At 41.9% G+C, this 121,896-nt stretch overlaps 1 protein-coding gene and 1 long non-coding RNA gene across 2 annotated transcripts; both read left to right on the top strand.

Moving 5' to 3' along the window:
- The first annotated feature begins 37,631 nt into the window (after positions 1 to 37,631).
- On the top strand, positions 37,632 to 105,825 carry LOC140845272 (SPATS2-like protein). The gene is given in 9 exon segments (XM_073219266.1): positions 37,632 to 37,684; positions 37,777 to 37,979; positions 54,165 to 54,371; positions 55,712 to 55,847; positions 82,038 to 82,096; positions 88,006 to 88,094; positions 90,594 to 90,696; positions 101,917 to 102,137; positions 104,936 to 105,825. Coding segments are annotated over 9 exon segments (1,467 nt in total). The 3' UTR covers positions 105,332 to 105,825.
- A 3,325-nt stretch (positions 105,826 to 109,150) lies between these two features.
- On the top strand, positions 109,151 to 120,919 carry LOC140844758 (uncharacterized). The gene is made up of 3 exons (XR_012123248.1): positions 109,151 to 109,238; positions 119,053 to 119,087; positions 120,032 to 120,919. It is a non-coding gene; the product is annotated as an uncharacterized lncRNA (long non-coding RNA).
- The last annotated feature ends 977 nt before the right edge of the window (positions 120,920 to 121,896 follow it).

The raw sequence follows: 121,896 nt of genomic DNA on the forward strand, positions 1-121,896 counted from the left end.
CACTCGCAGCACATTCCAGTTCAGACTAGCCACATTCAAATCTGGCTTTACATGAAGATCACTCAGGGAATTTCTTTTTTCAGGCCTCAATCCCCCCCATACCAATTGGCATGGGGGCTCACACATCTCTCTTTCTAAAAGCTTCCCAATTGACTATGATGATTAGTCAGATAGTCAAGTTGGTCCCCAGCGTCTACCAACTTGCTCATTTTCCCTCTCTCTGCCTTACAGTCAGGATATTTGACACTTCTGTCTTCCCTTCAGCTATGTTATGATAATTTACAAAATATTCTATTAACAGCCCCAATTATGCAATATAATTTTTATGCTTTTTAAATCATGGAAGAATTTTACATAAATGACCTTGCAAGAAATTGTCAAAATCATCATTTTAAAATTGCTCTTACGTATTGCTCTGGTTCCTTAAACCCAATTTTTAAAATACGATGTAATAGCTGAGAATCAGAAAGTGAATCTAAGAGCAGTCAGATTTCAGAGAAACAAAAGTGAAACTTTAGCACTGCTTACACAATAACACACGAGGAACAGCTGAGATAGGGAAGTCAGAATGCATTTTGGCATTTCAGTACATTGTTTTAACTTTAATGTTTTATATGACTGCATGAGATTTATAAATGTATTTTTTTAAGCTCAGTTTGGTAGTTGATCAGACTGTCATGTATATATTAAATGTCACTGAGTTATGTTAATTAGAAATACTGAAACAAACTTCCTTGCCAGAATTTATACTCTTCAGATTTATTTTTCATAAAGAATACTTACTTTGCTGTAAAGTAATAAATTTTCTTACTGGCATTAATGCATATTAAGTAAGATCTTTGCATAACGAGTAGCTCAGATACATATGACCTTGTACAAGGAGTGACTGGTAGTAACCATATTTGTGTTTTGTTAATTTTACACTGTAGAAATATATAGATGGTATATGGGTGATAAATTCTTTTATTTGGGATTGTTATCTTTTCTTACAAGTTTTTGACTTATATATGGAGTGTATAATGAAGTAACATTAATCTGTTATTTCATAAATAAAATTTCAGCCAATTTTTTTCTCTGGGATGTATATAAACTTAGATCTTATCTTTGTAAGGTTATTATTGAAAACTAAACTACAATTTTAAGGAAGAATATTTCAAGTAATACTTAAGCTATTGCAATGTTGCATTAATTTCAGGACTTGTATTTCTGGCTATTTTAAATTTGTGCTGATTGATATGCATGGAAGGGAACATGCATCCATGGATTTGAATAGTTAGGTCTCAGTAACTGGTCCGTTCCAAGGACAGTCTTAAGAGATCAGAATTAGAAACTGGGTTATTTGCCAAGAAATCAGAGATCCCCATACCTTTCTTGTGGATTTAATGCTCTTTGGATCAAGGTTTGTCAGGAATGGACATCAGTCATGTCCAGTAGTAAGCACTACCAAGTGTAGTGACAATGTGTGATGGGAGGGAAATAAGGAGGTCTGTGGGCCCCAAGTACTGTCACTCAATGACAGCATCTGAGGCTTCTCAGATTAACCCAGGAGTCGGCATCTCTGAGGGCTGGCGTTTCAGGTTGCTGCACTCCAGGCCTGTCATTTTGGAGATGACAGTAAGTTTACTGAAGGAAAACTTCCTTAAGTATCTAAGCTAAACAATTAAGATTCACATCAAGTTGATGTGACAGTCCAGGTCAGAGCAGAAAACAGAATCCTAAAAGAATTGGGGCAGAGCACAGTTTCATTCTCACAGGGAGGAGGGACTCGGCTCAGGAAAGGTAGTGAGCATGAGACGCCATGCCACTTCTGAATGATCTGGAGGGGCTGGTGGCAGAGCGAGGGTGCAGACACTGCGAGGACGTTTGGCACGCTGAAAGCCAGCTTCGTCCTACTGTTTGTCCTGATCAATAGAGACTAACTTGCCTACCCACTTAAACTCTTAATTCTGTAAGGCAAGCCAAATTTATGTTCTGTTTAGATTAAAATCGCTCATCCAGTTTCCGTAACTGGAGCTGTAGCTGATCTCCCAATCTCTGTTATACACCAGCCAGCAAACCCTGATGTGGAGAGAGCATTGGAATCACCTGCAAGTTAGAGCCTGGAGAGGCAGGCTTCCACACAGGGGAAAGAAATTTAAGAGAGTAAAATGAGCAAAGAATAGCTCCCTATAATCTTTATCTTACCTTTTCATCTGAGAACACTATAGTAATACCTTTCTACCCTCATAGCCAGAATTTTCCTTTCACACATACACACAAATGTAACTAATCTTACTGGCATCACTACCAAGGAAGAGTCTTCCTTGACATAGACTTTGAGGTCAAAGCAAAAAGGAATGGCCCAGGAAATATGAATGTATTTCATCCTATGAATAGAGTTCACCAGTCAGGGCTGCCATCTACTCTTATCTCAGAAATTTAGGTCTTTAGAAATGCTTCACACCCCAATCCTAGACATCAAAGCAAAACAAAAACAAAAAACTTTTCCTGTCAGATTTCACACATCTCTGATGGCAATAGTAGATGTGTTCAGGAGATTTAGCCCATCTACTCTAATGGAAGGAATTGTGGCTCACAGAGCCATCCTAACAAATAGCACCAAATCCAGCTGTTACCTTCAGTCCTTTCTAGTTCCTGAGGTATGACCTGTATCTTCCTCCCTCCCTATCCTCATTCTCTCACACATGCATGCATACACTATCACTTACAGAAAACTCCATATATGCAGAGTATGTTTGCATGATGCCAGAACTTCCATTTGAATGAGAAAATCAGCCCTCAAACATGGCTGTAGACCATCCAGCAGGCATGGTGATGACTGATCAAAGGCTTCACTTTTTACCTATGGCTTGCCAACAAAGACTCCTAATCATTTGTCCTTGCACCTCACATACCATTTTTATCCACTCTTAATAGATAATCAGAAAATAATCCCCTTGTCTTTTACTAGTAACTCTCAGGAGCAGAAATAAACGAGAACTAAATTCACCTATTATGTGATGGCTCATATTATTTACATGCTCCATATGCCAAATCAGAGGGTATAGAATTTACCGTTTGGAAGTTATTGAAATGGGGACTGTATTCATTGGGATGGGCACTTCTTGCAGAGCATATGGTATCTATTACACAGGTCTCTCCTGCTAGCATGCCCGAATGTATGTGTCAGTGGCAATATTACTTGGAAACTTAGAAAAATAAAATCTTGCTGTTTCTAATATTTGATAACATACAATAATTTATCTATGTGGATTCCTATTTGAGTAGTAGTCGAGTTCCAATTACATATTGTCAAGCTTTCATTCTAAATCAACAAAAGGTAATGGATATGAAATTATGTTTTCTCTAAGAACTAGGTTTAAAAGAAAATAGTGGGGAGAAATCACAGAATTTTGGCAAGATTTGTAGCAAAAGTCAAAAAGAACTTAAGAGTTTTCATGGTTCTTGACTGACAAAAAACATTAAACATGCAAATGGGTAGTATATTCATATGTTGGACTGTCTTCTGACTTCTAATTTCTGAACCCATCTGTTAGCCTTATGCTCTATTTCAAAAAGAGATTGAGACTATTAAAGACTTGAGAGCTATCTTCCATAATAACAGTGAAAGATTTAGATCAGCTAAGAAGAAAGAGAATACCACAGCTTGTTAAGAATACAGATCTTCTCAGAATGGGCCACTGCACAAAGAAGATTGAACACTAAGGGCAGAAAACCTAAAGAATTTGGGGGAACAAAAGACTTTTGGGCAATATTAAGAGTTCATTTGAGACTAGAGGTCATGAATTCATGGTCATTAAAAATATGGTGAAGGTATGTATGTATGGATCCAGAAATGTGTTCATATGTTGACAAATGAAAAAGCAAGTCTAGAAACTGTTATGTACAGCATTTCTTATGTTTAAATCTGGAACTATTTCTCCTATTTCTTCCTGGAGTACTTCGGGGTAGTTACATACATGCAGGAAAGACTCAATAAATGTTTGTTATGTTATCTAGAGGCTAATAAAAGCTTTGGGACAGTAAGGAGTTTGATGACAGTGCTTATTAGTTAAGGGTACCCTTTTCCTCCTCTCACTATTTTGGACCACCTTTCTTGACCATAATAAGAAGCACAGTTTGGGAGCATACCCGTCTGTCTTTGTCATTTTTCATGTCAATACAGTATGAATAAAAGATTTTACATTGTCTTCTAGAGTTATTGTAACATGCTTTTAGAACATATCTAAAACATGCTTAGCTTGAAAGTATTTTCACATTCAAAATGGTATTTATGGTTATGGCCGAATGAAATTGTCTACTCTGTTGAAGAGAGCATAAAAATAACACATTGAGAAATCAATTTAAAAATTTTAAGTTTTATCTTTTTCTCCTCTACAGGGCTTATTCCACTAGAGGCAAAATGGCTGAACTCAATACTCATGTGAATGTCAAGGAGAAGGTAAGATACTTGGCTTGCAGAAACTTCAAACTGGATAATGGAGTCCCAAACCAGTAAAAACTCAATTACCATGGAAGAAGGTTTGGAGGTTTACATAGTAAACCATTACAAATGGTTTGGAGGCTACATAGTAAGTCTGACACACTAGAAAACCATTCAAGAGAAAGAATTATAAGTAGCAATTACTGAATGTGTGTTATGCATATTGCATTCATTTCCTCATTTAATTTTGACCATTACCCCATGAAGTTAGTACTGTTGTTATTCTCATTTTACAGAGGAGAGAACTAAGATGTAGAGAAGTTTGGTAATTTGCCGAAATTCACAAAGCTAGTAAGGGATGCATCCCCAATTTGAACCCAGACAGTCATTCTGCAGTTCATACCCTTAACCACCATGCTGGGTTCTGTCTGCGAGCGAGGGCATTTTGTTGGGTCTCCAGAAATGGACTCATATAGAGACGTCCCAAGCATTACCTAGTGGTCATGCTGGGTAGCCTTTAAGGCATCTTTCAACACTGACAGTTCATGACTGAAAATCCCTAGATGCTGAATACACTTCAAAGCCCTTCCAAGTCTGTTCTCTTGTGTGAAGTTTCCTCCACTTAGGGTCACAGCCACTCACTTGCCACATATGCTGCCTTGCACGGTGATCATAAACCATAGACCATATGAGACCCTGGAGATTAATTTGTCCAACCCCTTCATCTGGCACCATGGAGACTGATGCCCTAGAAGAGATTTGTCTGTGGTCATACAGCAGAGCAGGAGAGCCTAGACTGGAACTCTCTCCATCTTCCATAGAGCCAACTCCCACTGCTCTAGACTGAAAACTGCTGGAGGGCAAGAGTTTGTCTTTCATCTCTTTGTATCCCTGTAGTACCTAAAATATACAGAGTGAGGATAAGAGAAGTAACATTTGTGGGGTTCTATTTTTCCTCTCATTTGGTGAAGGTATATCAAACGCTGTGGAGATGGTCCTGAACATGTAAATGAGGTTTCTACCTCCCTGGATTTTTAGGGCAGGGAAACAGAGTAAACATGAGAAAATGTAAATGAACACAATCATTCCAGAGAGTGATAACCATCATGAGGGAAATGCAGCAGGGTGCTCTTGGGGAGCTACATTAGATGGGATTGGTCAGGACAGCCCTCCCAGAGGAGGCGATATTGGAGCTGAGCTAAAGGCAATGGGAAAGAAACACCATGCAAAGATCCAAGGCCAGAGCATTGCAGATAGAACGCAAAAGCAGATGCCTGGGGTGGGCTAAGTTGAATGTCTTTGAAGGGCAAGTGTCAGTGTGGCCAGAGTAGGCAGAGGTATGGTAATGGGAGACGAGACCAGAGAATACAGCAAGAGCCAGTGTTGGTAGAATGTTGGCTCTTATCTTTGTTCCTGGACCTCTTCAGAGTCCATGAATGGAACCCAGGATTCCACAAACTTGGGTGAGAAAAGATACATTTCATCTAACATCTACATATAACATCATTGATGCTAATGTCTAAATGAAATTTGGCATTTCCTTCAGTCATGAATGTAGGCAAAGGGAAAAAACAACCCGCAGTAGTAAAGTCCCTATGACTTGCCCAACTGAGAATCACAGATATCTTCATATCAAATTGCATTTGTTGCAGAAATCCCAAAATATTCTTTGTTCATCACACTTCAAAATTACTGTACTTATAGAAACTGCTGCTGTATTTTGTTACTTGATGTTGATAAACATGTATATTACTGTAGCATGAATTTTTCATTAATACTTTAACTTTATTTCAATGTGTTTGGTTTCCTTTATAATTAAATGTATTTCATTTAAAACATTTTTCTGAGAAGGACCCATGGGCTGCACCAGACCACCAAAGGGGTCTGTGGCCTGAAAGGTTTAGAGCCATTTAGGGCTTTCTTCATAGGGCAAAGATAGCTGTTGCAGGGTTTTAAGCAGGAGCATGACTTGGTGTAACTATCTTCTTAAAAGCTCACCCTGGCTCTGTCAACTACTGGTGCTATTTTATAGATCTTCATATCAAATAACATTCCTGTTTGAGAGGACATGGAGGCTTAAAGTAAAGTGACTTGGTCAAAGTCAGACTCTCTGGAGGAGCAGGGTTTCAGACTCAGCTGTGTGTGGTTCTAAAACCTGTGCTCTTTGCACTACATTACTGCTTTCTGGATTTTTCCACCCAAGTACCCTCCAGGGCACCAAAGAACAGACTTATTACCCCAGGTCCCTAGGGACGTGGTCAAAACAACTTCCACCAACATACACTTTCCTTGGAGTCTTAATGTGTTATCTTTAGAAATGATGCAAATTTTATACCCATTGTATTTCATAATATGTTCCACATGTTATTTTAATACAAAACTGTTTTCACTTGTTGAGCACTGAGCAAACAATTAGAGGAAGATGTGCCCTTTTATATTGTGGCTTCATATTCTCCTTGGCTCAAAGTCATACACTCAGATGAGCCCATGTGTCCCCCAGTTTGAGAAGCTGGATCGAGCAGGACACTGCTGACCGAAGACTGGCCTCTTCCCAAGCCTTTTGGTGGATGGATTGGGCAGCTCCTAGAGCTGGGTTACGGGGAGGAAAAGTACTTAAAAAAAACCATCATACAAATAGTGACTCTGTGACATCTTACTACATTGATGGACAGTGATTTCAATGGGGGATGAGGGGGAGTTGATAATATGGTGAATGTAGTAACCACAGTGTTTTTCATGTGAAACCTTCATAAGAATGTATCAATTTAATATTAATAATAATAGTAATAATAATTATTATTATTATAAACAGTCATAGCAATTGATTCCCTGCAAAAATAGCGAGCAGATAGACCAGTAGCTTAGGCTCAGCACGTAGAATGTCTTAGTCAAAACAGACATGGCTTTGAACCAATAAGGGAAAGCAGGCAGATCTGTCAGCACACAGGCCCCAGTGTTCACCATGAATGCTCCTCGCACTGGCTTCGGTACCGCATTCACCCCCTTGCCCTGATCAGTGTCACACATGCATGTGAAGATTACAGTACATGGTGTTTTTGTCATTGCACTTTAGGAACTTATCAAAATGTTGCCATTATTTTGAAAGAGGGTGATATTAAATTCTAAATATTATCAATCTGCATGACAATGAAAGTAGAGCTCCTCTAACTTAACTAGTAAATCTCATCTTCCTATATCAAAAGGTTAATAGATTTCTCAACTCAATAAAATAAATCATAATAAACTGAAAATTCCTATTATTTATAATTTTACACTGTTTTATTTTTGTACATTTATTTCCTTTAGTTATTAGCTTTTATGGCTGCTTTATGATTAATTTGTTTCTCAATCTGTCAGATAGCAATGACATTTTAGTTCTGAAAATTAAAAATAATAACAACCATTATACCTTATATTATAAATTATAAGCTTGTAGAAATCTGAGAATGAATCTATGCAGTGTTCTTATACAATATCTGGTCAAGCACTGCGGGAAATTAAATACTTAGAGAAACCTTGTGATGCAAAGACTGTCAGTTATCTCTAGTGTGTCCACGCGCCATCAGATGGATTAAAAAGGAGTGGAAGCTTTGGTGAGGAAATCATTTCTGTCTTCAGACAGCTTTTAGTCCAAAGGAGAAACCTAATAACTGAAGGTTTAATATCCAAGACAGCTGAAATTTACCATTGACACTCTGTGTGACACACATCTGTGTGATCTGACCCTGTCTTCTTTCACACCCTTACCTGTTGCCACTTCTCCACATGTCCCTTCAATGCAGCTGGGCTGACCTGGAATGTTTCTGCCTCCAGGCCTTTGTAAAGGCAGTTTCCTCCCTCTGGGATGTCCTCCTCAGGGACCTGATAGTCTCACTCACCTCCCCGTTTGGAACTCTTTCAGATACCGCCCTTCTCCCTCCCCCAGCTCCACCTGCATTATTTGCGTTCCTCTGTTCTTTCTTCCGCAGGGTTCTGTGTGTTTGGCACTAACCCTTCCTGGGACTGTGCTTGTTGGTTGTCTTCTCCCCGTGTGGGACTGTGTGCCCTCTGGGAGCCTTTCTCATCTTCATGTACTTGGGTGTGTGTGACACATGGTGACCCCCAGTTACAATTAGATAAATGAATGGCTAGTGAATGAGTGGACAGGGCTGCTTGAGTCATGAAGTTTTTAAGTGGATTACATTTTCCACACAATATTTTCAAAATCTCAAGCCTTCTTGAAAACTGAAATGTAGGTTAATGGAAATGTCATCCCATTTTAAGTGCTCCTTTTGCTATTAAATAAAACAAGTTTTAAATTGCTTCTAAATTCAGAAACTAAGGTGACTACCTGTACTTCTTAAGATAAGCAATATCTTTATGAGATAGTTACCAAATATAGGTTTTCTTAGGTAGGTTTCAGCATAACAAATGAGGTCTTTTAGTAAGTAACCAGTCATACCCCACTACATCAAACAACAGCAACAAGGATAGAGGAAGAAAAAACTCCCCATATCTCACTTTGTTAAGGAAAACAGATACCAGAACAAAACCTTTAGGCTAATTAAGGATCTTATATTTAGGGCATCCTCACTTTTTATAGCTCTTTTCTAAACGACATATTTTTAAATGAATTCAACAGTAGCAACTCATAAATGAATTAAGGCTAGGGCTCAGTAGTGAATATTATTTGTCACGTGAGACAGTAGGGTGCCAAGTTAAACTGATTCATAAAATTTAGGTACAATTCTCAACTCAGAAAGGATTATTAGAACTGGGCATAGACAAAATTAAATTCTTAGCCAGATATTTCCATGCATTACTATAAATCAATTTGAAAAGAATATTTCTCAGCAATACAATTTGATAATGAAATGCAAACAGTATCCATGTTTATAAAATGGGTTTACAAAATAATGTTTGTTGGTGGACAGATAACTAATTCCAACAGAGTGATCCCCTAAAAGTGATCCACCTTAGGGGCCTGAGGATACCTGGGAGGTGACCTCCAGTGAAGTCAGGTCATAGAAAGAGTATGGAGTTTAGAGACAGAGGCAGAGATCACTAGCCCCACTGTTACTAGTTGAATAGCCTGCAGCAAGTCACTTAACTTGTCTGGGCCTCCATTTCCTTACCTGTAGACTAGACATGGTAATAATACATACCCAACAAAGACATCAAATACAATTTAAAATGTAGAGCTTTATGAGTTCCTAATTGTGTATACTATAAAGAAACTGGGAGAGCTCATCTGTTCATTTTGCAATTTAAAAAATGGAAAAGGAAGGAGCTCTAGTTAACAATTTTGTTTGGAACTCAAAATAAAAATTTACATAGAACTGAAATAAAGAAAACAAAATAAAAAGCCCAAATGAGAAAAAGACATAAAACTGGACTTGACTTTTTCACATTTTTATAGCTATTGCTAGGCCTCACAAAAAATAAGACTAGAAAATATGATGAGATGGAAATGGAGAACAGCTTAGTCTGTAATATCCTTACTGAGCTATGCCACTTATTGTGAATAACTTTTAGAGCTGTTAAAATTATACAGGTAAATTGGATTGTAAACAGTAATCATACAGAGTGATTAAAATGAAGGAAGAGGGATATGAAAGGGGAGAAGAGCCTCTTGTTCACTGTGGGAAGAGAGACATTTCTGCAGATGACCAAAAGAGACTCTTTGTCCTAGAGTCTGTCTTCAACGAGTGGGCAGATGTTTTATTATTTTTTTTCCTGTAACTTTCTTGATCTATGTTTTACAAAGTACCAAAATATAGTTCAAGTCTGTTATGTGGAGTGGAGTATGGTCAAAAAAACCCAAGCATTTGATTAAAGAGATTTTTGCAGTATCAGTGAATCTTTAAAATGTTAACTCCAGTTAATAGAGAACCCATTGCATGAACTGTGGGACAAGTTTTAATGATATGCCATTGTTTTTAAAGACCAGGCCTTGCAAGCTTTGGGACACATCTTCATTTCATAATTTTGTAGGAGTGCTTAAGTCAATTTAGTCCAATCCTTGGATTCAAACAGCCAAAACAACACAAACTACACACACAGCTTTGAGGGTTCACCACAGACAGGTCTTGTCATCATTTTCTTATAGAAAAGGGTCAATAAATTTCCATTTCAAAGAAAGGAGAAACATTGACAATAGTTACTGCCTGATGCTTATGTACAGAACTGCTGTTATTGTTGCTTGGCAACTAGAAGAGGTTTGACAAGGAGTCTAAAGAAACTGAATGAATAAATGGAAATGTCAGCATTGGTTTCAGGGATAAGAAGAAATTTACTGTTGTAGGATTACATCACATTGCTTTTTCCAAACTACATGATTGGAATTCACAGTGTTTCTGTTCTGTTTCTCCTGCCCTCTTTCCTTTCAGCCTTTCATCAGAGCCCCTTCAGCACTGTGGTTGACAGGTATATATAACATAGGAGGCTGATGCTAGAGAACACAGAGCACGTCAAAAATTAAAATCTCTGACAGCAGAAAAACGTTGCCTCTGTTGACAATCCCTTGGTTATATGGGTACTTTACCAATATTCTAGTTCTTTCGCACAATGATCCTTCATATGAAATCATCCCATTTTTACATATTAAAAAAATAATAAGGCTGCTGTGTTTTCTTCTCTTCTGACCTTGAGCACTAAAAAGATCTGTCCAGGTAGACAAGATAGATAGATAGATTAGATAGATAGATGATAGATAGATAAATAGATAGATAGATAGATAGATAGACAGATTCAAGATTTAAAAGTATGCTGTTTATATTATTATTGTTAAAACCACTTTTTTCACTATAAGTCATTTTCCACAGCTTGATTGCAAGCTCCTTATAACACAAATGGAGTTTTAATATATTTGTGTATTCAATACCTCTATAATAGTAATATCATAAACTTTATGCCTCCAAAATATTGTTAATCAATATTTAGTTGAACAATTGAGCAAAGGTTCTTTAACAGTGGTTCTTAGCTATTGGGAAGAAGGGAGGAAGAAGTAGACCCTGTTTGGGGTGAGCATTAGCATGTCAGTGGGGAAAGACAAGAGTAATTAGAAAAAGCATATTTGTGTTCGTTTGAGTCCTCTGTGAAGCAGATGCCAAGATGGATTAGGTGAGCAAGAGATTTCTGGGGGCCTGTGAGGGAGAGCAGCAGGGGAGGGGGAGGGCTTGTACAAGAGAAAGGAGAGGGAACAGGAGCAGGCAGGGAGAGTCTATGACTTCCTTGCAGGCCTGGCTTCTTTGAAAAAAGAGGGGGAAGAAAGGAAAATTGGGTAGAAAGAGACTGAACTTGCAGGAAAATTCCAAGAAAGTTCTCACAAGCTGATGGGGAGTCCTTGAGCTAAAGCTGCCCACTGGATGACTCCCGCATCCCTCAGAAATGACCCTTCACCAGCACCCCGTACCTCAAGCACTGACTGGGAGCATCCTGAGGGGAGTGTGACTTGGGTGCCAATGCACTGATAGGCCCAACGGGATGGTAGCTGGGCTGTCAGTCAGCTCTGCTTCCTGCAGCAGGAGATTTCCACAGCCACCACAACATTTGAGAGTGGAATCATTTTTTAAATTTAAGAAGGGAATTAAAATACCTATTTTGGAATAGAATCATATAAAAGAAAGTGTGACATTTATATGTTTATTGAGAAGAATTAATGAGAAGTTTGAGAACCACTGTCAGTTAGTAATTCATATGCAAACCGTAGAATTTCCCTTTCCTTAGCAGGCTGAGCCTGACTGCTACTAGTATAGGGAGTCTCCTCAACTTCTAGGACAAATGATTTAAGAGTCTTATTTTCTATTAAAAGTATACTCTCTTTCTAATGACATTTAAGGAACTAAAGAGATGTGGTAGTTCTGCTGAAAAACTGTGTCTTTTGGTGCGTCGTGTAACCGCTGTGGACTTCAGTTTCCTTATCTGCCTGCTGAGGGAATTCATATGCAGGGTCTCTAAAACCCTTCCAGCTCTAACACCAGGTGAATCCATGGTCTTTCCCACCTTATAAGTGCCTTACAAAACCGAAATAAGGGACTCCACCAGAGACCAGAGAGCCAAGCGGCAGCCTTCATCCAGTTACAAATTTGCTCCTTCAGCTTGAACGTAGTACGGAACCTCTCTGTCCTCAGTTCCTTGTAGAACAAGGGAATGTGATTCAGCCAGCTCTGAGGTCCATTTGTGATTCTCTGGCACTGCATTTCTGAGGCCGCTCTGTCTATAGACCCTCAGAACTCTGCTGTCAATCCTTGAAGATGATTATCAATAAACATATATTGAAATGGTGATTGGGGATCAACTATATAACTTAAAGTTAATGGGTTTTTTCCTTTTATTGTGCTAAGAATATTTAACAGAGATCAACCTCTTTGACTGTACAGTACAGAATTGTTCACTATAGGTGCAATATTGTGCAGCCAATAGGAACAGTGGTTGCCAGGGCTGATGGAAAAGGAAATGGGGAGTTGCTGTTCAGTGGGTGTAAAGGGTCAGTTATGCAAAATGATTAGGTTCTAGAGACAAACTGCACAACATTGCGCCACCATTTCACGAGAAAACCCAGACTAGCCCATAAGGAGAGACACAAGAGGGCCCAAGAATACATGAAGAGGCAGAGATGCCTAGCTAGGCCTGCCCAGCCAGACCCCAGCCGCACCAGGATCCCTCTCCCCTACCCCACCAGCTGCTCCTGTCTGCCTGAGATGCCCCGGGGGAGACCCACTCAGATAAACTCCTGATCCACAGAAACACTGGAAAATGACAGAGTGATTGTCGTTTAAAGCCAAAAAGTTTTGGGTGACTTATTATGCAGCAGTAGATAACTGGAATGCCCTCTCAGAAAGTAAAACTGTTTTAAACCAGAATTCATATTTTTCCAATTACAATGTTGCTAGATAATGGAGAGGTCTGCATGAGTAGACAGTGCACTCAGGTAGATTACTTAGTAAGCAAGCAGTAATACCTAAAAAGAAGTCTGTTGTTTGCCACTCTATTTTAATTTCCTTTCACACTGTCCCTTACCTACCTTTGACTTCCCTTATATCTCTTATTCAGGGACCGCAATTCTAGATGGATGTTAGAATCTCTGGGAGGAAAAAGAATACAGTGGCCAGGGCCAGATATAATCGTTCAAAGTGAGACCTAGGTATAGATATGTTTTTAAAATTCACCAGGAGATTCCAGTTTCAGCCAAAGCTGAGAACCACAGCTTGTTGCTGACGATGCCCAAATCTGTTTCCGGCTCAGTTCTTCCTTTGAGCTGCAGATTCACAGATTCATCTGCTTTCTAGATATCAGAACAGGGGTACATACCTGACCTCTCAAGCATAGTGACCATCTCCACCACTCTTTTCTCAGGAAATGATACCTAAATCCACATAAACGCTAAAGCCAGAAACCTGCGTGTCATCCAGATTCCTTCAGCTTCTTCATGCCTTATATCTAGCTAAACAGAAATCAGTTGTTTCCAAGTAATTTGTGAGTCATTCTCTATACTGCTCTATCTTGGTCTCTTTCCTCTCCCCTGGATACTGCACTGAATCCTAACTAGCATCCATTGATCTCCTCCAGCTTATCCACATAGAAACAACATTGACCTTCTTATATACACAAATATCACCCTTCTCCTCTGGTAAAACCCATCAATGGCTTGCCCTTAGAATAAGGCTCAAAATTATACAATGGCTTGCAAGGCTCTGTGCTCTTTTGCCCCATGCCTTTCTGATCCAGCTTCATCTGAAATTCCCTTCCTTTTAACATTTAATGCTCCAACAATCCTGGAGCTTCATTTCTTTGAACATGCTTCTAGTCACTCTGTCCTGACGGTGAATAAATGTTGTATACCTTTCCTGGAATACTCCATCCCTTTTTCCCTTCCCCTCCCCTGTCTTGGTCCTAATGATCCTTCACCCTCAATTTAAATGAACTTCAGTTCTCAGAGGAGGCTTTCCTGACTCTAGATTAGGATGGCATTAGATAAAAGCATCTATACTTACCCTTCTGTAACATTCCTTAAATATCTGTGTTCCTAGACTATAAATTCCAAAGCTGGTCAGGGAACATACCTGTCACGACAGTGCAGCTGATAGCAGAGTGTCTACACTGTGAATGAAAGAATGAATGAATGAAAGAAAAAATGAACATAGATTAAGTGATAAGTACAAACTCTGAGGGAAGTTCTTCTGGTAATACTCTGGTCTCTGCACTTGGCTTTGGCCCATCCAAAACTCAATTTGGATAGTGTATAGAAGATGTCAACTATTTTCAAAATGATATAAAACTGGAAGGATGGTAATGCATTCCCTGTTCTGGGTGGCAAAATAGATAATAGCTAAAAATAGGTAAGAGCTAATAATAGATAACAGATGGTTGGAGCAATGGGTCAGAGTATCAGAATGAAATTTAACAAAGTTGAATGCAAAATGCTACCCTTGTACTTTAGTTGTTGCACAAGTACAGGACAGGAGACACTTGTCACAGCAACAATCCAGGGTGTGTTAGTAGCAAAGTAAGCTCTGTGTGAGCCAGTAATTGATGTGGCTCCTAAAAGAGCTAATGTGATATTAGAGTCCTTTAATGAATAAATGGGCCCAACCAAAACAGGTGCAGGCCCCACAGTCATCTGATCTGATCCAACCACTTCTGGAACAAAGTGCTTCATTTCAGTCAGGTGCACTGAGAGAAGACTGACCAGGGTGGTAAAAGCTTGGGAAACACGGCTTGCAGAAAGGTCCTGGAGAGCACAAATTTATAGCATAAAAGATGGAATTCTGGGAAACACTTCAGTTCCTTGAACAAAGTGAAGAGCTGGTCTTTGGGAAAAGGATTGTACTCACACCAGAAGGCAGAACTAGGACCAAGGACTGGCAGTATCAGCATCTCTCCGGCTCTCTGACAGATCACATCTTATCATCAGCTTTCTCATCCTCTTGCTCTCTGTAACCTCTGCTCTATTCTCAACTGCTTCTCTCATCCCTCGGCCTCTCCCTAGTCCTTCAATCTATCATCCTCCTCACAGGCCACAGATGCCTTAATCACCTACCTTAGTGATTCTCACCCCTGTACCCTGAGCCCTGGGGTCTAGCACTATGTTGCCTGTGGTTTGCAACCCTGGATCATTCCTTTTCTCTGCTCCTGCTAGCTCCCTGAGAATTGCTAGGGAAAGTCATGCCAGTTGGTTCTGTGACGAATCTGTGCTATCCAGCATTCATGGGCCTTCAGTCTTGCTCAGCGATCTTTCATTCATCTAGGCCATTTCTTACCATGTTCCTGCAAGGCAACTCTAAACTTTCCCCAGAGGAAAAAGATCCCTTACATTTTCCTCTTCACAATCTCAACTTTTTACTATATCTTCATTCTTCCTCTCCCTCCTTTCTGCTTTTCTCAGAATTCTGAGAATGGGAGAGAAGACTCTCCCCTCCTTTCCAAAGCTTGCTTTTCCACCATCCCCTGCTCTGATCCACCCACCTATGTAACCTGTGCTCTTCAGCAGTTTTCACAAGCTGTGCTTCCCAAGCTCTTAACCATTCTGGTCAGTCTCCTCCAAGCGTATCTGAATGACATGTGGTCCCCATAAGTGAAGCACATTGTTCCAGAGCTGGTTGGATCAGAGCAGGGGACTGTGGAAAAGCAAGCTTTGGAAAGGAGGAGAGATTCCATTGTGATGCCATTTTCTTTCATTTCCTTGGGGGCTTTGTGTCATGCTTTATCTCCTGTCTTTCCTCTCTCCAAATTCTTTCTCATTGTCAGCTCGTTCCCTCAGCCAGTGAACATGCTCATGCTCTTTGGGAAGATTAATCGTGCAGTGATTGCCCTAAAATGGATTGGAGACAGGAGAAACCAAGCCAGGGAATTCAATTAGAAGGTTCTATCCAGAGCCCAGGTGTGGGGCAAAGGGAACCCATCCTGGGTAGTGGAAGAAAGAATAAAGATGTGAGTCAGAATTTTGTTGTCAGAATGACTCTCGAGTTACTTGTTCCTTATGACTTTGCTTTCTTTTCTTGCTATTTTGTCAGCTTCTTGGGAGCAAAGATTGTGTCAGATTAATCTCAGTTTCCCTCACAATATTTGGCTTGAGTGTATAGTTAGAATTCCCTCAAAATGTATGTGTGGGTGGAGGGCAGAGCTTCAGAAGATACCATTTCAAAAGATAGTTGGTGAGAAAGGCAAAGACATCTCCATCTAAGGAGGAAAAAAGGAGTAGATCTGGCCCATTGTACTAGTTTCCCTTTGCTGTAATAAATCACCACAGACCTAGGGCTTCAAATAACACAAATTTAATAACTTCCACTTCTGGAGATCAGAAGTCCAAATGGTTCTCACTGGGCTAAAACAAGGTGCCAGCAGGGCTGCGCTCCTTTCTGGGGAGAATTGGTTTTTTTTCTTTTCCAGCTTCTAGAAGGTTTCTGCATTCCTTGACTCATGGCCCCCTTTCACCTTCAAACCCAGCCATGGCTGGTCAAGTCTTTCTCACATCACATCACTCTGACACTGACTCTCTTCTTCCTGCTTCCAAGTACAAGGACCCAGGATAATCTCCCCATCTCATGGTCATCTGATTAATGACCTTAATTCTACCTGCAACCTTAATTTACTAACCTAACCTGTTCTCAGGTTCTGGGGGATTAGGGCATATGTCTTTGGCGGCCATTATTCTGCCTACTACATCCTCGGACAAACAGCATGTGCATCATCAGGGAGCTTGTCAGAAGTGCAGGATGTCAGGCTCCGCCCTGGGCATCTAATTCAGAATCTGCCCCCTGATCAGATCCCTAGGGGACTTGAATGTGCTCTGTAAAGTTTGAGAAGCCATGACCAGACCATCACTAAGATCCTCTCTACTTTAAATTTCCCATGACTCTATGAAGACTACATTTTTTTTTCCACCTTCAGATCTTCACTATTCCTTCTAATCCTGGTTTCCTGCCCCCCAAAAAGTTGATTTTTATTTGTGCCCTTGGTGCTAATTCCCAAAAAGTCAGCCAAGAGGAACATGACAACACCTCATGCATATTTCTTTTGCTGGCAAAAAAAAAGTAGGTGTTACCATGTAAGAACTTGTTCGTTATGCTTCAGAAGATTGGAGACTGTTGAGAACTAGGATTGGGGTTGATTAATGATTGTGCATTGGGACCCCTATACAGAATTTTATTGTTGTTAACAACCATTTGATCAATAAATATGAGAGATGCCCTCTCAAAAGAAAAAAAAGTAGGTGTTAGAAAAGGCAATTAAATTACAGAATTATTCATGATGCACAAGTATTAGTCTGCAAAGTGTTTTCATCCCCACAAAGATTCATAGAACTGCCTTCATTAATGTGTAGATAATAATACTAGTAGTTCAGCAAATAAAGCAAAACATACAGAGATGAGCTGTTTTTAAGGCATCTCTGAAAGGCTCAGAATTTGAAAAATGTGACCAAAACTGATTATAAAATTATTTTCAAAGCTGCAGGAATGGCAAAACCATAAATAACTCTGGTTTCTCTCTGGTGTGAAAAGGAGCTTGCTGGCTGTTTGATTGCTGTCCTTACTGTAGCTCAGCAATACCCAAGCTCCTCAAAGTTAGGACCAGCCATATTCATTGTCTGAGACCTAGGAGGCACTCCATACACTTTGGGCTCAAATATTTTCTAATACCGTGATGCTTTGTGCTGAATTCCAGAGATGCACTCAAAAAAATTAATAAGTAAAACTGGAATATTGCAGTGCCCATCTCACCAGGCTCCCTACTTCCTTTTGTTCATTTAGTCTTTCATCTGTCAACAAACATTTGTGAATCATCTCCTGAATGCCACTCACTGTTCTAGAGTCTGTGGATAGAAAGATATGGTCCCAGTCCCTCAAGAGCTCACATACCAGTGGGGCAAGTAGTCACAGAAGTAAATAATTACAGCAACATGAATGCTAGAAGAGGTGCGTGAACAAGGCTCCTAGGTCTGTCCTCTCCGATCTGTCATTCACATTCTAACTGGATTTATCTTTAAAATCGTCCACTTCATCCCTTTGCCAGTTAGGTTAATCATTTAGCTTTATTGTTTTGATTTTCAGCCCTAACTACTAATGTTGCCTCTAAGCACTCACTACTTGCTCTAGAAAATGAAACTCAAATTAATGCAAGTAAAAAAGAGGTTATTAGAAGGGTCTGGTATAAAAGTCATGTAACTTCAGAAGACTTAAAGATGCTAGAAAGGCAGAAAGTGAGGGGTCCTAATCGACCCCTTTTCAGCTCCACTCTGTTCTCTCCCTTGGTGTTGAGTAGTCCCGACTCCCAAGACAGAGAATCTGAGTGGCCCTCTTTGTCTTTTCAGCCAAGCCACTTCCTGGCCACTGCAATCACTGTCGCTATATTCTGATTGCTTCCTTCATATCATTAATTTAGCATGAATGGCAATTACATATTTTTTTAATTTAGATATTTATATCTGCTTTCCTCTCTAGGTTTGGTAGTGACCATAAATGTTTTGTTACTGCCACATCCAGCCCCTAGTGCAGTGCCTCATCATAGAAGGCAGTCAGTAAGTAACTCAATGAAAGGATGAGGGGGGAAATGAGCACATGCTACTAGCCGCTCAGGAGATGGGCTTCCTTATGGCGCCCATTAGCGTGCAGGAGGGAGGGACTGAGAGAATCTTGGATCCACTGACCTGCAGAGAGGCTGTGGAAGAAGGTCCTTAAGGAGGGAGGCCTACAAGGCAATCTCCCCCAAGTACGTCCTGACCAACACTCTAGCCACATGTTCTTTCAATTTCAAAGACATGCCTTTACACCCAGAGACCCTTCTCCTTCGTGGCCGAGGATAAATGCCCCAACCTTATTGTCTTTAAAATTTATTGAGCAGCTGACTTATGCCAAATTCTTTATCAGACACTGTACATGCATCATCTTTTTCCATTTTTACTGAGACTCTGGCAGGTCAATTCTCATTTTGCAGCTACAGAACTAAGTCTCAACAATTTAAGCAGTTCATTCAAGGTCATAGAACTAGCATGTAGCAGAGCCAAGATTAGAGCATTGGTCTGTCTGTTTAATTCCAAAGCTCCTTCCGTGACATTTGGCTGTCTCCTCTATGGTAAGTATCCTCCCTCCTCAGACAAACCTAGTGCTCCTTTCTCAGAGTAGCATAGTCCCTCACTGGTGAAGACAGCATAGCACTCTTACTCACTCGCAGGCTCTGACACTTCCAGTTCCACTGCTACACTGCCCCTCTTAGGGTAGGAACTGTATCTGCTTCCCCTTCATGGCCCCAGGGCCTGTCACTTAGTAGGGGCTCAACCAGTATCTGTCTGCTGGACTGACCTTTGGAAGGACAGACACTTACTATACTAGATCATATTTTTAAAACTCCACAAAATGCTATACATACTTTATTATAAAGACAGTAAAATTATCATGTTTCATAAATATTCTCTCTGGATCTCTGTTCTTGAAATTGAAAGAACATACATATATTCTCCCTACCTGCATAATGTTTAGGGCACATCACAATCAACTGAGACTCAACCCCCTGTTACTGTGGATGGAATGGTGGGATGGCCCAAACGCACTGGCGGACTATTCCTTTGATTCCCAACAGCAACCTGTTACAGCTACAAACTGGCTTTCTCTCATTCAGTAGTTACTAAATACCTACTCTATGCATATTATTACTCACTTGGGCAAAATTAAGAGGAGGATTCTGTCCTCGTGTCGCTTACCATCGAGTAGACACAGCATGAACACAAGTACTCAGGATATAAAGTAGAAGGTGCTAAGGGTTAAAAGACACCTACTGATAAGGGCTGTGGGAATTGAAAGGAAGCAGGGATGGTTGAGAAGGACTCATGGAACATGTGGCATTTCAGCTGAAATATAGGATTTGGACAAGCAGACACATCTCGGGGCCAGGGCAAAACTCACACAGAAGTAGGAGTAGGGAGCCAACCTTTCTTGGCCATAAAGGGCAGAGCAAGAAGGGCACTTGGAAAAGCAGGTTGGAGCCCAGTTGCTGCTGGCCTTGAATACTAGCGTGTAGTGACTTAACTTTATTCTTAAGTAAGGGGTAAAATGGTCATGGTTATACTTTAGGAAAAGCAGTCTGGACAGCAGCCTCAGAATGAATTTGCAGGCGAGAGATCAGAAGCAGAGAGAGCAGTTATTTTATGTTTATTTGATAATACTGGGTCTTCAGGGATCACGCAGCTGTGTAGGTGGATTGAAAACTTTGATCAGAACCATTTTTGAAACCAAGGCAGGCTAAGTGACTCATCAGTAAGCCAAGAAGAATTTCTAAGGAGTCATCACAGACGGTCTCAAAAAATGTACAGTGTGAAGAGGAAATCTGCTAACAGCTCTTAAACAGACAGCTCAGGTCCGGGGAGGTAGGTTAATGTGGGAAACTGAAATCAAACAGCGTCTGTGAAAGCCACGCTGCCTCGCCGCGGAGTGGCGGGCGAACTGCCAGAGGGCGGGCCTGCGGCAGAATGGGGCAAAGTCTGCCCGCCAGACAGAAAGCCCCGAGAGAGGAGGGAAGGGGAGCTGACAACGCTGAAGGTGAAATCCAAATAACTTATGCAGCGCAAGAGGCAGATTTCTCAATAGTAAATTGCATTTGCCAAACCAGATTGAAATTAGTAGAAGCAAACAGGGGAATGTGATTTAGGAAAGGTAAAGCAGCTGCTAAATGAACCGCTAACTAGCAGTTCCGATGGTCACCCAACAGCCTGCGCTGCCGCCTGGTCCACCCCTCCTGTGCCACTCTGTTTCTGGCAGGAGAGCCCCTGAGGGATGCAGTTCAAGTGCCGCTTCCAGCAGGGGCTTCGGTGTGACGCTGCGGCAGCAGGCTCAGCCAAGTACGGGCTGTGCGCTGAAGCAGTGCCATACCAGCCTCTGCAGACCAGCTCCGCAGGCGCGAATTTTATGAGTGCACCGTATGCAAACCATCATTAGTCACGCATTGATTGATCCATTCCTACAAGAGATTCATTTCCAAATGCAAAGGCAGCCTTTCAACACAGCCTCAGTAGAACACCATCTTTGTCATCCGCTCATATATTTAAGGCTACTTCAGAAAGAGGTCTTTTTTAGATTTAAATGCTTAGACCCCCTTATGTCTCTGCTACATCATGCATAGAGACTCTGTGAGGTACCTGTATTTTTTTTATTATAAAATATTAATTTTATTATTTTTGTTAGTACAGAAGTAATATGTATTTTATAATAAAAAAAAGAAAACAAAATGCATACAAAATTCTACCGTTCAGAGATAACCACCATTAATATTTTTTCTAGTTTTTTAATACACGCATGCAAGTTTATTAAAAATGAAGATCAGACTATATGACTATGTATGGTTTTGTAACTTGGTTCTTTTTCTTAATATTTCATGAACATAAAACATCTTTCTCTATAATTTTAAAAGTCTATAGAATAGTGCAAAATGCTTCTCTAATAGTACATTCTTTATATGTAATCTTCATGTAAGAGTTAATTTTTTTTTTACATTTGTTATTTTTTAATGAACAGTTATTGAATACATATATACAGTCACTATTCTAGGTGGTAGTCTGTATCTAGGTCTAGAAACTTCAGTTAAACTTTGAGGTTTTTTTCTGTTGTTGTGGCAGGAAAACCCAGATTCTGGAGCAGAGCATAAGCATAAGGCAGGCTGGAGGAGAAAGTGGGGGGGCGGGGGGGCTTACTCTCAGCCGGTACTTTTGGGTTGGATGCTATAGACTCATGAGGCGCTTCAGAGATCTCTTGTGAAGCCCAAGTGATAAATGGAAGAAGGATTTTGTTTTCTAACCCATCCCTCTGCCTGTTGTTTTTTGTTGTTGTTTTTGTTGTTTTTTTTTTTTGAGAGGGCACCTCTCCTATTTATTGATCAAATGGTTGTTTACAACAATAAAGTTCAGTATAGGGGACTCAATGTAAAATCATTAATCCACCCCAAGCGTAACTCTCAACAGTCTCCAATCTTCTGAAGCATAACAAAAAAGTTCTTACATAGTGAATAAGTTCTTACATGGTGAACAGTGCAAGGGCAGTCATATCACAGAAACTTTCGGTTTTGATCACACATCATGAACTACAAACAATCAAGTCAGATACGATTATTCATATGATTTTTATACTTGATTTATAAGTGAATCCCACATTTCCCCTTATTTCTTTTTTTTTTTTTTTACATAAAATGCTGAAGTGGTAGGTAGATGCAAGATAAAGATAGAAAGCGTAAGTTAGTGCTGTAAGAGGGCAAATGTAGATGATCAGGTCTGTGCCTATAGACTAAGTATTAATCCAAGCTAGACAAGGGCAACAAAACATCCACGGATGCAGAAGATTTCTCTCAAAACCGGGGGGGGAGGTGAGGTTCTAAGCCTCACCTCTGTTGACCCCCAATTTCTCACCTGATGGCCCCCCTGAGACTGTGCCTGTCTTAGGTTGTTCCTCCCTTGAGGAATCTTACCTGTCTCCAGCTAACCAGCCATCTTCTGGGGCCATACAGGGAATGTAAATTTGGTAAGTGAGAGAGAAGCAATATTCTTTGAAAAGGTTAGCTTTTTACTTCTTTGCAGATGTATGCCCTGTGGCTTCTACGCCCAGCACTTATCTTGAGGTATCTTTACCACTTGGAAGAATTATGATACTCGGTAATGTTAAATATGAGGCACAAATTCTACTAAAGGACTGTAATTAGAAAGGAAGAAGAAAAGCTATAGAAGTAGCAGACAGAAGAAAACATGAGAAGATTGATTATTTCTTTGACATAACTTCTTGTAGAGTAACATAAGCATGTATAGGTTTTAACAAACTACTAATTAGATTGCTTACACACATTAACAGAATAGGAATACAAATACATAACAAAAGCAGACCTACAATTACTGGCCATATCCAGTGAAATCAAGAAAACCAGTTAGGTAACCCAGGCATTTGTGAAAACTTATCAATAATATGATGGATATTGTCTAACTGATTTTGAATAGTTTGAGAAAAATCAGACAAATTAAAACAACACATTCCTGGAAACTGTTCACATCCCATATGTTCTTTTGACAATAGATAGTCTATAGTAGCACGATTTTGAAGCACTGCAACTCACACTTCTCCTAATTCTTGGTTGAGTTCCAACAATATAGAACCAGTCAAATTTGTTGTTTTACTGTATGCACAGACCAGCTTACATATCTCCTTCTGCATTCCAGTGGCAAGTCCAGGAACTGGCGGGATGAATGCAGCTACAACTGCAACAGCGCCAGGATCTTTGTTGAAGTTTTTTGATGATCATCTTCTGGAATGACTCTTCCAGAGGATGTTGATGTTGGAAGTTCTTCTTCATATCGTATCTCAATTCACTTTCTCGGTAGCCAAATTAGGCTTTGATCCTCTATGAAAACACAAACAAACCCTTTGCCCACACTTTGATATGACCTTTATATCATTGTGAAGAACCTATTGGAGATCACCACACAAGAACTGCTTTATTTTTACAGAAAGAAATATTATCAGAAAAATGCGCTTCCACAGCTGATCATCTGACACCCTTTAAAAGATCAAAATTAAGGATATGTAAAGCATGCATTAATCATTGATTTGCAGTTAATTTTATCCTATCAGGGAGTAATCCCCCCCTTTTTTGTTATCATTAATCTACAATTACATGAAGAACATTATTTTTACTAGGCTCTCCCCTACACCAAGTCCCCCACACAAACAAAATTACAGTCACTGTCCATCAGCATAGTAAGATGTTGTAGATCCCTGCTTGTCTTCTCTGTATTGCACAGCCCTCCCCTTTCTCCCACCACCCACATTGTACATGCTAATCATAATACCCCCTTTCTTCTTCCTGGTCCTTATCCCTCCATACCCTCCCATTCTCCTCAGCCTCTTTCCCTTTGGTAACTGTTAGTCCATTCTTGGGTTCTGTGATTCTGCTGCTCTTTTGTTCCTTCAGTTTTTCCTTTGTTCTTATACTCCACAGATGAGTGAAATCATTTGGTATTTGTCTTTCTCTGCTTGGCTTATTTCACTGAGCATAATGGCCTCTAGCTCCATCCATGTTGTTGAAAATAGTAGGATTTGTTTTCTTCTTATGGCTGAATAATATTCCATTGTGTATATGTACCACTTCTTCCTTATCCATTCATCTACTGATGGACACTTAGCTTGCTTCCATTTCTTGGCTATTGTAAATAGTGCTGCAATAAACAGAGAGGTGCATCTGCTTTTTCAAACAGGAGTGCTGCATTCTTAGGGTAAATTCCTAGAAGTGGAATTCCTTGGTCAAATGGTAAGTCTATTTGAGCATTCTGAGGAACCTCCATACTGCTTTCCACAATGGATGAACTAATTTACATTCCCACCAGCAGTGGAGGAGGGTTCCCCTTTCTTCACAACCTCGCCAACATTTGTTGTTGTTTGTCTTTTGGATGGTAGCCATCCTTACTGGTGTGAGGTGATATCTCATTATGGTTTTAATTTGCATTTCTCTGATAACTAGCAATGTGGAGCATCTTTTCATGTGTCTGTTGGCCATCTGAATTTCTTCTTTGGAGAACTGTCTGCTCAGATCCTCTGCCCATTTTTAAATTGGATTATTTGCTTTTTGTTTGTTGAGGTGTGTGAGCTCTTTATATATTTTAGATGTCAAGCCTTTATCAGATCTGTCATTTATGAATATATTCTCCCATACTGTAAGGTACGTTTTTGTTCTATTGATGGTGTCCTTTGCTGTACAGAACCTTTTCAGCTTGATGTAGTCCCACTTGTTCATTTTTTATTTTGTTTTCCTTGCCCAGGGGGATATGTTCATGAAAAAGTCGGTCATGTTTATGTCCAAGAGATTTTTGCCTATTTTTTTTTCTAAGAGTTTTGTGCTTTCATGACTTATGTTCAAGTCTTTAATCCATTTTGAAATTACTCTTGTGTATGGGGTTAGACAGTGATCCACTTTCATTTTATTACATGTAGTTGTCCATTTTGCCAGCACCATCTGTTGAAGAGACTGTCATTACCCCATTGTATGTCCATGGTTCCTTTATCGAGTATTAATTGACCATATATGTTTGGATTAATGTCCGGAGTCTCTAATCTGTTCTGCTTGTCTGTGGCTCTGTTCTTATGCCAGTACCAAATTGTCTTGATTACTATGGCTTTGTAGAAGAGCTTGAAGTTGGGGAGTGAGATCCCCCCCCCCCGCTTTATTCTTCTTTCTCAGGATTGCTTTGGCTATTCAGAGTCTTTGGTGTTTCCATATGAATTTTTGAACTATTTGTTCCAGTTCATTGAAGAATGCTGTTGGTAATTTGATAGGGATTGCATCAAATCTGTATATTGTTTTGGGCAGGATGGCCATTTTGATGATATTAATTCTTCCTAGCCAAGAGCATCAGATGAGTTTCCATTTGTTAGTATCCTCTTTAGTTTCTCTTAAGTATGTCTTACAGTTTTCAGGGTATAGGTCTTTCACTTCTTTGGTTAGGTTTATTCCTAGGTATTTTATTCTTTTTGATGCAATTGTGAATGGAATTGTTTTCCTGATTTTTCTTTCTATTGGTTCATTTTTAGTGTATAGGAAAGCCACATATTTCTGTGTGTTAATTTTGGACCCTGCAACTTTGCTGAATTCTGATATCAGTTCTAGTAGTTTTGGAGTGGAGTCTTAAGAGTTTTTTGTGTACAATATCATGTCATCTGCAAATAGTGACAGTTTAACTTCTTCTTTACCAATCTGGATTCCTTGTATTTCTTTGTTTTGTCTAGTTGATGTGGCTAGGAACTCCAGTACTATGTTAAATAACAGTGGGTGTAGTGGGCACCCCTGTCTAGTTCCCAATCTCAGAGGAAAAGCTTTCAGCTTCTTGCTGTTCAATATAATGTTGGCTGTGGGTTTATCATAGATGGCGTTTATTATGTTGAGGTACTTGCCCTCTATTCCCATTTTGCTGAGAGTTTTTATCATGAATGGATGTTGAACTTTGTCAAATGCTTTTTCAGCATCTATGGAGATGATCATGTGGTTTTTGTTTTTCTTTTTGTTGATGTGGTGGTTGATGTTGATGGATTTTCAAATGTTGTACCATCCTTGCATCCCTGGGATGAATCCCACTTACTTGGTCATGGTGTATGATCCTTTTGATATATTCTTGAATTTGGTTTGCTATTATTTTGTTGAGTATTTTTGCATCTACGTTCATCAGGGATATTGGTCTGTAATTTTCTTTTTTGGTGGGGTCTTTGCCTGGTTTTGGTATTAAGGTGATGTTGGCTTCATAGAATGAGTTTGGGAGTATTCCTTCCTCTTCTACTTTTTGGAAAACTTTAAGGAGAATGGGTATTATGTCTTCTCTGTATGTCTGATAAAATTCCAAGGTAAATCCATCTGGCCCAGGGGTTTTGTTTGTGGGTAGTTTTTTGATTACTGCTTCAATTTCTTTGCTGGTAAAATGTTTGTTTAGATTTTGTGTTTCTTCCTTGGTCGGTCTTGGAAGGTTGTATTTTTCTAGGAAGTTGTCCATTTCTTCTAAATTTTCCAGCTTGTTGGCATATAGATTTTCATAGTAGTCTTTAATAATTCTTTGTATTTCTGTGGAGTCTGTTGTGATTTTTCCATTCTCATTTCTGATTCTGTTGATGTGTGTTGATTCCCTTTTTCTCTTAATAAGTTTGGCTAGAGGCTTATTTATTTTGTTCATTTTCTCAAAGAACCAGCTCTTGGTTTCATTGATTTTTTTCTATTGTTTTATTCTTCTCAATTTTGTTTATTTCTTCTCTGATCTTTATTATGTCCCTCCTTCTGCTCACTTTAGGCCTCATTTGTTCTTCTTTTTCCAGTTTCGATAATTGTGATGTTAGACTATTCATTTGGGATTGTTCTTCCTTCTTTAAATATGCCTAGATTGCTATATACTTTCCTCTTAAGACCGCTTTCGCTGCATCCCACAGAAGTTGGGGCTTTGTGTTGTTGTTGTCATTTGTTTCCATATATTGCTGGATCTCTATTTTAATTTGTTCATTGATTCATTGATTATTTAGGAGCATGTTGTTAAGCCTCCATGTGTTTGTGAGCCTTTTTGCTTTCTTTGTACAATTTATTTCTAGTTTTATACCTTTGTGGTCTGAAAAGTTGGTTGGTAGGATTTCAATCTTTTGGAATATACTGAGGCTCTTTTTGTGGCCTAGTTTGTGGTCTATTCTGGAGAATGTTTCATGTGCACTTGAGAAGAATGTATATCCTGTTGCTTTTGGATGTAGAGTTCTATAGATGTCTATTAGGTCCATCTGTTCTAGTGTGTTGTTCAGTGGCTCCATGTCCTTACTTATTTTCTGTCTGGTGGATCTATCCTTTGGGGTGAGTAGCATGTTGAAGTCTCCTAAAATGAATGCATTGCATTCTATTTCCTCCTTTATTTCTGTTAGTATTTGTTTCACATATGCTGGTGCTCCTGTATTGGGTGCATATATATTTATAATGGTTTTATCCTCTTGTTGGAGTCCTTTATCATTATGTAATGTCCTTCTTTATCTCTTGTTACTTTCTTTGTTTTGAAGTCTATTTTGTCTCATGCTAGTACTGCAACACCTGCTTTCTTCTCTCTGTTGTTTGCATGAAATGTCTTTTTCCATGCCTTGACTTTTACTCTGTGCATGTCCTTGGGTTTGAGGTGAGTTTTCTGTAAGCAGCATATAGATGGTTCTTGCTTTTTTATCCATTCTATTACTCTGTGTCTTTTGATTGGTGCATTCAGTCCATTTACATTTAGGGTGACTATTGAAAGATATGTACTTATTGCCATTGTAGGCTTTAGATTCATAGTTACCAAAGGTTCAAGGTTAGCTTCTTTAGTATCTTACTGTCTAACTTAGCTCGCTTATTGAGCTGTTATAAGCACTGTCTGGTGATTCTTTACTTCTCTCACTTCTTATTCCTCCTCCTCCATTCTTTATATGTTGGTTGTTTTATTCTGTGCTATTTTGTGTTTCCTTTAACTGCTTTTGTGGGTAGTTGATTTTATTTTTTGCCTTTAGTTAATATTTGGTTGGTCTGCTTTCTTTGCTGTGATTTTATTTTCTCTGGTGACATCTATTTAGTCTTAGGAGTGCTCCCATCTAGAACAGTCCCTCTAAAATATCTTGTAGAGGTGATTTGTGGGAGGCAAATTCCCTCAGCTTTTGCTTGTCTGGAAATTGTTTAATCCCTCCTTCATATTTAAATGATAATCATGCTGGATATAGTATCCTTGGTTCAAGGCCCTTCTGTTTCATTGCATTAAATATATCATGCCATTCTCTTCTGGCCTGTAAGGTTTCTGTTGAAAAGTCTGATGATAGCCTGATGGGTTTTCCTTTGTAAGTGACCTTTTTTCCTCTCTCTGGCTGCCTTTAAAACTCTGTCCTTGTCCTTGATCTATGCCATTTTAATTATTATGCCTCTTGGTGTTGTCCTCCTTGTGTCCCTTCTGTTGGGAGTTCTGTGTACTTCCATGGTCTGATCGATTATTTCCTCCCCCAGTTTGGGGAAGTTTTCAGCAATTATTTCTCCAAAGACACTTTCTATCCCTTTCTCTCTCTTCTTCTTCTTCTGGTACCCCTATAGTGCAGATATTGTTCCTTTTGGATTGGTCACACAGTTCTCTTAATATTGTTTCATTCCTGGAGATCTTTCTATCTCTCTCTGTGTCAGCTTCTATGCCTTCCTTTTCTCTGGTTTCTATTCCATCAATGGCCTCTTGCGTCTTATCCATTCCATTCTGCTTATAAATCCTTCCAGAGATTGTTTCATTTCTGTAATCTCCCTCCGGACGTCATCCCTTAGCTCTTGTATATTTCTCTGCAGCTCCATCAGCATGGTTATGACCTTTATTTTGAATTCTTTTTCAGGAAGACTGGTTAGGTCTATCTCCTTCTCAGGGGTTGCCTCTGTGATTTTGGTCTGCCTCAAATTCTGCCTTTTCATGGCGATAGAGATAGTTTGCAGAGCTAACGTGAGTGACAGCTGGGAAAACATCCCTTCTTGTTGGTTTGTGGCCTTCCTCTCCTGGGAGAACAGCGACCTCTAGTGGCTTGTGCTGGGCAGCTGCATGCAGACGGGGCTTCTGATTCTTGCCCGGCTGCTGTGGAGTTTAGCTCTGTGGTTGCTGTGGGAATGGCCTGCCTCAGGCTGCTGCTCCAATATGGCGGAGCAGCATCAGAGGGGAAACGGCCCTGAGGCTGTTTATCTCCATGAGGGGCCTCCAAGGTGCGCTGCTGCACAGGGGTTAGGGTGCCCAGAGTTCCCCGGGATTCCCAGCCGTTGAGCTACGTGTCCCAGGATGCTTCTGTCCAGCTGTGTGGTCCCTCTGCCTTTAAGACTTTCAAAAAGCACTCTCTTTTCTTTGTCTCCAGGATGCCAGCTGTGGGGATCTCACAGGTCTTACTGTCCTGTTTCCCTAGTGTCCAGCACCCCACACACGTACTGTGTCTGCGCTCTGGTGCGAATGGCTAGGACAGGCTATTTAGCAGTCCTGGGTTCCCTCTCCCTCCCTGCTCCGACTTCTCTCTTCCCACTGGGAGCTGGGGTGAGGGGCGCTTGGGTCCCGCCAGGCTGCGGCTTGTATCTTACTCTCTTCCCAAGGCACTGTGTTCTCGCAGGTGTGGATGTGGTCTGGCTGAAGTCCTGTGCCTTCTCCTCTCTCTTTTAGGAAGAGTTGTATTTGTTGTATTTTCAAAAATATATGTGGTTTTGGGAGGAGATTTCTGCTGCTCTACTCATGCCACCATCTTGGCTCCACCCCCAGTACCTGTAATTTTTATACATACACCTGAGTGCGCAGGATTTCTCCATCTTTCTCAAAGCCATTTTCATTAGAAAATAAATGTAGTGAATTTATAAATAAGGAGGTGGAGAAACAATATTCTCTCTTCACATTTGCCAAGCTCTGTGATTAAAACAGACACAGAGCTTGGCCCAGAAATTCGCTAGAATTCAACATTGCTATGGAGTATCTAAGAATAGACAGAATTTTTTTTCCCTTTTTTTCTCATTTTTTGAAACTTGATATTCCTGTCTTAATTATCCTCCTTTGGGAATTGTATGCAATATTCATAGTTAGATTTTGGATTAGAGCTGTTACTGACAATTTTCTAAGGACATCTTCAGAGCAAAGATATGTAAAATGACAAGGATAAATGTTTTCTTTATCTGACCATGTGTAATGGAAATTCCAGGGCAAAATACCTCTAAAAACCGAAATCAGTCAAAAGGGAGAAATAAAGTCCAAAATCCATTTATTGCTCCGGAACTGCAGTCTCAGGCGGTCTTCTCTGCTCAAGCAGCAACCACACCAGCCTTCCCCCTCACCTCGCAGGTACAGATAAGCCCTCTGTTGCCCAGGTAATTACCCATTGATATGGAGATGAACTTCTCCACCCCTGAGGAAAGATGCAAATGCAATAAAGCCATACTTCTTTCCACCACTGAACACCTATTGATACACAGATGTACTAAAGCCAAGCGAGATATTCTGGAAATATTAAAATTTTACCCACACCATGGTTGTATATTTTTTCTTTTAAAGAGCAATAGGCAAAAGTAGTATAAACATCTAAAGAGAAAGTACTCTGTAAGTCGTGGTTTATATTATGTTTTGAAGAGGAGAGATTGGAAGCAAGGAGAATAGTTATTCTATGTTTATTCCATAACTGGGTTTTTACTGATCACACAACTGTGTAGGTGGATTAAAAACTGTGGTCTAATGTAACTATAATGTGATTAGTATAATTAATAAGTAAGCATTGTATTATTTAGAAGGGCATGGTTGATGTGGTAATAATGATGGTAATTTTTAAGAAATTTTGTATTATACTAACCAACTACAGTAGCTTGAAATGCTAGAGTTTTATTCAAAAGAACTGCATTATAAGGGTAACGTGCAATGTGTACACATAACTCCAGTGCACTAGCAACTACTAGGCCAGTTGTATTTATTGTTGGACACACACTGTTACTGACTTTCCTGGGATGGATGCAGGTGTTTTTGATCCTGTTTTCTCCCCATCTTGACTACTTTTAAGAGAGGAGAGAAATGGGAAGATATTGGTCAAAGAGCACAAATATCCAGTTGTAAGATTAACCAGTTCTGAAGATCTAAGGTTCAGCATGGTGATTGTAACTAATAATACTGTATTATATACTTGAACGTTGTTGAGAGTAGATCTTAAAAGTTCTCTCTCCAAAAAAAATGGTAATTAAATTATGAGATAGAGGTACTAGCAATAGGCATTGAAGAAATATTCACTGAATGGATTTTTAAAGAGGGAAGAGAGGAAAACTGAGAAAGAACTTAGATTTGAAGAAGTTAAAATTTTTTAAAATGGAGACTAGAAAACCTAAGAACCATCAAATGTGAGAATAAAAAAAAATCTAAGGAATCTTGAGTCACGTGTATGTAAACATATATGAGAGCCCTTGGTAAAACCCACATATTTAGCATTTATATATGTTAAGATTCAAAACCAGCTTTCTGATCTACAGTGTCAGAACCTCTATATACCCACAGCTTGTGCTGCTCTTATGTACAGATCTATGTGGAGGAGGCTGCCTGTTTTCTAACATCATTAGAAAATAGGCTGTACTGTTCAATAAAATGTTCTGGTCAGTAGAGTCACATTACACATATCATACCCATATCATCCATAGCCCATGAATCTGATTACAGTAAACCACACATAACTCTAAAACTCAAAAAAGAAATGGTAAAAAGAAACTGGTCATAATTTAACCATTGATGAAAACGTATAAAGATTGTGTAGCACTTTCATGATCCTCATATGGATGCCACTTAACTTTGCACCCTGCAGACTCTAGTATTTGTCAGTAGCAGCTACACTAATCAGCTTGATAGAAAGCTGGGTGAGCTAGGTTTTACTGAAGTAGATAGAGCACCCTGTGGTTATTGCAAGTTCTGTGAGAGAAAGGTCAATTAATTCTGCTAGGCCAAAAGAAAGAGTGTGGCCTAAATTTGATCAAGAAATATGTATAGGTCATTAAAAATTGAATATCAGCCTAACCTACTGAAATCCTTAGCTCTTACATATATATATTTATTTTTACTTTTTTATGTGTTTGATTTTCAGAAGTGTATTTAGGAATATTCTCTTTTATGGCTAAGATCACCATTTCAAAAATACAGTACCTCACATTTTTATATCTCTACAAACATTACTGGAGTTTCAGAACACATTTGTGCCCACATCAAGATGATTATTTGCACTGTGCAGATAGGAGAAGCAGGGGCATGAGGCAATTTCTCTAAGCTTTCTAGAAATATCCCCTGAGCCAGTGGAAAGGAGAGCCTGAGACACAAAATTACATGTGTACTCCCTAAAAGCACATCTTGAATGCATCTGCAGTCTTAGAGGTGGGGTGGGGCATAGATAGCCAAACCAGAGTTGGCTTTCAACACTTGCTACTACAGTCCTAACAAGGAGATCTTTATACCCACATGCACATAAAGAAAGAGGGCATCAAGGTGATTACCGGGATGAATTTTCACTGGTCTAAAATGCCTTTAGGGTGTTTAATGGCAAGAAGATAGATTAGTTGGCTTTTCCAAGGCCTTCCTAATAGTTATAATTCTATTCAGTGAAAGATACAAGGATGAAAATTTAAAGTGTTTACCTTTCTTTTTCTTTTATTTTCCTTTACAGATCTATGCAGTTCGGTCAGTTGTTCCCAATAAAAGCAATAATGAAATAGTCCTGATGCTACAACAGTTTGATTTTAATGTAGATAAAGCAGTGCAAGTCTTCGTGGATGGTGAGTATACATGACCCTTGCACCTGAAGATGTTAGAATATTCTGTATTTTTTGTATATCTTTCCTTGAGTGCACTGAATACCAAATAGTTACTAATCCTTTAGTTCTCATAAAAATATGCTAGACTTTAAAAACATATCTACATAATAAGAGCAGAATTTGGAGGTTCTTTTTCTCTCATTAAAGAAACATAAAACAGACTGTAGATAGTTTTTCCAAAGGATCTCTATTAAAATGCTGCCAATTCCGCTGTCTACCAGTCATTCCTTTTTGGTATTAAACATGTTCTTTATTTGTTGCTGTTCTTGTCAACGAAGGATAATGTGCCTCATTCCCGACGTGGAAAGCCATCTTCACTCTCACCCAGCAGAGTTCTCCTTGGCCTAATGACTGGAATCTTTGAACCCGATGGTCTGAGAGGACTGGTTAATTCATTAATATCCTTAGATTAATATCCTATGATTCTGAGATTGTTTAATTAACCAGAATATCAGTTCATCTTATCTACCACTAGAATCTTTCTGCTGTTTAAAAAAAAGATGTGTTTTTTAGATAGCCCATTGCCAGTGATGTTCTGGAATCTAAAGTTTCAGGAATGTGTTTATCCTAAAAGTTTATAACCTTAGGCTTTAGATTTCCTATAAATTCTGGGGAAACTCTCCTTTCCTAATCAAATTAAACAAGTTCCGTTTATGAACAAAGTTCTCATACCTGTCTTTAGTTACCATATGCCTTCTGTCCTAGTATTTGTTTCTATTTTGTATGTATGGACCCGCTATTACCTGACAGATAAGATGAGGGAAAGCCTATTGGCACATTTCTCAGTTATATCCTATTTACACTTACTTGTTAAGGACAGTTTGATTTAACTGTTTTCCTAGGAGTAGAATAACCTTTCTAAGTCTCTACAAGTATAATTAAATTTCAGGCAAATTCTTAGAACCAGGCAGCACACTCACATTCTGATATCTGCAGTCAAGGGTTAGGGTCCTAAATGAAGTAGAAATGATTATCATGCAAAATAGACTTGAAAGCAGACCACCATGCATAACTTTACTGTTCCCCCCACCCCCTGCTTCCTATACTAGCAGATAGAGAATCTTCTGTCATAAAGAAACCAATAGTAGAGAATGCAATATGAAGCTGACTTTGCACCATTTGGTGCAATTGGTGTTAAGAAAAATCTGGGGGGATATATGCACATTCTGGCTCAGATGAACTCCCTTTTCAGGTTTCACTGCCAACATCATCAAAATTTTTTTAAAAAATCCTGTAGAAAAGGGAAAAAGGTTCTTAGCCCCATTCCTCCCCACCCTCCTTTGGATTGAGGCCTTCACATTCCCCGTTATGAAAGTTTTTCTTACAGAGTGACCCTGATGAGATGCACAGATGTTCAGTAACTGATACAATGCCATCAAAAGCCTTTTGTATTTAAATGGAGCACGTTGTTTTGTCCTTCTTGAAATTCCCACCTTGTCAGTGTTGAGATCTCATTTAAAAAAAAAGCTTATTGATTGCCCAGAAACCTCATTTTGGTTAGGCATCAATCAGAAAACATGTTTAAGAACCACTGAGAACCAAAAATATTTCTTAGAAATCACTTACAAGGCCTATTACAAGCACCATTCCCAAGTGGCTTAAAAATCTACCAGCAGTTTCAGTATAACTATGTAACGGAGTGCAGAGAGCATCAAGTCAGGAAAAAGAACTAATGACACTTAACCTGACTGCCTAGAGCAAGAGCCACCCAGTCTTTTCTTGTGTAAATTACCCGAGGCTTCTGAGAAATGCGCCTACCCTAAGTTAGATAACTAGAAGTGGGCAACAGCCTGGGAACGCCTGGGGATGTAACCTGTGATAAATCACATAGACAGGCTTGGGTAAGCAAGAGATAACAATTGAAGTGGGCAGGCAACTGGCGCGTTCCCTAAAAAGGTTACAATGTTTCCCATTGGTTACAATATAGAGTGTGTTTTAAACCTATTAGTTGTAGAACTGCGTGGGCTTTGGTGTAACTGCTGTGAAGATCCTACGTAATCAGTACCCAAAGTTGCTTCGGGGTCGGCAGTTCGTACTCGGCCTTACTCGGCCTGCTTGTCAGGGGAGGTGCTGTCGACCCCAGCTTGCTGGCTGAATAAAGACTTTGCTTGGATTTTCATCTCCATGTCCGTGTGTCTTGTTCTCTGGGAAACCCCGGAGTCCTAGACCCTAACAACTATAATTTAATAACAACAGTCTCAAAATCCTTTGTAAATAAGGTATTTCTTCCTCAGAATTAATCTCTAAAAGCTCATTGTCCAAATTGCAAATAGAATTTATGCCAAAATATGAAAATTTAAGAAGTAATTGAGTACTATAATGGAAAGCAGTAAGCAACTCACCTTCTTCCTCTGATTAAAAAGAGCAGCATTTAACATTTTTTAGATTTAATTTTATTTAAAAAGGTGAAGTATAGCTTTAAGTAAGAACTACCGTAATGACTATTAGCCACTGGAGTGACTTAAAAAGAAACCTAGTGAATGTGACTTCCTAAAGTTCTTCCAAAGGAAAATACTGGGAAACATTCATTCTCTGGGCAAATGAGAGAAAGACCAGCTTTCTGGTTAATAAAAGTCTTAATTACAGCTACTTCTAAGTGCAGTCTTATTATTTCTAGTACATGTAACTCAAAAAGCCATAACAGAGGCACTGAATTGGAAACTTTGAATAGATAGGAATAATTAGCCTGTCTAAACGTTAGTCAAAGCAATATGGCCTTCTGCTTATCTAACAGTGACAGTAGACTGAATAATTGGTACCTTACTAATTTGAAATTCGTTATAAAGACCAGCCTGAAGTTTACCTTGAGTAGCCAACACACTCAATGTAGAGAACTATTAGTATAATGAGATTGTATGAGAATGCTTAAAACTGTTAAAAGAATACATTTAAGAGCTACTCTTTTAGAAGTACCTATTTATATGAAAACAGCTGATGTCCTCAGGACCAGTAACTTATTCTTGAAATTACCTCCAGGACAGTTGGCATGAGTGAAAGAACTTGGTTAGAGGACATGGAAACAGTTGTTACAACTGACCAATAGTAAAACATTTTCTTGTAAAGTATTTCATAACTTAATCGGGTTAGGCTTTCCCTCTGAGTCCATACAGTTCGTTCTGCAGATGTTTGTAGATAGCATTGAGAAAACCTGGACCTCAGCTTGTCATTTGACAAACTTATTTTGTTTCAAAGTGGAAGCCTTGCAAAGACCCAGCCAAGGTGAGAAGAGCAAAGTTGACATCAGGTAATCTGTCCTCTTTCTCACCTTTCAAGGTGTGAACATGAAGAGTAAAGGCAGAAAAGGAGCAGGAGAAGCCGAACAGAAAGCTGTCATTCACTTGACTAGTAATATTCAAAATCCCATGTTTGATCCAGAAGATTATAGGCATTTTGATTCATATATCAAAAAGAACAAATCTAATTCTACCTATGGCAATGAAGCTATCAGAAAATTCTCAAGATATATTTCATCTTCTCTAAGACAACATGATAAAAAAAAAGTAAGCTTCATGTAGTGGGGCTTAATATTTTGATAAAACCAAGATCATGAATTAAATGAAAATCTGGAAAGAAAAATGGTGCTGGCATTTTTATTAAGGTAGGATTTATCAAAACAAATGAAAAGCCAGAAGAAAAGCATTTGCTACCAAGATGGAAAGACAGAGATTAATTTTGTGTGGTGTTTATTATGTGAATACATGTTGAAGATTCCAATTTCATGCTTCTTTCAAATATGTTAATATTGTATACCCAGAAAGCTTCCAGGTTCATGACTATCTCCAATTACCAGCCATCCTCACTACTAATGCCCTTGTTTTCTGTTCAAGTGTTTTTAACCACCAGGTGTGCTCTAGAAGTCCCAGAGTTTGTCTTTTTAAGTATTAAGGGGAGCCCAGTCACAGAATTCAAAGGATTCAAGACATTAACTTGCCTGAACATATCCTGTAGCACAAAAGAAGAAATTAGGAAGTGGACTGGCGTATGAAAATCTCCCAGCAGTTTCAGTATAACTATAATTTAATAATAACAGTTTCAAAATCCTTTTTCAAGTAGCTTTAAAGCTCCTTCCCCCAAACTCCGTTTTCCCCAGAGGATCAGAACCTTAGTGTCCTCCTTGCCTCCCTCACCCCCATCACCTCTTTAAGCAGCAGCAGCTAGTCTCCCATGACTTGATAACTGATGACTGAATTCCAGTCCTTTCAGGACAGCCATCCCAAAATCTCATCATATTGCCATTCGTATACAAAGCACTTTAATTTGCTCAAATGCTATCTTAGCCAGTTAAGGCATACCGTGTTATTTTTTTTTACTTGTAAAGGAACTTTTTTTTGTTTACTATTTTACGGGGTAAAAGTTACACAACTTACTGTAAGAAAGAAGATACTTATGTTAATTTGGTTGGCTAATAAAGATGTGGGCGTCACCCGTTCTATTAGAAGAACTGGAAAACAAACCAAAAAAAAGGTAACAAAACTCATTTTAATCTCCCTGATTCACCTTCTATGTCAAGGGTCTGAGCTGAATAATAGTATCTCCTCGTTTGCTTCTCATTCTAGAACAATAACTAAAGACAAGGCAGAGAGGCCCGAGGCTGGGCCCCTGCCGCCCTCGCTACCGCAGATACAAAACGGCCACGCAAAGGGCTGTGAGAAGGACAGCTCGTCCGCCGATTCTGCCAGCGAAAAACCAGTGCTTATCCCTCATGAGAAAAAGATCTCAATACCTGAGGAACCTTCAAAGGCACTCCGTGGGGTCACAGGTCAGTAATCCTCAAGTAAAGTTACTTAGGAAGACATAAAGGAAAAGCATGCAGGCAGAAGCCATTGGGACGGTCATTGCTACTGTCGGTATTTCTGGAAGTGCAAGGTTGTTCTTCACAGTGTAGTCGGATCCAAACAACTTCCTGCAGGAGAGGCCAGGGTCAGGGGGAATGTAACAGGGATGAAGAATAAATGCTCAAATCTAGCCCTGTACTAAGAGGATTACTTTCTTCTAAAAAAACTTAGTTCTGGTCTGTACTAGGAATATAAGGAAAATAGAAATTCCAGTTTAAAGAAATCTTTTTATAGACAACTCTGCTGGAGTAAGGGAGGTAGAATTGGTGACAAGTGGAAATGTTATTAAAAGGTAGACCAAATTATTTTATATTATCTGACAGGACATAATCTCCCAGGGTGGTAGAATCTGGAATGTTAATTATTTGGCTTTATCCATATATTAGTTGATCTATAAATAGGCACTGCTTCACCACTATAGGGCCTTTCATCATTTCTTCTCTAGTGACCCATTTCCATTCTGAAAAATAAGGAAACTGATTTGGAATGTACTAGATCATTAGTCCTCAATACTATCTGACCCAATGCTCCACTTTTATAACAAATCCTAAAATAAAACCCACAGATAGTATAATCTACCTGTAAACAGAATTTCAATAAAGTAAAAAATATAAGAAACCAAGAACAACTAAAATAGACGACCTAGTAAAATGGTCAAATATTCACACCCATTTTGTACATAAAAAGTAAGACAGTAGTCAACTGGATATTGTGGACACTGTTTCTTTATATTTCCCATGTGAAGTAAGAGCTAAATAAGTATTTTTGTATATAAACATGAAGTCACTGTGAATGCAACAGGCACAAATACAGACTGACCCAGGGGTGCTGGTTTTCAGCTCAAATACCATGACTGCTGGTGTGGTCAGCCATGTCATTTTCCATATGGTGAAAAACTTGGTAAAGTTCTGAACATCATAAAATACATTCTTTTCTTAATTTACACAGTAGTTGAATCCTGGAAATCCAAGTAAATCCTGGAAATCCATAGGAAAACTACCAAAAATACTTTGTGTATATAAAGTCATGAGAAAAAGTTTGGGGTCATTCTTTATTATATGGGATTCCTGTGATTGTAAGTCATCTAGCATCCTGCCCTCCCCTCCCACACACACTATATCATTTTTTAATAAATTTAAAAATGCCCTCAGTTTTTTAAAAATGGCTCCTAGAAAGTGGTAGACCCTTTAGTGAGAGCCAGTACACTAGGTGATTCCCATAGTCAGTCTTGTAGTTATAAAATCCTGAGTTTACTGAATCGGTGGCTTTTTAAATCCTTACACGCAAAGCACTGTGCTCTTATGACTTGGTAGATTCAGAGTTGCATATGGTATGCTCAGGGTTCTGCGGGAATCACATATGGATATCCTTGGATATCCATAAATCACATTGGTGAATTATGGTTTGGAGAAGAGTGCCACCTCCACCTGAGTGGCCTAGGAAGAAATCATGGGGGCTGTGGGCATGGGAGGGCCAGTAGACTTGAGGTGGTAGAGGACTTGGAGGGTTAGAAAGAAGTAGGGGGAACTTTACTCAACGCCCTCGAATATTGCCTGCCTGCCAACTGTGAGGCAGTGCTAGCCTCTGATAAGCCAAAGGTGAATAAGCTGGGGCCCACCCTAGGGAAGAGTTCAGTTTCACAGGAGACAGATGCAAACAGAAAAGCCTATGGTGACACGTACCTAATCAGAGATAACAGTGAGGGAGTTTTAAATAGCTGATACACTCTACAACACATTATTAAGTGTTTAGATTGCTCTCACAAAGCACCACTTTCCTTCCATAAACATATTACCTAACAATTCTATTAATAGCCAGTGCTGTATTTAGGATTATCCTTAATACACAATTATTCCTTAAAACAAACAACAATAAAAAGAACTATTTTCATTTAGAATCGAAATTTCCAGGAATTTTTTAATTCAATTTTAACTCTGCATACAGTTCTGGGAATGTTTTGATTTGTAGTCAGGGCAAGAGAAAGAAATTAAATAATTGAGTGGCAGATTCCCAGCTTTGCTTGTAATTGCTTTCACATGAATTACTTTCAAAATCTAATTACTCAAGTTGCTGTTTTGATATCAATCATAGACTAAAAGCATCACACATATATTTGTTCATCTACTTACATATACCTTCTTCCTATAACAATTTGGTAACTCTGTCGAGTATATGACATGAGAGCAAATTCAGTATTGAAGCACTTCACTTCACAGTGGCTAGCTGCCTTGAGAGTTGAGCACCCACTAGAGGAGTTCTCTGCACAAGGGGGCTTTATAAATCCTAACGTGAAACTCTCTGTGAAGGTCCTTTATTGCACAAAGAGCCACCCCAACATCTGTTCAGTTTCATAAGTTTGGTATGAAGGCATTGAGTTGTGTCAGAATTATTTGGTAGTGTTTCTGGTTCAGTACAAATCTATGCTTCATGTAAATTCTTCTGATAAAGAATAAATGATGGTGCTGGAAGCTTATTAGATGCTTTTGCAAAAGGAAGGGAATCCTCCTAGTTGACCATCAACTTCATTAGCAGCTCCTCTATTATGAGGGCAAACTTAAAATAAGTTTGTAACTAGTTAGGCTTCCTTTCCCCAAGATAATGAAGGTTCATCAGCTAGTTGATGTCAAATGATTTTGAAATGCTTGCTCAATCTATCAGAAGTCCTGAGACCTCTAAGAGCTCTTTCACAGGTGAGTGCTAGGACTTGAACATTCTGCACCCCATTTGGGGTAGACCTGTGGAACTGGAAAGGATAGGAGTGAGCCTTTGATCCTGGCCGCTCGCTTTATAGCTGAAGAAACCAAGGCTTCCTGGGTTGAGAAGCTGGTAAACCCACAAGTCTGTGGTAACTTTCTTTAGTTTGGGAAAACCTGACTCAAGTCCATGTTGTTTTATGCATGCTTTGAGCATTACTGCTAAAACAAAGGGCTCCCTAACTCCTAAAAATGAATAATTGAAAAATTAGGAAAAACTAATCATAACAAAGCCATATAATGATATTCTGTACTTGAGTGGGTTTGAAGTTTGAGCCTGAAAGAAATCTCCAGTCTGCTTGCAGTGGAGCGTTTATCAAGCTTTCCAATAAGAAGAAGAAGAAGAAATGGCTCAAGAAAGCCTGCCCTGCATGCCCAGCTGGGTCAGGCTATGAACATGTGGAACATGTGTTTTATCTTTTTATAACACCTTGACATTCAAGATGTCTCTTTTTAAAAGTTTTAAACAGAATCATTTTCTGGTAGGGGAAAAGTTATCATTAAGATGTGTGCAGGTGGTTCAGGGGTGTTAGTGTGACTTCCTACATGAAAAATAACCACCAAAGCATCATGATTTCAGGCTGTAAATAGAGCCCTGCCGAGTGGGACAATGCTGCATGTCAGCACATAGCACAGGAGTTTGGGAGTAGGATTTAAACTTAGTACAAAATTACTTCTTTCAGGCTTGGAGTAGCTTTTTCTGTACTTCAGAATTTTTAATAACAGCTCAAATTAGATCTTTTACATAATCCAGTCATGATCATCCTGTGTCCAAGTACCAAATCAGACACGTCGTAGATTAAGGTTTATTTTTACCAAAAGTAATGATAAAGATCGTTTTTATTTCTAAGGCTCCATCTAAATGTCTAAAGCACATTGTGACTTAGGGTCCAATTTTTCCCAACGTCTCTCCTGATCTACGTTTCTTAGGGCTCAGATTGCTGAAATGTACAGGTGCTTCTCACCGTATAGATCAGAAAGGGACTTCAGATCCCTGTGTTGTCTTTCTCCCACTGGACATGGCTCCCACTGAATACGAAAGGAGCAGGATTGTAGGCCACCTAAACGAAAAGATGAATCAAAGTTTCTCTCAACAGGCTCCACTGCCATAAACTTGGGGTGGGGCTTTCCTTGGCTTCAGCATCTTGTGTGGGCCCCCAGCAAACTTCCTTTGTATCCCTTCATCTGGTAGGCATCCTGGGAAGCCAGATCTTCTGCTTACCAGCTTCCCTGTCACCTGTCTCAGACAGAAGGCTCCATGCTGAGTTCACTGACCTCCATGAAGTGGACCTCACAGCCTGCCCTGTATCATAGGAGCAGCCTAGTCATCTTACCTTTACAATATGGGTTCTGCTTTGGCATAGAACTGCTTTCTCAATCTCAAGGTGAACTGAACCAAATGTGAGAGAAAGGGTCCTGTTATTTTAGAATGTTGGCTGCTTGTCAGTCATTTGTGCTTTTCATAAAAAAGAAGAAAAAATCACCAGACTGTTGATGATGTGAGGTTCCCCATAAGATTTCCAAGCAGATTTTTTATGCTGCTGTTGGCCCTAGTCTCAAGTTGATCTCCCCTGTTTCTCTAAGCTCTACATTGGACCAGAGGATTAGAAAAGATCAACAAGAAGGAAGCAGCTCACCTAGAACTTTAATAGTAAAACTTAATGTATATATTTCAGGCTTTCAGCAGTGCCAGCTCTCACATGGAAGCAATATAATATTGTAGCTAAGAAACAGGGCTTTAGCATGAGGGATGTTTGGATCAAATCTTGACCTCGTCACTTACTAGGTGTGTGACCCTAGACAAGTTGACCATTCTGTGTCTCATTATTCTCACCTGCAAAATAGAAAATATAACTCCATTTTACAAGGTGGTTGTGAGCAGTAAGTGAGATACATAAAGTGATTAGCCCTGCATCTGGCACAAAGTAAACCTGCAAATCATTTATTTATCCACCTTATAAATATTTTTAAGCATCTTGACATGTGCCAGGAATTCTTCTAGAAGAAGTGAACAGGACAACAAAGTTTTGCCCTTATGGAGTTGACATATATTTTTGAGGATGGGGAGAAGAGGTGCATAATATACCAGAATACAACTAAGTTACCAAGATGATTATAGGTTTCAGTAAATGTTGTGAAGGCAGGGAGGAGTTGAGAGACCAGGGCAGGGGTCAGGGCAGAGGGGGTGTGCAGCAACTTCAGATAAGGCCATAATGTGACATGAGTGAATGAAGAGGGGACATTTAAACTGAGATCCAGATGCCTCAACTCACGTTCTTTCACACCAGATTGTGATGGTCTGAACAACTCATGTTTTATTTAAACCTTAATTAGGGACTTTAGCTGAAACTCTTATAGAGTTGTAACCATATGTTTTTACAGTTTTTTAAAGATCTAATACTTTATTAATATTTACAGCTGATATTAAGTAATGTTACATGAACATGCATTTTTGAAAATTTGCATTTTAAAGCACATAAGCATATCTATTGTTAGTCTTACTCCTCCTTAATAATTGTTTTAGCATCTAAATGCTTAGGCTTCACTCCCATTTATAGTTGTGTGTTGTTCAGTGGCAACCTCACCTTCCAGCAGCAGCAGTGTGTCTGAACTGTTGAGGTAAAATTCAGGGAAGCCTTAGAATGCATTTCACTGACTTAGACCCCTGCTTCCTTTCTCTGTGGATGGTAAAGCAGAGACAGATACAGGATGTAGCAATGTGAAGGTACAGGAAATAGTAAAACCCCTCAGGTCTTTTTCTGCTCTGGGTAGAGTCCAATCCAGAGCCCTCTCCTTTCTCTTTCTCATTTGAAAACTACTTTTGCTGCACCTCTACAGCAAAAATACAAAAACTACTCATCTCTGAGTAGTTAATACCTTCATAATTTCCCACCCATAGCTTATTATGATGATTTGTTACAAATTAAATGTAATACACTCCTTGCAAAGAACAAAGGCCTTCCAAAAATTTTTTTGAACTAAGATTTAAATGGCTCTATCAAATGCATTAAGAATTAAATGTTTTGCAGGGAAATAAGTCAGTGAAACAAATCATGCCTACCTTGTGTCATTGACAGCTTAATCATTGACTTTATTACCTATTATCTTTTAGTATAAAAACTATAAATGTATTAATGATATATTAAGCCTTGCAAAGACAATGTAAATAAAACTAAAAGATTTGTTTACAGTCAGAAAGTTACCAGCTGTATGACCTCTGAACTGATCAAGTTCATAGGGCTTGAATGAAACAATAAAGTCTATCTGTATTTGATAAAGACATTATGAAAAGGCATAACTGACTGCCTTTTCCAAGACATATGTCTTCAAAATAAACCTGTTTTGGTCTCTATTCCAAAGTTATTGGTTCCTCTGTTCATTACCCTGTCTTGTGGCAAAATAAGAATGGTGAAACATGCAAATCAAAGCACACACTGCAATGTGAAGAGTTTTCTTGGGGCTTCATCACTAGGACCATTATTCTGTTACATCTTAAAAGAGTTCTCTTTACTCAGTGTTCCATTTCTTCACTCTCTCTCTCACTCATCAACCTATTCATTATTATATCATTACAGACCCATCACTGGAAAGAAATTGCTCCCTCCGGGGCCTTCATGTATTGAATCTAACAGATGTGTTTCAATCCTTACGTAGCTCCAGGGGGAAAACATGTTCACATCATGGGGCAAATAAACCAGTGAAACCGGTGAAGCTGAAATCAGTCAAGGGAAAAGTTAGATGGGAGAAGCTCTTTATTGCTTACAAGAGGCCTGGCTCTGTGGTCTCTCTCCTGCAGCTGCTCTCGCTTTGCCCTTCCTCACCTGTCCTGGAGTGCCCTCACCTCTCCCCCGCCCCTTCTGGGAGAAACTCCATAGGTGGAACTCCAGCGACTGACAGGTGCCAGACCAAGTGCACAGCAGAGGGGAGGAGAGGACAGCTTCTCTCCACCCCTTGTTCCTGGAGGCTGCCAGAGGCTGCAGCAGTAAACACCTATTGTTGTGTAAAATGACTAGAGCCAGGGGAGAGGTTCTGGAAATGTTGCACTTTTTACACACACCTTACATTACCTTTTCCATTCTGCAACATTCAACACTGTTTAGAAACCACACTATCCTTACTTAACACTCTCTTTTTCCTTTGGTTTCTGTGACATGACACTCCCCTGATTTTACCCTGCATCTTCCTTGCTTTCCTGTTTCCTTTGAGGGTCGTTCTTCTACACCTAACTGTTAATTGGTGAAGCTCATCAAGGCTTGGTTGGTTCCAAGTCCTTTCCTCATGTAAAGTTAGTCTTTTCTTACTACCATAGCCAAGTTTTAATTATGTAAGTCGGCTCACAAACTCATCTTTCCAGTCCAGGCTACTCTTTGAATTCCAGGCTCTTGACATTTGCACTTTGACATTTCAAAGCACTTCAACAACATGCTTAAAACAAACTCAATGATCTCCCTTCCCAGTCTTGGCTTTCTTTTAACGTTCCTGATCTTAGTGTACCATCCATCCAATTGTGCAAGCCAGAAATCTAGGCATCAGTCATGACATTTTCCCCTCTCTCATCCCATATCCAGTCCATCACCAAGTCCTGTTATGTCATTTCCAAATATTCCTAGAATCCTTCTGTTTCTCCCCATCTCTACCTTTGCCTTTGCACCAAACCCACCATCCTCTCTTTCCTGTATTGCTGCAATAGTCCACTGATTAATCTCCTGGCATTTTCTCTTGGTTCCCCTCTGAATCATTCTCTGTACTGTAGTCTTTTCAAAGCACAAATCTGAACTTTTAAGACCAAGAATCTTACCCTGGCCTCCAGGCCCAGTGTAGTCTGTCCCTGGTGTCCTGCTCCAGCTCTCTCTGCTCCAGCAGTACTGGTCTCCTTTCAGCCCCTCTTACTGATCATGTGTATCAGTCAGGTTCAAGTCAAAAGAGAAAAGCCACACTGCTTATTTGACTAGGAAGAATGAAATACAAATACAAACATTTACTAACTACAGTAGGAGGTGGTTAACCACTAAAGGGGTGAAATGAGCACTCTGAACGGTCTAGACATGTCAAGAAAACAGTTACTACCTCTAGGAAGATTGGACAATAAAGAAAATAGTACTGGGAGAGCTGCCCGACCCAAGACTGATTGAGGAAGGTGTGTGGCTACCAGAGGAACATGCAGCCTTGTGGTAACAAACAAAATGTGTCACAGGGCATGGACTAAACTGTTCTATAGAAGAGACCTATCATTGCCAGAGGATGTAGGTAGACTGGAACGGCTCAAAGCCATTGCCTGTCACAGGGGAAGCAGGACAAACAGCATGAGATGGCTGCAGCCCCTCTGCATGGCTTCTGACCCCTGTGATGAATAATAATATTGAAGGACCAGCACCTAGATGAGAAGTGTATTCCTCCTGTCCTGATTGCTCTGCAAGGTCACTTTATTGCCCTCTACTGACAAAGCTAACATTTTGCTAGCTGGCAAAAGAGTTGTTTACAGAGTCCAGACCCAGTATCACAAAGTAGGGCAAAAAAATGTGGATTTGAGCCGAAAGACAATAGCTTGAAACCTGGAACACAGTATTTCCTCCTGCCTCATGTGCTGATTATGCCTGGATGCACTGTCCTGCTCTCTTTACCTGATTAGTTCATGTGATTTCAGATGAGTTTAGGAGTTATTTCCTTGGGAAATTCTTTCTCACAACCTTAGGTAAAATATGCCAATTATAGATTTCAGAATACTATGTACTTGTCTTTCATAACACTTATCACAGTTGTAAGTCAACATTTATTTGCATGGTGATTTGATTAATCTGTCTTCTTAGACTGCAAGTTCTAGAAGGATAGGGCTCATATCTATCTATGATTACCATTAAATTTCTGGTGCCTAGAACAATAACTAGATATAATATGAACTCAAACAAGCCTTTCTCATGATCTTTACTGAATTATTAGTGAAAAGATATGTGGAGAAGTGTCGGTTAAATTTTTTAAGTCATGCTGCTTTTTAAAGAAAATTACGGATTTTGTATTTCTGATTTTAAAAGGTTTTAAGAAGAAATTATACTAATTGAAAAAAATTTGAAAAAGGCAGTAAGCTTTAAGGAAGGAGAAAAAACACTATCTTCCAGAAACAACCACTATTAAACTTCACTTCAGAATTTTTTAAATGCACAGATATATATGGAATTTTTAACAAATACCATAATATATAGTATGTATACTTTTGTTTTCTTTTTACTTACATGATTTGGTAAACACTACCTCATATCATTACATGTTCTTTAAAAACATGATTTTAGTAGCTACACTGGATTTTTATGAATTTGAAATACTTCTTTTAACTACTCCAAAACTATTATCCATGTAGATTATTTCCATTGGTTTGGTATTATTAAAAATGCCTTAATGGCCATTTCTTACATATAAACCTGTATAAACTATGATTATTTCCTTGGCATATTTTCTTAGAAGTGAAATTTCAGTTTCTAAGAATATGAGTATTTTTGAAGTTCTTAACATCTTGCTGTCCAAAAAGATTGTACTAATCTCATTGTTTTTATTTGTAAAACCTATTAGTAGGGAAATAGAATGTTTTTCAGATATTTAATTTCTATTTGCATTTCCTCTTTTGTGATCTTTAAGAACACTAAAATCAATGATCAAAGAACCACCAATTATATTCTCATCAGTTGTCATAAAACACTATCATATTCATTTAAGTGCTTTTAAGGTAATGGTAGCAGCTTTAAATAACACACACATTAGGAATTTTAGACATAATTTTATAACAACACAATTATACTTGTTTTTTTCCAAATAAAACTACTTTACAATACTGGGTTAATTGTCATCAAATGATGTGCTTTACTTAAATGACGTGTGTATGGGAGACTGCAAAACCATCTTAACTGAATGGGTTTAAATAATTATTTTAGAACAATTCTATATGTAATACATTTCTTAAAGTTAAATTTGAACTTTTTGTGTACTTCCTTCAGTCTGCTTACAAGTACAGTCAAGTTTCACTAAAAAGTAAAAAAATAATGAGAAAAAAGAGTTCCCAGAAACTTTCAAATCTGAACACATACATAACTGTACATATATTATGAAAATCTTTGAATCCAAGTCCACATATTTCTCCCAAGAGGAAGATTTCTTTTCTTTGATGTTGTTAACAAAGAACAACTACCACAGTTCATGTTTTGCTGTGTAAAATAAATCAAGTCAAGGAGAAATCAAATATGTAAGTTGATACCACGATCCAGTAACTGGAAAACTGATAGTTCTCAGTATTCGCAAGAGTTAATTGTGAGAACAACTGCACACATTACAGCTGAATGTAAGTGGGGGCCAACTGACTAGAAAATCATTTGGCAATGCATATCATAATTTTTTCACAAAAAAGCCATAAATTTATACTTCTTCATCACAAACCCCATTCAGTGATAGTAAAGGAATTTTAAAATGTAGAAGTCCACAATAATGAAGAAAAAGGAAAAGAGGGCCTCCGTTTTTAGAAGAAGGAAAGTGGAAGAGGATTTACCGATGAAGCAGAGGATGGGAAGCTACAGCTTAAAATTCAAAGGGAGAAAGCTTTGGCAGGGTTAAAGATGACTGCCTAGAAGAATATGGGGAAGTTCTGGATTTAGAGTCAGCATATAGTATGGAGGGCAAGCTTAAGGACAGAGGTATTAAACAGAGGAATCAAGTGTTATTTTGGAGGACGAATCCAGTGTTTCTTAATGCGTCATCCACAGTGTTCAGTACCCAATTTTTAAAATTACAACACATGGGAAGAAACAAGAAAATGTGACCTATAATGAAGAGAAAGATTAGACATTGGAAGCAGACCTGTAGACATCCCTGACATTGGAAACAGTAGACAGGAATTTAAAATATGTGAACATTTTTTTACAGAAAAAAGATGGACATATAGGTGAAGAGAAGGAGAATATCAGGAAAGATAAAAGGAATGAAATGAAAACCTTAGAACTAAAAGGTATAATATCTGAATCTTTTTTAAGTCATCAGATGTACCTGACAGCATTTTGGACAATTAAGAAGAAAGAATCAGTGAACTTGAGGACAGGTCGAAAGAAGTTATCCAAACTGAAGAACAGAGAGAAAAAGATTAAAAGAAAAAAACAAACAAAAAAATGATCCTCAAGGACTTAAGTGGCAGTATCAAGCAGTCTCATATGTATGTAATTGGGATCTCAGAAGGGAAAAAAGAAAAGAAAGAATGGGGAAGAGGCTCTAAGAAGAAATAATAGTCACACTTTTTCCAAATTTAATGTAAAACAATGATCCACATACCCAAAAAGCTCAGCAAAATCCAAGCAGGATAAATCACAGACAATCACACCAAAACACATCATAGTCAAACTACTGAAAGTTAAAAATGAAGAAAAATGTCTTCAAAGCAACCAGAGGGGGGGAAGAAACCATTACATACAAGAGAACAACAAGAACAAAGGTTAACCTATCCAAAACAATACCTACCAGAAAACAATAGAATGAAATCCATAGTGTAATAGGGGGAACTACCAACTCGGAATTGTATATCTAAAGAAAGCATCCTTCAAAAACGAAAGGAAAACAAAGATAATTTCAGATAAACAAAAGCTTAACAGTAATTAACAGTCACCAGCAGACTTGAACTACAAAACAAGCTAAAAGATATTCTTCAGGCTGAAAATAAATGATATCAGATTGGAATTTGGACTGCAGGAAGAAATTAAAAACACTGAAAATAGTAGCTATATAGATTAAAATAAAAGGTTTTACTTTCCTTAGTTTTTTAAAAAGACAATTGACTAAGCAATAATAGTAATGTGTTGTGAGGTTTACAACAAATGTAGAATTAGAATATTTAACTAAGTGTACAGTTGACAGGAGTGGGTAAATGGAATTATACTATTATACAGTTTTTACATTACACATGAGACAGTACAATATTGATTCAAATGACACTGTGATAATTTAATGATACATACTGTAATCCTTAGAAGCATGGAATAAAGAGTTACCACAAAAAAAATAATGCTGACAATTACTAGAAAAGCAATTCTCCTAAAAGAAGTTAGGAAAAGAAAACAAAAGAAGCAAAGAATAAACACAACTCAAAATGGTAAACATGACCCAGTAATATCAATAATCACATTAAGTGTAGATAGACTAATCACAGCAGTATTTACAATAGTCAAGATATGGAAGCAACCTAAGTGTCCATCAGTAGATGAAGGGATAAAGAAGAGGTGGTACATATCCACAATGGAATATTACTCAGCCATAAGAAGAAAACAGACCCTACCATTTGCAACAACATGGATGGAGCTAGAGGGTATTATGCTAGAGGGTATAATGTGAAATAAGCCAGGCAGAGAAAGACAAGTTCCAAATGATTTCCCTCATTTGTGGAGTATAACAGCAACAGCAAAGCAAAACTGAAGGAACAAAACAGCAGCAGACCTACAGACTCCAAGAAGGGACTTACCAAAGGAGGGGGGGTTAGGGAGAGTGGGTGGAGAAGGAGAAGGGGATTAAGGGGCACTATAATTAGCAATCACAATATAGATAGGTCATGGAGAAGGCAGTACAGCATGGAGAAGACAAGTAATAATTCCATAGCATCTTACTACACTGATAGTGACTGCAATGGGGGGTGGGGGCAGTGAGGACTTCTTAATATGGGTGAATGTTAAAACCACAATGTTTTATGTGAAACCTTCATAAGATTGCATATGAATGATACCTTAATTTTGACAAGTGTAGATGGACTAAAAGCTAATTATAAGGCAGAGGTTGACAGACTGGATAAAAGAGCAAGACCCAACTATGCTTATTACAAGAGATAGACTTTACATATAAAGACAGAGTCTTCCATTGCTTATTCATATTTTACATACCAGTTAAGGGGGGAGAGACATTATCCCATTTATCTCCTATGACTAAGAGAGGCCTTGCACATAGTAGGGACTTCATCCATATCTATTGAGTTAAATTGAATCAGAAACCAGAACAATACTTAAGAAGTTATATACCATCTATGTTAGGATTTGATAAGTATTTTTAAAACAAGGAAGGTCAGGTAATAGTTAAATTCAAAAGTATATAAGCTTCTGGGAGCCATTATTAGATATATGAATAAGGATTAAATTAAAATGTATATAATTTTTATTTAAATCTGAGCCAATTGGATATTTCCAAAGATAACTTTTCTTTCTGAGATACAGCTACTTTGGTTCAAATATTTGATGAATGTTGGATAAAGACACAGCCAGAGACTCATATCAAGCTAAGCTCCCTGTAATGGAATGGACGTAGGAATGCCTAGTACCAAAGTAATGCTGATTCATTCATCCACTCGCTCCTCCATTCAGTGCTCATCACATACCTACTAGGCACCGGCTATAAAGTGATGAACAAGATGTACATTGTACTCTGTTGCCACTTTTCTCGTGTAGAAATCTCAGAGGATATTTTAAGGTTTCACAAAAATCAATACACTCTCAGTCCAGAATGTAGATTAGTAGTGGTTATAGACTGTAGACCAACAATCTCATGCTCCTTCTGGTTTATATTAGTGCTATCCAATAGAAATGTAATGTGAGCTATGCATGTGATTTTAAAATTTCTAGTAGCCCCACTAAAAATCTGAAAAGAAACAGGTGAATTAGATTGGGTAATATGTTTTATCTAAATATATCCAAGATACTATTTTAACATGTGATCAGTATTTTTTAAATTATCAGAGAAATATTTTTAATTCTTTTTTTGGTACTAATTCTTCAAATTTCAGGGGGGTATTTTACACTTACAACATGTCTCAATTCAGACAAGTCACATTTCAAGTGTGCAATAGGCACATGTGGCTAGTGGCTACCTTAATTGGGCAATGAAAGGAATCATCTCCAAGTCAGCTATCATATATTGAAGTTTACTAGTGGATTCTAGAAAGATAATGAACTGATGGTACTTCTGGCCTGTAATGTTAGAGGAACAGAGCTTTATTCAGGAAAGAATTCCTATTATTGCTAGAAATACAGGATTTGTGGTCAAGATGAACCTAATTTTGTTATAGCTGAATAAGCCTCCACCAATTTTCATCTGAAAGAGCCTCAGAGTCTCACTGTATTTGGAGACAGATCTGTGCAACCAATGTGCGAATATATCCTAGTAGTCTTTGAGAATTTCAACTCTTACCAGTGTTAAAGCATTACACCAATAATGAGACAGTTTTTCAGGACCCTAAAAAATACTGCTAAACTTCTCAATAAATATTTGGTGGACTGAATGAGGAAATGAACCAATAGCCCACATGTAAGTTCTCTGATACACAAGCAGAGTATTTTCAGCTCTAGCTCAATTGTATTCTCGTCTTCCATTTAAAATCCTTTTGCATTTGAAATAATTTTTTCTTCTATTCTAAGGTCATTTTGTCCATTAGGCTATAGTATAATTTCCCTAAGGCTATAGTGTAATTCCCCTATTTTCAAGAATAAGACTAATTTACCACAACATATACAGTGCCATGTATTTTAGATTTTTAATTTACAATGTTTAATCAAAGTTGAATCTTAACTATGATTTAGAGAAGAAATAAGTTGGAACCAGCCTATACGTAATCACTGTTTTAACAGAACATTTACAGAGTCATCAAAAAATGAGTTGTTTGTCTTTCTCAAAAGTTTCTCCAGGTGGGCAGTGCCACCCATCTTTACCCCAGCAGAACCACCCTGCAAGTAGAATCCTGGGCCCAGTGCTGAGTGAGAATCTCTGAAAGGGGTGTCTGGGAGTTTGTATTTGTAGTGAGTACTAAGGGAGAACTCATGCGCACTGAAGTTTGACAACTACTGCCCTACCGTGAATTCCATTTAAATCAGTCTCATTACTGGAGGGAATGCTCTTTTCATCACTTAATTACTTTGTTCACACCTTTGCTGAACATTTCACTGTGTACTATAAATTTCTCTCCAAGTAAATTTTAGAGAGGAATCATCATTCAGCCCATGAAAGTATGTTGTGCTGTCTTGATACATAAGTTATAAATGATGTATTCAACTAAAGTCAATTTACACTTATCATTTACACTGACTAGGACCCAGATTATATTCTTTTGCACTTTCTGAGTGTAGTCTCTGTAATATTTGTGATATGTTGGGAAAGATGTTCTTTGTTTCTTATTTTTTCTATGAAATCATTTTAAGTGTATTTTTGTTCAGTCACAGTTCTACAGATAGAGACAAGCACTAGGGCTTCAAAAATGAATCCAATTTTAGTATTTGCCGTTGAGGGAATCATAGGCTCTTCAAGGCAGGGGCAAGGAATAGACATTTAAGCCTGTGTTCAAATACAGTACACCTAGTTTTTAAGGGGTACCATGGGAGTAGAGAGAAGTGAGGAAGGCTGAAAAGAGTCTGGGCTTTATATAGATGACGTGCTCTGGGTGGGAGCCAGTCAGCCAAAAAAGCGAAGTCATTCCCACAGGGTCAGTCAGGACAGAGGGAAGATCAGAACATGGTTCTCCCAGACCCGAGCCTGCACTCTTCTACCACACCCAGCCTTCTATAAGAATCTGGCCTTCAGAAGCACAGTGGCTTCCCTTTTTTCACACCAAAGCTCCCCTGGTTGTCAGAAAGATGTTAAGGGTGATTCATTTCCTTTTCAGGCTGCTAAGGTGTCATTTAATTCACTCCAGCAATAACTAAATAGAAACCTACCTTTAAAAGGATGTCAAAAGCAACATGCTGCTAATTTATTGCCACATCTATTAAAACTCCAGAGAGAATCTGACTCCCTAGATTTTAAATATAGTTGAGATATGATGATGATGTTTCCTGATTTAATCCCTCCACAAATTAGATGAAATTATTACAATACCTCTTGTCACTTCATTCTTGCTCTATCTCCAATCATTCTTCTGCCTTCATTAATTCAGAGTAAAATATCACAAGACATTAATGGAACACTTGGAGGCAGGAAGGCTACTTTTTTATAGCCTCAATATTAAATTGTACTGCAAGACGCCTAAGATAAAATAAAACCCTGTTCATCTCACATAAGCCTTGTAATAAACCTTCCTGGATAGTTACAGGCGAGGAAACCAAGGCTCAGAGACGTAAAGTGACTTGCCTAGGGTCACCCTGAAAGTGATTACCAGAGCCAAAGCACTCACCCAGGTCTTCTGACTCCAAGTCCAAGGCTCTTCATATTTCTTCTGGGGATAGTTAAAACAGTTTCTCTACTGTTTGCAATGAAAGGCATTATTGCCAACATGTAAACCCAAACAAAAATCTTGGCATCCCCCCATTACTTCATCAGTGTTTTTAGTGTATCACTTCACAGTCATTATTTGGTGTTTTCTTACAGAAGGCAACAGACCACTGCAACAGAAACTATCCTTAGATGGGATCCCCAAAGCTATACATGGAACACCAGAGAGGTCAGATGGCCTACAGTGGTCAGCTGAGCAGCCTTGTAACCCAAGCAAGCCTAAGCCAAAAACATCTCCTGTTAAGTTCAATGCCCCTGCAGCTCATCTTGAAATAAAGCCAGATGAGTTGGCAAAGAAAAGAGGTAAAGTGATTTCTTTTGCACAAATGATTCACCATATTTTGCACACACAGAGAAGTGCCAGAATGACAGACCTTTCCAAATGATGCTGCTTGGTGAAGAGAGATACACGTGAAAGTACCTTTCTTTTTGTGACCCACATGGATTAAAGGGCAGATGTGATTCCTCCCATGTTAATCCAAAGTCTTGAGTGTTTAAGAGAAAACACATCCCCTTTCTCTGTCCCACTGTGGCCACTTTTCTCTTTGTAGGCATGGGTGAATTTGCACCACAGATACTTTCTGCCATGATACCTTATAAAGCATATGTTAATGCAAGAGCTCTTTTAGAAATGCAAATGCTGAGTGTTTTCCTGATACACAGGTACTTACCTTGCATTAAATGAAGATGAGTCTGGAGGCTAATATGTCTTCTTCAGGTATGATGGACACATAAGTTCAGTTCTGTGTTAGAACTTCAGGCAACATAACACTGCAAGAGGGTTTCATATTTGACACACTGTTTTTATTATTTTTTTCACTTTGATATACTTTATATGTAACTGCTGTTAAAAATGAAAGGGGCTAAATCACTTCCTTTCTGATTCCCAGATTAGCATTCTTTTCATGCAGCCTCTGCTGTATCTGATTTGCTTGGTTTCAGTTTGATATACTCTCCCATTTTTCTGGAAGGAGAGTTCTTTCTTCTCAGAAACATGGCCTTGTTGGGATAAGAACAGTTTGCCTATTTGCCCTGCACTATCTGTAACTATGGTGACAGTTTCAGGAAATCAGGCGAGCTTGGTGCCCCGAGAGCTTCTTTAAGTGCTGCGGCTACAATTACAGGCCTGGCTCAGGACTGATGGGGCCAAAGCCGAAGTACCTGGCACCAGTGCTCCATCCTCCCAAGCTCATCTGCACGTCTCCCAGTCTCTGTGTCACCTTCCTCTCCAGAAGGCCTGCTGGCTTTTAACCACGTGGAAGTGGTGTTGACACAGAGAGCCAGCAACACAAATGGCCTTTAGACATATTAGATTCTAAGAAACTGCAGTTTGTAATAGAACATAATGATCAGAGCCTCCCACCCAAGAGCAAAGGAGACACGTGTGCTCCTACTGCCCCCCCCACGCCCTGCCAAGAGACCCCCCCACCCGGTGAAACCCCAGCCACCTCAGGGGCCATACAAACCACCCACACTGGCTTTTAAATACAGGGTTATAAACAACCTCTTGAAAAACAAAAAATAAATCTCTTTCTTTTTATTGGCCAGGAGTGAGTTAGTTGCTTTCTGGTTAATGTTTAGCTCACAAATAAAAAGATAAAATATTCAAGTTAACAGTTCTTTTTCCTTGATATTAATTTTAGGCCCAAATACTGAGAAATCAGTGAAGGATTTGCAGCGCTGCACTGTGTCTCTCACTAGATACCGTGTCATGATCAAGGAAGAAGTGGATAGTTCAGTGAAGAAAATCAAAGCTGCCTTCGCTGAATTACACAACTGGTAAGTAATTTGACTTAGAAACCATAAATGTGTGGCACTTGAGCTGTTCCTACAGGTAAAAGCATCAGATGGAAATCGTTGTTTATTTAATACATAAACATCACAGAACCACCCTTCAGCAGATTTTTTAAAGCCCTGCAAGCAGAGGCATATATATCTTGGAAATAAAAAAGAAGAGAAAGTGTTTGAATAAAAAGAAACCTGATACACATAATTCATTAGAGTTTGAAGTTGGCTCAAAAGTATGTGAATGATGTAGAACACAATCTCAACAAAGAACAAAATAGATAATACTTTTGACAAATCTCTGGAAGGTTTATATCATGAGTGCTACTAAGAAAATATATTTTCCAGCCTTATCATTATAATAGAAGAAAAAATCCCTTAGCAAAACTCAGTGATATCTTACGTGAGTCCAGTGATAGAATCCCATTCTTGAGTAACTTTAAAACTGAAATTAAGAAATAGTACCCTGATGTGGTTTGGGTCCTGCCTGCCCAGCTCTGTCCCACTCTGCAATTATTTTGATGGAAGACATTTCTTTGAGCTCTGTGTATTTGCTCATGTCCACAAATGGAATGAAGTATCTGTTAGCAAAGATTAAGTTATTATCAGTAGAAAAATGTTCTCACTATCAATCAAAACTCAGTTTCAAATGACAGAAACTCAAGTCCACTTGAGTTAATGACAAAGGGGATTTATTGGCTGATGTACGGGAAAATTCCAGAAGATCCCTGTAGGCCCTCTGGTTCTAAGCCCAAAGTGTTACTAGGATTCAGTTTCTCTCTCTCTCCCCTCCCCTCCCTTTCTTCCTTCCTGCTCCTCTCCCTCCTTTCCTCTCTCAGGGTCTCCCACAATCTCCTGGTTTTGCTTATTTTTGGCTTCATTTTTAGGCATGATCTCTCCATGTGGCAGTGAAGATGACCCTGGCAGCTCCAGGCTTTTATAATCCCCAGTGCCTGTGATCTGAGAGGGAACTTTATCCCCAGCAGTCCAACAAAAGCCCAAGAGCCAGCTCCAATTGGCTGGGTGGCTCATGTATCTGTCTCTAGGCCAGTCTCTGTGGCTAGTCTCTTCCCACTAACCAGTCAGAGTCCTGTGCCTGTCACAGAGTTACTGGTGGTGTGAACCCCACCTTAAGCCCCTGAACTGAGAGTTGAAGAGCTAGGGTTACCCAGAGGGAAATCAAGACTCTAAAGAGACAAAATCTAAGACAAAACACACATCCGTAATGCTCAGACTCAGATAACTTGTACTTGTTCCCTGTTCTATCATTGGCCTCCCAGTGATTCCAGAATTTGGTCACATCTTCTGCATATTTTTCCTCTCCAAGTCCTTCTTTTGACACTGATGTGCTTTGTAGCTGATTATAGAGTCATGTAACAGTAAGGATCACGCTTAACACTAACAATTTAAAATTCTTGCATTTTAAACCATCTACTGCATATAAGATCCCAAGGGTGCATAAGACATCAGGGACTCGAAAGAAAACCAAATCCTTTCATTCAATTCAGTGAAGAATCATTTACCACCACCCTGTCACAGCACCGTGACTCTAATGGGATTCTTCTCTGTCTTATGAGATTGTAACCTTACTGTTTGTTCAACACAAACTCCACGAATATGTTTAGAAGTACTTAGAGAAGGTAAAGATGCTGTACAAATGAAAGGTGTTATCATTATTGGTGGTGGTGGTGGTTTTCAAATGTTAACAGTTCTGTGACCTTTCCAATCTATCCTTCAGTTACTCTAATACATATATATACAGACACTCAACTTCCCAGCCTGTCCTCTAGAGCCAGAGTCAGCAAACTGTGTCTGTAAAGCGCCAGCTAGTAAATACCTTAAACTTTACAGGCTCTAATGTCTCCATGCAGCTGCTCAGCTCCAGTGTTACAGCCTGAAAGCAGCCGGAGGTAATGCAGAAAGGCAGGGGGCCAGATTTGGCTCATGGGGGTCATTGTTTGCCAGCCTCTGTCTGGAGGCATTAGTTATGTTAGGGTCTAGGACTCTGGGGTTTCCCAGAGAACAAGACACATGGACACGGAGATGAAAATCCAAGCGAAGTCTTTATTCAACCAGCAAGCTGGGGTCGACAGCACCTCCCCTGACCGCAGGCCGAGTCCAAGTTGCTGACCCCGAAGCAACTTTGGGTACTGATTATATAGGATCTTCTCAGCCGTTACACCAAAGCCCGCACAGTTCTACAACTAATAGGTTTAAAACACACTCTATATTGTAACCAATGGGAAACATTGTAACCTTTTTAGGGAACGAGCCAGTTGCCTGCCCGCTTCAATTGTTATCTCTTGCTTACCCAAGCATGTCTATGTGACTTATCACAGGTTACATCCCCAGGCGTTCCCAGGCTGTTGCCCACTTCTAGTTATCTAACTTAGGGTAGGCGCATTTCTCAGAAGCCTTGGGTAATTTACACAAGAAAAGACTGGGTGGCTCTCGCTCTAGGTAGTCAGGTTAAGTGTCATTAGTTCTTTTTCCTGACTCTTGATGCTCTCTGCACTCCATTACATTTCCCCCCTTTTCTTGATCAGACTAAGGAATCTTCCACAGCGGTGTCTAGGGCCTGATATTTTTAGCGAAGGACCAGGAGTTGGATGGTGTCAAACCTCTCCTGCACAAATTTAAGCAGCCTGTTTATTATACACGGGCCGATGGTAAGCAAAAACAGCAGGATGACCAGTGGCCCTGCAACGGCCGAGAGGAGGGTAGCAAACCATGGCTTGTGCTTGAACCAAGACTCAAACCAGCCTTCACTGCTGCTGCTTTCATATTCTTTACGCCACCTGTCAAGATCTTTTTTTTAGTTTGGCTAAGGAATCTCTGACTGCACCTGTCTTATCTACATAGAAACAGCATTCTTCTTTTAGGGCTGCGCATAACCCACCTTCTTTTAAGAACCAGAGGTCCAGGCCTCTTCGGTTCTGTAGGACTACCTCTGACAAGGAGGTGAGGGATTGCTCCAGGTCTGATATTGACTGTCGGAGTTGTTCTAGGTCCCTGTTGACTGCCAGCCTCAGGTCTGTGAGCCCTTTTTCCCGAGTTACAAGGGCTGCGACCCCAGTGCCTGCCCCTGCTATCCCTAGGGAGAAGAGGGTCCCAATGGTCAGGGCGGTAACAACCTCCCTCTTGCTCCGGTGGGGGCTCGGCCTTTTTTCCCAATAAGAAAGGAGAGATTCATGAGAATGATACGTTAGGCGAGGTAGAATGGCCACCAGCACACAAAACTCACTGTTAGCATTGAACACAGAGGTGGATAAGGCCGGAGTGAGGCCTGTCTTTGAGCAGAGCCACCAGCCTGAGGAGGGTATAATTCACTTGTCCTGCTCCCATGTGGTGTTATTATAGGAGGAGCATAACTGGCTCTGGGCCGCCGGGACTGTGCCTACACACGTACCAACGACTGAGACTTGAGCGATTTTAAGTCCCCACGGTCTCCCGTCCCAGTAAGTGGGATGGGAGTTGTTGATAGTGTAGGAGCCATTTATCCCGATTGCCTCATAGAAAGGGGGGTGAACCTGGGTAGCATAGCCAACAGGGATCGGTGAGGGAGGAAGTGGTGTGGTTAAGAGTCTCTACTACTGCCTGCACCATTTCCCACATGGGATTATCTAACCCGGAGGGAGTGTGCTGGGCCCATAACCCAGAGGTCGATGGACCCGGTCCTCTCGTGGGCTCTGGAGCAAGCGTTCTGGTCGGCATTTTCTCATCCTTTTTGCTCAGGCCCTTGTCCTGGATTGAAGGTTTCTGGGGATTTATAACCGGGTTGGGACCTACGGCGGCGGTGGGAATTGACATGGTTAATTTAATGATGAGGGTCGAGCCGGCATGCCCCCCATATTTATAATACACCATTCCCCACGTTAGTCCATTTATCCAGTGCGATACCTCAGTGTTTTTGCCCGTCTCGGTGAATTGAACTCTTACTCAATCCTGGTCCATTTTGTCACAAGCCTTGGTTTTGTAAAAGGTCACAGGCTGGTGACAAGGGATGCCCTTGTTGACATAAGTAAATTTGACAGAATCAATTTTTGTAACTGTCCATCTCCAATCCCCATCGTTTGAGGTTACACAGTCCCAGCTGGCACACAAGAAGTCATGCCCCCCCCCACAGTGCCTTCCTTTACCTGTTCCTGGGCAAGCATAAAACCCATGGGAGCGAGCCAAATTTGGAGGGACAGATCGGTAAACGGGGTTGATCTGCCGAAAGCAGAAATACAGGTCAGGCCACCAGGTTCCGAATGGCGCACTGTGTTATGTGGAGTTGATGACTTCCCCATTGTCGCTATCAATCAGCATCCAGGTCAGGTTCCTTGGTTGATGGGGGTTGGTGCCTCTGATCCCCACAGATGTGGCTCCCGTGAAGATCCATACTAAGGAGCTTATTAGCAGGATCTCTTTCATCTTCGGCTTAAGTGTAGTTTTAGGGGATTGGCAGGATGCTGCTGCACCTTCCACTCTTCGGTTTCTTGGATCGTGACGAGGTAGGACCCGAACGTGGGTGTGGTGCACCCATGGAGCGATACCATCAACCTTGAGAGCAGTGGGGGTGGTAAACAATACAACGTAAGGTCCTTTCCACCTGGGCTCGAGAGTCCTCACTTGGTGTCTTTTGACCCATACGATATCCCCTGGGACTATGCCATGTTTCGGGCTCAGAATTTTCCCGCCCTCGTAATATGCTCTGATCGGGGGCCAGATTTCCTGCTGTACTTTAGCAAGAGCTTGCAACACATTCAGATAGTCAGGGGACGGGTCCTCTGCACTGGGAAACTGCACTCACCGGGTTATGGGTGGAGGGGCCCCGTACATTATCTCAAATGGAGTTAAACTATGTACATAGGGGGAGTTCCAAGTGCGGAAGATGGCTAAGGGAAGGAGGGTCACCCAGTCCCCGCCAGTCTCCAATACCAATTTAGAAAGGGTCTCCTTCAGGGTGCGATTCATTCTTTCTACCTGCCCAGAGCTTTGTGGGTTATAAGCACAATGTAACTTCCAATCTACTCCCAAAGCTAGGGCTAGTCCTTGCAGGATTTTGCTAACAAAAGCCGGGCTGTTATCGGAACCTATTGCTTCAGGGACCCCATATCTGGGGATGATTTCCTCAATTAATCTTTTTGCTACTACCTGGCTAGTCTCATGCTTGGTTGGAAAGGCTTCCACCCACCCAGAGAAAGTATCTACCATAACCAGCAAATACTTGTATCCATACTTCCCTGGTTTTATTTCGGTGAAGTCTATTTCCTAATTCCTCCCTGGAGCCCTCCCCCTTTCCTGGTACCTGCCGGGTGCAGCCCTCTTGGGGCTGGTCTTAGCATCGCACAGCTACTGCATTCTTTCGTGATTTGATGAGCTGCCTCATTCAGGTGGGGAAACACCAACTGCGCGGACTGGAAAAGGCTGAGCAGCTTTTTCCAGCCTAGATGGGTGGACTTATGCAGATTAGCAAGCATGTACTGCCCCAATGCCTCTGGCAGGATCAACCTACCTTCTTGGTCCCTACTCCAATTTCCCTCCCCAAACACTTTCCCCGAGACTTGTTTCTTAATCCACTCAAGATCCTGGGGGGAATGCTCAGGTTTGGGTGGCAAGGCGGGCAGTTCAGGTATGGGTATTTCGAGGGCTGCAAGTACAAGAGAGTCCGAGAGGGCTGCCCTCTTAGCTTCCACATCAGCATGGCTGTTGCCAATGGCCTCAGGTGTCTTCTTTGATTGGTGGCCCGGTACATGTATAACTGCTACAGCTTTGGGTTTTTCAACAGCAGCTAGTAGTCTTTGGACTTCTTGCAGATTCCTCAGTCCCTTCCCTTCCACGGAACGGAATCCTCTTTCTCGGTAGATGGCACCGTGAACATGGACAGTGCCAAAGACATATCTGCTATCTGTGTAAATGTTGGCCCGCTTGCCTTCTGCTCTTTCCAGGGCCTCAGCGAGAGCAATAAGTTCCGCCTTCTGTGCTGAGGTGCCAGGGGGCAGAGCTGTGCTCCAGACAACTTCCCCTTCATGGGTTACCACTGCTGCCCCTGCTCTCCTGACCCCCTCCTGCACAAAGCTGCTCCCATCCGTATACCAATTTAGCTCACAGTTTGGTAACGGTGTGTCTTTCAGGTCTGCTCACACCTGGATAATTTCCGAAAGGATGTCTCTACAGTCATGGATGGGGGTCGTCAGATCTGGGTCTGGCAGAAGGGTGGCAGGATTTAAGGTTACCAGGTCAGAGAAGGCGATTCGTGGAGAATCTAGTAGGAGCCCTTGGTAGTGGGTGAGTCTTGCATTCATCATCCATTTTCCTGGAGGATGCTTGAGGATCCCCTCTATGGTATGTGGGGCTGTTACTCTCAGGTTCTGGCCAAAAGTCAGCTTGTCTGCCTCCTTTACCAGTAGAGCGATAGCTGCTAGGATACGCAGACAAGGTGGCCACCTGGAGGCCACTGGGTCTAGCCGCTTGGACAAATAGGCCACAGGTCTTTTCCACAGGCCCAGCTGCTGAGCCAGGACTCCTTTAGCCACTCCCTTCTTTTCATCTATAAACAGGATAAAGGGTTTTTCTGGGTCTGGCAGAGATAGAGCGGGGGCCCGGAGGAGTGTTTCTTTTAGTCTGTCAAAAGCCTCTTGTTGTTCCTGAGTCCATTGCCAGCCCGGCCCTTCTTTGGTCACTTCATATAGCGGTCGGGCTATTTCTGCGTACCTGGAATCCAGAGCCTGCAAAACCCGGCTGAGCCAAGAAATTCTCTCACTCCCCGGGGTGAGGAAGGGACGGGGATAGTCAGGACAGTTTGTTCCATGGCGTGCGTTAGCCACCTGGCCCCATTAGATATTTTGTACCCCAAGTAGACTACTGACCTCTGACAGATGTGGGCTTTCTTGTCGCTGGCTCTATATCCCAGTTCCCCCAGTTCAGCCAGCAAGTTCCCCGTGGCTTCTTCGCACTCTTCATGGGTTTCTGTGGCCAGCAACAGGTCATCCACATACTGCAGCAGTGTCACACGGGGGTGGCTCCTGCGAAAGGGCTCCAGGTCCTGGCTTAGGGCTTCATTGAATAAGGTGGGAGAGTTCTTGAAGCCCTGTGGTAGTCTAGTCCAGGTAAGCTGCCCTTTTCTCCCCCCCACCTCCCCCCCCGGCTCTTGCCACTCAAAGGCAAACAAAGGCTGACTAACTTCAGAGAGTGGGATACTAAAGAAGGCGTCTTTCAGGTCCAGAGTAGTATACCACACATGCGTGGGTAGCAGGTGGCTGAGTAGGGTGTAAGGGTTGGGCACTGTAGGATGGATGTCTTCTACCCTCTCATTGACTTTCCGCAAGTCCTGCACTGGTCTGTAATCTCTACTGCCAGGCTTCCTCACTGGAAGCAGGGGTGTATTCCATGCAGATTGACAGGTTTTAAGGATTCCTGTCTCCAACAGTCTATGGATATGGGGTGCTATCCCTTTCCTAGCCTCTTCCAGCATTGGATATTGCCGGACCCGGATGGGTAGAGCCACAGCTTTGAGTTGAACAACGACTGGGGATAGGTGTTTAGCGAGACCAATTCCTCCGGTCTCAGTCCATGCGGAAGGGAACCTCTGCAACCAAGAGTCCATTTCTCCCCGGCCCCCCTTTTCTTGATCTGCCTGAAACAGACAATGTTCGTTGGCCAGGGACAGAGTTAACACATGCACCGGTTGTATGGGCTGCCCTTCTTTGTCCATGATTTTTATCCCTTTGGGTTCAAAATGAATGTGCGCCCCAACCTTGGTTAGTAAGTCTCTACCTAACAATGGTGCGGGGCTCTCAGGTATGACCAGAAATGAGTGAGAGACCTGATGCCTTCCTAGGTCCACTTTTCTGCTAGTGGTCCAGGCACATTTCTTGGACCCTGTTGCTCCCTGGACTACACTTGTGCGTCCTGGGTTCAGGGGACCGTGGGCCTGGTTAAGAACTGAATATTGTGCCCCAGTATCTACCATGAACCCAATGGGAGTCCCCTCCACGCACAGGGTTACCCAGGACTCAGGGAGAGGTGCCGAGCCCCGTCCCCATCAATCCTCCTCTCCTAGGTGCAGGGTCTTAACAGGGTTCCCTCTTCCTTGTTCCCTCCTTTGGGGGCACTCCCTCTTCCAATGTCCATATCTCTTACACAGGGCGCATTGATCTCATCCTAGTCGGGATTGGCGGGGTCCTGTTCCTCGAGGTGGCCTAGGGCCCTCCTTCACCCCGGCCAGGAATATCCTGGCCATCTCCTCCCTCTGCCTCTTGTTCTCCCTCTTCTGAAATTCTCTGTCTTTCTTCCTATTTTTCTCCTGCATTACCCATTTCTCTTTCCTCAGCCTTTCCTCTCTATCCTCCAGAGTTTCCCTAGCATTGAAGAACTTCTTCGCCTGCTGCAGCAGTTCCCTAATAGAGATCTCTCCCAGGTCCTCCCGCTTGTGGAGTTTTCTCTGGATATCGGGGGCTGCCTGGTTGATGAATGAGAGGACTACAGCTGATCTGTGTTCCTCTGCTTCCGGGTTTATGGGGGGATACTGCCTGTAAGCGTCAAACAGCCTATCCAGATACGCGGCTGGGCTTTCCATTTCCCCTGAACAATAGTTTTTACCTTAGCCAGGTTAGTGGGCCGTCTGGCGGCCACCTGGAGACCGGTCATCAGAGTCTGGCGGTAGACCCAGAGACGCTCCCTACCTTCTGCAGTCCCGAAGTCCCAATCCGGGCGCATAAGTGGGAATGCCTCGTCGATGATGGGCTGGAGGGTAGTGGGTCTTCTATTCTCTCCGAGGACATTTCTCCTGGCTTCATTGAGGATACGCTCTCGCTCTTCCGTCATGAAGAGAGTACAGAGCAATTGCTGGCAGTCGTCCCATGTGGGACCATGGGTAAACATAATGGACTCCACCAGACCTATAAGACACTTGGGGTCCTCTGAGAAGGGAGGGTTCTGAGTCCTCCAATTATAGAGGTCACTAGATGAAAAGGGCCAGTACTGATATTGTTGAGCGATGCCTGTACCGATGGCACGCACAGGCAGAACCGGCACTGCTCCTTCTGAGGTGGAGGAGGGAACCTCCCCTCCTTGTTCCCTGGCCCCCCGAGGCCTTAAGTGCATTCCTCCTGTTCTACCTGGTGCCCAGTGTGGGGCCAGGGCAGGGGAGTGTGGGGAAGCTCTTTCCGGCCTCCTGCCTTCCTCTGCTGAAGAGTCTGGGGAAGCTGCGGCCACCTGGTTCCCGCTGGGTTCCCCAGCCTCGTTTTCTATCCTCCCGGCAGCTTCACCCCTCTCCTCTGCATACGGGGGTGGCTGCTCAATCGGCAGAAGGGGGTAGAGAGAACTGTCGGGGAGGACAGGCGGCGCACTCAGGCGCACAGGATTTCTGGCCCTGCGATCAGAGGGCTTTAATTTTTCCTGAGCAACTAGGACGGAGGTCTTTCGTGGGTTGGTATGAGGTTTCCCCACCAAAAAGGGCCTCAGCCAGGATGGAGGATTCTCGGCTAGATTTTCTCAGACCAAGATATAGGGGAGTTGGTCAGGGTGGCCCTCAGGGTCTGGTCGGGAGATAATGGTTTTGACTTTGCCGATAAGGTCGAGGGAAAGAGATCCCTGGGTCGGCCAGCCTACTCCAAAGGAAGGCCACTCGACCGAGCAAAAGGTGTCGAGCTTACCCTTCTTGATGCCAAGGCTCATATTTAAGGCCTGTTCCTTGACCTTCAGGAAATGGGAAAGGATCAGACTCTTAGGAGTAGCCTGAGTCTGACCCATAGTGAGAAAGAAGAAGAAAAAGAATATGAGGGAGACAAAGGCGAAGGATGAAGATGCCACTTCAAACAAGATGACTGTTGTATGTGCTTGTGAACAGGTGCCTGTCATTGCACAGTTTTTCTTCTGCGGGGGACACAAATTTATCTGGGATTCGCGGCTGTGACCCCCTTATCCTGTCACGGGAGTCTTCTAGCGGCGGGTGCCCTAATGGCTCTTAATTGCCCGACCCGTGCCCGCGGGAAATGATGCAGTGGCAGAAAGGAGGAACAGAGAGAGCAGGAGAACCTTAGAACAAGGAAACTTAAAATGAGAAGCGCAAAAAAAAAATATAAACCCAAACCAAAACACAATAAAACAATCAATGATAACACCAAGCACACACACCACATCTGATCGCTCTCGTTCGGACCGGTCCTTCTTTCACTCCGGTGCGCACCACCCTCACCACTTTCAGGATCCTTAAAAACTCTCGTGATTCTCCCGAAAGGCGTCCACTCGGACTGCCGCAGGGTGACGAGCTCGATCCTTTCCTTCTCGGGCACCAGGTTTCTGCTGATTGGACTTGCTTTCCTAAGGCCGAGTCACTCAGACCCTAGGGCCAGGATTAGTCACCTGGACTTCACCTAGGGTCACTAACCCAGGGGCCGGGACTACCAACCCGGACTTTCTCACTCGGGGTCACTAACCCGAGACCATACACAGGATGGCAACTCCCGCTTTATAATGGATTTATGCAGACACCAGGGGGTGACCCTCGAATTACACTGCCCTGTCCGGACAATTAGACCTTGCCTCCAGCCGTCCTTTGTTCTCAGGGAAGCTGCACGAATCCCGGACGAGCCCCCAAATGTTACGGTCTAGGACTCCGCGGTTTCCCAGAGAACAAGACACACGGACATGGAGATGAAAATCCAAGCAAAGTCTTTATTCAACCAGCAAGCTGGAGTCGACAGCACCTCCCCTGACACGCAGGCCGAGTACGAGCTGCTGACCCCGAAGCAACTTTGGGTACTGATTATATAGGATCTTCACAGCCGTTACACCAAAGCCCGTGCAGTTCTACAACTAATAGGTTTAAAACACACTCTATATTGTAACCAATGGGAAACATTGTAACCTTTTTAGGGAATGCGCTAGTTGCCTGCCCGCTTCAATTGTTATCTCTTGCTTACCCAAGCATGTCTACGTGACTTATCACGGGTTACATCCCCAGGTGTTCCCAGGCTGTTGCCCACTTCTAGTTATCTAACTTAGGGCAGGCGCATTTCTCAGAAGCCTCGGGTAATTGACACAAGAAAAGACTGGGTGGCTCTCGCTCTAGGCAGTCAGGTTAAGTGTCATTAGTTCTTTTTCCTGACTCTTGATGCTCTCTGCACCCCGTTACAGTTAGCTGCTCAGAGAAGACCACTCTGTCTGACCCTGTTGTGTGGCATTTTAGAACAAACTCTTCCTCTGAGGCCTCTGTGCGATACCTTCCATCTGAGTGACTCACATCCAATTGACAAAGTGTAGCGGTGACCTCAGATTACTTCTTCCCTCCAGCTGCAATGTGTTCTTTTATTTTTTTTTACTTTATTTCCTTAGTAAATGAACATCACATGGGTCACAAGACAGCTTGAGATTTATAACAGATATTTTGAGTGTTTTACTCCTCAAAACTGAGAGTGTGGGGCTAGGGAAGTCAGCACCCAGGGAACTTGTATATCTTTCCTCTGCATGTAATTCACAGTTTATTTTAAACTGATGGGAAGGATCACTTCTGAATGAGCTCTGCCAAGCACTACTACTGTGTAAAAGTCACCTACTTGAGAAAATGGCACTTTCCTCCAAACTAAAGAAGAAAACATTGAGATCAACCATTTTCTGTATGATATTGCTACAAAATGAATAAATCCCAGCACATTTGCTGATCCAGTCCTTAATAAAAATGATCCCAAATCATTACATAAATGTTAACTTTTAAAAAAGCATTTTTTTAATCAACCATTAACATGCATTTCTGCCAAATGGAAAAACTTTGCCTCTGTTCCAAATAAGCCTGCAGCCCAGCCAACATGAGGATGTACTTGAATAAAGCCTCCCTCTTGCCTCTGAGGAGGAGGGAAGGAGGAATTTCAGGGATGTGGTGCTCTTAAAAAACAGCAGGTCACAGAATTGAAGAAGGCAGCTTAAATGTTTAAAAAAATGAAGCTTTCCTATTGGTGGTAAAATCACCACCTCTGGGCATTAGAGAATTTAAATGCAGCGCCATTCATTTAATACAATGGAAAACTTCAGGATTACCTTGGAACGCATATCCAGCTTTGGAGGGTGTGGGCCATCATCTGGAGATTTCCAGAAAGAGTGCTGGTTCTGAGACAGATGCCCAGTCTTTGGGTGCACAGGCCACCATGCCCTCCTAGCTCTGCTCCTCTCCTTCCTTCAGGCTGCTCGGCTCTGCCGCAGTCGTTCAGCCGGCATTGCGTGTAGTTCAGAAGCAAATAGAAACACTCAGGTAAGATATTCTAAACACTCACTTTGCTACCCAAGGGCCAGCCTCAGGAGATGATCCAGGCTGAATTCCCCCCAAACGCTGCTGGAATTCATGGGAGCGATGATTTTGTGAGGCTGGAAGAACGCTCTTGTTTGCACATGCTTGGAACCAAGTGAGTAAAGTCAACTAAACACTCTCCTTTCCAGTCTGGCTGTGAAGAATAGTTTATTCAGTACAATTATTGGAGAAAACCATTAACTAGCTAAATTATAATGTCAAAGTTGGCATTTAACATAGGACACAGTTACACAGGGGCTGAACGACCATTACATGGATCATTCCCATTTTTCCAGAAAGAATTGGGTATTTGAGAGGGGAGCAAAGATGACACAATGTTCTCACAATATGTCTTAACAGAAAATAAATTTTGTAGCACAAGCGGCTGTGTGAAAAGTCACATCAGAGAGTAACATGAAACAGCTGCTTTCTGCACGCTTGGCCCCCTACCACAACTGGAGAACACTCATCCTTTGGTGTCATAGCTGCCAGATTTAATGGCTTTGTGTGCAAACTAGTCCAGCTTCTCATCACAAATCGGTGTGTGTGTGTGTGTGTGTGTGCGTGTCCAAGTTGACGGTAAAGGCTTAAAATGAACCATGAAACATCAAATTAAAAAACAATTGAGGGAAGAGAGTAATATTGGATAGTTCTGCGATATGCTGGGAGAGAAAGGATTCTGAAACAGCGCTGTAAAAATTGTTAGGTGCTATTGTCCATTTGACATCTAATTAGACATAAACCTAGCTACACATTTGAAAGGTCAAAATTATGTTTTGGTCTCCTTAAGACCAGAAAAAAAATTATATTGAAGTGTAGAAAAAACAAGGGCTTTACTATTTTTGTCTATTTTTCATTAAGGATTTCAACTCAGTTCTCAAGAGAAAATGGAAAAATTAAGAACCAGAGGTTGTATTTAACAATAGGCAGTCACTTTCATTAGCCATTCTGTCTCTACCTGCGTCTTGTTCTCGTTTTACAATAAAACCAAATATTGCAGTGTGGACTAGGTTTAGGATGAAGATCTGAGGCGTGTAATGATAAATAACAGTAGGGAATTGTTCCATTAAGTATCTGTTTAGGGGATTAATATTTTTCTTTGTCTTCAGCCAGGCAGCAAAATTACTTAGTGTTCCTGGATGTACATGGCATATGTCCAGCTATTCTAATGCCAGTGACATCCTCAGGTGTGCCAGCCCTTGTGCTATTTAAATTGAATGAAAACAGAAAGTCTTCTTGCGTTTCTTACTGAGCAGTAGTGGATGAACAAATGCATGTTGACCATTTAATTACCCTCTCCTAATTAAGAGAATCATTAGAATTGTGGCACTGTGTATAGTCGGGTTAGATAAGCATAGGAAAAATATGTATTAGGTGAAACAGGACTTAGAATCAGAACTGTGTCGCACTTCTGTGACACAAGTAAACCTGGGTTTTGAGTTCAGTCACATGGAGGATTTGAGGTAAGCATGGGTAAAGCATAGAGACCCCATTTTAAAGCCACGTCTAAAATAGCATGCATTCTTAGTGCACCACCAGTCTGAAAAGTATGTGGGTAGCGTGCGGTCCATAAAAAAAAAAGTGATGCTTTTCTCTGCACCATGCAGCAAGGAATGTTTGTAATGGGATTACCAGTAGGCAGCTGATGTTAGGAATCTTTTCAGCCATTTAGTATTGTTATGTAATAATTTTTACAGATGTCAATTCCCTATTAAAATATTGGCAGTGTCTTAAATGACTGCTAGATTTTGCCAGCTCCTTGGACTATATGTGTAATGAAGACCAAAATCAAGAGTTTGCATAGTAAATTTTTATGGTTTTTAAAGGAAATTTAATAAAAGGTCTCTATGTCATTGTGCTCTGGAAATGAATATAATCCACCCATTGATCAAAGCCTGTACAAACAAGGCTTTAAGACTAATCCCTTTCCTTCACATCAAATGGTTTTTCTAAGGGCCCACCTGCTTGTGACTTGTACAAAGCACCGTATGACAGAAATTAAACAAAACTTGTCCCTTCTCTCCACACCCAATATTCAAGATTATGCCAGCATATTAAAAGAATGCACAGCATGAAAATGAATGTACACCTGGCAAAGGATATCAAGAGACAGTAACCGAAGAGGCTAAGAAATACATGTGTGCCTCAAGAGAGCTGTATATATGGTTTCTGTTGCTGTCCTAGCTGACAAATTGCCCAAAATGACTCCTTTTCCTTACTTTGCACCAGTTCAATAAACAGAAATAAGCTCCAGGATCCATTCTGAAATTGTGTAAAGGGTAAATACTATATACGTGGAGAACTCACGGTTCCTATGACTTGGTAACTAAGGAAGGTCCCCATGGTACAGTGTACTGCAAATCTTGCCTTGTTTGTGAATATATGTCACTCTAAAGAGTTGCAGCTTGCTCTTTAGAGGTGAAAGCTTCAGTTCCTGCTTTCTTTACTTGCCGAGGTTTTTCTCCGCGTTCGATGTTTCCCTGGGGTCATTGCAAGGACTGAGTGAATCAATTGACATGAAGGAAGAGTTAGTTGATAAATAAAAAAAGTACAGAACTGGCCTTTTTGGTTTTGGTGTAGTCCCCAGGAAACCAGCATAAATAGCACCTTGTATTAATAGCCTTTCTGAGCTACACGTGTGATTACCTCCATACATTATGTCAGCTGCACACTTAGCATTGGAGGCCAGCCTTCCTTTCACTGCTGCCTTCTTTGGGGAATAATACACCCACAGTAAGAGCTGGAGGACAACAATTTGATACTGATTTCAGCTTGAAATCTGAAAAGATTTCTGAATCTTTTCAGTCAATGAAAGCTACCAATCAAACCAGCTCAGTGACATGGTCTTGAATAGGAATTGTTAGTTGTCACCATAGAAGAGAAATATAAAAAGGAATTAAGCCATTTGTCCCATCTATACAATTCCAGAGGGAGAGTATGTATCTTTTGTGTGTGTGTGTGTGTGTGTGTGTGTGTGTGCGTATGTATGTTTAAAATTTACAACATAATCCATTTTCACTGGGAAAGTAAACAAATGTGTTCTTGTATGTTACTTTATAAATATAAAGTAAGTTACAGTTTAAAAAGTGGGATGTCTTTAATCACAGTTTCAGAATGGATCTTGGAGCTTATTTCTGTTTATTGGGCTGGTACAGAGCAAGACTCTAGTCTCTTAGAGCGAGACCAAGGAGTTATTGGGGGCAATTTGTCAGCTAGAACAGCAACAAATCGTATAAAAGCAACTCAAAAGAATTCTATGTGTATATGCTACATTGTTCCTCCAATGACTGTAAATCTCTGGTTGTTAGCAGGCCATATTGTAACAGAAGTCACATTTTCCGAGGCTTATTATTCACTTAATTAGGAGGCATGAGGTGTAGCGTTAGTTAGAATAGGGTTTAAATCTCATCTTCATATATTCTAGCTCTGAAGATGGTTGAGTTTCTAAACTGCTCAGCTACAAAATAGGGACGCTGTCAGTTTCTAGGGGTTTTATGAAGATTCGTGTACAAGATATGCATTTCTCAGATTATACTAGAAAATCTCTAGCCTGGCCCATGACAGAAGTTCAATCTAGGTTGGTTCTCTTCCCTTTCAGATAAGCATTTAGTAGACCTCTTTCCCTCTATACCAAGACACTTTCCCTTTCTATTTATTTAATGTGCAGCAGATCCCAGCTATGAGTCTTGGATATTTCATCATAGCTTTTCACCTTTCACTGCATGATGAAGAGAGAAGGACCCCTGATTCTGAAGGGCTACAGGTGACACCAGATCAGATCAGCCCCCTTCCCCTTTCACAACTTGCCAGGCCTTCTCTCCACCTTCTCTTTGCCTTTCTTCATTCACCCACCCCACAGGTAGATGCATGTGTGACAAGCTGGTGCTTCTCAAACTTTGGAATGCACAGGTAGCATGTGGGCTCTGTTTCCAGAGACTCTGATTCTGTAGGTGTCAGGCGGGGCCCAGGAATCTGCCTTTAATGTGTACAGTGGGTACCAGTGTAAGTGGTCTAAGGACCACACTTGAGGAAGCACTGCTAAACGAGGGTTAAAAGACAATCTCTTTCCTAAAAAAAAAAAAATCCAAGTTCTAAAGAGAGTAGACAGAAGCAAGCTGTGTAATGCTGTATGGCAAAAACGGTAATGGAGCTGTGTACAGAGGAGCAGAAAGTCTACACTGGCTGGTTAGTTAGGGGAGGGCCCGTGGCAGATGTGACATTTGAGCTGGCTTCTGAAAGAAGACTAGAAATTTGCTCGACTGCAAAGGGAGAGAGAGGATTCCAGCCAGAGGAAACAACACTTGGAACCAGAAGCAAGAGAGGCCACAGTGTGCTTGGGGAGCAGTACATTCCCTGTCTCACTCCATCAGTGAATGAATGAATCTTGAGCACATCCCTCTCACACCAAGAAATATATGTTTGGATCATATATGTGTACTACTGTTAATCTGTATACTAAAGATTAGGAAAGTCTACCTCTTAAAATAAAAAGTTAGCACAGGGGGTTTAATATTTTATTATTTTAAATTTTTAAAAAATATTTTTAAATATTTTATACTCTTATTATGTAACATTTATTATTGGGAAGGCAGTGGGCTAGGGCAGTTCCTGAATAGGAGCGGCAGCGTGCGAGACTAGAGATGCTGGTGGGGGGAGAGCCGTCCCGCCCCTCCCCTTTCCGTGAGAGCCGAGGATCCTGGGAGCCCACCCAGAGGCCAGGCACACTCTCAGCTCGGCCGGCAGCCTTGGCTGGATGTGGGCCAGCGTTTCTATAGCTTCTTGCGCCACATCGGTGTCTTCTAGTTTCTGTTCTTAAGCTACTTGTGTTCAACAACCCCCAGCTCACACCTCCAAAAGAAAAAAAATTGAAAAGAAATGCAGCAGTGTTGAGAGTGATTGGCTCTCTTTAGGATATGAGGCAAAGACATATTTTGCCTTATTTTGTTTCATTTTGAAATTTGTTTTATTATATCCTGCTTTCTATATTTTCCATTTTTTTTAAATGAGCGTGTAAACCGAAGTAAAAATGTGAGGTGTGTTACCTCAGTTCCGTAAATGGTGCCCTTGTGTTGTAAGACATGAACATCCACAGTTGAAACTTTGCTTTCTTTTCCCAGAGGTGTAGTTTTACTTTTGCTTTTTTTGTTCAAGGGGGTGGTGGTAAATCATGTAATTTTTATAGCTATGGAAACTGAAATACAGCTACTTTCACTGAAGAGTGATCTCTGTGGAAAACAAAGAGATAATTAGCAAAGATAAGAAATTACATTACTAAGCAAAATCATATTAAAAGTCTGAATAGAGGTATATGAAGAATATAGATTTTTTAGCTGAATATGTGGTTTTGTGGGGTTTATAGACTTTACAATATTTTGCAATCTGATATCATTTAAAAAATATCAAGAAGAAAAAGGAATCCCTGCAGTTGGTTTGTTCAGTTAACTCTGTCCTTTTTGAGGAATGCCAGGATTTTACAAGTGTTGGGAATTAGTCCTTATGCTAAATCTGCACGTGCCTCATTCCAGCAATGCACCTCAGACAGCATGATGAAATACTCATTGTGATTTAAATCACTTCAGGATTCCAGCCCTCAGAATAAAGAACCCCAATTCTGAAAAGAATGCAGGTTGTTGTAAGCCCTAAATGCAAAGATCTGTTCAGAGAAGATGACAGACCCAAGAATCCCAACAAAGAACTTAACAGAGCCAGCTACTCGATAACCAGCCTGGAGTTGTATTGGCAATGGCAGAAGTGGAGTGGGCTAGGCGAGGGGGTCCTGGGGTGGACTTCTGAGGACACGATCACACGGCAAGTGGAGGAAAAGGAATCATGGGGTGAGTGGTAGGACAGTGACCAGCATACAGAGTACAAGGGAGGGGACAGGCTGGGGGATGTGGGGAGGAAAAATAATGTTCCCTTTACCCTTCTGAGTTCTTAGTTGGGACTCCTAAGAAAAGAGGGATTAACAAGAGAAAAACAAACAAGTTTATTAACAGTTTATTAATAATTAGATGTATACCTCTACATTGGGAGACATCCAGGGAAAAATGAAGAACTCAAAGAGGTGGCTTAGAATTCAGGGGTAAACACCATCTTACCAGGGAAAGGGCTGGGGAGTTGGGGAGGAGATGTAAGCCCCTTAAGGGAGAGTAAGTGGCTTTTAGGAAGGATGAAGGGGCCCTTAGAATAGACAGAAGGTGGGACTAATTTGTGGCAACATGCATCTGGGTATGGTGTTGACTTCTAGTCTCCTCTCCTGTGACAAGAGTAAGCAAACCGCCTGGTTGGTGAAACTCCTGGGAAGGTGGAGGATTTATGACGATTGAGTTCTGTCTTCAGGCAGGTAAGGGGAGTTCAGAGAAAGCCTCTCCCTGCATTTGCTATTGTTAGGGTGCCTCACCTCACATTAATCAACATACCAAAGTGCCCATTAGGGAGTGGCATATACTGGTACCCTTCAGGAAGCAGAAGAGAAAGGAGGTGTTGGAAGTGGCAGCACGCCAGAGCATGGGCGCCATGTGCAGGCACCAGCCGTAAGTGTTAGAGCTGCCGGGCCTCCTGCCTAGGAAGAGAAGGGCACATGGTCTTGCTGCATTTGTGCCTGTCAAGCCCGAGACACAAGCTTTGTTGACAGCAGTGACAGCTGAGAAAGGAGTAAGCTGAAACTCCTAAGTGGTCTTGCCCTGGGTCAGAGAAGTCCTGGTAATGCTGGGGAAGTTGGGCTGGAAAAGGCATCTGTGGTAGCAGTACCTTCAGTGTCAAAAGGAGTTTCTCCACCTGGTGGGCAAACCCTCTCATGCATAGATGCCAAAACTCCTGGGTGGTACAGGCAGCCTATTCCATCAGCTCTAGCATCCCAGCTCAAAGCCCACAGAGTGTCCACTGATCCTGCCAGGAGCTCATCTGGCCTCCTCTGGGCAGTCCCAGTTCCTACTCCCAAGGCAGCGGTAAGGAGCAGAGCCCACAGTGGAGGATTAGGGGCAATGTTTTTACAAGGGTTAGAGTAAAATGTTTTACTCTTTAGTGAAAGAAACAGAAATTCTTTATATGAGAAGTCTGGCTTGATGGCTTGTTAACGTGTTTGCATGCTTTATGCTTTTTGGTACAGGCCAGAAAGCAGACACATCACCTTAGCATTCATTAGAATCCCTTCTCCCAGCAATTCCCACCTTCTTTCTCTCTGAAGGACTGGGGAACAGGCAGCTCTATCTCAGTGGGACGCCCTGCCTACACCTGCTGGGGCCTGTCTCCTGCCTGAGGCCCAACGCTGCTGGCTTTGTGCAGCCGAGGAGTTAAGGTAGCTCCAGCTGGAGCTCTCCATCCACAAGGAGGTCCTGAAGCAAAATTGTCTGGGATGAGAGGGTCCCTGCCAACTTCTCTCACTATAGCCTCCCTGAGGCAAACTCTGGGAGATGAAATGTGGCCTAGTTTTGACTCTTTAACATCTAACTCTGGCTGCCATTGCGGATTGATTTCTGTAGATTTCCTCTGAAATTCTGCTTTCATTCCTCCATATCCACCAGCCGGCTCTGCTCCCCAGCTTATCACCCACTGGCAGTCCTGCGGCTGCTCCCTCTCGTGGCATCTTTATTAATGAAGCACCCCAGATGTGAGTGGCTGGTGCCGGCTTCCAGATGAAGCGGTCTTGTCATTCAGTGTCTTAGTTTTTGAATTTAAAGAGCAGAAGATGATAAATCTATCCCTGCTGAAGTGCCTTTCTGATTCTTTTTATTACTGTTATTATTACTCCTCTATAGAAGGGAATGGAGACAGTGGAAACATTTTTATAAAATAACACTTTATCTCTGTGATTAACTATATAATAAACCATAAAGCCTTTGCCATGGTAATCTTCTCCTTACACCTTATTGCTTTAATAATAAAAGGTTCCTTATGGCAACAGAATAAAATTTTACTCTCCAGGCAATTTAGGTTAAATGAGATGTGTTTTGGGGAAGGATAAAGGGCGTATCCAAAGCATGTGAGGTCAGCATGGGTTTTGTGTGAGCTCAGTTTATGTAGAACATGTTCGATGTACCCTAAGTGTGGTGCCCTCTGGAGGACTCTGTCCCACGGCTCAGAGAACTTGTAGTGGTCAGTGAAAAGCCAGTGAGAGTTCTGTGTATTCTTCCAGGTACAGAGGATCACTACTGAAAAGCACAAATATTCAAAACCTCGAATTGCAAATGATTAGTGGGGAGAAAGCACAAATCTCAATAATTTATTACCATCACCACTTGCAAGCAGAATCATCAACACCCTGTTGTGATTCTGAGCCAAAAGCCTCTGTGGTTTGGTGGATATTGTTTTACTTTATTTATACGTTTATTATGTCTCAAATGATTAGATTCCATCAGTGACAAGAATTATACAAATTTTTGCATAAACATGATTTATATACAAGCATTGCAGTACACCAATTAAGAAAGTTTCATTATTATCCCATAGGAGAATGAATATATTGTCTTCCTTTACATTCATCACTCTCAAGCAGTTTTTGTTGAGCAAACCACAATCTAGTATCATAAAGTTGAGCAGAAGTTTTTTTTAAATGTAGTTTAAATTCTTCAGAGTTTCTCTGAAGAATTGATGATTAAGGAGGACTCAAAGGTAATGAGATGAGGAAAGCCAAAGTTGGGAAGACAAGTAGTCTTCCAGCAGAGGGAAGGGCATGTGCCAAGGCCCTGTGGTGAGGAGAGCTTGTACCCCCTGGGGTGCCGTGAAGCTTAAACAAGATCATCACAGTGAGGCACTGGTGCTCCACCTAATGTGCCTCACACACAGGAAGCACTCAGAAAGTATTAGTTATCATTAGTTCTAATGTTGAAGCAGTTCAGGGCTGACATTTGTCTACACAGGCATACCTCGAAAGTGAGTGTGTGACTTGTCTGCTTCCCCAGCAAGAAGGTAGTCCACAACACTGTGATTTTTTTCTGTGACTGGACAGCTCTCTGAGGTCATTCATCTCAAAGACCCTCCCTTCTGCCTTTATGTCTGGCAACTCCATACCAGGGTTTAACCCAGCACCCTCTGTCCTTACCCAGCACCCACTATCCTCCCCCATCACCCTCCATTCTCACCCAGCGCCCTCTGTCTGTGCCCAGCACCCTACATCCTTACCCAGTCTGCAGAGTTGTTTTTTGTAAGGCAGGACTTCAGTGTGTATCTCAGTCTTAGTACCTTTACAAAGCTGCAAATGGCACTGATGAAATTCCTCGTGCAGCAGGATGTGACACCAGGCCTTGTGCACCTTTGGGAGGTTTTAGATGCAGTCTTCCCTCTCTGACCCTTCCTTTGGTGTCTGGGTCACAGCTTGGTGTGATGCTGGCTCCACACTGTCTGACGGCCTGCCAGACCTTTGCAACTTCGTCCCTTCATTCCCACTTCCCACAGCATTCTTCCCTTTGGCAGGCCTGCTGCCTTACAAACAAAACCCAAGGGAAACCTTAGGTGCTCCTTTATTGCGGTGCATGAGGAAGGTGCAAGGGAGCTGCCTTGGTCGGGCACTGGAGCCAGGTTTGCATTTGTGGCTCAGTTCTGAGCAGGACACTGACTCGGCACAGATTCCTTGGCTTGCCCTCAGGCTCACGAGTTTTGAAATCAGGCATACATAGCAGTGCTTCAATTACTAAGGTGCTTGAGGACAGTCTTTGTTGAAATATCCAGAGGAATGGAAGCATGGTTTGATGCTATTCACAGGCTTTTTTACATGCTCAAGTGGGCATTAGGCAGACGAGTAATTTATTGTGGAAACTTTCATCCCTCCTGTCGCTAGCCCAGGAGGCCTGAACTAACCATTGTATGAACATCCAGCTTGATTTCATTTGTGTTAGACTGGAGATAAGGATTACACCCCAAAGGTCCATCTCGCAGACATTCTAGGCACATAATTATGTTAACAAATTTAAAAAACAGAAAGCTACCATGATCTTGAAGCTGGTAAAGAAATTAGCAAAGGTCTCCTCCTATGCCTTTCTCCCAACCCAACATACCCACAGGCTGCAGGGTTCCCAGCCTCCGGGGTCTGTGGCCTTGTTTGGGGGACTGCGAGAGGCCGTCCTGGCCTTCTCACTACTTTCTGCTCTTCCCCACCCAGGGAAAGTGTAAAGACATCCAGTCGTCCATCAGTGAACGCATCTCCTTTAGTTGTGAGCTTCACATGCTCTCAAAACCTAGACATTCTAATTGTAAGGCTTCTGGTTGACTCAGGGTAGGGGAGGCCTCATTTCCTCTCACCATCATCATTTTCTTCCCTCACCATCTGTTTTTCATTCTTCCCCAGTAAGTTTGGCAGGTCCTCTCGCCTTCCTCTCGGCTCTCCTCAGAAGAGTGTGGGCTCCACAGGGATGGCAGGAATCATTTTTTAATCCCTAGCTGTGTCCCAGCCCCAGCACCCTTGCCTGGCGTATCGCAGGCACTCAGCATCCAGTGGGCGAATGTTCCATTAGCCCGCCCCTTCCTCACACTCTTTGTGACATATCCCTGCACAGCCCTCCTTCACTCCCCAGGGGAGACAGTGGAGCACAGGGTTCCGGCAAGTCTCACATGACCTGTAGACCTTAAGTCAGCTGGGGGACTACAGCTAACTTATGTTTCAAAAACATTGTCCTGTGCTTCTGTTCCCGGTCCTGTAGCTGTTAGAAGCCCTCCCTAAGACTTGTGCCACTTCTGGGGGCAGGGGTGGCACTGAACATGCTCGTGCTCACTCGGCCTTCAAGCTGTTGCCTCTTCCCCTCTGTTCAGCCTTGCATTGACCCAAATATGAAACCCAGCCACTTCCTCAGTGTCCGTGTGTGTGTGTGTGTGTGTGTGTGTGTGCACACTTGCACACATTGACCGCTCCCACCAGGCAGACTGTGAAGATCTAGACGTCCCCAGCAGGACTCTCATCATGCTCCGCACAGGGTGTGCTCCTCATGCCTTCTGGGCTCCTGGAAGTTCTCTGTCCCTCCCCCATTGCTGTGATTTCTCCCACTCTTCACCCTACAGAGCTCTCGGGCTTCTTCCTCTCCTGATTCCTTTTCTAGAGGGGATAAAAATTCAAAATATTTTTTCAGGCCGAGTAGCTTAATCAGATTGTAGAATGTGGGCTCCTGACTCCAGATCCTTAAGTCCTCACCGTATTGCCCTGACAGCTTATTACCCCTTAGCCTTGTTTGCCTAAACTAGCATAGAACTGCCCTAAGAGGGTTGTAGAATGAAAACAAACAAACAAATGAAAACACTCCAACTCTATTGTGGCTATATTGGTGAGCTTGGCAGAGATCTAAATATATCTCATAATCACAGGAGCAGGAGCCTATTGACCTAACCCAGAATTTCATACAACTAGCAAAAACATGCTGGTTTATAAATAGTTGGTCTCTGGAAAGAAGTGTTAAGAAGCTGGTAACAATGGAGTCCTTCAGGGAGGGGAACTAAGTTGGGAGAGAGATGGAATAAAGACTTCCTTGTCACCAGACACCTTTCTGTATCATGTATTCCCTGCATCATAACTATATAATATCATAAGTAAGACTCAGGCGTCCTGATGTGCTGGTCACACCAAAGTGATCATATCGAGTAACCTTAAGTCAGATGCGTCATGGGGAATAGCTGATACCTATTCTTGATGGCTTAGGCTTAGAGCCCAGTTCTGGAGAATTTCGTATTCTCAGTACACATCAGTTCTTTCTTTTAGGATTTCCTGGTCGGAAAGAGCTGAGTTCCTCAGTACATAGTCCTCACTCTCCAAGTGTTTAGGTCACATCATCCAGGTGAAAAGCGCCAAAACTATCAATGTGTCCCATAAAGTGCTTCCTACCTTGACAATTATTACAAAATATTTCCTTATAAGAGGAAATTAATTTTCAACACACTTTACATTTTAAAAGTACATCTGACGGTAGGGGAAAAACATCTGATTGGGGAAGGAAAAGTACATTTGATGGAACAATTGAGTGGTAACACAGATAATAACTACAGTGTAATGAAACACACTGAGATGAGTTCCTAACTAAACTATCCAAACAAGCAAAAACATCTCATGGGTTACTTTTGGTGGATGCTAAGGAATCAACTATCACTTTGAAAACTAAGAGGTAAAAAAGAGAACTGAGCATTTATCCTGCCTTCCCTATGCAAACTGCATTTCATGATAACCCAAATAGTTGACATGGAAAATGTCTCTTTATGGAAGAAAGATAATCAATGACTACTACTATTATTTAAAAAAAATAGAGGTGTGCTTTTATTTCTTATACATTGGTGATGAGATGTGGAAATTTGAATATATTCAGGTTTGATTTTTTTTTCAGGAGGAATATGTCCCAGTGTGTTGTGTCATTATGTAACTGCTGATAGAAGTATACAACATAAAGTATTCCTCCTGAAATAAGAAGCCAATCAGAATCTCATCAAATTTCTTTACCTCATAACAAATTTATATAAATAAAAATATAAAAGAATGAATTAAATAATACCATGCAGATGTAGTCGGCAAAACTCAGACCTGGACAAGCCTACAGAACAAACAAACTGGATTCTTCAGTAAATGAATTGCAAAGGAGAAGAAAAGAGATGAGGGAATTTATAGATTTAAACAGATTTAAGAGACAATCGACCAGTTGCAGTGAATGGGCCTTATTTAGGTCATAGTTCAAACTGTTAAAAAATGTATGTGACAACTAGAGAAATCTGAATACTGAGTGGATAGATATAAAATCATTAAGTTAAAATTGATTACTGTTAATGTTTATAGGCATTATAGTAATTCTGTGGTTATATTACCCAAAAGTACTTATCTTTTTGAGATGCATACTGAAATATTTATGGTTGAAATGAAAATTTTTTAAATCTGGAATCTACACTTACATATACATAAAAACCTGTGAAAGGATATGCAGTTGGCCCTTAAACAGCACAGGGGTTAGGGACACCAAACCCACACATAGTCAAAAACCTATTTGTAACTTTTGACTCCCTGAAAACTTAACTACTAATAGCCTGCTGTTTAATGGAAGCTCCACTGATAATATGAACAGTTTATTAATATGTATTTTATATGTTACATGCATTATATACTATATTCTTACAATAAAAAGTAAGCTAGAGAAAAGAAAGTGTTTTTCAAATTGTCACAAATCTCAAAAAAGTTTTCAAATACACTTACTGAAAAAATTGCATATAATTGGACTTGTGCAGTTCAAACGTATTATCACTCATGTAGAGGGTTTCTGAAGATGTGTTGCTTCTGGGTGGAGAACTAGAGTCAAAATGGGAGAAAAATGAACTTTCAGATATTTATTTACTTTGTGCAGGTAATATCTTTCCAAAGGACCGACCAGAAAACAAATTAACTGTAATGAAAAAAAGATAATAAGCCTTGAAATGCTGATTTGGGGGAATGAGAAGGCATAGATTCATATTGTAGAGAATGTGGGTAGATTGACTCCGACCGTATTTCTCAAGGACCTTCTGCACCAGAATTGGGCCCAACCTCCCCACCCCCCACCACCTTCAGCCAGAATCTGAAGAGTGAAGCACAGAGACATTTGAGAACTACACACCTTGGTAACCTGAGTGCCAGCTTTTCAAACACTTATCATACTGTTTTGGAATTTTGGAATTCAGAGGGCAAAAATACTCCCAAATTTAAATTCAAAGCAGTGCAATTCTGAAAGTCTGAAAAGGTTTTTTTTTTTAGATTTGCTGACAATGATTTAATCAGCATAGTGACAGTGTCACTACGGGAGCATCCATTCCATGTTGCCTCATTTTGGGGAAGGCAGTGTGCTGCTGGCGCCAAAGCATAGAAATATTTATGGCCATTGTGTGTTTTGTTTAATCGAAATAATTTTTCTTTTATCTTCAGTGTTCACTAAATACTTCACTTTGATTAAGAGTTCTTTGCCTTTGTTTTTGTTTCTTGCCCCCAGCATCATTGACAAAGAAGTTTCATTAATGGCAGAAATGGATAAAGTTAAAGAAGAAGCCAGTAAGTAGACACATGGCTGCTTGATTAGGAGCCTCCCAGTTAGAAGCAATCCCTGGGTCAGACCACCAGGGGTATGGATTCTGAGTGGGGTCCTAAAATACACACTGAAATCCCGGCTCATGAGTCCTGCAACCTTAGGCAAGTCACTTACCCCTGGAAGCCTCAGTGATCTCGGTGGCAAAGGATAGAGAGTAGCGTCCTCTGACTAGAGTGTGCGGCAGAATAGGCTTCCACAAACACTAGGTGCCTGCTGAGTTTTTGAGTCCGAGGGACATTTTACACAATCCTTTTCACTTCTTCTCCCTTAGGTTCCACTAGCTCACATTTAACAAACTGAATTCCCCTAAAATATTAGCCCTGTTTGAAATTTACTGATATTTGCCTTAACACACTTAATTACATTTATATATTTAATATATACATTAAATATATATATGTAAATTAATTACATTAATATATTTCTGGTTTCTTTCAAGCACTTCAGATGCCTGACGAGGCAAACTTGCAAAACTAACAGGCAAAGGATTCCAAGCTTTTAAGCAACTCTTCAAAGATGAATAATTCAAACCTGGAGATGTACTAAATGAAGTTTTCTTAAAACACTCCAATTCTGTTTACATAGTCAAATTGGCGGACACCTAAGACCTTAACACCTTAACACCTCAAAAAACAATCGATAACATGTTTTAAGTTGAAATCACGAGTGAGACTGTTTCAAACAGACCAAACACTCTGCTTAAATAATACATTCAGGCAATCTTAATCATTGCAAGACTTTTCCTAAGTTTAACACACAGTATTGGCACTCTGGGCTTAATTTGTTATCTTTATACTTATTTCTAAACATTTCCACTGTTGTAAAGTTACTCAGCAACTAGTAGGGTAGATTTACCATCTCTAATAGGCTGAGGTTCACGGGTTGGAAATTTCATCTGAGACAAGATTGCTCAGTCAGATCCAACACCACGCCACACGTGAACATGCTGAGCCCTTATCTTATCATTGAATTCAGTCTGCCATGTTAATGGGAGCCCTAAGACATGTTTTTTAGCTGGGATTTAGTTTTACAATGCTTATCTCTTGTGCAATTTAATTCTTCATCCTCACCCAAATTTTCTCCAGTGAATTGGATAAATGGCAGCCTGCACCCCCAGACTGGTTTCAGCTAACTTCTTTACCTTTGACTGCAATGCCTTTCTTTTTACCAGAATGAAACCGTATTCCCTTGACCATAATCCAGGTGTCACTTTTTGGAAAATAGCTATCATTATTTTTGTTACTCAGTTTTCCTAAATAATTTTAAGCAATATGTGAGTATCTAAAATACAGCAAGTTTTCATTAAGTAAAACCAAATGTAATCCAGGGTTCAAGCTTTGGAATATTTAGGTAGTTGCACAATCCCTTTAGTTGTGAAATCACTTTATTCTTATGAAGTTTGTTTATTGCTTCAGCAAAATCAGATTACCACATGACTTGGGATTTTCCCTGTTTCTCAGGCTATAGCTTATTTTCTTCTTTCCAGTTTCATGTCCTATTAATAAAAATACTAACAGCCAACACAGACACAAAATGTTTCTCCAGCACCAAAACAGAAAATTCGTAGCACATCACTTTCTAAGAGGTTAACAAAATACTTCGGATTTCACATACTCAATCTCCCTTCTTGGGACAGTGATGTTAGGTACCAAGATCTGTGGAATTTGGAGCATCTCTGGAGAGCACCCCCATTTTTTAAATTAATGCATCAATGAACATCTTCTGCATGCTTCTTTATGTGCAGTGTACTATTACAGACTCAGGCAAATAACGAACAGCAGACCAGAGGCCCTGCACTCCTGGAGCTGGCAGGCGAGCTGAAGTGGCCAGCTTGGGTCACAGGGTTCACCTCACTTCTGTACGTGGTGCTGCAGCCCCTGGATTCAGAACTGTCCAGAGCCCTGTGGAAGCCAATTCACATGCACAGGAGGCAAGCAGAGCTGAGTTCAAATCCAAGTTCCATCCATTTATTGGATGTATGTCCTTGAACCATTTCATTGACTTCTCAAAGTCTCAGGTCACATGTCAGTAAAGGAACAATAAGAATAGTATCTATCTCAAAAGATTATGTAAAGATAAAATGAGAAAATACATGCCCAGCACTTAGCACAGTGTCTGACACGGTATGTGTACAGAGGGAAAAGCATTTATTCTGAAGAGGTTGCTCTGGCCTCCTCGTGGTGAGAGTCCGAGGAGCTGTGCAGTGTCCTCTCGGGTGACACGCCTGTGTCCCCAGACAGAAAGGACCCTTGCACGCTGCCCACTCAGAAGTGAACTGCCTTTACAGCCACCGTGTCACGCTGGCCCCTTTGTGGTCTCAAGAGTGATTTCCACATTTTCTATTTCCTGCACATGTTATAAACCATATTTCCTCATTTATAACATAAGCTCCTCTATCCCTCAAGGCACCTAATGCGATGTATTATGTACATATTTCATAATATTTGTTAAATGAACTATTGTAATTAAGTCAGTGACTACAGGCTGTGGAATCCAATTTTAGTAAAAAAAGGAGTAAAAAAAAAAAGGGAGTAGAGTCTAGATGAATATATCTGACTTTATTAATAATATTTATAGCTAGCCTTTTTGAGTGTACTAAACACTTCACGTGTGTTATTTCATTTAGTTCCCCAATAACCCTACAAGGTGGGCATGATTATTTTACAGATGAAGAAACTAAGCATGTTATAGCACTGTGTTCTCAGACTTCGTCTGTATACACAGGGAATTAAAGACCTAGATAGGCATATTTTTGCAGAGTCAAATCTACCAGGGATATTGAAGAGAACATTACTTTCTATTAATAGGAACACAGATATATTGTGAAGTAAAATGCACAATTCACAAGAATATTTAAGGAATAAAAAGTATTCAAAAGAATCTTTGTGCTCAAAGAGCTCCTTCTGCTCCAGTTCTTGGCCCCCGGGATTTCAAGTATACCCTGTGCCAAGGAGTATTATTTGAGAAGCCCTGAAATTTTCATGGTTCAAGCAATAAGAGCAAGCTCCCAATGTCTTCCAAAAACTGGAAGGAATGTATAAATCTTACTGAGAAAATGGATTTCAGCATACCAGATACTGTTTATAAAAGTAACTAAATAACATTAATCAAGGCCTGAAAGCAGTGAAAATCTAGCTGTGTGGAACTATCTCCCTCTAAAAATTTCTGAAAGGATATTGCTTTCAAAACATACTTATTATTCTGTTTTACAGTCAAGGATCAATGTGTCTCAGGATCTGATCTGTTCTTTGTTTTTATTTTCTGTGATTGATGTTTTTGATGTGAAAATGTTGGGATCCCCAAAGAATACTGACTTTAGATCTCTTGTATTTTTAAGCCTTTTTCATAATGAGAAAGTTTTTGAAGTGTTAATGAGGCTATATGTAAAACTCATCCCAACACTCGCTGATGCAAAGTATTCATTTCCATGCACATTTGCATGAGGGTAAACTCAGAATTTATTGGTGGTCCTGCACCTGCATTCCTATTTTAGGGGCCGTTTATATCTATTTCTGCAAAATATTTTGTTTAGTGTGAACCAAGCTCTACTTAATCAAAAAGAACAGTTCTTTCCAAATGATCCATTTCGGATCCCACAAATGATCCATTAAGAAAAGTCAGATCTGTTTAACTGTATAGACAGACACTCAGTGTGGACTGACCCCTCTACTATCTGTTCATTAAGTCTGAGCCTTCAGAATTTATTTTTTTATCTGCAAGAGAAAAGTACCTCGTTTCATCTTCCTACTCGAGAATCGCTTTCTCATGCTCCCTACTTCAGTTCCATACATATGTGGAATTATAATGGCAAACAAATAAATAATCAAGGTATGAATCTGGACATTTTTCTGTGGCCTCTGTAGAAAAGGAACTTCTGGCTTTCTTTGCACATTCCTTTTAAGTAATGTATTGATTCACTCAATCCTTCATTCAGCAAACATACTGGGCACCCACTGTGACCAGGCCCTAGATGGCATGGACACAGAGAAGTACATGTGCAGTCTCTGCTGTGATTGGAGATGCCTAGAGAGGCCAGGTGGAAATGTGAATGCGCTCAGCAGGGAGGGCGTGACGTGACCATGGCCCACTGGGCACGGTGCTCCATCTACAAAGGGCAACAGCTCCTCACTCAGCCTCAGCCAGTTGTTGCCACGTGGGAATGCTGGCCAGCTATATCCAGGAATTCCAGTATTTTAAGAGAAGCAGAAATCCAGCTTTCAAATGGAATCTAATTTTCAAATGTGGGCAATTAGTTTGTGAATGTAATGTGTGAACCAAACAAAGCATGTGTACTCTGTGGCCAAAAGTGATAATGGGCCAGCTTTTTGTGACTTCTGGTCTGACTAGGTAACCAGGACACCATTCAGCAATACAATGTCTACACTCAGGTGGAAAATCCTTTCACTCCCCTCATGGTAGCAAGTTTTTCGCCAGCTCCTCTGTATCTTGAAAGACTGCCAGGCACAGATTAGCCTCCGCCCAGCTCCATGGCATTGTAAACGGGAGGCACGGGGAGTCCTGGTAAATAATTGAAGCCTGGTTAGAGTAGTTTGGCAAATGATTAGGCTTTATGAGTTATAGATTAGTTACTTTATAGACATCTCAACATTGGTATCAGCATTAACAAGGCAATGTTTCTCCATCTATATGAAGAATGGTTATGGTCTACAGGAAATCTTAACTCTTGATTGCTTCTGAACTTTTGTTTTTTTGAGGTGACTGTTTTTGATATTTATAAATTAGGAACCCTTACCATCAGAAATCATATTGTTTGGTTTTGCATGTATGCTGGGAATCTAGTCTAATAAAGCGGTTGACCCTTGTTCAGTCAAGAATGAAATATGAATTTGACATGCATATCATCTTAGTTGGATGGAATTCTCTTTTTGTGTAACTCAGAATGCTTGTCCAAAAGACATGAAGGCAGTTCGTATGTGACTTGAATTACAGAACTGACAACTCTGTCTATTGGAAGGTCAAGTCTCATATTTAAATCTTGCCCTATGAGTTTGTATGCATTGCTTTTGTGATCTTTTGGGAAACACACACATACCCACAAATTAACCTGTGAGCTACAACATTTATTTGAACCTTTGGTTCATTTGGCAGATGTGTGAGTGTGGCACCAGAAAACCCCCTGGAGTCCTCTCTGGATGTGCAGATGCTACAGAGTGAACACGAATCCAGTTCAAGCAGGCTTTGACTCATCCTTGAAATTTTTCCATTGGGAACACTTACCACAAAGACAAGACGTTTTGGTCTGGAACTCCTCTCTGGTTGCAAAATGGACACAAATCTGTAGAATATTTTTTTTAAAAGCAAGGCACATTTAAGTTCACAAAAAGCTAACAAAATAAAACTTTTATGTAATATTCAAGCCACACAACTAGTTGCCCTAAATGAGTGTGTGTTAAAATTCATAAGGTCAGAGGCTGTTAAAATTTAATAATACAGCACATAGAGAAGAATGGTTTTTGCTTAGTGGGTTCCCTATCCTTGCACTATTTATTCAGATAGGATTTTAGTTAAGTGCCTTTTTTTTAGAGGTAGTTGTTCAGAGTAATGCACAGATTTAAAAGTCCAAATTAAGTAAGTGAGACCACATGCCAGTGAGGAAAAAGAGAAAGATTGTGGGTGTACAGTGAATCAGAAGGGACCGCATGTGCCATGGGGATCGCTGGATAAGGACATCCAGAGATGGGTGGTTAGTAACAAACACCAACGGGAGAGCCACCTCCGTAACCAACTCAGAAAACATAGTCATGGCCCAACAATGCGCTTAGTGTGTGCAGGGAGAACTGGATTCAAGAAATTAGGTCATTTACTGTGTTTGAATCTCTGGCCCTAATTGTTACTCCTCCTTCTTTGGCAGTGGAGATCCTGACTGCTCGTCAGAAGAAAGCAGAAGAACTAAAGAGACTTACCGATCTAGCCAGTCAGATGGCAGAGATGCAAATCAAGGTCAGTTCTCCAGGATCCCAGCCTGGACCCTCAGCCAGAGATCTGGTCCCCACTAGGTTTGTTTTGCATCCATGCGGTGCTACTCTCTGAAGAGCACCCAGCTCTCTTCCATAAGGTTGAAATAGAGAATTCAGAAGCATGAAGAACCAACTAATCACTGTATTTAAGTATACTATGGTTTGAAGGGATATATAATTACAGAGTAGAGGTACGAGCAATTTTCCTAGTCAGTGGAGACCAACCCAAATAAAATGTACTCAACCGTGAATTAGAGCTGGGACAGGGATAGTATTTTCAGTGTATGTAATTTATGTGTACAAACAGAAGCACACACATAAGTAAGCACACACTAAGTATGACCTTGGTGTAACAGTAAGGATTGTAAAGAATATGCAATATGTAAAGATTTCTTCCCTATATCCTTTTCTAGCTTACTTGCCCTTTCATTAAGAATTTCACCCACAAATATATATTTATTGGATTTCTTCCATTGCAAACAATAGAACATGACCCTGGCTAACCCCATGAACAACTGGAATGCAAAAGGTATCAGTGCAGCTCACCAAAGCAGAGTGTGATATGAAGACTACAGGCTACAATTAGGCAGAAGCCCAGGTGGCCACTCAGGGGCCATAGGCAGTAGTAACTACAAACTCTCTTGAGGGCACCAGCAGGGAGTGACTCCAGATGTCATCACCCTTTGTGTCACTGCCATTGGTTCAAATGCCAAAGAAAGAGATTCTTATCAGCCTCCACTTGGGTCAGTCCACTATTTGGCCAAAAGCATCTTGATTGACAGACCCACCCACACAGTGGATCTTTGAAACTGTGTTGGAGTGCAGTTACCAGAAGGACAAATGGTTCCCAGAAAGGCAAAGACAAGCATCTACAACAAAATAGGAAGTTGCAGTTTATAAATTTTCCCTTATCCTCCTCTTTTTACCCCAGTACACTGTCATACACACATATGCACATGCACCCCAGCTCCAACCAACTTCTAGGGCACTTAAGTACTTTGAAGACAGTTTCCGATAGCTTTATAGTGGGATTGCCTGCTCATCCAGGCATAAAACTGGTTGGGCATGGTAGAATCTGGCAAGGGTCCCCTTCTTCCCCACTGTCCCAGTTAGGATGAAAGGGATCCCCTTGGGGACAAGGACCACCCCTGAGGGTCCAGAGACACTGTAGAGGTCTTTCCCTTCTCATTTGCTCTTCTGGTTTTTGTTGCCTCGCAATGGCCTCCTAACTAGTCTGTCTGCCTCCACTGTCTCCTCCAGCTTGGTTGTCCACCCTGAAACTGTAGTGACACCCCCCAGAGCCAATCTGGTCTTTCCCAGTATGGTCTTCCCTTCCCCTCAGAATAAAACCCACAACTGGACTCTGGCACATATAGTCCAGCCTCTGTCTCCCGTCGGTGGGACACCAGGTGAGGAACATGAAGTCGTCAGTGTCCTGGCCCACTAAACACGACTCATCTTTCTTTTCTGCTTATCGAGGTCCCACTCACCATAAAATGATTCATAGCACAGGCTTTGCAGGGAAACCGTTCAGCTCTGCAACTTTGGATAAATTACTTTTCTCTTAGTTCTTAGAACCTAGATTCCACCTCTGTAACAGAGAGAGATAATAATAGTACTGACTTCTTAATAATGTGAACAGATGAAAGTGAGATTATCTGTTAAGAATTTGGCTCATGTCCAATAAGTCCTCAAAAGTTTTTTTGATAATGTTCCAGTTCAAATACTTCCTCTTACATGGCTCTTTAGCCTTGCCCTCAGCAGGAAGTAATTTCTTCCTCTGTCATATTCCTAAAGCACCTACCACAGTCCACCTTATATTGTATTTAGTGTTATCTGTTTCCCTTGCCATGTTGAAAAGTCCCAGTAAATTCAAGGAGGGCCTGAGTCATACTTATTTCTGTATTTCTCACTCCACCCTCCAGACATAGATCTTAATTTTAAATGAACTGAAAAATAATCTCTTTCCCACTTCCTTTAACAACACTTGAAATTCTACCATTCAAGATAATATTTTCCAGTTTCTAAAGGCTTTTTGGATTTCCTGGTTGCCTATTAAAATAGAGAAGGATATCTAGGAAGGATGACATGTTTTCTCTTGAGAGAAAATACCCTAGCAAGCCATCGCCAAATTAGGAAGATTGCCGGAAGGCAACCCAAAAATGTGCAACAAGGACATGAGGTGCTCAAGGAAGGACAAGGGGAGCTGAAAGGTTAACTAGAAGAGTCCAGTCACACGTTTTGCCAGTATCACAGTTTTGTCTAAGGGAAAGGCAGGACCATATTCCGAGAACAAAAGGGGTCATGCTCCAGGCAGGTCAAAACCAAGCTGATTTAATGCAGCCTCATAGTGACAGAGCCGGCTTGATTCCTCACTGGCTCACACCGTCAGTGGTAGCAGAAGAGCAAAGTGGATAATCTGCCATGTGCCTTGGGCATTTCTGTAATTGTGGGACTCCTGTTCTACTTCTCTTTCCTCCAGCACTTTGTCAGCGAGCGTAAATATGATGAAGAGCTTGGGAAAGCTGCCTGATTCTCCTGTGACATTGAACAGCGAAAGGCCCAAATCATGCTCTGCAGAGAAAGTGAGTTTTGCATCCTTGCTAAATAATTCTGTGTGAGTAGGTTCGGTGCTATTTGGAACTGATGTTGGAAATGTCAGGTGTGTAGTCCCCCAGGGGGTTAAAGGGAGATAGAAAGAGAGTTAATGATCTAAGTTCATGACACAAGTCACTAGAAATGTCAAGATTTGAACTTCGAGTCTTCAAATGCCACTGCCCATCAGTAATCCCCAGGATTTATTAAACAGAACAGAACAGACCAACTAGTTTATATCTTTTGCAAACTTCTATTAAGTGCTGCCAAATAAACTGCCTCTCTGATTTCTACAGCCTGGTTCTGCAGAGCCCTGTTACTGAGAGTGAGCCTTCCTCCCCAGTCTGGGAACAGTCAGCTATTGTGAAGGGCCCTGTTCCTGCGTGTGCTGCTCCGCAGTGCCTGAGCTGAGCTGGCTCCTCGGTTCCTGTGCTGAGTGAAGTCTGCAGATAATGAAAGACTTCGCTTCAGCCATAAACCATAGTCTTGTTTGTTATTATGCCCTAATTTAGAGCAGCTAATGTGCAGCAAAATTGGCTGATAATTGTTTCCCCTACTCCAGCCCATCCTCCAGGGGAGGTGAGAATGAGCCCTACAGTGGCTTCATGGGTGGCCATAAGGAGGAAAGGAGGACTAGTGAGGGACATGGAATATCCCCAGCCTCCTAGTCAGCTAAAAAATTGCAACTTGGCTGCACTTTTTTTCCTCAAAATGGAAATTGCCTTTTTTCCCTGAGTGTAAAAAATAAGCTTGAGCTAAAAATTACAGAAGTACATTAAATAGAACATGACATTACTTTTGTGTATCATTCACACTTTTTATGCACATATAATCTACTCTGTAAATTATATATGTAAAATTATACTAAATATTATAATTTACTGTCTTATGTAATATATAGTAGTTTGCTTTTATCATTCCACAATATATGGTTGAGATTTTTCTCTGTCAGTATATTTAATCCATAATTTATTTAAATATAATCAACATAGCCAGTCCCCTGATTGTGGACATTTAGGTTGCATCACATTTTTCACCATTAAAATAACACTGCTGTGAGCACCCTCATTCACATATCTTTGGCAATTACCTGATTTTCTGACTACATTTATTTTGAATTACTTTCTTCTTTTCCATATGCTCCCTCCTCTATGAAAGAATCTATCCATTTCCCATTCTCTACCCCCAGCTCTTGCCCCACCCCTAAAAAAGCAAACCACCTGGCTCCCAGTTGGAGATCTATCTGCCCATCCTAGTGTCCTCTTCAGCCTGATGATGAGTGGGACCCTCACCAAGTGCCTGTCCCCGGTCTACAGTGGGATGGGGGGCACAGCTACCCCCACTTCCTCCAGGGCACCCCCAGGGCCATCTAGGGGGAGGAGCCATCCCATACCGGATCCCAAGTGTCCACACGGAAGCCAGCCTCCCATGTTGGAGACAGCAGTCCTCAAAAGGCCCTTTCCTTTAAAGCTTTGTCGAGGGCACTTTGAAAACCCACAGCTACAGAGCCAGAAAGAGTGGCCTCTGAGCTGCAGCAAGTGAGGACCCCCATGAAACTGAATCTCATGAGCACAAGGGCCACCAAAATCCCCTGGTTGTGCTTGTACAGCCCCAACATGCCAGCACATGTTACCTATAAAATAAAGGGACTAGAAATATATCCCTGTCCTTTCCATTTCTAATGTTCTATGATCCCTATTAGTCACTCCTCATCCTGTAGAAGAACCCTAGGATTAAGTCCGATCCAACACAGATAGCGGAAAAAATTGCTTCTAAAAATTGGTGATATTTTTAAGATTCAAAGGTTTTGCTGTCCAGCCTGACAGTCAACTTCTAGTGAACTGGAGGCGGAGCCAGGATAGCGGTGTGAGTAGAGCAGTGGAAATCTCGTCCCAAAAACACATAGAGCTATGAAAATATAACAAAGAAAAATCTTCCTAAAATAGAGACCACAGGACACAGGACAACATCCAGACCACATCCACACCTGCAAGAACCCAGCGCCTTGCGAAGGGGGTAAGATACAAGCCCCGGCCGGGGGGGATACGAGCGCCCCTCCCACTGGCTCCCAGCGGGTGGAAAGAAACCGGAGCGGGTTTTTTTTGGCGAGTGCTTTTTGGAAGCCTTAAAGGGACGGGCACCCGTTGCTAGGGAGGCAGGGTGGCGGGACCGGTGAGCAGGTGCCTGGGACTGGCGCCTGAGGACAAAGAATATCCCGCGTTTCTCCCTGCAGGACCAGCGGGTGGGTACCTGAGACCAGTGCCTGAGGACGGAGGAAATCGCGCATTTTTCCCTTTTTTTTTTTTTTTTCTCTTTTTAGCGAGCACTTTTTGGAAGCTTTAAAGGGACAGGGACCCCGGTGCTAGGGAAGCAGGGTGGCGGGACTGGTGAGCGGATGCCTGGGACCGGCGCCTGAGGACAAAGAATATCCCACGTTTTTCCCTGCGGGACCAGTGGGCAGGTGCCAGAGACCGGCACTTGAGGACAGAGGAAATCGCGCGTTTTTCCCCTTTTTTTTCTCTCTTTTTTGCGAGTGCTTTTTGGAAGCCTAAAAGGGACAGGGACCCCGATGCTAGGGAGGCAGGGCGGCAGGACTGGTGAGTGGGTGCCTGGGACCAGCGCCTGAGGACAAAAAATATCGAGCGTTCTTTCCCTGTGGGGACCGGTGGGTGGGTGCTTTTTGGAAGCCTTGAAAGGACAGGGACCCTGGTGATAGGGAGACAGGGCAGCAGGACCAGTAAGCGGGTGCCTGGGACCGGCACCTGAGGACAAAAAAAAAAAAAAATTGCGTGTTTTTTCCTTTTTTTGTCTTTCTGTTCCCTCTCTCATTGTTGCTGTTGTTGTTTTGGTTTGGAGAGTGCTTTTTGGAAGTCTTAAAGGGGCAGGACAGGTCACTTAGACCAGAGGCAGGGAATCTGGGGATCTCTGGGCACTCTAACCCCCTGGGCAGCAGGGAGCACGGAGGTCCCTTACAGAGATAAATAGCCTCCCGGCCGCTCCCCCTCCAACGGGGCTCCACCATTTTGGAGGAACAGCCCCAGCCAGGCCAAGCCCACAGCAACAGCGGAGATAAACCCCAAAGCAACTGGGCAGGAAGCAGAAACCCTGTCTGCGCACAGCTGCCAAGCACAAGCCACTAGAGGTCGCTATTCTCCCAGGAGAAGGCCACAAACCAACAAGAAGGGAAGCTCTTCCAGCAGTCACCTGTACCAGCTCTGCAAACTATCTCTATCACCATGAAAAGGCAAAACTACAGGCAGACAAAGATTACAGAGACAACACCTGAGAGGGAGACAGACCTAACTAGTCCTCCTGAAAAAGAATTCAAAATAAAAATCATGAACATGCTGACAGAGATGCAGAGAAAAATGCAAGAGCAATGGGATGAGATGCAGAGAAAAATGCAAAGGCAGTGGGATGAGATGCAGAGAAAAATGCAAGAGCAGTGGGATGAAGTCCGGAAGGAGATCACAGAGGTCAGGAAGGAGATCACAGAAGTGAAACAATCCCTGGAAGGATTTATAAGCAGAATGGATAAGATGCAAGAGGCCATTGAAGGAATAGAAACCAGAGAACAGGAACGTATAGAAGCTGACATGGAAAGAGATAAAAGGATCTCCAGGAATGAAACAACACTAAGAGAAATATGTGACCAAGCCAAAAGGAATAACATTCGTATTATAGGGATACCAGAAGAAGAAGAAAGAGGAAAAGGGATAGAAAGTCTCTTTGAAGAAATAATTGCTGAAAACTTCCCCAAACTGGGGGAGGAAATAATCGAACAGACCATGGAATTACACAGAACTCCCAACAGAAAGGATCCAAGGAGGACAACACCAAGACACATAGTAATTAAAATGGCAAGGATCAAGGACAAGGAAAGAGTTTTAAAGGCAGCTAGAGAGAAAAAGGTCACCTATAAAGGAAAACCCATCAGGCTATCGTAAGACTTCTCGACAGAAACCCCACAGGCAAGAAAAGAATGGCATGATATACTTAATGGAATGAAACAGAAGGGCCTTGAACCAAGGATACTGTATCCAGCACGACTATCATTTAAATATGATGGCGGGATTAAACAATTCCCAGACAAGCAAAAGCTGAGGGAATTTGCTTCCCACAAACCACCTCTACAGGGCATCCTACAGGGACTGCTCTAGATGGGAGCACCCCTAAAAAGAGCACAGAACAAAACACACAACATATGAAGAAGGGAGGAGGAGGAATAAGAAGGGAGAGAAGAAAAGAATCTCCAGACAGTGTATATAACAGCTCAGTAAGCAAGCTAAGTTACGCAGTAAGATACTAAAGAAGCTAACCTTCAACCTTTGGTAACCACGAATCTAAAGCCGGCAATGGCAATAAGTACATATCTCTCAATAGTCACCCTAAATGTAAATGGACTTAATGCACCAATCAAAAGACATAGAGTAATAGAATGGATAAAAAAGCAAGACCCATCTATATGCTGCTTACAAGAAACTCACCTTAAACCCAAAGATAAGCATAGACTAAAAGTCAAGGGATGGAAAAACATATTTCAGGCAAACAACAGTGAGAAGAAAGCAGGGGTTGCAGTACTAATATCAGACAAAATAGACTTCAAAACAAAGAAAGTAACAGGAGATAAAGAAGAATACTACATAATGATAAAGGGCTCAGTCCAACAAGAGGATATAACCATTCTAAATATATATGCACCCAATACAGGAGCACCAGCATATGTGAAGCAAATACTAACAGAACTAAAGACGGAAATAGACTGCAATGCATTCATTGTAGGAGACTTCAACACACCACTCACCCCAAAGGATAGATCCACCGGGCAGAAAATACGTAAAGACACACAGGCACTGAACAACACACTAGAACAGATGGACCTAATAGACATCTATAGAACTCTACATCCAAAAGCAACAGGATATACATTCTTCTCAAGTGCACATGGAACATTCTCCAGAATAGACCACATACTAGCTCACAAAAAGAGCCTCAGTAAATTCCAAAATATTGAAATTCTACCAACCAATTTTTCAGACCACAAAGGTATGAAAGTAGAAATAAATTCTACAAAGAAAACAAAAAGGCTCACAAACACATGGAGACTTAACAACATGCTACTAAATAATCAATGGATCATGAAAACAAATCAAAATAGAGATCAAGGAATATATAGAAACAAATGACAACAACAACACTAAGCCCCAACTTCTGTGGGATGCAGCGAAAGCAGTCTTAAGAGGAAAGTATATAGCAATCCAGGCACACTTGAAAAAGGAAGAACAATCCCAAATGAATAGTCTAACATCACAATTATTAAAACTGGAAAAATAAGAACAAATGAGGCCTAAAGTCAGCAGAAGGAGGGACATAATAAAGATCAGAGAAGAAATAAACAAAATTGAGAAGAATAAACCAATAGCAAAAATCAACGAAACCAAGAGCTGGTTCTTCGAGAAAATAAACAAAATAGATAAGCCTCTAGCCAAACTTATTAAGAGAAAAAGAGAGTCAACACAAATCAACATAATCAGAAATGAGAATGGAAAAATCACGACAGACTCCACAGAAATACAAAGAATTATTAAAGACTACTATGAAAACCTATATGCCAATAAGCTGGAAAACCTAGAAGAAATGGACAACTTCCTAGAAAAATACAACCTCCCAAGACTGACCAAGGAAGAAACACAAAAGTTAGACAATCCAATTATGAGCAAATAAATTGAAACAGTAATCAAAAAACTACCCAAGAACAAAACCCCGGGGCCGGATGGATTTACCTCGGAATTTTATCAGACACACAGAGAAGACATAATACCCATTCTCCTTAAAGTGTTCCACAAAATAGAAGAAGAGGGAATACTCCCAAACTCATTCTATGAGGCCAACATCACCCTAATACCAAAACCAGGAAAAGACCCCACCAAAAAAGAAAATTACAGACCAATATCCCTGGTGAATGTAGATGCAAAAATACTCAATAAAATATTAGCAAACAGAATTCAACAGTATATCAAAAGGATCATACACCATGACCAAGAGGGGTTCATCCCAGGGATGCAAGGATGGTACAACATTCGAAAATCCATCAACATCATCCACCACATCAACAAAAAGAAAGACAAAAACCACATGATCATCTCCATAGATGCTGAAAAAGCATTTGACAAAATTCAACATCCATTCATGATAAAAACTCTCAGCAAAATGGGAATAGAGGGCAAGTACCTCAACATAATAAAGGCCATATATGATAAACCCACAGCCAGCATTATACTGAACAGCGAGAAGCTGAAAGCATTTTCTCTGAGATCGGGAACCAGACAGGGATGCCCACTCTCCCCACTGTTATTTAACATAGTACTGGAGGTCCTAGCCACGGCAATCAGACAAAACAAAGAAATACAAGGAATCCAGATTGGTAAAGAAGAAGTTAAACTGCCACTATTTGCAGATGATATGATACTGTACATAAAAAACCCTAAAGACTCCACTCCAAAACTACTAGAACTGATATCGGAATACAGCAAAGTTGCAGGATACAAAATCAACACACAGAAATCTGTAGCTTTCCTATACACTAACAAGGAATCAATAGAAAAAGAAATCAGGAAAACAATTCCATTCACCATTGCATCAAAAAGAATAAAATACCTAGGAATAAACCTAACCAAAGAAGTGAAAGACTTATACTCTGAAAACTACAAGTCACTCTTAAGAGAAATTAAAGGAGACACTAATAAATGGAAACTCATCCCATGCTCATGGCTAGGTAGAATTAATATCGTCAAAATGGCCATCCTGCCCAAAGCAATATACAGATTTGATGCAATCCCTCTCAAATTACCAGCAACATTCTTCAATGAATTGGAACAAATAATTCAAAAATTCATATGGAAACACCAAAGACCCCGAATAGCCAAAGCAATCCTGAAAAAGAAGAATAAAGTAGGGGGGATCTCACTCCCCAACTTCAAGCTCTACTACAAAGCCATAGTAATCAAGACAATTTGGTACTGGCACAAGAACAGAGCCACAGACCAGTGGAACAGATTAGAGATCCCAGAAATTAACCCAAACATATATGGTCAATTAATATTTGATAAAGGAGCCATGGACATACAATGGCAAAATGACAGTCTCTTCAACAGATGGTGCTGGCAAAACTGGACAGCTACATGTAGGAGAATGAAACTGGACCATTGTCTAACCCCATATACAAAGGTAAACTCAAAATGGATCAAAGACCTGAATGTAAGTCATGAAACCATTAAACTCTTGGAAAAAAACATAGGCAAAAACCTCTTAGACATAAACATGAGTGACCTCTTCTTGAACATATCTCCCCGGGCAAGGAAAACAACAGCAAAAATGAGCAAGTGGGACTACATTAAGCTGAAAAGCTTCTGTACAGCGAAAGACACCATCAATAGAACAAAAAGGAACCCTACAGTATGGGAGAATATATTTGAAAATGACAGATCCGATAAAGGCTTGACGTCCAGAATATATAAAGAGCTCACATGCCTCAACAAACAAAAAACAAATAACCCAATTAAAAAATGGGCAGAGGAACTGAACAGACAGTTCTCCAAAAAAGAAATACAGATGGCCAAGAGACACATGAAAAGATGCTCCACATCGCTAATTATCAGAGAAATGCAAATTAAAACTACAATGAGGTATCACCTCACACCAGTAAGGATAGCTGCCATCCAAAAGACAAACAACAACAAATGTTGGCGAGGCTGTGGAGAAAGGGGAACCCTCCTACACTGCTGGTGGGAATGTAAATTAGTTCAACCATTGTGGAAAGCAGTATGGAGATGCATCAAAATGCTCAAAACAGACCTACCATTTGACCCAGGAATTCCACTCCTAGGAATTTACCCTAAGAATGCAGCCATCAAGTTTGAGAAAGTCAGATGCACCCCTATGTTTATCGTAGCACTATTTACAATAGCCAAGAATTGGAAGCAACCTAAATGTCCATCGGTAGATGAATGGATAAAGAAGATGTGGTACATATACACAATGGAATACTACTCAGCCATAAGAAGTGGAAAAATCCAACCATTTGCAGCAACATGGATGGAGCTGGAGAGTATTATGCTCAGTGAAATAAGCCAAGCGGAGAAAGAGAAATACCAAATGATATCACTCATCTGAGGAGTATACGAACAAAGGAAAAACTGAAGGAACAAAACAGCAGCGGAATTACAGAACCCAAAAATGGACTAACAGGTACCAAAGGGAAAGGAACTGGGGAGGATGGGTGGGCAGGGAGGGATGGGGGGGAAGAAGAAGAGGTGTATTAAGATTAGCATGCATGAGGGGAGGGAGAAAGGGGAGGGTGGGCTGCACAACACAGAGAGGACAAGTAGTGACTCTACAACATTTTGCTAAGCTGATGGACAGTAACCGTAATGTGGTTGTTAGGGGGGACCTGATATAGGGGAGAGCATAGGAAACATAGTATTCTTCATGTAAGTGTAGATTAAAAATTAAAAAAAAAAAAAGAAAGAAAGAAAAGGGGGATTACTCCTTGACAGGATAAAACTATTGGTAAATCAAAGATCAACGCATGCTTTAAATATCCTTAATGTTGATCACTTAAAGGGTGTCAGATGATCAGCTATGGAGGTACTCTTTTCTGATAATATTCCTTTCTCTTAATTAAAAAAAAAAAAAAAAAGCAGTTACTGTGTGCTGACCTCCAATGAGTTCTGCACAGTGGTATAGAGGGCATGTCAAAGTGTGGGCAAAGGGTCTGTTTGTTTCTATGCAGAAGATCAAGGCCTAGCTTGGATACCCAGAAAATGAACTAAGATACGATATGAGGAGGAGCTTCCGGCATCAGCACTCTCTGGAGGACTCGTGCCGGGGGATGATCATCAAAAAGCCTCCACAGGTATCCGGACGATGCTGTGGTTGTGGCTGCATTCAGCCTACCGTCTCCTGGACTTGCCATAGGAATGAGGAGGGAGATGTCTAGGCTGGCATGTGCATACAGTGAGACAACGAATTTGACCGGATCTGTACTGTTGGAACTCAACCAGGAGTTGGGAGGGGTGCAAGTTGTAGCACTCCAAAATCTCATGACTATAGACTATCTACAGTTAAAAGAACATATGGGATGTGAACAGATCCCAGAAATGGGCTGTTTTAATTTGTCTGATGGTTCAAGTACAGTTGGACAATATCCATCATATCATAGATAAATTTTCACAAATGCCTGGGGTGCCTAAATGGTTTTCTTGGCTTCACTGGAGATGGATGGTAATTATAGACTTGCTTTGTTTATGTCACCGTATTCCTATTATGTTAATATGTGTGTGCAAGTTAGTTAGTAGTTTAAAACCTATACATACTTAAGGTACTATACAAGAAGATATGTCAAAGAAATAATCAATCCTCCCATGTTTCCTTCATATGCTACATCTATAGCTTTTCTTCTTCCTTCCTAATTACAACCCTTAAATAGAATTCGTGCCTCATATCGAATTTACCGAGTATCATAATTCCTCCAGGTGGTAAAGATACCTCGAGACAAGTGCTGGGCATAGAAGCCACAGGGCATAAATCTGCAAAGAAGTAAAAAGCTAACCTTTGCAAACAATATGGCTTCTCTCTCACTTACCAACTTTACATTTCCCTGTATGGCCCCGGAAGATGACTGGTTAGCCAGAGACGGATAAGATTCCTCAAGGGAGGAACAACCTAAGACAGGCACAGTCGCAGGGGGGCCATCAGGTGAGAATTTGGGGATCAACAGAGGTGAGGCTCAGAACCTCACTCCCCCTGCTTTGAGAGAAATCTTCTGCATCCGTGGATGTCTTGCTGCCCTTGTCTAGCCTGGATTAATACTTAGTCCATAGGCACACACCTGATCATCTGATCATCTACATTTGCCCTCTTACAGCACTAAACTATGTTTTCTACCTTTATCTTGCATCTACCTACCACTTCAGCATTTTATTAAAAATAAAAATAATAATAATAATAATAGGAGAAATGTGGGATCAACATATAAATCAAGTACAAAAATCAAACGAATATTCATATTTGACCTGATTGTTTATAGGTCATAATGCATGATCAAAACCGAAAGTTTCTGTGATGAATGCCCTTGTACTGTTCACCATGTAAGAATTTATTCACTATGTAAGAATTCGTTCACCATGTAAGAACTTGTTCGTTATGCTTCAGAAGATTGGAGACTGACAAGAATTAGGCTTGAGATGGATTAAGGATTGTACATTGAGCGTTGACCCCCCTATACTGAATTTTATTGTTGTTAACAACCATTTGATCAATAAATATGAGAGATGCCCTCTCAAAGAAAAAAAAAAAATTCTAGTGAACTGTGAGAGGGAAGTCATGACTTTATCCTTGAAATTGATTCCCTCCAGCTGCCCTTCAGCATAATCACATAGAAATCATCCCATCTAAAACCACCCCTTTCAAAACCAGCAGGAATGGTGATCATGCATATTGAACAGACCTGCCTGAGCCTGTGCCTGATTAGCCTGCATTGACTTTAGTGTTGGAATTGGTGTAAATTTGCAGCAGGGCTGTAGAAAATGGGGTTGATAAAAGGCCAGATAATGTAGCTCTAATGGAATATAAAAGGCACTTTTGGGTATCTTTTGGGTTGGCAGGCCTCCCGATAGCCTATATGCATGACCGAGGGTGACAAACTTCCTGACCCCCTACCTCACCCCATTCCCATGCCCTCAGAACACTGAGGCTGTGACTGGCTAAGTGTCCACACACCTCCTGGTCTTTCCACATCCCTGCAATACCGACCGGCCGAGGATCTGACAAGCACAGCAAGAACAGGTTTAGTGATGGGGAACCCAAGAGGCAGAGTACATTGTGGATGGGGCCCAGAGGGCAGTCAGGATTTCTTTATCCCTCTTCCCTTTGTGATATTTGACCTTAGGAATAATATTAAAATTGCTCAGACCTGTCTTAACTTCCTACAAATAACTCCCAACTTGGATGATGCTGTGATTCAGTTCAGTGATTCTCAGAGAAGAAACTTGGTGGTCTCCAATCACCAAGGTGTCCTTTCAAATAATATCCTTAAAAAAAAAGTTTAATGCTTTTTTGAAGCTCTTTCCAATTTCCCCATCTCCTCATGGGTGATGGGGGCAGCAGTGTGCACAGCACAGCCCGTAACACCATGTGCCTTCTCGTTGCAGTTACCCATCCAAAGAACAGCTATTCCCCGAGAACTCCCTGCAGCTCCCTGCTGCCGCTGCTGAACGCTCACACAGCAGCCTCTGGGAAACAGAGGAACTTCACCCGAAAACCAGCCAGTCACAACAAGTCCTCCGAGGGGAAAGCAGCCAGCCCCAAAGTGGCTAGCAATCTTCCCAGCACCACTGATGGCTCTCACCAGGCCATGCCAGCCAGCAAGCAGGTAAGCGGCTCCAGGCCGGTGGCCGTGCGCTGCCCCCAGGCATCCTGCAGACCCTGGTGCTTGGTGCCAGGGAAGAAACCACCTGCGTACAGAGGAAGAAAACAGCAACTGCTGCTGCAAAGCTCCCCAGGTCATACACAGGCCCCTCCTGCGGCCAGCAGCACTGCCTGGCCTGAGATGATCTGCCTGGCTGGCCTCAGGGAACTGCCCAGGGCTGGGTATCCACACTTCACAGGTGCCTTCCTGTGTGCAGGCTGGGGCCTTCCTAGGCTCTTGACAGCACTAGCAAAGTCCACCCAAGTGAGCTCTTCTCATGCCCCGAGTGCCGCCATTCCCAGATCCTCATCACCAGCCCACGTGTGGAAGGAACTCGCAGAGATGTGGGAGCATGATTCCGTACCTGGCCACTGACACTGTTAGTGAGAAGAAATCTGGCATTTCTTTTTTAAGACCCTTTAATTCCCATTTTTGTTTAGATTAGTAATAAGAGGCTAAAGTTAATTCAGACATGTCTTGGGCTTTCAGGGAAGAGAATACATTTCAAAATGATATTATTAATCTTTAATATGACTCCTAAGAATGCAGGTGTCCTATGGACAGTCTTCCTTCTGTCCTGCTGCTCCACTCCATCCTTGAGAGCTGATATCTCTCTTATCATTAGAGAATGAGCAAGCAATGGGATTTGATGATGCAGACATTGGACGTGCTGTAAAGACACCTTTCATCATCTCTAAGAAAGAGAGCCCCAATAAAGACACTGTTTTTGCTAAGCATTACAAAATGCAGTTTTCTAACAAGCGCTTCTTGGATTTTGTTGTCTTGGTCTTTTAGAATTATCATTAATGACACCTACAGGCATTTCTCTGACCTCAGAGGTCTTTGTGAACTTTAAAATTGCACTTTGACAAGGAGCACTTCATATATTCTCAGGTTAAAGATCATAATCAAATCTGTTTTATTTGTCATCTAAAGACATCTTCACAGCTTTTGTTCTTTACTCATTATTAAACCGCATATTAAAATTAAGCCTAAAATTTAGTCTGTTTCCCTTTCACAATTTCTTTAAAAACAGAGGAGGCCAGATTAAATGCTGTCCACACAGATACTTCTTCAGCTCACTGTTTTATCATTTTCAGCAAAGAATTCCAGGCAATGGCTCAATTAAGTTGATATATGCCTGTGGATCTAAGCTATAACACTTAGACCTGGATGAGAAGGGCCCTTGCGCTGGGCCCTGTGCTTTGGAGTCAGCCCTCCCAACCCCTGCCCAGCCATGGCCTCCCTGCCGAGTGAGACTGAGAACTGACTCTCCAGAAACTTCATCCTTCCTCCTGGGAAATGCTGTGAGGCACCTGAGGTCCTGGAAGTCTGTGCGCAAAGGGCCCCATGTCTGCTCTCATGGTCTGTTTGGACCATTCCCCTGGATATGTCACCTTGAGGACAGACCACACTACCAGTTTGCACACTTCTAGATCCAAAGGGTGATCATCTGTGGGGGTAGAGATACAGAGGCTGGAGTGTCGTGTGCAAAGCCGCCTCCTACTGGGGTACGGAGCCAAAGGCAGGAAGAGACAATATGCGGACATACTCTGTGTGGGTCTGATACTGCATTCTTGCCCTAGGCCTGAATTATTAGGGGTGAGTCTGCCCTAAACCCATATATAATCCAGTCACAGTGCACACATATTAAGAACTTAATATATTTGTAACTCATAAAATTATACATTTTAATAATAGAGGTTTGATATTCCGTGAAGGTCAGAGTTCACATACAACCTATTTATGAATCTTGAAAAGAGGCAGTGTGTGAAGTTGGAACACCTCTACCATTTTCTAACCATAGACCTTAAAATTCACTATCCCTAAGTTCCCTCAAGTTCCTTAAATTCATTATCCTCATCTATAAAGTGAAGCAAATAATAGCAACTGTCTTAAAGGATGCTTGTGATGATACATGAGATGGCTCCCTCCTCAGTGTCTGGCACACTGTAAGTGCTCAATAAATGTTGACTATTGTTGACCTCAAGGAGTTCAGAAACCTTTCCCTTATACAGGGACAGGCAGGCTAACCCACTGCTTCCTTTCTCCTCATCCAGTTATGTTTTCGGCTGCTGATGTGTTGAAGGCTGCCAGTTCTTTTTTCAGTATGATGCTTCAAAACTCATTGGCTGAGAACTGCAAGAAGTTTAGGAAAAGAACTAAGTACCTCTGTAAAGGTACATGCTACCTCCACATCCCACCAAGTTCTACTACATGTATCTCAGCCCTGTATTTATTTCTGAAAAAATAAGATAATAATATAAATAAGATAATATTTCTGAAGTATGTGTGTTTTGAGATAAAATAGACTGCCTTAGAGAAGAAAAATTGCAGAGTCTTACATTTTTCTTCATATATATGAAAACTCTAATACAGAGTCTACATAGGATATTCCAGAAATGTTCATAGTAGAGAATCATTATTGCCCTGCCTCTCTGTTACATTTATTCTGTTTTACTTTAAGGGTACATTATGGGTTGTATTTGGCCTGGTTCTTGAATTGTCCATCTTATACATCTGTCACCTGTCTTTCAACATCATTAATTTCCTTGGAGTTCCACTTACAAGATAGTCCACTATCCATTTAACTTGAGGATTTTATCACCTTGACCTCATTTGCATGTTGTCATATTCTTCTAGGGTGTAAAAAAGCCTACCTGTGGCTTTGAGATTTGGTTTCCTGATGTGTACTGAAGTCATCAGTGGTTTGCTGGCCTATGATACCTATCTCTTTTTTTTCTTTTTTTTTTTTTTGATAGAATGGTTCTTCTAGCCAAAGACAAAGATTTAACCTGCAGGATCATAACAACAGGCCAAACGGGTCTGCCAAGCCACAGGGCAGTGGTAACGAAGCTGATCCGATGGTGAAGGGCAACAACTGTCACGAACACAGAAGACAGCCACACAACAGCTTCCGTACCAAAAACAAAGGCGGCGCCAAAAACCAAGAGGTCCCATTGGGGACAAAGCCCCTGGAGGCCCCAGCGCACTCTGAAAAGCCCCGGTGGAGGCAGCATGCTGCAGACAACTCGGAGGCCAGGCCTTTCCGGGGTAACGTCGCTAGGGTTTCTCAGTGCAATCTCTGCCCGACGATAATAGAAGTCTCCCCGGATGCCGCGGTTCTCTCCGTCCCCGCCGTGACGTTGGTGGCCTGAGCTAGCAGCGGAAGAAAGCAGTCTTCCCTCAGTGTTGGTTCCGCACCTGAGGTGCTAACCCCACGCGCTGCCAAAAGAGAGTCAATCAGAATATACAAACCCAGTATGGTCGTGTCATCCTCTTCAATCATTTTTACTAATTCTAATAATTCACTCTAGCTTGCTTCATAATTTTCACAGCTTTGCTTGATCTGTTGATGCTTTTTCTCATCAAGACATCGCAACATTTTAGCCAGGCAGTAATTACTCATTTGTTAGGAGAATCAAGGTGTGGCTTAAGATCAGAGGCTCAGTAGCAACCTCTGTTGTAGCAGTGATGTCAGTCCGTTGATTGTCTTCAGAAGGTTAATGTTGAAAACAAATCTTTGTCAAGACAAACATGATCTGCTGAAGACATATGCGCTTTTGTAGAATTTAATGTCTGGTGTTTTTCTGAAAAAATATATATACATATATTGCTTTATTTGAAACAAATTAAAATATGCTGCATTTGACACCTGACTTGTTTTTCTATTGACTCCCACTTTCTTATCAAATGTACTGTGTAGTTACTTTCAAGAAAATCTTAGAGACTAGACTTTACTTCACAGAGTTCCATACAATACTGTTTCTTTTGGGACAAGTATCCTTTCAGAAAAAGAGTGCCTCACAATGGGCCCTGCCGATACGTACATACACAGAGATGGATGTGCACCCCAGTCATCTTAGCACCAGGTGATAGTTTGGAAACCTTCCTTGCAGGTAACAGAAACTTCAGCTCAGTCTTGCTCAAACAATAAAGAGAATTTATTAGCTTGGTGGCTGAAAAGTCCAACATCAAACTGTGCTTTGGGTTCCATTTGATCAGGGCTCCCACATTTTCCCTTGATTGTTACAGCTTTCCCACCCCCAGCTGACTTGTATTCAGAATGGTGACAAACAGCTACCTGACTCCTAAGTTTCAAGTCCATGCCCTACTGTCTAGAAGAAAAGAGAACCTCTCCAGGTAGCAACCACAAGGAGCAAGGGTCTTCCTCAGAAGTCCCAGCAAGGGTCTCACACCGCAGTGGGGGGAGGGAGCCACAGAGGAGATGTGTTCACTGGCACCAACTCTTCAGAGACCTCCCCACAAGCACAGGGCCTGTGTGGACGAGGGCTGTTTCTCAGGAAGGGAGAGTGGCCACTGCAGGCCCCATGCCCCAATTTGCCCAAGTTCCCTACCTTTGACTGCAGGGCAGCTCAGTCTGGCGACTGCTTCTATGGAACTTCCATGTGCCTTACAGTTTTGTCAGCCTCTTTCAAGTGCAAATGCTTATTTTCAACTCAACATTTTTTCTGGCAACCCAGGCTCAGTGGTTCAGAGCAACCCAAGCAGCTGAGCCTGCAGCCTCACAAAATGCGTTTCTCCTTTGGCAAAGGGCAGGAGGATGTTTGCTCTCTGTAGACAGCTTGCTAAGGTCTCTGCATGTACCCAGAGATTTAATATGAATTTCAAATGTTAAGTCACATATTCTGGGAAGGAATGGAGAGTTGTTGCATCAAATAAGGAAGACAGATGTTCAGGACTGCAGTCCCCATTTACTCCATCTGATGCCCTGAATGTGTACTTACAGGCAGAAGAGACTTTGCACAAATTTTGTGTAGCAAGATGCGGCCCACTATTGAAAAATGTCAGTTTGTATGTGATGGCTTTAAAGATTGGTCAAATAATTTCTGCAACAGGAAAACAATGGGTTTTGTCAGAATTGGGCCCAAGTACTCACTCATTCATATTGCTCTCAAGGGTAAGACAGCTCAAATGCATTCATAAAGCACATAGCAAATGCTCCCAGGTTCCTGGAAAGAAATACTGGAAAGTGTTCAGACCTGATTACATTTTTTTCTAGATTTTGCCTTTTTTTGTCGAACTTTGGCATGTACGTGAGCATTTACTCATTTCCATGTTAGAAAACAGTGAACTCAATATATTACTGCCAGGCCATTTGAATACTGCATTACTTATCTTTATGTGTTTAAATGGAACCATGGTGTGATCCTAGACATCTGAGTTACATTATACCACTCTTTTAAAATGTTTTTAAATTACTAAAAAAAAAAAAAACCACAGGCTATGAGCACTATAAACTCTCTTCTGAATGCACAATAGCCTGAAGAATAGATTTTTCTCTCTCAAACATTTCTCCAGTAGACGTTAAAACATTTAAGTACCCATGAAGACTGAATAACTTCAAAACTCACTGACATTGTACCACCAAGACTCCATTTGTGAGATTTGAACCTTCCTATTTGGGTGCCTATTACATTACAAATTTACATCTCGTTTGAGAATCTCTGCCTCCTCCAGCTCTGTCCTGTTGAGCCTGTCCTAGGGATACTGAAGACAACAAGTCTCAGAAAGGTAAACACAAGCTAGTAACAAAATTCACCCTCAATAAAGGCCATGGAAGAGTTGGGGCAAGAAAAAACTAGAAACACAACATAGCCAATATAAACTCAATTCACGAGTAATTTTATTCTGCTGGCATCAGAAGAAGAGAGTCTAATTAAATATTCTCTGGGAAGTGACATCAACTGAGGTGAACGGGAAAAGCTGCCAGACGAATAGCGACCTAAGAATTTTTGCCAAGGTAAGAGGTCTGAGGATTCTGACTCTTTGAAAGCCTGGGCTTGAGCCTCAGGCTTGTTTTAACCATAAGAAGAGGGAATCAAGGGCCTGGACAGTGCTTTTCCTAGGGTGACGTGGGGGAAGGGGAAGGAGAGAGCAATCAGGTGAGGAGAAGCCTGAATTCAACCAGCCTTCGATAAGTGCTTCCTCCTGTGGTTTCTTCCCTTTGGCACTTGATCCTTACCCTGCCTGTTTAGAGTGACCTCTTGTGTCCTGAAATAGGAAGATTTTCATTTCTCAACAGACATTCTAGTGACAGTATCCATAAGATAGCTAATGGCATCTTTTACCACACTGGCATCAGAGGCTGTATGAATAGAAATAGGTTAGCATAAGCATAGCCATCTTAAAGGCCTAGAAGCCATTTTCTGAGTATGTGACTTAGAAAGAAAAACTGGAACTGGGTAAGGCCTTGAAAAACAAGCTAATCATGAGCACTGGGTGGTGGGCAGCTGTGGCCTTTCGTCAGCTAACCTTGGTCAGCTAATCCTACATACCAAGCTTATCGTGCAGAACCACCCTGACAATTGAGGAGTGGTCTTATCTTGCTCCTGCCTAACCCCAGGATGTATGTCTTGCAAGAATAATGTGCAGCTGTGGAAAATTACTATGAGTTAAGTGTTTTGAAAATGCTATATAAACCCTTGGCTTTGAGTGCTCGGGGTCCTTGTTGAGACCCGCTGCGTCAGGCTGACTTGGACCCCAGCTAGCTGGCTGAATAAAGACTTTGCTTGAATTTACATCTCTATGCCTGTGTAGTTTGTTCTCTGAAGAAGCCTCGGAAGCCCGGACCCTAACATTTGGGGGCTCATCCGGGATATGAGCGGCTTCCCTGAGAACAAAGGACAGCTGGAGGCAAGGTCTAATTGTCCGGACGGGGCAGTGTAATTCGAGGGTCGCCCCTCGTGTCTGCATAAATCCATTATAAAGCGGGAGTCGCCATCCCGTGTATGGTCTCGGGTTAGTGGTCCCGAGTGAGGAAGTCCGGGCTGGTAGTTCCGGCCCCCAGGTTAGCGACCCTGGGTAAAAGCCCAGGTAACCAATCCTGGCCCTAGGGTCCCAGTGACTCGGCCTTAGGAAGGCAAATCCGATCGGCAGAAAACTGGCACCCGAGGAGGAAAAGATCGAGCTCGTCACCCTGCGGCAGTCCGAGTGGACGACCTTCAGGAGAATTATGAGAGTTTTTGAGGACCCTGAAAGTGGTGAGTGTGGTGCGCACCAGAGTGAGAGAAGGACCGGTCCGAACGAGTGCGATCAGATGTGGTGTGTGTGCTTGGTGTTATCATTGACTGTTTTACTGTGTTTTGGTTTCTGTTTATATTTTTTTGCGCTTCTCATTTTAAGTTTCCTTGTTCTAAGGTTCTCCTGCTCTCTCTGTTCCTCCTTTCTGCCACTACATCATTCCCCGCGGGCACGGGTCGGGCAATTAAGAGCCATTAGGGCGCCCACCGCTAGAAGACTCCCGTGACAGGATAAGGGGGTCACAGCCGCGAATCCCAGATAAATTCGCGTCCCCCGTGGAAGGAAAACTGTGCAACGACAGGCACTCGTTCACAAGCACATACAACAGTCATTTTGTTTGAAGTGGCATCTTCATCCTTCGCCTTTGTCTCCCTCATATTCTTTTTCCTTCTTCTTTCTCACCATGGGACAGACTCAGATGACCCCCTAAGTGTGTAAATGAATATATCTTTCTACCTCCGGATGGTATTAATGAAATTGATTTAAAGACAAGCGCTTGTGAAAATTGAGTATTCTAAAACTTCCAGAAAACCTGATAAAAAAGTGTTAAGCATTAATGCTAATTTGAGTTTGCCTAAGGCGGCCATGTCTTGGTAGTTGTCGGCTGTCTGAGTTTACCTAGAGTCATTTGAGTCATGTTATCTGCTAAATCTTTTAAGAATAGAATGCTTAGAAGCTTGGCTTTGTCTAGTGTTCAGTGGGGGTCTTGTGAGTAGGCTAGCGTAGTTGTTGCAGGTAGGTGAGTTGGATAAGTGTGGCAAGTGAACACCTTTTTAATTGTGTGTTGCAGTGTGTATGCCTACCTGCAGCCTGAGAATCTCTGTAGTAACTTAAAGCCTTAGAGTTTTGTTAAGTTGAGAAGATGTGCTCTGTGTTTGCTGGGAGATTGTGCTGTGAAGCTCATGGTTGCAGAAATTGTAGAATGTGTTTGTAAGTTTGTCAGTCTAGAGAATGTTAGTTTGACAGTTTGCAGTGTCCTGCTTCTCAGTGTTCACTAGAAATTAAAGTTTCTAATGGTTTTAAGTTTTAATTAAAACTACTTAAAGTAATAAAGAAAACATTTCTCTATACTAAAAGATGTATGTTTTAATAAGAAAAAGTATAAAGAATGAAAACTCTTCTGCATGCTAAAGAATGTGTTTTGTGATAAAAGAAAGTAACTTTGTTCTAAAGTACAGCTATTTATTTAAAGAGAGAAAACAGTGTGGTGCCTTTTGTTGTGGAAGATCCGCTCAGCCTGTTGCTTTGGGGGGAGGGTCAAGATGTTTAGAGATAAGGTGAGATAAACCCAGTCAAGCCTCAGGCAAGCCCAGGCATAATTCTCACAGGTTTATGTGCTTGGGACCATGGGGCAAATGAAGAATAAATTACTATATTCTTACAGATATAGTCGTGCCTAGTGAAATTAAAGCAAGTGAGTCTTGATATCAAGTGCACAGCAAAATTAGAATCTCGTTTCCAGTTAAACAGTTTTCTTTAACTGTTAGTGAAAGGAAAGGAGCGACACATACCAGCAATTCACCGGAGAGTTCCGCTTTATTAGGGAAAGGTGCTGGGTTATATAGGAGGGGGCATGATTGATTGAGGTGTCACTTCTACGGGGCTGGTGGCTGTTGGCTAGGTGCTGGGATTGGGAGGGGGGCGAGAGGTGATTGGGCTTCAGGTGGCGCCGGCGGGAACTGAGGACCCCGAAGAGAAGCCGGAAGTTTGCCATCTTACTGGTGGGGACCCTTCATTCCCCCCTTTCTCCTCTATGGGTTTGTGGACGTTGCTTTCTCTCTGGCTGCTTCCTGCTGAACAGGGGCGGAGAAGGGAGTGAGGGCTTGAGGATTGGGAGGAAAGGGTTGATAGGACTTCCCGCAGTAAGGACGAGTAGATGTGGACTTCTTCAGGTTTGGAAATCAATGAAGGTTCCCTGTAACCATAGGTTGGCCAAGAGGATATGGGTGTCAGGAGCCAGGCGTCTGCGGCTATTGTTTCCAGGAACAGTTTCCAGTGGAGAGAGGGGTCCATCTCAGCGTGTGGTGAGGAGGTCACGTGAGGGTGAGGGATCTTCTGTGGCCAGAAGCTGGTAGTTCCTGAGTAAAAGCTGGTTGAAAGCTTGATTAGAGATTTTTCCGACTTGGGATTTGATGAACTTTATTATACAGGGTAAGAAGAGACAGGCGAGAAGAATGATTATTATGGGGCCTGCGATGGGCCAGAGCCAGGTGAGGAGGGGGTTTGTTAGTATTGAAGAGAATGGGTTGGAATTGGAAGCAGAGTGGAGCCTGGAGGCAAGGTCGGTGAGTTTGGTAATGTCAGTTTCTACAATGCCAGATTCGTTGATGTAATAGCAGCACTCTTCCCAGAGGAAGACGCAGGTGCCGCCCTTCTTGGCTGTAAGCAGATCTAGGGCCCGCCGGTTTTGAAGGGTGACTTTAGCTAGCGAAGTGACCTGTCTTTGGAGAGAGGCTAGAGAATCGGCAGTGGATGTCAGGGCTCCCTCAAGTTTGGCGTTGAGATCTCTAACTGCCTATAGAGAGTGACCCAAGGCTTCTCCTGAAAACCCTGCCCCAATGGCTGAGGTGATCAAAGAGCTACTGACCATGATGGGAAGGAAAGCAGCTCTTTTTGTGCGCGAGGGCAAGGGAGGTTGGAGCTCAAGAAATTCTGCCATGCTGTAAAGTGTTAACTGTGGGATTAGGGTGACGAGAATGCAGGGTGTATCGGAGTTGAGAGGCAGTGAGTTGAAAAGACTATTACACTAAAAGAAGTGTCCCGGTTGCGTAAAAGTCTTAGAGCTGGAGGTAGGGGTGTAGATAGAGAGGCAGTGAAGTGCGCTGGAGGGGGGTGGAGTTGGGCCTACACAGTGGTGGATGGTGAGATTATCTGCGTATTCTGGTTCCCATAGGGGTATGTCTGCCAGGGGGCAGAGGGGTTGTCTTTCTGCATGGAAGGAGTAGTTGGAAATATTAAGGGGCACGGCGGCCAGCAGTGGGCGCTGTAGTGATGCGCACAAGAAACAATTGGCTGTGTTAAGGGTGTGGTTGAGAAAGATGGTGGTGTCCTGAATGAGCTGTAATGAAGAGTAGGAGAAATGGGAAGAGGGGTGGGGATAAGAAGATGAAGAGGCGCTCTCAAGAGTTTGGATAATGACTTTTTCGGAATGTCTGCTATCTGATGCAACTTGAGAGATCTGGGAATGAGAGGGAACATACTTTCGAGAGATATGAAGGGTACTGTGGGGGGTTGAGGACTCCCCGTAGTAAACTGAGGCTGTGACTCTGGCAGCCCATCGAGAGTCCCAGGGATCTGGGATTGATAAGGAGAATGAGCTGTTGGGATATTTCATGAAACGGTTGGAGGAGTAATACTGTGGGTACTGGAAGTTACCTATGTAGTGAATGGTGCAAGACTAGTAGGGACATCTCCCGTAGGTATCTGGCCATCGCCTGCAATAGGCTTGTTTTTGGTCATAGAGGAAGCAGAGGTAGGGAGAATAAGGGTAGCTGCTAGTGAACACTTCGGTGGAGGGAGGAAAGTGGAGGTATAAAGGCTCAGAGCAGCTTTTCAGAGGGCAGTCTGGTGTGGCAATGAGGGCAGTAACTTTTGTTTGATGCTGTGTGTAAGTCTGTCTGACTTTGAATCGCCATACAAAGGAGGCTGGGGTGGTGGGGAAGACAATAGGAATGAGGAAAAAAAGGCGAGAGAGCAGTAAAGGAGGAAAAAGTCATGATTCGGGTATGGATGGCAAAGGGGGTGAACGGGATTTTGGAGGAAAGAGGACAGTAAGGTCAGGAGTCTGGAGGGAGGGAGAGTCTGTAAACTTTTGTAGGTTAAGAGATCTTTTAGGTGATGTGGGGACAGAATGGTAAGGGGCGCCCTGAATGTCAGTTTATGAGCTTCTTCCTGCAAGAGCTGTCTAGCGGCTAATGCTCGTAGGCAGGGGGCTCATCCCTGAACTGTGGGGTCTAATTGCTTGGAGAGATAAGCTACTGGGGGGCAAAGGATGGGCCATAATATTGGCCTAGGACTCTTAGAGCTTGACTGGACCTCTCATGAATGTATAATGAGAAGGGCTTCGACAAATCAGGAAGATGGAGAGCTGGGGCTTCCACAAGGGCTTGACAGAGCTTAATGAAGGAGTGTCAGGGTGAGGAGGATAATGGTTTTTTAGGGGGGCTCTTGCTGAGGTTATATAGGGGTCTTGCCAACAGGGTGCAGGGAGAAGTTAGGGATCTACATTCTAAAATATCTAGCTAGGCTTAGAAAGGGCCTAGAAAGGAAAGGATTTTTGTCTTGGTTTTGGGAATGGGCAGGTCAGAGAGGAGCCATTTTCTGTCTAAGGTAATGGACTTTCTTTGTTGAGATAGAAGGAATCTGAGGTAAGTGAAAGGAGGGGAAGAGATTTGAGCTTTGACGGGGGATACTCGGTAACTTCTGGAAGCTAGAAAGTTAAGTAGGGAGGCAGTGTCAAGTTGAGACTGTTCCCACGAGAGACTGCAGAGTAGAAGATTGTCTATGTATTATAAGGTGGACTTGGAGTGATCATGATGAAACTGTTTGAGGTCCTGAGCTAGGACCTGTCTAAAAATATGGGGACTATCTCGGAAGCTTTGTGGCAAAACTGACCAAGTGAGTTGTTTAGAATGTCTTGTGTATGGGTCCGTCCAGGTGAAGATGAAAAAATCTTGGGAGCAGGGGTCTAGAGGGATAGAAAAATGGGTCTTTGAGATCTAGGACTGAGAAGTGGGATGCTGAGGCTGTATGGATTTGGAACTAAGGGATGGATAGGGACAATGGCTATGTTGATGAGGCAAAGGTCTTGGACAAGGCGGCAAGATCCATTGGTTTTTTTAACAGCTAATATGGGGGTATGTCTTTGAGATCTAGGACTGAGAAGTGGGATGCTGAGGCTGTATGGATTTGGAACTAAGGGATGGATAGGGACAATGGCTATGTTGATGAGGCGAAGGTCTTGGACAAGGCGGAAAGATCCGTTGGTTTTTTTAACAGCTAATATGGGGGTATTAAATGGGGAGTGAGTGGGTCTGCTTGAATGATGGGTTGGAGGCCTATGAGGGCTGAAGTGGTTAGGGGGTATTGGGCCTGACAGATATACTGAGAGGGGTCACATAATTTGATAGAGGCAGGGGGACATAGGGCCACGGAGGGGCTTGTAATGTCCCAAACTTTGGGATTTACAGGGTGTATGAGGGCAGAACCGGAGTTTTCATTGGGTAGAGGGGGGTCGTCGGCTATGAGGGCCATCAGAAAGGGAGTACTGGGGGCTGTGGGAGTGGATATAGTTATGGAAACGTGGAGGAGGGAAAGGATGTCTCGTCCTAGTAAAGGGATGGGACACTGGAGCATAACCAGGAAGGAGTGGGAGAAAGGTATGGGATTGTCTTGGATTGTGCATAAAAGGGTGGGTGGGGGGTTTAATGGGAAAATCTGTTTACCTCCTACTCTGACTATAGGAGTAATGGCTGGCATGGTAGGGCCCCGGTATTCTCACAAGACTGAGAAGGTGGCTCCTGTATCTAGGAGGAAGGAGATGGGGTGACCGTCTACTGTTAGAGTAACCCTGGGCTCCTGTTTGGTGATGGAAATGGTCGGGCGAGAAGCCCCCGGGCCCCATCAATCTTCTTCTGCCAGCCCCACTACGGTGGGCTTAGGATGGGGGTTGTTCGTCCAGCCTCCCCTTCGGGTGGCTGGGCAATCAGACCCCCAGTGGCCCTTTTTGTGGCATCTGGGGCATGGGGTGGTAGGAGATCTGGGGGAGGGGCACACCCTTGACCAATGTCCCTCTTTTCTGCACTTGAAACAAGCTCTTGGGGGGGCTTGTTTGTAGAGGGGCGCCCAGGTTGTGGTTTTATCAGCTGGGCCAACATCTGGAAATTGGCCTGATCAGCCTTTTGTTTACGGCATTCTTTCTCCTCCTCCCGCTTATGGAAGACTTTAAAGGCCACTGTTAGGATCTCAGTCTGTGGGGTAGCGGGGCCCTGTTCTAACTTTTTGAGTTTAGCTTTAATGTCGGGGTAGCCTTGAGCTAGGAAGTATGTCATAAGGACATGTCTTCCTTCAGGTGTTTCTGGGTCCAGGCTGGTATACTGTAATAGGGCTTGAGTGAGTCTGTCTAAGAACTCGGAGGGGATTTCATCTCTCTTTTGAATTATGTCTTGGAGCTTTTGAAAATTGACTACTTTACAAGCTGCCCTTTTTCAGACCTGCTATTAAGCAGGAGGCAAAAATATCTCAAGAGCGGAGACTCATGGCGGTGTTATAATTTCAGTGTGGGTCTTGTTCGGGGACAGCAGTGGGGCCAGGGGGATAAGTGGGGTCAGTCCTGTGGGTTTCAGTAGCCTGCATTTGGGCGAAGTCCTAAACTCGTCTACGCTCTTCAGGGAGGAGAGTATTGGCCAGGAGCATGAAAATGTCATGATGTGTGAGGCTGTAAGACTGGAGGGTCTATTGAAACTCCCTGATGTATGTCATGGGATCAGTGGAAAAGGAACTTAGGCGTTTCTCTAGTTGGGCTAAATCTCTTAAGGAGAAAGGGATGTGAACGCGCACGCTGCCTTCGGATCCTGCTACCTCCCGGAGGGGGGCAATAATTTTGGGAGGCTCTCGGGACTGAGTCTGAGGGGGACTGAAGGGTTCTGGCTCAGTCTGTGGGGGAGTGACGCGGTCTAGCCGTGCCTAGTCAAGCAGGTCCTGAAGTGCAGAAGGGGGGCAAAGAAAATAAAGAAAGATAGAATCGGACCCACATGTGGCCAGCTAGCAGCCCAGCTGCTTACTTCTGCAGTTGGATGTGGCCAGCTAGCAGCCCAGCTGCTTACTTCTGCCGCTCTAGTTGGGCTTGAACTCATGACTCTGAATTAAGAGTCCCATGCTCTACTAACTGAGCTGCAGCAGGGCTCTAGTTAATTGCTTATGGAATACGTAAACAGAATGTTCTTTGTTCTCCATTCCTGCCACATCTGCAAGTGGGGGAAGGGCATATTTAGAAGCAGGGACGGTGTTTCTACACATCTTCAAGGTCTCCCTATTTTCAGAGTGAGGAGTCTTGGCAAGATATGTTTTTGTGGACAGATAACTTCTAGGGACTGCACCGGTTGTTCTCTAGCTTGTGCTTTCCCATGCTGCGTTCAGACATGGGGGGAGGTGCTTTCCCATTCTCTCTACAAACATGTGAGAAGACAAAGGCGGTCCCTAACAGGGGAGAAACAGGTGATGAGGGCAAAGACGGAGGAGGCTCTTGGGACCTAGTTAAAGGGGGGCTGAAAGGCTCAGGCTTAATCTGCAGGGAATGAAGGTGGAGGAGGTGAGATGGGGGAGGAGATGGTTGGGGAGGAAGGGAGAAGGGCTGTTGTAGGAGAAGAAGGGGAAGGGAGTGAACAGGAGGCTTCTGCGGGGGTGGCGGCTTGCAGGCTAGGAGAACTTGGAAGGGGGCGGGGAGAGGAGGAGGCGGAAAGCTTTCATATAGGGAATCTCCTTCCATTTTTTCAGGCGCTGGCAGTAGTTAAAAAGATCGCGAGTAATGTTAGGATCAAGAGTTCCCCCTGCAGGCCATTGGTTTTTATTGTCTAGGGGATATGTCGGCCAATCTTGGGAGCAATATTTACGGAGAAGTTTTGGTTTTATATCAGGCGTCAGGGAGAGGGTAGCCAGATGCTTAAGCAGGCATTCAAGAGGTGAACTTTCAGGGAGGGATGAGGAGGCTCCCATGGCTAAAGGACAGAGAAGGAGACAAACAGGGGAAGACGAACGGAGATCCTCGGACTGGAAGCAGACCACAAGGAGACAAAGGGCGTCCCCGATGATCCTTGGTGGTCTGCGGAAACTCGTATACGAGTCGGAATTTCTTGGGAAGTGTGGGTCGTCACCCAGACTTCCCTAAGAAGGCAGAGTGCCGGAGTCACGAGGTACCTAGCGCTAGGCGTTTTCGGCGGATGGAGCAGAAGGAGGAGGGGGGGAAAGGGAGCGTTCTCATCCACAAAGGAGTCACCTCGTTTATGGCTGTTGGAGGGGGGTGCCTGAGAGTCGGCCGCAGCCGTGAAGGCCTGAGGCAGGGATTTATGACTGTCGGAGGAGGGGCCTGAGCGTCCCCCGCACCCATAAAGGCTTGAGGCGGGGATTTATGGCTGTTTGGGGAGGGCCCTGAGGGTCCACCGCAGCCGTGAAGGCCTGAGGTGGGGAGAGTTCCCTCCTCATCCCCGAGCGTCAGGGCCTTGCCGGACGATCACGGTCAATGGCACTGCGATAGCTCAGGGAAGAGTGGCCCACCCCAGGGAAATTTTGCTTAAAAACTTTCAGCACTGATGGAAGGGATGGTGAATGCGTTTATGACTGTCGGAGGAGGGGCCTGAGCGTTCCCCGCAGCCATAAAGGCTTGAGGCGGGGATTTATGACTTTTGGAGGAGGGGCCTGAGGGTCCGCCGCAGCCGTGAAGGCCTGAGGCGGGGAGCGTTCCCTCCTCATCCCCGAGCGTCAGGGCCTTGCGGGACGATCACGGTCAATGGCACTGCGATAGCTCAGGGAAGAGCGACCCACTCCGGGGGGAAAACTTACCTAAAGGCCAGAGAGGAGTGGTGAGTGTGATGAGCCAGCGCCGGAAAAAGAGGACGAGGGCAAGCTGCTGCTGGTGTCGGGGGAAGACGGGGCCCAGTTGGGGTGTCCCGTCTCCCGGGTTTCGGCACCAATGAAAGGAAAGGAGCGACACATAGCAGCAATTCACCGGAGAGTTCCGCTTTATTAGGGAAAGGTGCTGGGTTATATAGGAGGGGGCATGATTGATTGAGGTGTCACTTCTACGGGGCTGGTGGCTGTTGGCTAGGTGCTGGGATTGGGAGGGGGGCGAGAGGTGATTGGGCTTCAGGTGGCGCCGGTGGGAACTGAGGACCCCGAAGAGAAGCCGGAAGTTTGCCATCTTACTGGTGGGGACCCTTCAGTTAGTCTGCTCTTAATGTTGAAAGATCAAAGCAGTTTCTCATGCTTAAAGTCTCAGTGAGTTGCCATGAAATCGTAATATTAAAAAGACTAAAAGCTAAAGTTTGTTAACAACTGTATAACCTTTATTTGCCTTTGAAATATTTTGTTATTGAAAATGATTGCATGGCCTGAGAAATTGAATTATTTATTCCATATATTTTTATAAGTGGAAAAATCTCTAACCAACAAATGATTAAAGTTGTTACTGATTATTTGTTTTCTTAATTTATCCTAAGCAGAATGGTAACAAAGTTTTTTTCAGCTGATTAAATGCCCTTAGTTAACAAACCAAAATTTATTCTTAAAAATTAAACTGTAGAATCTGGACAAGATTATGTTTCTCCCAGAAAAACAAGTTTCACTGTAAAAGTTTAAATGGACAAACGTGTGACCACTTTTGAGAAAAGTTGTAATAGATTTTTTTTGACAACCACCAGGTCTTGTTTAATTTATATGCTGTATGTTTAAAAAAAAAAAAAACATGGGGGACTCTCCATATTTTTTAATGCAAATGATCTTAGAGCTTTTAATAGAATTTGCATAGCAGCTTATATCTACTATTAAAGAGTAAAACATTCTTGAAGCTTTCGGAGAAGACCTGTAGACTTAAGCACTTTCTCTGCTTTTTTTTGTATCTGGCCTTGGACACTTATGCTAAGTTCAAAAAAGTGCTTTTACCTCTAGTTAACTCTGATATTTTCCAGAGGGCCCCTGGAACATGTCAGAAGAATTTTTTCTCATTAGAGAAAGTATTTGACTAATTTGGCTTATTTATCTGATATATATATATATATTTACCAGGAAAGCACTGTCAAAGAGAATGATGCTAAACTTTGTTACTGAATGTTTTGTATTACAGAAATATCAGAATTTCCTTATGTCAACTGTTTTACAGTAAGCTCTCATCAGATCTTTAACCATTGTCATTTGTAAGTCTTTTGTCATTTATAGTATTATCCCTAAACTGGTGAAGAACTGGATTTCAGCAGAACAGGTATTAGTTACATAAGATTACATAAACTAAAGAAAATGATTTTGTGTCTTTTTGTTTCAAATGTTGCTGATAAAGTGTTTTAACCTTGTTCTCTTAAACTGACAACAGTTTAGTAAATGACTATCTTTATGAGCAGAATTGAAACATCCTTCTCTCTACCTGATCCCTCCAGAGTTTAAAAACTTTCAGTGACGGTTTTTGTATTCCATGGCAGTATGTTTATTTGCACGAGTTCAATAAGAATCTGCTTTCCTTGTGAGAAGACTACTTAAGAACACTGGTTATACTGCCAAGGCTTTGACTGGAATGTCATACCTGAGAGACATGTGCATGGACTCAGATGTGAACAACTTTAAGGAACTAAGATTGACTTTATAAAGCCAACAAAGCCCCTTGGAAGAACTGGCCTGGTACCTTGCTTACAGAGTTCCCAGCAGCCTTACCAGGTGAGTAAAGAAGGTCACTTCCTGGCAGGTGCAGAGACCTCGAGAAGAGAAGAATTCATCCAAATCTACAGGTACTGCAGGCAAAGCCTGATGGCAAGTCTAGCTTGGCTGTCTGGTCTCAAGAGGCCTTTAAAAGTTCAATCTGAAATTCCTTACAAAAAGTTCCAGCAAAGCATATTTAAAAGAGCCTGTGTAATCAATTGCTCTTCTTGCTGCACTTGTGCAAATGATCAAGCCAGCTGTTAATTATTTTCTTAACCTGGTTACTTCTAATAAAAATGAGAGTGATTTTAGAGAAAAGTATTGTTTCAATAACGGCAGCCTCCTTCCAGAATAGAAAATCCAACTCCAGATGTTGCTACATAACCTAATAACACAATTTGTTTAATCTTGCCTAGAAGCCACAAAACTGCAAATAGTAATAGAAATGAAACCCAGAATAGAAGCGCCAGCCTTCTGAGGCCCTCTCAACTGACCAGTGATGGAGACCTAGCTGCACCCTTTACTGCGCCCCCTTCTCAGCACGAAGCAGCCAGAGCGGTCATCGCCCCTTTTCCCTAGCAGCAGCTAGAGTCCCTATCTGTAGAAGAGAGAATGAGACAAAGACCAAGACTCACTTTATCCTCTGTAAGTAGGCAAAGAACCTGCATTGAGAGAGTTCCTAAAACTTACACCTTCCTCTGCAACAGGACAGAAGTAATCAGCACCACCCCAGCTTATTCTAACAAGTAGTAGGCCCGCCAAACCGGAGTCACTCCATGTGTGTTACCTTTATCAAAGAACGCATTAGCACCATGCAAATCATAGTGTTGAGACAGAACTATCAGAGTGTTAACCAAACAGATGACCCCTAATTTCATGATTGAAATAGATACAAGAAGAAGAGGGGAATGTAAGAATAGAAATAGGTTAGCATAAGCATAGCCATCTTAAAGGCCTAGAAGCCATTTTCTGAGTATGTGACTTAGAAAGAAAAACTGGAACTGCGTAAGGCCTTGAAAAACAAGTTAATCATGAGCACCGGGTGGTGGGCAGCTGTGGCCGTTAGTCAGCTAACCTTGGTCAGCTAATCCTACATACCAAGCTTATCGTGCAGAACCTCCCTGACAATTGAGGAGTGGTCTTATCTTGCTCCTGCCTAACCCCAGGATGTATGTCTTGCAAGAATAATGTGCAGCTGTGGAAAATTACTATGAGTTAAGTGTTTTGAAAATGCTATATAAACCCTTGGCTTTGAGTGCTCGGGGTCCTTGTTGAGACCCGCTGCGTCAGGCTGACTTGGACCCCAGCTAGCTGGCTGAATAAAGACTTTGCTTGAATTTACATCTCTATGCCTGTGTAGTTTGTTCTCTGGAGAAGCCTCAGAAGCCCGGACCCTAACAGAGGCCATACCTCAAATCCAGGCACAGTTTGGCTAGGGCTCCAGATTGCCCCCAGGTATCCAGCAATGGGGTGAAAGAGAAATAACTAGTCACTAGCTCCCACATTTCCTAAGCAAACTATACAATAGCAAAAGGCAAAAAGCATCATCCTCAAAATAATTCAACAGACTAATACGTTGCTCCAGCATCTTTCTGAATATACTGGGCCATCCTAACTGCTCTAATTTGGCAAGAAAAAAATAGGAAGATTTGCTCTGTCACAGTGACTCTCTGTGTTCCCCAGAATTTGAAGCATAATTTTTTTAATACTATGCAATGCAAACTAATAGAAGGAATTTTTTTCATCCATTTGCTTTTGGCAACAAGCCTTTATAAATCCTAATGAAGTTTTCTCTTCTTTGCTTCGAAGAACCAAGTCCCCAGTCCATGGAGGCAGATCAGCCCAAACCAGTGTTCCGTCTCCTTACAGCATCCCTCACACGAAGGCACTCCGGTCTGGATCTGGTCAGGCTATCCGAGGAACGGCACAACGCCGCTCTCACCATGCAGAGCTAACCTACAAATGAGTTTTGGTGATTGATGGTCTGAAGCCCCTTGTTTGGGAGCTCTGCTTCTTCCCACAGTGCAGAAGAGCTTCTAGTGCTGAGACAGGGACTGTGGGTGTAGTCGAGTAGAGTGAGGGCCTCTGGAAAAAGCAAGGCAGGATACTTACAGTCATAGCAATGTACCTACATGCAGGGAAACCCCCTACCAAAACTCCCATGTTGAACGCTAAGCTCTAGAGTCATTCCTCAGTGAGATCAGTTAATATTCCCCAGATAAAGGAAAGTATCTCAGCATAGCCCATGTTTTTATAATGCTGATCATTTGTAATCATGTGT

This window comes from Manis javanica, chromosome 12 (genome assembly GCF_040802235.1).
Source record: "Manis javanica isolate MJ-LG chromosome 12, MJ_LKY, whole genome shotgun sequence".
NCBI classification, from domain to species: Eukaryota; Metazoa; Chordata; class Mammalia; order Pholidota; family Manidae; genus Manis; species Manis javanica.